Source organism: Chamaea fasciata, unplaced genomic scaffold, assembly GCF_029207755.1.
Source record: "Chamaea fasciata isolate MVZ Bird 193981 ecotype frontalis unplaced genomic scaffold, bChaFas1.0.hap1 SCAF_2, whole genome shotgun sequence".
In the NCBI taxonomy this organism is placed as follows: Eukaryota; Metazoa; Chordata; class Aves; order Passeriformes; family Sylviidae; genus Chamaea; species Chamaea fasciata.
Window position 1 is genome coordinate 25491619 of NW_027094087.1, and position 105617 is coordinate 25597235.

The 105617-nt window shown below is 46.5% G+C and overlaps 2 protein-coding genes across 4 annotated transcripts; both read right to left on the minus strand.

Moving 5' to 3' along the window:
• Positions 1 to 4317: 4317 nt before the first annotated feature.
• Positions 4318 to 22010, minus strand: LRRC58 (leucine rich repeat containing 58). Its single transcript, XM_066175304.1, has 4 exons — positions 21474 to 22010; positions 11675 to 11803; positions 10094 to 10371; positions 4318 to 8650 (listed from the first exon to the last, which is right to left on the minus strand). The coding sequence occupies exons 1-4, from the start codon at positions 21983 to 21985 to the stop codon at positions 8442 to 8444; spliced, it is 1128 nt and encodes a 375-aa protein (XP_066031401.1). The 5' UTR covers positions 21986 to 22010; the 3' UTR covers positions 4318 to 8441.
• A 2550-nt stretch (positions 22011 to 24560) lies between these two features.
• FSTL1 (follistatin like 1) lies at positions 24561 to 76862 on the minus strand. 3 transcript variants are annotated; one of them, XM_066175307.1, is made up of 11 exons: positions 76769 to 76862; positions 76611 to 76670; positions 39010 to 39114; positions 37669 to 37798; positions 36461 to 36493; positions 34728 to 34858; positions 31628 to 31746; positions 30776 to 30888; positions 29866 to 29976; positions 28067 to 28164; positions 24561 to 27810 (listed from the first exon to the last, which is right to left on the minus strand). In XM_066175307.1, the coding sequence occupies exons 1-11, from the start codon at positions 76769 to 76771 to the stop codon at positions 27766 to 27768; spliced, it is 948 nt and encodes a 315-aa protein (XP_066031404.1). In that variant the 5' UTR covers positions 76772 to 76862; the 3' UTR covers positions 24561 to 27765. The 3 variants fall into 3 exon arrangements, with proteins under 3 accessions (XP_066031404.1, XP_066031403.1, XP_066031405.1); XM_066175306.1 differs by lacking the exons at positions 76611 to 76670; positions 76769 to 76862 and adding exons at positions 64561 to 64657; positions 64743 to 64768; XM_066175308.1 differs by lacking the exons at positions 76611 to 76670; positions 76769 to 76862 and adding an exon at positions 57241 to 57320.
• Between the last annotated feature and the right edge of the window lie 28755 nt (positions 76863 to 105617).

Consider the following 105617-nt stretch of genomic DNA (forward strand, 5'->3'; position numbering starts at 1 on the left):
CACGTGAGACCAGGGCTTGTTTTGTCATGTCAAATTATCCTCAGGCTTCACCTTTGGCCACAGAAATCTGGGAACACCACCATGATGGTTTAGAAAGCATCATGTGAGACACCCTCTCTAGACACTTGTGGTGAGTGGAATGGTGTAGAAGGTGTATTTGTTTGCCTGAAGAGGGAGTGATGTTCAGAAAATGTCATTAAAGAGGATGTTTCCTTCTCACTCACCTGGTACAGAAGCCACCTTCAGAGCCCATGATGGATGGCACAAATCACCCCTGGTGTTCTTTTGCCAGGTGACCACAAACCATGTTGGGAGGTGTTCTCTGTCAGGACACCCTTGGTTCCTGGGTGTTGGTGTAGCTGGTGTTGCTTTTGAGGAATTACCCTGGGGTTGATGTTATTTCATAATGTGAATCCCCAAAAAACTTAGGTAACTGGCAGTGTGACATGGAAGTGACACTTTTCCCACCCATTTTCAATACGCTTCTCAAAAGGAGCCATCTTGGAGGGACAGATCTGGGACTGTGGGAGCAAAGCTCCTGTGACAACCCAGAGCAGAAGCAGGCAGTCACTGGTGAACCTCTTTCTCAAAGAGAAATGACCTTTTGGATGCAAAAACTCAATTGTATAATGGCAAAGGCATCTGCCATTTCCCAGTCCTAAGGAGGCACCTTACATGAGCCTTGGACCATGCATGGATGGGCCCTTTTGACATCCTCACCAACAGCCAGGGCAGCTCTTAGGAGAACTTGTTTTTGGGCCAGCCACCTGCAGCATCAGCAGCAATGACAGTAACACCCCCTCCCCTTGCACATGCCCTTTTCCAGGCTCTTGGTGGAAGACAAGCCCTGCTAATTCCCTCCTGTGCAAATGGCATTTATTATTATGTGCAACCAGTGCAGGTAAACAAGCATAAGCTCAGGCTCCTCTCCTTGCCACAGGAACACACTGGCCTGGGACACGCCCTGCCTTTGCCCTCTTTCCCGTGGGGAATTCACTAGCCACAACGCCCTGCTTCAAGTGGGGATCACAGGAGCAGGAATATACCCCGTCAGGGCTTTGCCAGCCACGATTAATGCAGACCATATTTATAGCAATAAACCAAAGCAGGTACCTTATTCACGCAGAGTTTAAATGTAACATGCCCACAGCCCTCCATCAGGAGGTGTGGAAGCAAACAAGATGCTCCTGGACGTGCTGCACAGTGGTTTTCCTCCTCGTGGCCCACAAGTGTAGGGACCTCTGGGCACAGGGATGACAATACCTGCTGCCATGGCACACCTGGCAAATGCCAGCTGTCAGCATCTAGTCAAGGGCAGTTTTGCCTCCCAAGGCCATACTTCTCCCCTCCACATACCCACCAAACAAAATCTGGTTTTCTAGAAGCACTATAAAGTGTTTCTAGGCAGGATTCTTGGAGGGCTGTGCGTGGGGCGGGACAAGCCATGGCCAGGCACCACAGTGTGGGCTTTCCCTACAAATCATGGCAAAGGGTCATCTCTGAACAGGTTTTCAAAGTGCAAGGCAGCCAGATGGGGTTGCGAGTTGTGAAAGACCAACAAAGTTTCAGACATTCCTGGACCATTTCAAAACGTGTTTTGACGAGCCCAGTTGCATGGGGTTTTCTGCAAGGCCTTTTATGATTATATCTCTCAGCAGAAGACTCAGGACTGCTTTAAAGAAAGAAAAACAAACAAAAAGATGCAATTTAACTCCAAATACCTGAAGAGAGCAAGTAGGGAACCCAATTTTGGAAAACACACTGCAGTGTTTATTTGAAGATAAAAACCACTGCTGCAAACCACTCGGGTCTGAGTTAGATTACAAAGGGTGTTTGTTTATAGAAATGCAAGGGATGTTTTAAAGTCTTCCAGCAAGGCCCTTTCAGCACTGCTACTCACAACAGAAACAAAGTGCTGGGTTCAGCCAGTGCTTTCACCAGGCCCCCTGTGCCTGTGGGGAGGTTTTATGAACAGGGGTTGAGTTCAAGGCACTCTGAGGGAGAGCAGGACAATACACAGGGAAACAAAGTGCTGTCCTGCCAAGGAAGTACAAGACTGGCAGTGAGCTAACCTGATGCAAAAGATGTTCCCAAAAGGACAGATTTACCCCAGCCTTCAAGCATGTTTGAAGCAGAGGGTTATTGTTAAGGGAAATGTTAAGGTCTCTCATTTCTAGCATCCAGGTCCACATCCATATTTCACCTCATTCCCATGAAATGCCAGTTTGGTCACGATTTGTTCAGTGTTACCCTGCCCAGAAGGAGAATCCCTTAGGTCACCTACACCCACAACATGGATGTTCCTGAGGAACCACAGGCTGCCCTCCCAAGTCTACAAACAGCATTTGCAGGGCAAGGCTTTAAAGCAACCACGTAACATTGGCTGGCAAAAAGGACATTGCTCAATATTGTGCATGTGTTACACTAACTTTTACTAGGGATGCCAGGAACACCATGCATTACTGAATTTTTCCACAATGGCATTTTCCTATCCATTTTCAAAGCCCTAAGGCTGAAATTTACTTCTTCGGGGACAAAACAATGCTGTGCCTTTCATACATGTCCTTTCACCAGCAGTGAACGTCTGTGTCCTTGCAAAGGGTGACGTGCTGACCTGCTGGGCTCACTCTGTGACCCCCTGGCCCCAGCTAAGCTATCACCCAGATGAAGGGTTTGTCTGCCCTCCCAACTCACCTGTTCAGCAGTGCCCAAGCTAAGCTCAGGCAAGGACCCTGTAACATTTGGTCTGTCTCATTCCCTTACACAAGGAGTGACAGAGCTTGATGAAATTATTTGCCAACAAAATGGTCTTCAGAGGTGTGTAAAACGGCAGCCAGCCTTTTGACACTCTGGTGAAAGGGTAATATTTAGGATAAATATACAACTCACTTACCAGTACTAACTTCAGGTCCTGTTTTCTCCTTGGAGTCAAGAAGAGTGTACAGCCAGGGCACTTGAACAACACTCTGAAGATACATTAATCCTTTACCACTCTGAGAGTAGCTTTGAGCTGCTACTAGTAAGTCCCAGGCCAGGACAAAGAGATGGCCCTGCCCTTCAACACAGCACTTGGACTTTCTCCCAAAACTTATTTTTCTTTTTAATGGTGAGCAACTGCAACTCACAACCTTAGTGCAGAGAAAAAGGTGCACACATTCAGCTCCAGCTGTCTTGATCACCTAAGGCAGCATGTCTGAGTAAGAGAAGTACAGCTCTACTTTATGATGACACAGTTCCAATGCATCAACATAACACTTCCCTTTAGATCTGTGCAACTTCATGAGCCTAAAATGTCAATTTGACATTCTGAGCATCTGGTTCAGCTATCTACATCACTCACATTTCCTCTGCACTCTTCCTGTTGTTTTAGTGCTAAAAGCAGAGGTGAGGGTCTGAGAGCCAGGATTTGCTCCTAAAGAATAAAACGTGGGCAACTCATGTCAGGAGTCATTACTTCAAAGATTTTGTTTCCAAATACAAGATAGGCATTAAGAAGGCAAAGAAAAGGGTACCTTTAAATTAGTTAACAGAAAGAAATAAGAATATTCTCAGCCTGGCTATTACTGCAAGGTCACTGCACTCCTCTGTACTTTATGTGACTCAAAATGGAGCTGCTGCATGATTTGAGAGGTTTTCCCTTACATATGAAGTTGAACCATCTCTGAAATAGCTCCTGCTGAAGTTAATATCAAGTCATTCTTGTTTCCCACCATCCCATTTTCCAGTACACCACATTTCTGCACTGACAACTGGTAATTGCATGGCAGGATCTGAAACATTTTGGCAACAGATCACAAAACTCTTCAGGATGCAGGAGGAAACAGGGGATTACTAAAGAAATGGAAACACATTAGTCAGTTAACACGATCAGAAAATTAGCATTCAAAAAGTCATTTACAGGTTTCAAGGTTAGTGTATTAAGAGGGAAACAACTCACAAAGTTCAGACCTGTTGTTTCATATTGCTGGAAAACTCCACCAGGACACCACCTGCTCTTGTTTGGGTATTTATCCTGTCTGTGAAATACTTCTGCCTTTGAACTGTGGAGCAAATCTCTGCAACACTCTTCCAGAAGTAAAACAGGGTCTGGTTCTGTAACACACACTGGTCTGTCACAAGTGGGCCCCCAGAGCCAGGAGTTTCAGCAGTCCCTTTGGAAGCCTCACCTACTCTTGGTTTTCCACAGACCAGGTCAAATCCCATCCACTCCCCAAGCATGTACAGCCCCATTTCAAAGCTTCCAATCCTACAAGAGTTCTGTCTGCAGAAACACCAGAACTGAGATGTTGGGAAATAATGGACAGACAACAGTAGAAATAACATTTTTGTAGGTTTAGTGTCTGCAATTTGTTTTACAGCTTAAAATGAAATACCGTTAGAGATAGTCTACATTCATATGTTTCAGGCAAAATACAGTTTTAAAATCATAAGTCACTTTAAGATGTATTAAAAACAAATGCTTATATAAAAATTCAGCAAGAGGGCTTGATGAAAACCCTTCCTACCCTTAAGTGTTTTGGTCAGTAAATGATCAATTCTCTAGTCAGGCAAGCAAGTGAAATAATCAATAGAAAGGTTTCCAAGACAGAGTTACTGCTGTATTAGTGTGCACTCTGGAGCAGTCTATTTGAAGTGTCTTCAGTTGAGGAGGGAGGGCATGGTGTGAATAAGTTGTATTAAAATAGTTCTTTGAACCGGGCAACAAAGATGCATTGCAAGGATTAAGTTTCATTACTTTCATTGGATTAAATTCCTTCCATTCATTATTGCCAACAAGAGTAAGGAACAAAAAGGAGTTGGTTCTCTCTTCCCTCCCCCCCAGTCCCATTATAATTCAACACAAGATTTCAAAGACTTAAAATGACCAGGACAGAAGCCCATGAAAAACTGCATCTGGCCACTTCAGAGTATGTTTAAATATTCATTACTGACTTCCTCAGGTCTCACCTCTTATTAAAGAAAGAGAAACATAAAAGAATTGGCAACTGTCTAAGTTGCTTCCCATCAAATTGACACTTTGCTTCTTTTTAACACACCCCGCAGTTCCCATCAAGTACCTGCATTCAGAAACACACCAGCAGCTCTCCCTGGCAGAGGCCTGGTGGGGCAGGGGATGAATGCAGGCAGGGCCCCAGGCCCCACAGGGAAGGAGGAATGAGCAACTTTGCCTGACACACTTGCGTCTCAGCTTAAGAACAGCTTCAAAAGCTGGTCATGCTGGGCTGCTGTAGCAACAAGGGCACTGATACCAAAACACCGACTGAAGACTTCACTTCAAGATGCATCTTTAGGAGCTGAAATCTGCTAAAAACTGACAGAAAACAAACAAACTGACAGTGGCAAAAACACTGCCTACTTCTCAGGTCCCCTGAGAAGGGGATGGTAGAAACAAATGCCTAGTATCCATCTGTGTATTTTCAAGTTGTGTCTCACCTATTTTATTGCCCGGTACATTTTCAAGTCTTTGGGGGCCAACAATTGCTGAAAAATGACTCACAGGGGCTCAATGTGTTAGGCACTACAGGATATATCTGCATCCCTAGTCCTCTCAAAACTACCTCAGAGGGAAAAAAAAACCCTCAAACCCAATCAACCAATGATTTCTTTTTTTCCTACAAGTTCCTGATTGTTTTAAATTCTGACTTACTGGAATTGCACTTTAAAGCCCAGCAGCAAAAAAGAAAACTTGGTAGCTATATTCAGGAATATATATATATATAAAATTTTACAAGACATTTTATCAAGTCTAAAAATGCATAGATATCAACTGCATAAGCTGTCAAGTTTTGACCTGGCTACAGTGAAGAATCTGTGAAAAAAGAAGGTCACCCTAATAGACCATATAATATTTGGGGAGAAGTGGGATGCCTGTTCAGTTAGGAAAGAAAGTGCAGTTAAGGATCGAGCTAAATTAGAACCAGCCACCACTGGTCTGAAATCATCACACACAGAGGTGCTACTGTGCAAACAGGAACTCTGATGAAATCTAGCTTTGTGAAGTGAAAAAATGCATGACTTCAAGGCAGCTGCTGCTAAAGACAAGAAAGGAAGGTGGTACCTCATGGCCCTGAGCTCAAAAGATCTTGAGATCTCAACTTGTGTGGCTCACTTTTGCTGGCAGGAGAGTCAAGCTCTAGATCACTCAGTTGATTGCTACAGTTATACCAGCAGCAAGTTAAAATTGTGGTTCTGGAATCATCTTGCTGTCCTTCAGCATTGCGGTGACTAGGTTCACTTGGGACAGCAAGAAGCATCTGAAAGAGGAGATGAACAAAACAGGCCACTCACTATTTGCAATTTCACTAACAGCATGCAGTTGGTTTCTCTCAAAACCTGTAAGTTCTTCCTTCCAAGCAAACCTCATAGAATTTGCTAAAGTGACATCCAGTTGTTTGGCACATATACCTCATTGTATCTTAAAAATATACTTTAAAAATTATTTGGAGGCATAGAGCACATGCAATTAATTCCTTGTGGATCAATGCACACAAGGAATCACACATGCACGCGGGAACTAAGTTGCAATGATTAACAATGGACAGGGTACTATTTTACTAACAGATAATTTCTTTCAAATTCCAGTTCTTTCCAAGGGAAACTGGGGAAATAAAGAGTTCTGTCAATGAAATGCAAGGCAAAAAAAATCAACCTGCACACCGAGACAGACTGGAACATACTAAGTTTCACAGACCTTGTTTTTCAGGTCACATGAAAGCAAAAATTGTAGTCTAATTTAAAAAAAAAAAATCACTAAAGCTAGTTATAAAGGGCAGAATTATCAAAGTGCTTAAATACATAAAGTGTCAAATGTAATTAAACAGGACCATTAACACAGAGCTGCCATAAGATGTTCAAATAGGTACATGTGTTTTCTGAATGCAGGAGAGAAGCACAGGTTTTTAAATTACCCCGTAGGGCCAAAGTGGGTTAAAGTTTCTCTTGTTCATTTCAGCTTCTTAACAGGATGTTTTTGCTCTGTTCACGCATTCAAAGGCACAGTTGGATTGGCACTATCAGAAACAGCATCAAAAGGACTGAATACCATGAAATATTAATAAGGGGCAGCTCTCACTGAGTGAAGCACACAACGGCCTCATAAAGTAGATTTATAGATAGCTGTAAATTTGTAATATTAATTTTATAAGGTATTTCTTGATGCTTCTGAGCTATTTTCTGCAGCTTTCCTTTAAACAGAGTTTAAGATAACTGAGTGTGTTATTTGAACCAACAGACTGCCAAAGCTATTGCAACGAGAGCAAATGCAAACAAATAAATAAGGAAGACATTTCAAAAGCACTTTGTGCAAGAAGTTCAGATAAAATGCCTTTGCCTCCCTAACAGCTTTTCCTCTCCTGTTAGGAATCAAGAAAAAAGAATTGTCCACAGGACTTCTCTGGGTACTTTCAATTCACTGAGCTGCTATGTACCTTAGGCACGTGACCTTAAAGGTGGAAAGTAACTCTGCCAAGCACAGCAGAGCGAACTGCAGTGGGGAAATGTGGCTGTTTATAAACAAAAAATGTCAATCGAGACCCTTCCTGCAATTCACAGCTGTAAGAGCAGATTTGCTCCAGTAAGGTGAGATTCAAAAGTATGACACAGAGCATCACATCTGGTCCCTTGCACAGGCCACAGCGCTGAAGTAATACCAATTATTACAGAACAACTTGTCTGTGTTCTGAAGGCACCATAAAGACAGCAACACTTCAGGTGTAATGGGAAGAGGGAGGAGGAGGAAAAATAACAAATATTGTTAGAAGGAGACACTAGGAGCAGCTTAGTATAACAAGGGAAAAAAAAAAAAAAGGTGGCTCAGTTCTATGATGGCTATAACATCTGTAAGACTACAGAAACCCTACACCTCTAGGCAAAGGAAGAGTAACCACAGTTTGGAAGAATCTAGTCCTGAATAAAAAAAAAAAAAAAAAAATTCAACTTTCATTTTCAGTGGATGGGTGTAAAATCTGTAACTGAGATCAAAGGAGACAGAAAGGAATCAAACTGCAATATAAAACACTGGGGCCCATACACACTCACATGGCATCATTAGCCTGTTTCTGATTTACCACAGTGTTAGAGGATCTGGACAGTCTCCTTTGCTCTGCAGGATGACTGAAGTCCAGTCAAGTTTCATATATTAAAATCCTTCTGAATCCGCCAGTGAGAACAAGTGCCTCCCCCAGCCCGTCTGAGGGAGGGGGGTGCCTCCCGGCCAGGAGACATTTCTAACAACCCCAGGCAAGCCACAGGCCGCACGATACTGAGTTAAATCTCCTAAGCAGCACTGCACCAAGCAAGTCCAGGCTTGCTAAGATGTTCTGTCCCTGCATGGACTTGAGGACAATTTCTCATAAGCCCTTCAGGCCAGTGGCTGACGCTTCACCATTCCATGATTGCTTTCCAAATCCATTTTCCTTCCCGTCTTCCCCTCCGGCTCCCCGTTATCCCAGAAGGACTTTCTGCATCCTGTGCGCAGCGACGCTGGCCTCATCCTCAGAGTCAGACTCGCTCTGGGAAGTGGAGCTCTGGGAGGCAGAGCTGTAGGGAGAGGAGCACTCTGGGGAGCACAGGTAGTGCATCAGCGGGAGCCGGTACTTCCCACAGAAGTCAACGAACTTGATCTGTCGGACGCAGCTGTCAAAGTACACACCTGTGAGGGAGAGGGAACAGAGGAACATGAGAGCCTGTGCACAGAGACCTGCAAACTGCAGGGCCCCTGTGCCTGGAGCATGTGCCTTCAGTCAGGATTTCATTGGCACTGCACTGGATGGAGGAGCACGAGGGATACTGGTGGAAGGGACTAGGGTACCTCTGAAAATGTGACATTTCTTTTCTTAGTAAAGAAGTCCTTTTCTTAGTAAAACTGTATTTGGTAGGTGATTCAGAACAGCACACTCTTCACATAAAGACGCAGGGCAGTTACTTCCAAATAACGCGGCAATTTCTTCTAATCATTAGGGGGAAAACTCAGGCTGGGAATTTGCAAACTTCTTAAATGTCAAAGGAATTAATGCACTCTATGTTCAAACTTGTAAAACCTCTTCTACCTGCTAGTAAAAATGCGTTCACAAATAGACCTTCACAGCTCTACTTCTGCTTGAGTGAAGCCACCATGCTGAGCTTGGATGCTACTTTCCATGGCAACAGTCTTGCTGTAACACACAATTACGTTCTCTTCCTGTCACAGCAAGTGATTTTAGAGGCTGACATTTTCAGAAGTTTCCAGCAGTGTTTTAAGTCCTAGCTGGTCAGGAGTAAGCTTTTCTCCTGCAGTGCTAGAGCAATGCTGCAGTACTGTGAGAGTTCATAAGGCATAGTGAAAAGCACAAAACCAATCCACTGTTATCCAAGTTGTGTGAAACTCCTAAAAAAAGAAACTTTTTTTTTTTCCCTCCCAATTTAAGTCCCAGCCCTTCCATCTTGGCTGATGGAGCATGCTTTGATATTGTCCTGTAAGAAGATAACAGCTTGCATTATGACTGCAGGGTAGATATTAATTAATGATTTTCTCCCCTTAATCTTCTAAATGCTAAATGTGCAGATCATTTACTCTGGTTAAAGATTAAGCATTGAGCCAAATTAAGCCCCAAGCATTCCAGGCTATTTTATGAAGTCCTCTCCTTCTAAGAGCTACAGGCTAGTGGTCCCAAGCTAGAGCTAAACAAGTTGCTGTTAAGAACTGCTAAGCACTAGAGCCACTCTCCTCTTTTCCACCCATGATGCTCATGATTCAGCAAGAGTCTGTGCAGAAGTTCTGCTGTCCATTACTTGCTCTGAGCTACTTCAGGGCAAATGGATCAGAAACCAGAGTGGAATGCTGGGATGAGCTACGAAGATTCTGACAGAAGGGCTGTCAATTACATTCCCATGCAAATCCAGTAAACCAGCACTACAGCTCTGAATATTGTTCCTAAGTGAACCAGGCTCCTTGAAGACAAGTTTCCAGGAGACCTGGAGCCAGGGAAATACAGCCAGAATGTGGCTGCAATAAGTAACACTCTGAACCTGAGTGAGCTTGTAAAGTCACAGCAAGTCAGAGGGAAAGGAAACCATCAGGTAAGAGCAGGAAGCAGAGCTGTAAAGTTGAACTTACCCCCGCATTTAGGATTGGGGCAGTTGCTGGCCAAGCTCAGGTACCGGACCAGGCTGTCGGGGAGGTCGCTGGGAGCGTAGGGAACGTTGCGGGTTTTAACCGTGCGTCCGGCCAGCTCCTGCAGGCTCGGGGGGTTGTAGGTCAGGTCCCGCACAAACCGCACCACCAGCGGGTTCCCACGCAAGCTCAGCTCCTCCAGGTGGACCAGGTTCAGGATCTCGCGGGGAAGGTAAGTCAGCAGGTTATTGTGCAGGCTAAGGGAGCGCAGGGAATGCAGCCTGAGGATGGAGATGGATACTCTGTCAAGACGTGCAAGCAAAATTGCCCCACGGCTGTATTAGGCAGACCTGATGACTCTCCCCGCTCCCACCAATTTCTTTTTCTTTGGCTTTTCCCCCTTTTAAAACATAAATTCATTCTAAAAGAACTGCTCTTGCTCCAGCACACACAAATGCAACTAGAAAACTCAGCTCAGCACCAGAATACCTGCTAAAGAAACACAGTCTCAAACACGCTGCTATCCCTCTCAGTATTCCCCACACACACCCCCCGAAAAAGGTGGAACAAAAGCGTACAAACTGAGCGCTTTCACGGGACAGAGCCTTTCCTTGTACCCAGCGCATGCACCAAGAACGGTCCCGTGCAGTGCTCTGAATAAGTCACCTGCTCTGCCTCATGCATTAAAGATGATTGCTGGGAGGCAGCCAGCCCTGGAAAGCCCCATGTTTTCGCTGCTTGCGGCTGCAGCACCTCGCGCTGATACCACCAGGACTGAGCGAGGTCAGGCCAGGCCAGTAGCGGCACAGGGGACAAGCAATTCTTTTGCTTTTGGACGAGGCTTTCCCCTCTCAGGAAGCACAAAGCAATGCTCCAGCACAGCATCCAGGGCTGCTCCCAAATTTGTAAAAATCCCAAGGTATTTGTACTTCAAGAATAATCCCACTACACTATCAAATTCCAACTTGGAGAACTCCCTGCTGCCATTCAGCTGTTTTTAGGGTTACAGATATACCTCCCATCTTCATTTCCTACCTTAGGCTACACATACAGAACTGCAGTGTCCTCTTTCCCCCCAGTATGAACAGACGAAGCAGTAACCTAGCCACTAGAACTGTGCTGTATGATTATATGAACACTCTGGGATACTAAGGTGAGGAATGCCAAGGGAACAAAGGGAATGGTACAAGACAAAAGCACACACAAGAAGGTTTTGGGTGAAAGGCAAAACCCATCAAGCATTCATTACTAATAAAACAGTACCATTCTTACTTCTTAAGGTAGCAATTTATCTTTTCTGAGTTGCCCAGGTACTTTTCACAGTTCCCTATACAAATCTATTAATTCACTGTAACATGCAATCTCGGTGATGGTTTTTTAACATAACCCTTTCATTAAGTTTTCCAGATCATTTATTCATGGTCTGCCTGCAGTGCACCATGCCAAGGATGTTCTTCTTCAAATCCAGTCACATTAACAAACTGAAGGACAAATAGGTCCTCCCAGGTACTTTTATCCACACACAGAGAAGAAAAAGTTCAAAGAGTTAATTACAGCTGGTGGCTGATGACAGTAAGTACTCACTGTGCCAGCTGAGGTGGAATGCTCTGGATCTTGTTGTCACACAGAACTAGATACCTCAGAGAAGGCAGTTTTGCTAATTCAGGTGGAATTGCCGTAATGAAATTCCCTCCAAGGTACAGAAACTCTAAACTGAAAAACAGAAGAGAAAAGAGCGCATTATTATTTCATTAATTTTAAGTTTCCTTTAACATCTAGGTTTTCACAGCTAGTGCATTTCTTAAAGGAAACTGACAGATGACCTCCTATGAGATAATTTGCTGAGAGCAAGAAAAAAAAAGCTGAGTTGCACATAAAAATTACAACAGAGCTGCTGTTTCACAATAGATAAATGTTGAGATTTTACCTCCAGACTCCTGCAGTCACCATTACACCTGCAGGCAGGCACCAGACAACTGTGTATTCCCACTACAACCCCTTATGTAAAGCTCCTGCTCCTATTTCCAAGGATGTGCAGCCTGCACACACAGACTCTGCAGCACTGCCACAGATCCTGTTGCAGCCAGTGGGAGCTCTCAGTTTCAACAGGAGTGAAGCACAAGCACAGTGTCTCTCCCTGGAAATCCTGGCCCTGTACCAGCACTAGTTGCTCTTTGTGGAATCATCTGACTCCTCGGTGACTAACTGGAACCTTCCAGCATTAGTCAGAGGCAGCCAGTCCCCCTTTGATACAATTCACATACCAACACCACAGCTGCAACTGCACAGAGTGCACCCAAGTCACACAAGTACACGCAGGCAATTTCTCAGAGAGACTGATTTCACTACCCTGAAGTCATGATGCCCAAAGCTACCAGAAACCATAGCTGGGCTTCACTGCAGTCTGGGTCCAGATAAAAGAACCACTGGATGTCCTGTGAAAACCCAGTGGATCGGAGACAAGAATGGAGACAGGCACTAGATTCCTTCTGTCAGGTGGGAGTAGCCAGCATCTGCTGTGCATCTCTGCCCTTCTAGGAAGAAAAATTGGCAAGCATTTCTCTCTGACATAATAGCTTCAAGTCGCCATTCCATGGACTCAAGTAGCTTTCTTTCCCTGTTTTCAGATGTTTTCGGAAAGAGAAACAAAGGCAGGCTCAGTTTGGGTACTTCCTGCTAATCGCAGTCCAGCCAAGATTTGAAAAGGTATGGATCCCACAGTCCTGGTTCAGTATCTCCACCACACACTCAGGTTGCCTAACTACAATGCATCTTGGCCTTCTCTGATCCAGCAAGCATTGCCCACAGGCCAGGGAAAGTGAACTCATCCAGGCTCCATCAGCCTTTCTTTAAGTATAGGTTCTAACTTCCTTGGGGTAGGAGACACCTCCATCTCACCTCAGCAACTGAGAAATGCTATGGATACAGTTGGCACAGAACAGAGGACCCAAGGGTCACAATGGTGCACCCAGACAAGGTCTGAACCCTGAAACTCTGTGCCACAGCATATGTGAAGCGCAGAGAAGCTTCCCCCTGAGACTTGGCCTGGGATGGAGCAGGAGAACAGCAGAGAGAGTTTATTTCACTCAGTTCTTGCAAGAAACTTGAGCCCCAGAGATCCAATGACAGCATCTGCTTGAGCCAAAGAGGTCACTCCTGCAGCACAAACGCACGTGCCCAACTGCGAAGGACAGAATGACAGACCTTTGCAACACACCAGGAGATGCTCACAGGGCTCATCTTTCCCTGGATTCCCTTGTATTTTTTGGAGTATGTCAAAGGCAAGCTAAATAGTTGAAATTGGAGAAAGTGGGCAGAAAATTAAGCCTTAAACTGAACTGGATTATATGGAAGGCAGTAACTACAGACCAAGTGGGACAGCATGTTTGGAGGTTACTCTGAAGGTGCAAGAAGGTGCACAGCAAAAAACCACCACCGATTGCCACTGCTTCAAAGTAACCTTTACCTCTCTTCTACTTGGACAACCTGTATGTTGAGGAGGGGGGTAGAAGGAAGGCTGCTGTGCAGAGACCATGTTAAGGAGAGATTATTTTTAATTAACTTTTGATCCCCTAACAAAGCCCTGAGTTTTAACCAAAATTCCTCCTTCAAGCCTCCATTGTTTCCTGAGTTGGATTTAGGCTGCTTGGCTCTCACTAGGGACTTAACTGCTGAGTACAATTCCATACAATTCCTAACTCCATACCACTGCTGGAGCCCACACCAAAAGCTGTTGGGCAGGGGAATTCTAGCACTGTGGATTTCAATATTTAAACAAGGTTTGGATGTGTACAAGTTTGCACTTCCTAGGAAAAGTGAATAATTAACTCCTCATCCTTTGTGTTTGAGGACACTAATGCCTGTAAAGAGACATGGCATAAAAACACCTCCAACCAGGGAAGGAGAAGAGAGCACAAGCTGTACAGTAAAAATGTTTTGGGAATTCATTTCAAGGCATATAAAATGCATATGTTTCAAGAGTAGCCCACTGCACAAACTAGAGTGTGCAAAAACACTGCCTACAAACTTCTTAGAGCTTCAAATCTGTTCTTTGTGAAGTCTGTAATGAGAACACTCAGTCTTACCAGGAAGGATTTAACTAACATCAGAATACAAACTGTCTCTAACTAAAAACCCATTAAATAAGATAACTCCTTCACTGGCAACAAAATGCTTCTTAAAAAATGTTTTGTTTTTACACATCTTCTGAATCATCTTTTTGGGCTCAGTAGACTAAAAACTCACGGAGCTCAGTTTGGTACAGCAAATTCAGAATTTCCACATCAACTTATGGCATTAATTAGATGATTAATTTATTTAAAAATAAACAAACAAACAAACAAAAAAACACAGGGAGGAGGTTTTGAAACTACAAAGAAACTTATTTAAAACATAGGAAAGATATTCTTATAGCTTCCACTGGAACACTGTTGAGCAGGAAAACAAAATCTGCAAGTGCCATGCCTCAAAGTATAATTTGCTAGGAAGAAGGATCTAGCCTAGTCTTGGCTAAGCAAGGTGAAGGAATCAACAGCCATTTCTGCATCAAACTGAAGTGTCAAGCATTGTCTGAGCAAAGCTAATCATGACACAGGAAAGGATTTTCAAGAGGCACAACCCTTTTATCAAGAGCACTGACCACAGCACTGGAACACAGTTAGTTCCCAGCTCATCTGCTCCTGCCTGATTTTCATGTCACACTCATGCTAAGTCGGTATCAGGAGGCAAAGGTGATGCTGGCTCTCGAGCTGCCCTGCTCAGGGCAGGGCAGTTTGCTGCTTGGTAAGACAAGCAAAAGCACTGCTCAGCTCTGCCCTCCTCACACAGGAGCCTGCAGCAAGGCAATCCACAACATTCACCCCAGGTTTTTGCACAAGGACCACAGCAGGGATGGCACTGAGCTGAGTGAATGCTTCTAGCTAACCTTTCACACTTAGACCTAGCCCTTCTGACAATCATTAATCTGTACAGTCATTCTGATTGATCAGCTAAGGTCTTGTGAACTGCTGTGTACACAGAGGTAGAACTGCATGGTTTTTGCACTTTTGAAAGTCGAGAATCTTCAAAAAGCCAGAGATCAACTATCATCAAACAAACATAAGCTCAGTTCCAATTTCTGAAGCCAGAATGAGTGATTTACTTCCACCCTGCCACACAGACTCCGGCCGAATGAGTTTCAAGAGGGGACAAACACTAACAAAATCAGTCTCAACAGAATCTGAAAAAGACCCCAACAACCATGTGACAGAGTTACTAATGAGGGTTGACACTTTCTCTCCTGCCTTTTAGCAATGTTGACAAATACACTAATAAAAGGCCAGAGTCCCTTTCAGCCTCACACCCAGCAGCCCCCTGCTCAGCACAACCAGTCCTAATTGCTGCCAAGCACAGCCAGCACGCTGAGCCCATCATGTGGTGCTCCTCTCCAGCAGCACATTTCACACCACTGGGCTGTAGGGTGGCAATGAAAATACTTTTACCTACTAGGAAAGGAGTGGAGAAATGCTCAAACAACTATGATCAATTCAGGGAGTAGCAGCAATGTTTAATATGCAAAGACACTGTACCTTCTGGCTTGAGTATGTCCTTGATGTTTACAGGTCATCATATAGCACAAATCAAATCCAAAAGCCCCCAAACACTCAGTAAATAAGAGGAGTCACTCTGAACACTACAGGTATTTTTTTATACCCCATCAATTACCACAGCACTCCCATAGTCATATTTCAAGGGGATAATGTCTTCAGGCATAGGAGATACTCAAATTTTCAATCCACCCTGTTTCCCCACAGATGCTTCTTCGGATAAAATTTAACAGCTGACATCAAACAGATGCATCTAAATAGGCAATACAAAAAAAGCCCAAACCAACAGTGGTGCCTGAAATAGCTCCAGGTCTTTTTAAGATAAACTTTTTAGCAAGAAATTTCCAGGGCAGTTTTGAGGCTCATGCAAGGGAGGAATTTCAAAGCAGCCCACAATACACTCCTGCTAACCCTGTTCTACGATTTGCTAATTCCTGAGAGAACCGCACAGCCTTTGCTGACACGCAAATTTAAGATCAAACAGTCGTCTGAACGCTATTTGCAAAACGTTTGAAGAGGGGAAGAAGAAGGGAGACAGCAAGCAGATTTCCTAATGCTGTATCTTTATCAAAGCTCTGCTTGCCCTTTTTCCCACACTAACAGCCGTCCTTTAAGCGTATGCTTGTCTAACATGCTTAATACTACCCACGAATGAAAGCAAACGCTCTGGTTTTCAATGCATCTAAGCCTTTACACAAACCTTGCATGAATCCAGTCAGGCGTTTAAGGTCTTTGATCCCAGCCCTCGCACAACCAGGCTTTATTAGAGGAACACCAGCAGGAAGGAAAGGAACACTCATGGGTCTTTTCCAAGCTCTGCCTGCTCCCAGTGCTCTACAGAGCATGAGAGTATTCACTAGGAGAGTACAACTAAACTCAAAATTCCCATGGGAGACTTGAAGTATCAGCCGCATTTCGCTAAGCCCTTGGGAATTATCTGTTTCACAGGACACTTGCAGGACATTTCCCCAGGCCTGCACACTGATCAGGGCTAACCTTGCACCCTTTAAGCCGAAACTCACAGCTGCACCATGAAGATCAGAGCTATGTTTTACCAGATTTGCCCTACAAATTTTGTGCCCGGATGGGCACAAGTAGATGGCCACATTTGTAGCTCACCAGCTGTAATACACCTTGCCCCAGAGTGCATCCCCAGTTGGATCAGCAGAGGGAGGATATGCAGAACCAATGCAGCAGTGGGATCTCTGTGCAGATCGGAGTTCAGGAGCTGCTGAGAGCTGTGAATAAAGTCTGAGAGAGAGTGACTGACCGTAACATCTCCCACTGAAAACACAGCAAGGTCAGCAGGGAGAACTACAGAGAAGATAACACTTGTGTCTGGCTATGCTAAGCTCGTGTTTTATCTGGCAACAAACAGGAGAGCAATGCAAAGGTGGCTGCTCTCACATGTCTGGTGCATTCCTCACTCTAAATTCACAGCAAGAGCCAATGCCCAGGTCTTGCACTGTTCTGACAGGAACCGGGGACGCTGGGCACACAGAAGGACCTGGCACAGCCTAAACATGGTCAAGAAAAGGCCCTCAGCAGGGGGCCTACACTTACATTTCTCAGAAACACACGAGGCTATTTGCTGGTCACACTCGATGCTTACAGTGAAACTACGATGAAATAGCACTGAATTTTCCTCGTGGAAAACATGAAGCAAAGGTTATTCATCCCTGGTGCCAGCTTGCCATGATCAGCATCACCCTACTGCCATCACCAGAGCAATCACGACTGCACACTTATGAAGCCATGCAAAGGAAGCTTCAAGCATACTGGTGGTCCTTTCACAGCAGTTCCAGTAACCAGGAACACAGCACTCACTTTCCATGCAGGATCTTGCACCGCACACAAAACATTCGTGTGGGCAAGGATGGGGCAGACGGCTGAAGCTGGAAGGAGCAAGGCATGACAGCAGCAGGACTGACTGTGGCTCTTATCACCAAGTTCATTAATGTGCCAAGTCACCAGGAACAGGGAAAAGTTTCTGCACAATACACCTGACCCAAATACCGTTTGTGTGAAGTGGTGGATTTATTATCTTCCTGTGAGTAACAACACATGGTACTCACCTCCCCTTCCAGGACCTTTGCATTTGTAGTCATCAGCATGTTCCTCCTCTTTTGGCAGCTCAGACCCGTCAGCTTCTTATACTTTCAACTTTACCACATATACAGACTCCTTACCTGCTATTTTCCTGGCCTTCACTAAAACCGACATGCTGTCCCTTCAAAAACTAAAACAGAAAACTGGGGTGCAGGGGAAAGAGATGAAACTTAGTTATCAAGAGTATTTAAAAAAAAAAAAAAATCTCATCACAGCTCAGACATTTCCCTGGAAATCTAAGAAGCATTTCTAGATTTCTGCAGCTCTGGTCTGCTCTATAATCAGTGACTGGAGCAAATGGGAAGCTGCCAGGGTCACGGGAAGAGAAGAACTGCTGGTCTCAGGAACTCTAGTAGAAGCAGGAGAAACTTGAGCAGTAGGAGTGCTGCCAGCATTCCCCTGTGGTCTCAGAGCCCCTAAGATAAAAGCAAAATTTCTTTTTATGAGATACTGCACATGGAAAAAGGGTCAAGGTCTTGACTTGTCAGCAACAGCAAGACTGGCATTTACAGGCCGAGCTGTGAGGTTAATAGAAGCCACAACACCAGGTCCCACCACAAACTTCTAGAGCTCAGAAACTAACAGAGGTCTCTGTTGCCGTGCTGTAACAGCTGGCTCTGCTCTGTCCTTGCTCAAGCTCGTTTTATCTACTTCCACAAGCACACTCACACTGAGGACACCTCTCTTGCCAGCAGGTAGAAGCAGAGTCTGGCAGCAGTTTCTCTCCAGAACGTACTTTCTACGTTTTTGGCAAGGGTCACTGGTTACCTGCATCCCAATGAACAGATTCAGGATTCCCTCTGGAGGAACAACACATCATAAAGTGTTGTTTTCTCCCAGCTCTGGCAAAGCTGTGTGCAGCTTCCTTTTGTTACTTAAGCAGTCCCAGATACAGAAGCCACAGATGGCAGAGTGGTAAAGAAGCTGACAATCCTGGTGGGGCACAGATTTGCTATCTTGAGCTAAAGTTCAATTATATTATGCTGACATGTTAGCAGAAGTTCAATGAGGTAGCACTGGTGACGTGGGCAGCAGACAGAAGCTGTGTCTAAGTGTAACTTTTCCACCTGACACGTCACGTTGCAATGATGAACAGACAGTTTAACAGCTTTGTTTGCATTCACTCTCTCCGAATTCTCCTTCTGGGAGTTCCAGCATGACCAGTCCAATAAAAGTTGCAGGACAGGACAACAAGGAGCCCTGCTTCAGGGCAGGTCAGAGTGATGCCTTGGGAATGCTGATCTGGAACAGAGACTGGACAGAGCTAGGAGAAAAAAGTATGTATTTATTAAAAGGCCTGAAAAGATACACCTTGGGCAGTACAAGGGCCTGGCCAGGGCTACACACAAAGTAGACCCAAAATGGTCACAAAATGGACAACTGGACACAAGCTCTCACACTTTTATAAGTTTTGGTCCATTTGCATATTGGGGTTAATTGTCCAAATACAGCTTCAGGTTGTGAGGTCTTATCCTTCTTGTTTCCTCTCTTCAGTCCACAGTTGTTTATGCTTTTGGGCCTGAAAGCTTGTAACTGATGTCCTTGGTCTCCAGCAGGAAAAGGACTTGCTTTGTCTACCTCCTCTGGGAAGAGAGCTTACTAACACTTAATATGAGGCTCACAACTACCCACCTAGGCAGTACAGAATCTGAAAAACATGAAAGTTAAAACTTAAGGCATCAAGAGGAACAAAGCAGAGTGACAGAGGTGCAGCATAGAGCACCGTGCTGGGGCACCATGTGCGATGTTAGGCAGCCCAGTACTTTTCCTGGGGACACCACAGAAGAAAAGCAGGGCTGAGGTTTGCTGTCTTGAGGGGGAAAAAAAAAAAAAAGAGAAAAAACCCACAACCCCAGAGACCATATAAACAGCAGCAGGGAGCCTCTGACTCAGAGGTGGGAGTAACAATCGGATCCCAACCACATCCTGGATGCGATCAGACATGCTATGGAGTCAATGTGGATCGTCTTCCTCATGCAACTGCCCTCCCCCATTGGCCTCCTCTCCCTTGCCCCATTTCCTTTTTCATCCCTGAAGCACCTCTTCCCAGACAGAAAAAAAAGCTGAGCTTCCTCTTTCTCATGACAGCTCCAACCCAGGACGTATCACGACTCTGACAAGAAGGATATGGGCATTCTCCATCACCCAAAATGTCTCATAGCATCTCTCAGCCCAGAGAGCTTAACCCAAAACTGCTCCAAATCCTTAACAGGTGCCTGCTATCCCACCGGGACAAAAGCCACAAACCAAATTGTATTATACCGCAGCCGACAAAAACATTCCCCAACAGCACTCAAGCAGTTCTGGTACCTCCCACCTACACCCACGGGAGACACAGCACATCCTATGCTTCCACTGGATGCAGCTCTGCTGAGCCATCAGAGCGAATCCAGGTATTTAGGGTCAGGGGTGCTGGAATTTGCGTAAGAGAGGCTGCTTCTGACAAGCTCCTTGGCAAAGAGCTGGAGCAAGCAAAGTTCAGATCCAAAGTCTTAGCAGAGAGCCATACAGAGGTCAGCCTGAAGCTTGGGAATCCAGCAGAGCACACTGAGGTGCCTGTGCCACAACAAGCATCCCACTTGCCCAGGAGGACACCAGGCTGCAGGAGTACCCAGCCCAGGCCAACGCAGGCAGCCAACACCCAGCGCTGCCTATGGCCTGTTCCCACCCCACCACTGTTCCCAACTGCTGTGATCCAGCCACAAGTTTCTGTATGACCGGCCTGTGGTGGCTGGATACAGCCCCAGAGCCAGAGACACCACTGCACCCGAGCACAGCCTGGGGCTCCATGCTTCGGGTCTGCTGGTATCTGTCAGATCTACACGAGTCCATGGGTTGAGAGAAACACCACAAAACCCCACCCATGACAGCAAGCCCCCAGTGAGACTGCAGCTGTGTGGGCAGAAAGGCCGTGCTGTTTGCACGAGTCACAAATACATCTTTATCCTCCTGAGCAACCCATCGTGCAGCCATGAGCTGCAGGACACATGGGGTTTATCTCGCTGTCACCCAGAGATGCGCATGAGAGCAAAACCACGGAGAACCTTCCTCATGCCGACACTCACACCAACCTCACCATGACCAGAGGAGCACTCCTGCACCAGAGCAGCCCAGGGACTGGGCAGTGCCAAGAGCCACCCAGTTTGTGAGCACACAAGGCCCATCATCACCTGAATACACCGGATGGGTTGGGTTGGAAGGGACCACAGCGGGTCACCTGTTCCAGCCACCCTGCTCAAGCAGGGTCACCCTAGAGCACATGGCACAGAATTGCATCCGGAACACCTCCAGTGAGGGGGACTCCACAACCACTCTGGGTAACTTGTTCCAGTGGTTCGTCACCCCCACAGGAAAGTTCTCCCTCATGTTCAGGAGGAACTTCCTGTGCATCATCTTTTTCTGCCTGCTGCCTCTTGTCCTCTTGCTTGGCACCATCAGTTAGAGCTTGCCTTCATCCCCTACACCCACCCTTTAGATACTTTTATATATATATATATATATGTGGATGAGGTAAAGAACGTCCTGGAGTTTTGGTAACTCAACATGACCAAGAGGAAGAACGCGTCAACAGCAGCAGTGCTTGGAGACACCTGGGGCTGGAAAGAACTGACCGCCCGAGGGGGAGCGCGGCAGAAAACCCGGCCGGGCGTGCCGAGGCTGCCCCTGTTCCCGCGGGGCCCGTCCCTCACCTCTGGAGCTCCTGGATGTCGGGCGGGATGCCGTGGAGCCGGTTGCCGCCGAGGCTGAGGCTGCGCAGCCCGCGGAGCTGCAGCAGCGCGGGCGGCACCTCGGAGAAGCGGTTCCCGCTGAGGTTGAGGACGCGGAGGGAGCGGGCGAGCGGCGCCTGCCCGAGCCCCTTGGGCAGCGAGCCGGGCCCGCCGAGCCGGTTGTTCTTGGCCAGCAACGTGTGGAGGCACGGCAGGGACAGCAGCTCCGTGCCCATCTCCGTCAGCCCCGTCCCGCTCACGTCCAGCACCTCCAGCGCCGGGAACCACTGCGACAGCCCGGCGGGCAGCGGGCCCGACAGCCGCCGCGGCGACAGCACCAGCCGCCGCGCCTCCGCGCTGCGCCGCGCCGACAGCTCCGCCGCCAGCGCCGCCTCGGGCTCGGGCTCCGGCTCCGGCCCGGGTTCCGGCTCGGGCTCCATCGCCAGCTCCGCTCCCGGCTCCAGCTGGGAGCCCTCCCCGCCCGCCGCCGCCATCCCGCCCGCACCGACCGACGGCCGGGGCGCGTCACCCCGGGGTCCTCCGCGCCTCGCCCCGCCCCGGAACCTGCATGGCCCCGCCGCCCCCCGCGTCATGCTCGATCCCGGGCGCGCCGCCCGCCGAGGCCGCGGCGGCCGCGCAGAGGCGAAAGCTCTTATGCGGGTTGCGGGGCGCCTGCGGGTGGGCGCCCGAGGGAGGGGGAGCGCTCGGAGGCCCCGGAACGAGCACCCAAGGGCGGCGCGCTGGCGGGGCCGGGGGCGGTGGCTGCGGTGGTCCCGGTGCTCGGCCTCGGAACCGCCGCAGTCCGCACAAGCCGGCCTGGCCTGTCGGCCTGACGCGGAACCGCCGGCTGGAAGTGCCACCTGCTCCCTGCCAAATGTTTTACACCGAGCTGGGGACACCAGAGCTGCTAAGTGTAAAATTAAACCATCCCCTTTCCTCTGCCCCCCTTGGTCGCCCTCGGAGCCCGAAGGAGAGGTGCTCCCTGAGCCCGTGTGCCCCATGGCCTCTCCGCTGTGGCAGCTGGTGGGGAGCCTGGCCCAGCTCCCCGGTCAGCGGATGTTTTGTCCAAGGGTTGATCTGCTTTGGTCCCTGCAGAACAGGGAGGTTGGAAGTGAGCGGTCTTCGAGGTCCTTTCCAACCCAACACGTTCTGTGGTTCTGTGAGCTGCTGCCGTGGAACACCAAAGCAGAGGTATTCCCAGAAGTACCTCAGTGCCTGTCCTTGCCTGGATGTGAAAAGACAGCTTTGGTCTTGAGCCGTGGCATTGGCAGGAGTTAACAAGTAACACACAAGTCGGCCAGGCAAAGTGCTCTGATGCTGGTCACTGATCTACATGGAGCTGACCCCTGTCATACCATGCATAGACAAACAGGCAAGTCAGGATCTGTGATTTCAGTCCATTGCTCTTTGAACACAGGTTAACATCAGTGTAGTCAATAATCAGAAGCAGCAGCAGCTGTGTGTGATAACAGTGAGAAGATTCATAACCCAAGGGAACTTTTGCCTCGACTAAGTCCAAGCTTAAGAAGCAGACTTGCTTCCTTGATGCACAGAGAAGCCAAAAAAAGGGAATATCAGCCTCCAGCTGCTCAAAACACTTAGTGTACACAAAAGTCTGTCATCTTGGACTGGAAAGAACACAAACAAAATCACGGTTTGCATGCACCAGCCAAGAGTTTAAAACAACGTGTGAAGTAGCAACAGTGCTGAGTTCAAAGGTGTCCAGAATACTGTGGACAAAGCCCATGGTCCACGTGACCTCTGGATTTTACCACCACAAATATTTTGATGTGGCAGCTCCCATTGCTGAGAGGAGGAAGTTGTCAGGGCTATGCCCAGCCTTCAAGAAAGTGTGCCACAGTGGGTTGGAATGAACAGGTCAGTTTCCATTGGATTTGATTCATTTGTCTTCCAAGAGTCTGTGAATTCACAAATATAAGCCCCGATGTGAACCCAGAGATAGCTGCAGAACAGACACTTCAGCAGTATTGTTAACTTCTTATCAGCATAATTTTTCCCACTCCACAAACATTGTGCTGTTCCAGGACAGTTTTAGAAGAGTTTATGTAAGCACAGGAGTAAGGTCATCTGGATTTTGCTCTTTTCTTCTGCAGTGCTTTAAGCCTGGTTCTCCTCAAGGTGTGTCCTATGACATGGTTCAGGAACTGAGCCTTATTATAGATGTGCTCCTGTCTTCAGAACTAAAGTTAATAAACACCTTACAAATGCAGTTCAGAGTCTTGATCAACCACTTAAATAGCCTATTTCTCAACCTGAAGCTTAACAGCACTGGAGAATTGTGATTAAGGGTATGTAACTATGGTGCAGCAATTTATTCAGATGTGCCTAACTCCATAAACAGGTCAGAGCTTTTCCCAGACCTCTACAAGCAGCGAGCAACAGAATTTTTGCTTTTCCTCTCTCCCACCTCAAAACTACTTTGCTTCAGTAAATATACATGCAGCACAAGGCAAAATATTTGTAGTGTCACCTAGCTAAATTTGTGGCTGCCACTTCCATTAATTTATTCCTATAATCCCGGGAAATTCTCACAATAGAAATTGCAGTAATAAAGCAGCCTCCCTTTGCAGTTGAGCAGTGAATGGGCAGGGAATGCCACAGAAAAGACTGCGTGTGCAACAGCTGGTACATGCTAAAAAGGCCATTTGGTGTGAAAAAAATAACATGGAAGAGCCAATGTTTGTGAGCTGTTTGGGGTTTTTTTTCTAAACAGCTTTGGAAGGCACACACCAAGAAAAACAAAGCAAGGCAGCTTTCTCTTCTGTCAGACCATTATCTGAAGAAACAGCAGTGGCATTACACTTACACGGCAGATGAACAGTAGGACACTTCTTCATGTCATACAACACCACTGAAGGCTATTTCACCATTCAATCACATTTTCAAGGCCTTTGGTTATTGTTTTTACTTGTCTATGGGCTCCATCCACATGATTCCCCAGCTATAAAACAGAAACAGTCACGTCTCACATTTGTCCAGCAGACTGAGATCTGTGTATGAATGTGCAAAGACAGATGATTTTTTTTTGAAAACAAGTTGTGTGGCTTGTGACAAATAAACCAAACAAGTGTTATTTTTAAAATTTTGTTTCATTTATTTGGCAGTAATATCCAAACCCCCCTGCTTCAAAAAAATTACAAAATCAAGTAAAATAAGTGCACTAAGGAAACCTACAGAATACTGATAAATTTCACACACGTACAGGAGGGAATATAGAGGGAGGAGTGGGACTTTTTTGTTTGTTGCTTAAATTTGTTTTTTTTGGGAAAAACTAAACAAAACAAAACACATTCCCTGCCCTTTGTAGTCTGTACAGCAATTGTCCCAGAGGGCAATGGCTGAAATTCATCACTTCCTTCCCAAGCAGCCAGGTCACCCTGCAGGAGTTAGTGACTGACCAGCCTGCAGAAGCATTGCTCAGCCTGGGCTGCCCTTCCCCTCTGTGCAAGGAGCCGAGATGTTTTGGTCCCCTTTGAGAACTGCTGCCCTTTGAATGGACCCTGCTTTCCACCGCATCCCTTTGTGGGGGCACAGGGAGGAAGAGGCTCCACAGGCAGCAGCCCTTTCCAGAGGCACTGAGTGTTGCTGCACTCCCAGCCTGCTGCCCGAGGCTACCCTGGGATCTGTTGTATGGCTTCTCGGAGAGCTCAGCTTGCCAGAGACCGCAGCCCGTCCCTCCGCCTTCAGTGCAAGAGCGAGCTCTCTAAACCTCAGCTGCCAGCACACGTCTCCAGCTGCCCCAGCAGCCACCCCCATCCACAGGGCTGCACAGCCACAGCAGGCAGGAGGGGACAGAGAACACAGCGCAGTGCAGCCTTACAGAAGCCCTGAAGCTGTGCATTCGCCTCCCCTTCCTGCACGTGCTCTGGTTTTCACAGTTGGAGATATTCCTGACTGAACAAGATGTTATCCCTGTCCAGTGAAAGCCTTTAAGGCAAGCTGTTGTGTTTTCTCTAAGGCACTTTAACAATCCAAGCTGGAAGGAAGTGACCTGGGAGGCACTAAGTACCTTTTAGAGCAGGGCTGGAATAAAGCAAAACATTTATTAACAATGTTCCTGTGACTCCAGATCCAGCACACGAAGCCCTTTCACTCATACTCTTGGGAAGGAGCAAGCCTATGTCTAATGGATGCTCCTACTCCACCAACCACTTCTTCCTGTGCCACCAGAACACAAACAATGACCCTGTCCCAGTGTAGCATTGTCCGCATGACCCTCAGCTCATATGGACTCATTCCTCTCACCTTCACAGGTGACAGCTGCTCAAATCCTGGCTCTCATAAGAAAAAAACCCCAGTCTCCTTCTGTATTTATGATGCCAAAACCTCCGTGGCAGGATACATCATAGTTCTCACTGGAAAAGTGGCACTATGCCAAGTTAATGGAAGTCCTCTGGTTTCACATCAGGAAAACAGCTCAAACACCAGATAGCCTTTAATGCATCTGGCTCATGGGGAAGAGCATAGGAGGGACAAAGCTTTCTTCTTTTCCTATACTTCTAGGTACCAGCTCATTCCTCCTCTCCAAGGAAAGAACTGTGCAAAAAGGGGAAGGCTGGGACAAAAGTCCTGCTGATCTTCACTCAAACTGGACATGCTTTTGCAGATGCAAGTAGAATTTTGCTTGAGTAAGCAATAGGGACTGCAAGATACACAGCAACAACTGCTGAAGTTGCTCACAAACAGAAGGATGGAAGTCACAAGCAGTCAATCAGGGCACATGCAACTGCTTGGGAAGCACAGCACAGGCATGAAGGCAACACGGATGTTCAGGTGTGCATGAAGTACATTTGACAACTGCGTAAGAAAATCAGCTGGGCTTCAGGCTACAGAGGTGACTATCAACAAAACAGCATTTTATTTACATCTAGGACCAATGCTCTGAGAAATGTGCAGGATGAAACTGACCCATGAAGGAATGTGAGAGTGGTCAAAGGTGGTCTGATCAACGACATTGAGAAATGCATCAGTAATGAGGCTTCCAGCCCTGACTCCAAACTCATTCCTGGAATCAAAGAATAATGCTGCTGCCTCACCCCAGAGGAAGATGAAAAGCCCAAGATGATGCCAACAGCACAACTAAACAGTTTTCTACGTAGTTAAGCTTTTCAAGATACTGTACTGATGGGATTGCATGGTCCCCCTGTCTCTAGAGTGCTTTGAGCAATTTAGAGAGGCACAAGCACAGACTTTGAGCACATGGTCAATGCTAGCTAAGGGAGCGAGAGCTAGAGAGCTGCAGTGGCAATGTTTGTCTGGTGAAATTAATTACATCCAGCCCTGTCTCTTCTTCCCACAAGGGACACTGCTATCCCCAGCTGGGAAATACCCTGTAGTGCAAGGCTCACAATTCGCCTGTGGTGTTTGTGGCAGCTGAGCGCAGTGCGATACAAACTGTGCATGGGCATTACAGCACTGTCAACAACAAAAACCCACATGCTGGGTTTTCTTGAAAGACCTAGAGCTACAAAACATACAAAAGCTGAATCACTACCATAGGAAATAAAATAATAAAAAACCCAAAACAAAAAAGAAAAGGGGAGTCAGCATGTGAATGTGATAAGAAAAAAATACAATAGCACCTCTAAGGAAGGGGCAGAGAGAGCAAGAGTGAGATGAGGTCAAAAGGACCCACGTTGTGTTGGAGCCCACAATGTACTGGAGGAGCTGCTGAGGACAGTCTGGTGGAAAGCAAGGAGGAATGTGCTGGACTCATGCCAGCAGCGTGGCACCATGATTCCCAGGTGCCACACCAGGCTGACCAGCTTTGAGGAGCTTGAAGCAAAGGGTAAGGTCCTTGGATAATGATGCCCTGCAGCACATGTGTTCAGCCACAAAACTGCCAGGCCTGTATTTCTGCAGCCAAGGCTGGTGCTGACAATTGTATTGACTGAAGACCCCCTTTTCTATTCAGCATTGACCTCCATCCTTTCCTCAGATCCAGGGGAACAAGAAATCCCTGTTAGTTCTTGGAGGGAGCAGCTGTCTGCTCTGGGCAACGGTCCCAGAGGCTGCTGTAAGTTCCTCCCGGCCTTCCAAGGTCCCAGCAATGAACCTCCCTGCACAGGTGGGCTCTGCTCCCCTTTCCTGGCCCCATTCTTTGTGTATTACAAAACAAATAACCCATCGCTATACATGTAAATATCTGTGACTGGGCAACTGTAGCAGACACTTGTGCATACTGAGATCAGCACTGGAGGACAGGGTGGCAGGTTGGGCCCATCCTCCTGGGCTCCTCCGCTGTGGAGGCCCCTTACATCTCCTTGGTGCTCATTCTCTTGGTCTTCTCAGCCGTCTCCTAGAGAGAGAGAGAGCACAGGAGTGAAGCTCTGTGCTGACACAGGAATTGGCAGCACTCTGAAGTCTTTGGTCCATCCACAGGCAGTGCCAACGCTGGCTTTTATCTGAAAGCCCCACACCTGTATTTGTCCCCACAGGCAAGAGATCTACTCTGCTCCCCCTTCTACCAGAAGTCTCCACATGACAGAAACAGAAGGAACCCATCTGGCAAGGGGAGACTTAGTGCAAGCAGACCTTCCCAGCCTCTTGCTAACCTGATGCTTCTGCAGTTCCTGAACATATCTGGCCATCTCCTCTTCAGTCAAATCTTGATCAGGTCGGTGTCTCTGAGCAGGCACCTTCTCATTCCTCCCTGGAAGCAGAAATGGAGTTTAGTGTTTCACAAATAGGGGATGCAAATTTCAGATGCTGAACCATGAAGAACAAAGAGAGGCAGGTCAGCCACACCATCCCTCAAGTTTTTTCAGGCTTCCTTTCTTCAAGCCTTTTCTGGAGGACAGTATGGGTTTGCTTCTTAGAAGGGGAACAGGCCTTGCAGCTGCCTGGAACTTCACAACTTGGGTGTGCAGTCTGTCCCTGTCTCTCCCTCCCATGTGACTGATAATAAAGCCACATGGAAGAGGCTGCACATTACTCAAAAGAAACACCTATAATTTGTTTAAACATCTTTGCCTCTTGTAGGGAATAAATGGAAGCTCAGTGCTACCCAAGTACAATAACTGATAGCTAATGAAGAGGTAATTTTGCTCAATGAAGATGTAACTTGCTGATATGTTTGATCTGATTCTTCACTTTCATTATTCCTCTAACAATAGCCTCTAACCTCTCTGCTGCTCTGACATGGGCAGAAAGTCAAGGAATTGTTATCCCATTGCATCCTTCTGTCATGGATGCAGGGAACAAAGCAGGCAGCAAGAACAAGTGTTGCATAGCAACTTTGAAGATTGTTTCTTCAAGGGAGGGAACAAAAAGAGTCTCTCATTCTGTTGCTTAATCTATGACACCTACACAGCTCCTCTGGCAGGTCTATTAATACTACAGTTGTTTTTTCTCAGGTGAGCTCCTGCTGCTACAGCTAAGTCTGAGCTGAAGTGATCCTGAAGCCACTGCTGCAGAAGATCAGATAAACGTGAAAAGCTCTGTACACACTGCTGCTGCTTCCCTCACTCCTACTCTGCCCAAGCTACTGACTATAGATCTGAACCAGTGCACTCCTGGCAGGTCCCACACAGCACTGAAACAAAGCTCCTGCAAGGGCCTGGTTTCTAGGGAAGAAGGCCAGAAAAATACAGCACGACACTGGGAGGATGGAAGTGGCTCCTTGGGAAGGTCACATACATTTGCCAACACAGGGAAAAGGTGGCATTCCACTGGCCCTGGACTATGTGTGAGAAGGCAAAAAGGAGAGCTGTTGTTCACAACTGCACCATGACCTCTCACAGTTCTACTGTGGCTGTGCAGGTTTAAGGGCCTTCCAAAGGAGGAACAAACAACCCTGCCTTACTATGAGCACCACCTCCCTTCATCACCATTATTCTACAGTTTTTGTGGCAAGAAGCTGAAGTGCTTTTTTGGCATTGAATAAAGGTTCCTATATCCCCTCTTGATCAAGACAGGATCCTAGATCCTGTTTTACAAATTCCATAAGCACAGATACAGTAGGATATGGACACATATACAGGAAAGTTGACTTGCTCACACCTACACGTACAGTAGCAGCCAGTGACCTATTTGGTCCGCACCAGCTGGATGCAGAGTAGATCTGGTGTGGAAGATTTAGTGCTGAATTTTCATGACACCAAATCCAAACTACAAACCCCAGCAGCATTGCCTCGAGCCCAGTTACACACGTTCTGACCTCTGGAACAGTACCAGCTTGGGTTTGACTAACATGGAACATGTGTGGGTTATGCAGAAACCACCCATGGAGAAGCTGAGGAAAAGCTGGAGAGAGAAGAACCCTGGATAGCTGGTGCCTTTGGAAAGACAGAGAGTGAGAAGAATTCCTTTTGTCCAAACCCAAACACAGTAATTTTCTGGAGAGCATACGGACCCTCACACGTCATTGCGGTGCACACCCAGTTCCCACAGGCACAGACGCAGCGGTTGCACTCCACCTGGGTCTCTGCTCCGTCCTCATAGGTCTCATCTTCCAGGGCACACTCTGATAAGGCACAAAACAAGGGCAGTGCTTGTGAGAGAACGAGCAGGCTAAAAACAACATACTTTGGAGATGCCTTGAGAGAGAAGATGAGGTTTAAGGGGAAGCCTTCCTTCCCCCAACCACCAAAAGCTTCCTCATGACTAAAATATTCATGCTGAATTCGGTGAATGAAATCAGCCAAAATATAATTTGGGGAAGTCAAACCCTTTGTTTTTCTTCCTCAGAAGAACACATTTCAGTTTCTCAATTCCAAATGAAATCTAAATGTTGGATTTGTTTGAATTTCCTTATCTATTATACAAAGAAAAGAACTCCTGAAATGAAAGCTTGGGTTATTCTGATCCAGGTGGGGATAAGTTAGGGAAATTATTTGGAAGGATAGTGAACTTTGAGGTGGTCATCAGGGAGGCTCTCTGTGTGAAAGGCAGAGCATAGCAGGACTTTGGTCTGGTCTGACTTTCCTAAGTTATCCGGCCGTGAACTCCTCACATGACTGACCTCTGCACTGTTAAATACATGCCTTGACCTTACAAGTGTACCATACCTATTCAACCTACGTCATCGCTTCTAAAATCCAAACCTTTCTCATCACAAGAGCTGCAGGAGCTCTGGGACAGTAAAAGCACTACTGTCATCAATGCAGGGACAAAGGGTGCTGTTGGATGAGAGGCAGGCATATATTAAAATTATCTCTGGCAGTGGAGTTACAGCACCCAATGTCTGGCCTGAAGCTGATCTCTCTTCTTTTCTCCCTTCCCAAGACCCCTCTTGTTCCCCAAGTGAAGTGAGGAGTTCCTACTTTTCTCTGGTGGGTTGAAGGATGGGCTGAGGCACTTGAGAAATTCATTGAAGCTGAGCTTCCAGTCTGCATTTTCATCTGACAGCTCGATGAGGGCATCTACGCAGAGTCCTCTGAAAGGAAACACAGAGGCTTGTTCTGCACAGGGCTGTGCCAGGCTGGGCCCTGCTCCACTGTCTTCAGTGTGCAGGTGAGTAAAAACAGTAATGACTAGGGAGACTCCAAGACGTCTGGCAGAAGTGGCTTCTCTAAGGAAACCCCATGGGATACAGAGAAAAGAAAAACAGTCACAAAATACTCTCTGTCTGCCAACAGCCTGGGCAGTGAGGACTATTCAGAACAGCAGGAATGGGACATCCACGTTTGTTGACACCTGTGTGCTGTCACACAGGTAGAGATGCAAGCACAGCATAACCACAAGCAGTCTTTCAGCACACAGTGGCAGACAAAGAAAGAGGGAAATCTCTCAAACTATAGGCTGCTTATGAACGGTATTTTCCCCCATCTTCCTTGCACTGGATCTAGCTATTAGGCAAAAGGTGAGGGGAGTCCCCAGGAAAGGTAATTTATTACGAAATAGAAAGAAGATGACAAAACTTGTTACCCAACTCCCTTCTGGCTGCGCAAGTGCTAGATTTAAGGCAAAAGAGGATTGGAATATGTGCCCAACATGAAGGGTAGAGATAGGACTGCTCCTCTTGTGGTGTTCACACCTATTTAAGAAGCCACTACATGCACAGTTAACTCTGTCAGTGCAAGCCCTAACTGATATTTACCATGAGTGAATTTCCATGTTCCGTTCTACCACATCTGCCCCCTGGCCCTCCCTCTGGCATCCTGTCCACTGCCCACCTGAGCAACTTGTTGGTCTCCTGGTCCATGTAGGTGGTGATGTTGATGGCAGTTTCATTCTGCTCCACAAACTTCAGGAATTCAGTGGAGTCCAAGCGAGAATCACCATCATCAAAGCTCTGTATGGGAATTTGGGAAGATGTGAGAGGCTCTCATTTATCAAAGTATCCCTTCCTTCTTCCTCGTCCATAAGAGCATAGCATTTTGAAGCTTTAGTGAGACAAGTTCCATTATCCCTATTTTTCACAAAGAAAGAGGCTCAGAGAAAAGCAGCAACATATCCACATTAGCCTCAGAATGAGAGAGATATGATCTTAGCCTTGTTCTCATAGATAAGCTACACTGCCTCTCATTCACCTCCTGCTGCTTGATTTATGGCTCTAACCCTATTTCTTCTCTTTGTTTCAGCCAGCTCTTAGCTTTCTTATATACCTCCTGCCTTAAAGCAGACCAGCTGCATTCAGGGAGGTGTCAGCTTTCCAATATGGGTAAATCCAAAGCTGTGCCTGGACTCTGACATTGACAAAAGGGAATAATCACAGGAAGCAATTTTCTGCTGATACCAGGGAAAAAAATTAATGCAATAGCACAACACCTCACCATCAACTTCTTAAAGGCCTGACAAGACTCCTGGCACCGGAGAGCAGGATTTTTAGCCCCAAAATCCTGGCTGTACTCCCAAAAAAGTAATTGCATTTTGCTTTCCTGCTTGGAGATGTGACACTGCAGTGCTGGGCACTCAGCAGGAATTGCTGTGCCCCCTCAGAGACAGCTGCATTGCTGTGAGTGGCAAATTAATCCTGCACACACAGACTGCTGCCACCCAATTTTTGCTGTGTGATTGGGGCAGGTCGCTGTGGCTCCTTGTGTAGTGCTCTCAGGAATGCTGGAATAGACACTGCCTGTTGTTACCTCTATGTGTTTCAAAAGAAACATCTAGGGCTAGGGAAATTATCCTGTCTAGTTGCTCCACATGTCAACTTCCACTAGATCTTGAAGCCTCTTGTCCTGTTTTTTTTTTTTTTCTTTTTTTTCTTTTTTTTTTGTGGTGAAAATGACTGCAGTTCTCTTAATGACCCAGACTGTTAAGTGAGTTTTCTTGCCTTTCAAAGCAATGGTCTACATGAAGGCATTCCCACAGAGATCCTCCAAAATGGAGCAGCTTCCCACTACTGGCCTTGCTCCCCTTGAAATAATGTTCTTCAAGGTCACGGCTTGCCTGACAAACAAAGCACATCCCAGTGAGCCCCACAAGTTCAGACTTCCAGGAGGGAAATAGCTTAATGCCACATCTACAAACCTCCCCATCAAGGAGAAAAGGGAAAAGCTTCATTTCAACTATGCCTCCAGTGTTTCCTACATGCAGGACAGGAATCAGGTCATTTTCAGGAATGCAGGGCATGAAGAGGCCCACAGCCTGGCATGACAAAATTCCTCCAGTGACAGCAGACGCTCATTGCTGACACAAATCTCTGTGTGTTTGAAGCCATTTAGCTTGCTTTGCCTTGATTTGTCCCAAGTTGTTCCAAACTCTGAATTCTGCTTTAAAAACGCTTCAAAGCTTTAAGAATAAGGTAGTTGAAAAGGTGGATTACCACCTGACAGAGAATCACTGACAGAATCATTAAGGTTGGAAAAGACCTCCAATATCATCGAGTCCAACCTCTGAGTGAACACCACATTATCAACTAAACCACAGCACCAAGTGCCACATCCAGTTGTTTCTTGAATCCTTCCAGGGACGGTGATTCCACCACCTCCCTTGGCATCCACTCTTTCCCCAGCCCTTAGTGCTGCCTGGGATTGTTGTGACCCAAATGCAGGACCCAGCACTTGGCCTTACTGGACCTCATCCCGTTGACCTCGGCCATGGAAATTCTCCCTTCAGTACAAGCAGAGACATTTGCCATTAGAACTCTCACCCAGTGGCTGGGATGAGTGGTCCAGAAAAAGTGGGACAGTAAAGAGAACATGAGGCTGCCTGTCTCTGAGCTGCAGCCTCAGGATATCACCAGCACGCTGACAGGCATGGGGACAGCGGGTGGGAACAGCTTGTGTGGTGACAGTGGAACAAGTCTGTGGCTGGCTCATGCATTTCAGCCAAGCCCATGGCCTGGGGAGACCCTGCAAAAGTGACTGGGGGCAGCACATTTGCAGGGAGAGGGACTGGCACAGGACTCTGCTGCTTTTGAGTGGTGGCAGGCACTGACAGGAGTGCCCAGGGCAGTGGATTTCCACACAGAGCAGCATGAAAGGCTGCAAATGTGAGGACGCTCTGTGAAGCGAGGGGACCAGCTCCTCTGTCTCACCAGGGGGTGCCATTGCCATGGCAAATTTGCTTGCAGTGCTAACTCCTGTCAGGCACCATTAATCTCTTGCTGTCAACAGCTCATGATTTAAACGCTCTCCCCTCTTCCCCACCTGCTCCTCCAGCTTCATCCTGCATGCTTTGAAGTCTCTGTCAGGAGCCAGGCGTGAGGGGGAGGGACACAGCAGTGCATGTGGCAGGAGCATGGGAGAAGCTTGGGATCTGCTGGTGACAGAGGGACTGACTGACAGGGAAGAGGGAGGAGTAGGATTATTACAAGGCCCAAGACTCAAGTAGCTACTTTCACTCTGCAGAGTATTAGGGAACTGCCAGCTCTCAGCCACAACTGGGACATACTCCTTGAAGCCCCCAAATGTCCCTTATACCTGTCTCAGCATGGTCTTGGGACTGTCTGGAACAAAGAATCAGCAGCCCCTGCCACAGCTTCCTGCATTTCCAGCACTTCCATCTTTTTTCCTCTTGCTTTTTACCCCTGAGATTAGTTCTCTACTCTGCTACAGGCACATGTGGCTTGCCCTCCTTCTTTTCCCCAGGGAAGGTCAGACACCAGGAGCCTGAAATGCTCCACATCTGGTTGTCACAAACTGTGTCAGTGGCTGCTGCAGGCAGCCCATAACACATCAGGCTGTAGGACTTATCAGATCCCTCTGCTCCCCAGTTCCACAGGCACATCACTCACTGGAGCCTCTCAGCTGGGGGCACAGTAGCTGTTATGCAGTGATCAGGCAAGAAATGTTGTCTGGGCTCTGAGGCAGGTGCTGCTCTACTTGCCTTGAAATATTTGTCCAGGACTTCACTGTAGTTACTGCCCTTGGAGAACCACCCATCTGGGATAATCTCAGCTTCCAGCCACTGGATGACCCGGCGACGAAGCTCATCCCTGTCCGACTGGTAGCAGACAACTGTAACGGGAGACAGTGCAGCAGAAGGAAAAACAAGAGTGAGGGAAATCAAGCTGGCAGGGAGATCACAGAGAGAGGACTGTCAATAAAAGCCAGCCAGTTCGCCCTGATGGCAGCTCGCAGCCCCTGGGTCTGGTCCTTGGAGTTACATCACTGCGAGATCCAAGCAGATGTGTTATGTGCTGAATGGTAATGGGCTGTTGGTGACACCATGTGGCAAGGCCGGAAAACAACACTCCTGCCAAAGCTCTTCCTCCCCATTCCTCAAGCTTGTGGAAGAAAAACCCGGAGCTGACTCATCTTGGTGTGAAGAGTCCCAGACTGAGGGAGGAAGGTAACTGACAATGTCCCCAGGCTTCCCGACACTTTGTAGAATTGTCATTCAGCTGTCAATCCTAAAATACCAAAACGTCTATCCTCTGCAAGGGTGAAGACTAGACTGAGCAAGCCTTTCTACCTGTCTTTCTAGCCTGTCTCCAAGACTTGAATTTCAGGACCTACTATGTCAGGAAATATTGTTTCTTCAAAGCCCTGATTTGTCCACTCTGACTGGAAATGAGAGGGGGTCAAGTTGGGCCTGTTCACTCACTGTGCTTGCCAGCGTTTCTCCAGGGCAGTTATCACTTTGTGTGCTAGTACAAACTGTGTATTTAGAAACAAAACTGAATGCCTAGCTGTGAATTGTCACACCTGCCCAGTGGTTAGCAAACACACACTAAGGATCTTTTAAATCCAGTGACTACTATCACAACCAGATGGAGAGGTGAAAAAAACACAGCTCTTTAGGGATTCTGCATGTTTAATTTTGTACTTCTTTTAAACTGCTTTAGGGTGGTGGCTGTGCTCTGACATGGTCCTTCCTCTTCAGTTTGTATGAGGCTTTGCTCTCATCTGTCCTAGGAAGTTAAAGTTGATGATTATATAGCTCCAGTACTTAGAGGTCATGAATGGGAAAAGGCTTTCCTGATGACAAGCCATGGCCCTAAAATCCAGTGTTAAGTACACGTGGCAATACATAAGGGGAGAAACCAAGCACAGGCAATTGAAGAGATTTACAATTTAGGTGATCATAGAATCATTTAGGTTAGAAGAGACTCTTAAGATCATCTTGTTGGCTGATGGTAGAGGTACCAGCTGTACCTCCTGACTCCCTGCCTCTGCACCCATTGGTTCATCATTCCTAAAGCAAAGTTTCCTTTCAAAAGACTGCTCTTGGAGTTGGGGACAACATCTCCACAGTTATGGTCTTAGATCCCCAATGAAGGAGGTGAAAGAGTGCTCCATCCCTCAGTCTGGGTGATGAGCACAGTTTGAGTCCCTGGGGGCAAACTGGGTTTCATTGCACCTTGTCTATGCTGAGTCCCTGAGACATCACAGCACAGTGAAAAGCCCAGGAAATGTATGAGCTCTGAAAGGTTGCCCAAGAGTGAAGAGCTGGGACATCACATTTCAGCTGATTTATCAACTCAGACTCTTCTACGGCCCATGCAGGATATGACTTTTACACAGAGTTCTGCACTCCCCGAGCACACTCTCCTGCCCATCTCCCAGAGCATACAAATTCATACAGAGGCCTCAGCCAAACAGGAGACAGCTTCTTACCTGGACTTGCAGCTGGATTCTCAGACTTCTTCTCTGTTAATGGAAAAGACAGAAGAGGATGTTTTTGATGTGGGGTGAAGCAATACCAATCTCTTCCCACCACGGGTAAAAGCAGAGGAACCTGGAAGTCTTTGGATATATAAGGGCCACATACATGATTGAGGGGCTGGAATCCCCTGGATGCTGAGGAGATACTGAGGACAATTTAGACTGAAGAATCTCATCAATGTTTATGAATCTGATGGAAGGAAATGAGAAAGACTGCACCAGACTTTTATGCATGGTATCCAGTGACAGGGCAAGAGACAGTGGGCACTCATTTAAACACATGAAACACTGAACACGAGAAAACCATGCAGCTGGGGTGGGTGTGTGGGTGTGTGTGTGTGTGTGAGTTAAACAGCTCCACTGATGAGGCAAAATCCTTGCTCCTAAAGTTAGCGAGGTTCCTTATGAACATGGATGATAGTATTGGTTTTAGGAGTTTATCCTCAGAGCCGTGACTTTTCCTCAGCAGTTAAACTGAGACACTTGGCTGAATCCAAAAGCTTAGAGTGAGGCAGCAGGAGCAAAAGGTTGCCCTGCTCTCCTGAGTGCCAAACTCCCAGAGGCTTAGGGAGAAAATAGCTCCAAGGTCCCCCTACAGTCAAGGTGTCAGGGTTTAAGAGCACTAATGAGGGCCTTAATGACCCTGCTGGCCTCACCTTGAGCCTCCATCCATACTCTAACTGTGAGCCATGAGGCTCCATTTAATACCTGATGCCTCAACTCCTAATCCTTGCCTGTGATTATGATGTTGTAGCCATGCCTGTCACCAGCTCTGTTGCAACCATTCTCTTCCACAGACTGTTGATCCAGGCCCTGACCTGGTGACAGTGTTCCCACCTTGATTTCAGCCCTGCTACAGACTGCATCACTAAGAGCTCATCTGGCTGTTGTCTGATTCTGGCTACCAGAATCACCAGCCCTGACTTCACGACTTGATTTCAGGCCTACTTCATCACTGCCAGCTTGCCTGGTCATCTGGACTCTCGCTTGAATCTGGCTACTGTTCAGAGGCTTGCTTTGTTTACCCCACTCAGCAACTGTGGGGCAAGGTCTTGGCTGGTGAGGCCTCTGCATTGCCTTGTTACCATGCTTCCCTTCCAACTCTTTGTCCCTGAGAGCTGGAAGGGAAGCATGATAACAGCCCTCCTTGCCAGGGTTACCTTTGCAGTGGCCATCGTAATCCACCTGGATCTTGGAGCCGGTGAGGCAGGCGTCACGGTGCAGCTCACAGTGGTTCAGGTATGTCTTGCCGTTGCTCCCGCACACAGGCCTCTTGTGAGGTTTGCATTTCTGGGGGAGAGTCAGAGAACACAGCATTTCATCGGCCTCCTTGGGACAGCCAGAGGAAGGCAGGTGAGTCCAACCATCAGCCCAGCTCACGAGAAGTCCTTGGTGTAGTCCTCTGTGTTTGGAACAGGCTAATTCACCCATCATTACCCCAGAAAAAACCCACACAGGGAAATCTGTGGGTGTGAGTTCAAAGGCCTCACTTCATCCCAGTTTCCATTACCACCAGCATGACAGAAGTCTTTCTGAAAGCAGACCCCTGCAGAGAAATCAGTGCTCAGCATAAATATGGAGTATAATTCTGCAACCGCTGTTCCATGTGCCATGGCCATGCCTGCCCAGAGGTGTTTCTGTGCCTCTGGTCTATGCAGCTGCACTTGCTTGGCTCCATGGCATCTCTCTGTAGACTCTGCTCCACCCTTCTGCAACCAAATGGCAGAACAAGCCAGCAGCCATGAACAAAGAGCACAGCTGCAGCAAAGAGAGTTCACCAGTGCCACTGTTCAGGCTATGAGCTTCTTTCTTCTGTCCCTTTTGGTCCGGCTAAGCCTACCCAGAGTGACAGACTCTCTTCTTTCTAATGGAGCATTTCACTCTCCAGTGCCCAGGCTGGTCACGCCAGAGCCACATGGTCATTACCAGGAGCCACGCAGAAATGTTTTGAAGGCATGGGGCAGAGCGGAGTAGGGAGACACTGTGTCTCTACACCTGGGAAAGACTCTTCTAATCATCGGACTCCCTGCTGCATAAAGCTATTCATCCTTACAGCACTCTCCCACAATTATTTCCATCTTACAAAAGCTGATTTTTGGTAGGGTGCTTGTAACTTCCTCAAACAAGATGCCACTGAGGGCAGACTGTCTTGGAGCTCACAGTCCACTCCCTAGAGTGCCCTTCAAAGCCAGCTGCATATCCATACCCCACTGGGCTTTCCCAACAAAAGACCTTTAGTCTCCTGTGCGTGTAAAGACCCTAGGCAGTCCTGCAAGCAGCACAGCTGCGAGTCCCAGACTATATCTACCCTACAGGGCTCTTCCCCCACACAACACTGGAAACAGTCCTGCTGTTTGAAGAGGCACCGTGAATTTGCAGCTGCTTCAAAACAGCCATAGCCTTATTCCATCACAGGATCCTTCCAGCGACAGAAACCCATTTGTGGGGGGTTGATGGTGGTGACACCTGCCCCAGACACAGAACCTGTGCTGCTCCCATACCTCAATGCACAGGCAGGTTGGCTCTCCCTTCTCTGTCACTGCACACTCACGCCCAGCTCCACAGAAAACATTGGCACAGATCTTAGATTTGCTTCTTGGCTCTTCCTGCAAGATACAAAGTCAGAGACACAAAATACATCATTACCCAGAAGAGTAACAATACAGTTAAAAAAAACCAAACCACATTTAACTGGTATCATGGTTAAAGTGGGGATGAGAGAACGAGAGAGACGTGACTTCAATAGATGGACGGCTCAGACAATAAGAAGGAGCAGACACAAGAACAAGGGCTACAGTCCCAAGAATACAAGGTTTCCTTCAGGTCATTCCTGGAAAATCACCTGGGAGAATTGGAGCAAACATGAGCAAGAGGAAGTCTAGCAAGAATGGCAAGAATAATTTGCTCATGTCAAGGACTGCTGTCTTTAATATTTCTTTTCATGGAGGGTAGGGAGCGGAAATGTCTTTGCTTGAGACGCTTAGGAAGAAGGTGAACATATCCCTTGAGAAAGGTACAATACAAACAGGCAGAAGAAATTGCCATCAGGCACCAGATAATGTCCTTGTCACAAAAGAGTGATAATAATCTTGCTTTCACTGGTCAAGAATAAACACTTTAAAGGAAGAACACTGTCATGGATGAGATAATTATCCAGTAATCCTCCCATAATGAAAATTCCTTCCTGGTTCCTGACAGCCTGCAGTTGACTTATGCCCTGCAGCACAATTTATATGCTTTACCGTTTCCTCCTAGCCAAAGTCATCACAAGTATTGTTGTTCACATAACTGTCAAATATTTTCTTTCTTTTTTTTTTTTTTTTTTTCTTGGAGTCCCACAGCATTCCTAGACTGGTGACATCTAGCATGGAATATTTCCATAGTTTAGTAATATTTTTGATACAACTACCACTTATTTTTATCCATTTAATGCCTTTTTAGATAGACTTTTAAAAGAGAAGGTAGTTCCAGGAGTTCAGACTTTGAAGAACCTGGCTTAATTCCCTGCTTTGTCATTAATTTCCTTTGTGGCCCATTTCATCTAACATTTTCCACCTGTATGTTGAATATCTGATTTATGCCAGCCAACTGGCTTCTGCAACAGTTTTGGATCAGAAAGAAGATTGAGGAATGAAAAATAATCAGTGAGATAAGCCAATCACATCTGCTGTGTTTCTTCCATCTAATACAAAAATGTTTTTTCACCTTCTCATTTGAGTTTTATTCTGACACACTGCTGATTTGTGGTATCTTTGTACTTCCACCACATATTTTTGAAAATAGGTGATGAAAAAGGAAGAGAATTTGTCAGAAGAGCAAGCATTATTGAGAAATGCTGAACACATTTTTTCCTCCTGTTTCTTCTTTATCCTAATTTTTTTGTTTGTTTTGCCTTTAAACCACAATTTCACAGAGAGTTGCTGTCTTTACTGAACACCCCATAGAGACAGCCAGATCATTTTCTGAATAACCTTGCCCTGGTCTTCAGAATAGTTTGTTTGCTGGCCTACTGCACAATTCATCAAACCCAAGAAGGTCTTTTCAAAACACTGCAGGAATCCCTCCAGGTTCACATAGTGACAAACATCTTTCATACTCTCTGCAGGTGTTCCTATTTTGCTCCTTATTCTGTCAAATACAGTATTTGGACATGCCAGTCTTAGCTGAGAAAGGTACCCCATGTCCCAGGCCTGTTCTCCCCATGAAGACAGCCTTCTCCCTCTGCCTTTTCATTTCCTTGCACATTTTGTTTCTGAGCTACATCCACCTCTCTCTAGTCACCTTCCAGCGGAGGGCTGGGGTAAATGAGCTGGGCGCTTCTGGGGTGGGATGGAACAATGGGAGTACTTCACTGCACAAAGCAACTTCCTGCAACTCAGGGCAGGGAAGGAAGTATAGCTCATTTTGCAAAATGCACAAAGAAAAACCCAAATTGTCCAAGGCTGGAGTCTGACTTTGGGCACTCACACATCTAAAATGCACTGTAGCTACCAAAGTGCTGATCCATTTAGGGGGTTTTGAGCAACTTGTCAATCCCTTCAAGCAGTCAAGGACAGAAAAGAACAGCTGGTCACGGCTTAGAATGGCCACCCAGCGAGGTCTGTAATCCAGGTGTCTGGCAATAGATGGCAGTACTTTGCCTCTCCCACGGACAGGCAGGACCACCAACAGCCACCTCCCATCCATGCCCACCAATGCCAAACCTGGCTTTTCATTCCTGGCTGGGACTTAAGGCACTGTTACAATGCAGCCGGCCTCAACAAGCATCTGCAGTGCCCAAGCTCATGTTGCAGGACTCCCCCCCCACGGGAACTCTCTTTGAAACCCGCTTTCCAATATGCCTATCCACAGCTCCCTCCCTGGTAGTGCTAAAACCCAGGAACCATCCCACAGCTCTTCCATTGCAACCTGGGCTGGGGATGCTGGCAGGCTGACACCACCAGAACAGCTTCTGAAGACATCCTGCCACCTGCCAGGCTAGAAGGCCACATTACTCTGATTTTTCTTATTAATCAAAGCAATACAATTTTCTGGTTTCTTCTTATTGCCTTAAGTTGCCCTAGGCTGGCAGGGGATTGGAGCTGATTGCCACATTCCAGCATGGCTTTCTCCACCTCAGGATTCAGCCAGAGGAAGAAAGGACGCAAGCTGTTCTGCCTACCTGCCCTCTCACTCTGGGAGAGGGTTTCTCAAACTCAACTGAGGCATACCGCAGGGTGGGAGCTCCTTCTAGCAGCCCTTCCCAGCAAATGTGGAAGTCTCCTGTGCACAACTGAGAGTGTAACAGGGCCAGAGGTGGATGACTGGATGAGTACAGTGGGGGTCTGCGAATGAGGCTTTATAATCTCCCCATTCTCTGGTGATCTCTCAGATGCTACCAGCCAAACTGGTTTCTTGTGACAGATACTCTGATCTTACCTTGGACCTTGTCATGTTTGCTTTTCATAAAGCTTCACCTGCTGGAGTTATGTGAGTGAGGACGGCAGCTGCCATTTTAATATTAAATAGCTCATCCTTGCACCTGCCTTGTAAAAGCTTGAAAATATGAACTGCAAATTTTAAAATTTTTATATTTTAAATTAAAAAAAAGCCTCCACAGTATTTCAACATCATTGCCCTTAAATTAATTAATATCAGGATTTGGGGTCTGGGATCACAGCTTTTACACTGCTTTGTTCCTGAGAGCTGCCACTGCCTTTTCTGTCATCCTGTGCTTGGGAAGTGTTCCTGTTCCAGTCCACAGCGCACTCAGGCAGGCGGAAGGGAAAGGGCAGAGAGTCGTTATTAATTGCTGCACGGTGGCATTTCCACTGCAAGCCTTGGCAAGACAGTTCCTCACTTCTGCCTCGAGTGAGGTGCCCAAGTTCTCTCTCGGGGCAATGCTTTTATGCACCCCTCTGCTGCCCAGAGAGCAAGTGGGAAGGTGTAAAAGCAGCCAGGATGAAGCCAGGGCAGGAGCGCCTGTGCCTTTGGAATGTCTGCCACAGCACAGGGGCATTCTGACTCTTCACCCTGCAGAGGCACAAAATTCCCAGGCATCTTCTCTGGCAAAGACAATGGAGAAAGCTGTTCCCAACAACTCAACAGCCAGAAGTTCAGGGCAGCTGGGCAGTGTCATGGATGCATAGCCCAGCTTGTCTACTGAATGGGGATGGGAATGCACAATGTTTTGGAAGGCTGGGAAGTGTAACCCCTTGGATGAAGGTTCTTGCATGTTAACAGGCAAACGCTAAGCAGAAGACCTGAGCTGACAGTGCAGAGAGTCACATGCAATGCCTCTGCCTCAGCTGTTGCCTCCTGAGGAGAAAGGAGGAAAAAGACATTTCCAAGGCACCCGCAGGCAAGAAAGCCAGAGGCAATGCCAGTGGTGAAGGATCACCATGGCAACCAGCAATGCAGGGCCTCAAGGTGGAGAGCTAAAATTAGGAAATTAGGCAGTGGAAAGGGCTGTTTCTCATCTCTGGCAGCATCTGGTGCCGAGGAGTTAGACCCCCAACCCAGAGTAAGCACAGATGTCCGGAGCATTTCCATCCCTGTCTGCGCCTGGATGGGCAGGACTGAGTGTGTCTCAACACACCAGCGTGGTGCCATGTGCAGGTGTGCACAGGATCCCAAGGTCCTGTGAGGTGCTGAGCCTGCTCTGCACTGGTGGGACTGCATGGAAACAACGCAGTGTCTGCAGTGAGATAAGAGCAATTGTACACATGACAGGAAAGAGGTATCGCAGCTCCTTGCCTTTGCAAGGGAACTGCCCACTGCAGCTCTCCCCTGGTTGCCTCCTCCCCTGGCCCCTGTTGAGCCACGACTGTCTCCTGTCCCTTGGTGAGAATCGGGACTTTCCCAACCAGCCTGTGAAAGTTGAAACCATGAACAATTCAGTGACAAAACACCTCTGTAAGGAAAAACAAGCTTCCACCTGCAGAGAAGAGCTGTACAAGCAGCTCCACATCCACAGTGCCCTGCTGCCCAAAGAGAACAGTAGGGATTACTGCCATTACACACATTCTGGGAAACAAGCAGGAAGATTGCCCTGCTACTACGTGGGGAGTTAATGTGCTTCACAACAACCCCTCATATTGCCTCGTTTTCTGCATATCTTTCCATACAAAATTTCCTCTTTGAGGCCTCAAAAGTCTTTTTCTCAGCAGCCCACACTGCATTGGAGAAATACTACGCACTGTCCTGCTCCTGTTGATACAAGTAACAACCTTTTCTGCTATCGGCAGTGAGGGCAGGTCTTTCCTTCATTTGGCATCACTTCCTGGAAATCCATAAAATTACTTGACCCTCACATAATGCTCTGTGCTGTTTGCTGTAAAATCAAGGCCTTGCGGTTTTGCCTTGCGTGACGTGCAAGGAAATCAAAGTGCTCTAAAGCTGGAGCACTGAAAGCTCCTATGGGAGGCAATCCCATGTATTATACAAACTTGAGTATTACTCAGATAAGGCAAAGCTAAAGGGCACCAAAATGATGTCTGGGATTGCAAGACATGCACAGATTCTCATGTCTCAGGGAAGGCAGCAGCAAAAGATGTGTACAAGTTTTCAGATATAATCAGTACAATTTGCAATGGACTCCCCTCCATGCAGTCAGACAGAAATAAGCCATGCAGCTAGGTATTTCTGCCCGTCCTCCCTACATCTTCCCATCCACATCCCTTTTGCCTGTTCCCTGCCACAACTAACATGCAAGTAGGGATGTAAGGGATCTCTGAATGTGCCAAGGTGCCACCTATATACTGCATAGCTTCCACAATTTCTAAACCAACTTAACATGCAGCCATGAAATCTAGTGCCTTGTCTAACTGTTGTCTTGGCAATGTTTGCTTCTGAGTGCAAAAAAATTTGGAAACACAAGGCAGTAGGTCAACAATGCAGAAAGCTGAGATAAGCTGTCTCCTGACTCCCAGACCTCCCTCCTCTCTAGGAACTAGGAGGGAGAAGCACTACATTGTGCTGCAACACTCAAAAAGAGAGGGCTGGGCAGCAGAGCAGCTCGGGGGGAATCAGGAAAATTTAGCTACTCCTGTACAGTGATGGCACTGAGAAAGCATTTGGCTTGTGCATTTCATCCCACTACCCAAGTGTTTCTCTAGGCAGAACATCTCTTTCGGCAGCAGTGTCCTCCTGCAGAGCTCCAGGGAGAGCAGGTCCCATGTTCACTGGAGGGCACCAAGGGGCAGCCAACTTGTCACCTCTGGTCATTTGTGCAGCTGGCTCTGGCAGCACATTTGTCCCGTTGTTCTGGTTTGCAATTAACAAGCAAAGCACTCACTGCTCCCTGCAAACCTGACCCAATTCTTGTGGCAGCTCCCTGGACCCACTAACACTCTGGTGTGATGGCGCAGAAATTTGGCAGTAGCACAAACTGAGCAGATTAGTGTGAAACAAGCAGGCACCCCTGACACTGGGTTTGCCATAAACAGGTAAGGTGACCATTACAGTTTTCCTTCCTTTGGGCTACTGCCTCAGGTTGGAAGAAAATCCACACAAGTTATCTTAAATTCTTACCTTAGGAAGTAAGGAAGGCTTGAGTTACATTTAGCAAAAAATAAGATGGAGATAAGCTCAGCAGGTGGGGATTGATTCATGCCATTCCCAGTTCAGCTCTCCAATAAAACAAGACATCATCAGGACAATCCCAGGACATCATTACTATTGGGATGGTACAATAGGCTGTGGAATAATACATACTCTACTCTGGAAGGAAACCTGCTGCCAGAGGTTGCTGTACACACTGGTGCAGGGTCATCTCTCGCACACTCCTTTTGGCCTGGTGTTATCTGGACTCAAAGTAGGCACCCTCTGGAGCTCCTCCCTCCTCTGCTGGAGGAGTTCCCCACCCATCTCTGGGGAGCACATGGTCCATGTCCTGCTGCTCATACCAGCAAAGGTATTGCCGGGCAGCTGGAAAGGCTCAAAGCCAGGCTATCCCCGAGCTAGTTAGTTAAAAAAGAAGAGATGTTTGTCAGGCAAAGTCCTGACCAGGGCTGGATTCCCCAAGGGACTGTGACCAGCTGCATTTGACCATGTTCCCAATGCTAACAATATCCTGTTTGAAGGGTGTTGGTATGAGGTCCATGCTGGATACAGAGGGGTCCAGTGCCATTTAAACTGCAGGATTCCTCCTCCCCCAAATCCTAAAGCCATCCTGCAAGCGGCAGAACTAATGAAGGCCAGTTTCCAACAGCTCTCTCTGCGTGGCCTGTCTGTCAACTCGTTACAGGGCAGCTCATGGACTCCCTCCTCAGGGGAGGTCTTCGCAGGCCCCTCTCATTAAGGCAGTCACCTAGAGTCAGGGAACCAGCTGGATCCCATTATCTCGGAGGCCTCCACCGCTTTATCAGCTGTGCCGGAAACAGGCCCATAGATTCAAGACTCGCTGGAGGCCAGAGACAGGCAGGCAGACACAGACAGCCTGCTGACATAGCTTTGCTTCCTTAGGGAACCAGGCAGTAATTCCTTTGCAGAGCGCCACAAAACACTTCTCTGGCTCAGCCTCTCCTCTTGACAGACTCAACGTCACTGTTGCTTGCAGTCCTGAGGACAGATCCTCACTCCAGCCCCCTGCCATGAATCCAGGCTCCCTGCTGTCTCCCTGCCACTGACCCTTGTGCTTCCCCTACAGTATTTTCTTTGTGTTGGAGGAGAGACCCCATCTCACTTCTGCCCCCTCAGAGCTTCCATCACTAGAGCATTTCAGCCAGCTTCAATCAAGGGCTGTGAACAGCGATCTGGACAGAGTGTCAGGAGCTACTGCACTCCCTGTGGGATGCCTGCCATGGAGGAGCACGTGCCCCAGTCCACCAATCCACACACCTAGACATCAGCCAACCCCTCTTTCCAACACTTTGCCCGTGTCTCTTTCTATTCTCAACTGACATTTAGGACTGGCTCTCTTAAAACATCACACCAAGTGCAACCCCTTAGAGGCTTTTGAATGCTTGTGAGATGAATATTTAATGGCAGCTCACTTTCACTAATGGGAGACAAGCCAGACCCTACATCTCTGCACATGCTGGGAATCAGGGCGTGTTCCCAGAAAATCTGGACGCAGAGAAAAGAAGGCAAGAGAGGAAAGGAACTGCAACTCCCAGAGCTCAGAGGAGGTTCCCTCTCTGCAAACCCGTACCTCACCCATTTGTGCAAGACCCTCCCTGACTTGCTGGCTGCTCAATCCACGATCCATGGATCAGATGTGTCCATTATATGAGCATTGAGCAGGAGAGTGTCTGAGGCTCTGACTGACCTCTGTGATAAAGGCCCATCAGGTCAGTGACCTCTACGTGAGGCCATGGAAAAACAACATGGCTTGTGAAAAGCTGCTAGTAGGAATTTGTCCATGACTGTGTCAGGCAAATGAAGATGTCTGATGCTTGTATTGCTACTAAAAAAGACTGCCTGGGCAGCATTGCCTTGCAGACATTGGCAGGATGGATACAGAGCTCTGCCTCCCCACTGACCCCTCTGGAGACATGGCCTGGACCTCTGACAGGGACAGCAGCCCTCACACGCCAGCCATGGCTTTCTCATGTCCCACAGTGAGCAGGAAGAAGTTGGTGCCTGCACAGAAAGGGAAGCAAGAATTGGGAAGGAGGGTTTTCTCCCCACAACCTAATCAAAAGCAGAAAGGCATCTGCCAAACAGCTGATGTCTCTTACAGCGTGATGCTGCTAAAACAGTTACGGAGCCAGGCACACCTCTCGGGGACTCCACTGTGCAAGGATTCTGTTTTCCCTTTTAAGCTGGAAGGAATGTCTGTGCTCTGGCCCCCACAACCTCATATTTTCCACCACAAGGCAATGACCGGTGAGGCCCCATTAGGGGAACAATGACATGAGAGTCTGGGGAAGAGGAAATCTCTCCTGCAAACAAGTCTGGAAAATGGCTGCTAGAAGGAAGGGAGCTTGCATCTGGCAGCACTCTCACTCCTGCAGCCTCACTGCTGCTCAGGAAAAAACACTCCTTATACTCACAGCTTCCAAAGTGTCATGGCCCAAAGCTGCACTGTCTCTCAGCACTACTCCCTCCACCTATCCCTACAGCACCTCTGGAAGAAGGAGCTTGATTCCCTTCTGCTCATCATGTGGTGAAATTGCCAGCTCTTCCGCAACCACTGGGATCTTTCTTGCTACTGCTGGCTCCCAGCAAGGCATGGAGGCAGCAGTTCAGAGACTGACTGATTGATGCATACCAAACCAGCTGAAGAGGCTTCAGCTGTAAGGAGGGCAGAATCAGTCCCAGAGGGGAAGAGGACATGATGCTCTGCTGAACCACGGTTCTTAAAGGGAGGAATCAAGTAAATCACTTTGTATTTGGATAGAAAAATAAGCCTCACACATAGGGAAGCATCTCAGAGCACATGAAAGATCCTAACTGAAGTTAGTCCCACAGGGCCTTAGGGATGAGATTTGTATCATCCTCTCATGTGATAAGACTGGAAAAGAAAGGCCCAAGGACATGACTTGCTCAAGAATGACCAGTAGACAGCAGCTCAGCTCCCTCTGCTCTCTGGTCTGGGGCCAGGACCACTTCACTGTGTGATACACAAGTCATACTCCTCACTGAGGCATCATTCTTCTTCCCAGATCCTGAGCTCCTAGGAATCACAATTCTCCATCCTATTTTGTTTAAAACAAAAATAAGAACAAGACCAGCATGGACTCCCGAATTCCAACAGAAGGGTGATGTTCTGTATGTGGGTAGTGCATGAGACAAGTCACAGCACTTAAGAGTGCTCAGAGGAAGCCCATGACAACAGGAGGATGAAGGAGGAGGATTCACCCTCAGGGCCTCCACATCACAGAAGAGCTGTGCACCACAAACTATTGCTAGCAATTAAACATAGATGCCATCACCTCTCTCTCTCTAAGCACACCCAGGCTCAGCTGTGAAAGGGAGGTTTCCCTGTCAGAAGGCATTTCACCAAAGGGTTCCTTCCTTCATCTGCCCTGTTCTGAGGTGCCCTCACACAGCTGCCTGCCCCCACACCCATTACCCAATCTGAGGCAGTTTGTGCCATATACAACCTCAAATGTTCCCTTTTCAGCCCCTAAATCTGTGTTGACCCACAGCTCTTTCTGTCTCATGGCAGTCCCTCTTTTTTCATCCTTCATTCCCCTAATTTCCCACACTCTGAAGTCCTGCAGATTTTACTGGTCCTACCAATAAGTTTTGTTGCCTCTTTTTTCTGACCAGGGATGATTTATTTCTGAATGGAATCCAAATCTGGCACATTTCTCTGCCATCACCTGGCTCCAACAGAGAGAAGGAAAGAGTGAGCTAAGCAGTGGGAGGCAAGTTAGGATTTACAACCCTATGGCATATCCACATCCCTTCCAGTAACTGGATGCACAGGAGGAATGCAGATTGCAGGAAATGCTGAGGTTTACCGGCAGCCTCCAGCTTCTTGTGCAAGAGTCCTCAGTGGTTTTGTTCCCCTCACTGGGATAGGAATTCAACTGCAATGGATTTTATGATCCCTCTTCCCAGTTCTGTCCCTTAGTCCTTCTTTACTCACCTTCTACCACAGCACATTGCAAAAAAACCAATAGAAATCACTATGTGATTGGGGGGAAACACTGAGTCAGCCTCAGTGTGGGAGAGTGAGAACAGAGCTGGACATACGCCAGTTCTGCACTTCCCATTTTCTAGCCTTGCTGAAGGATTTGCTCAGCTCCTTGTTAATGCAGAGCAGCTTCGGGTCTGCTCCACCCAATGGCTCTGCTGGAGGCAGCTCTGGAAGAGTGAATCCCCACAGGACAGTGCTCTGTCACAGACATTTCCCTCCTTTGAAGCTTCTCTACTTCATGCAGTCATGAAATCCCCTTTACACAGTGAGAACAGTGAGGAAGGCTCAGAAAACCCCTCATTATTAGACATTATTTTGTGTAGACAACTTTTCTTGGTCTGTGGTATTGAGGGAGCGTACATCCCCTTCCTGAAATCATATAGCTGAGAATGGTTATCAGACTAACAGGAACACCTGAAAATAGAAGTGAAGGCAAATTTGCAAGAGAGGAAAGGTTTGAGTAGGCTGCAGAAGTAACCTGGAGTCTGCTCATCAGTGATACATCTGCCAAAAAGGCACGGCTCCATCCAACGTTAAACTGTGTCCCTGTAGCCAGAGGGAGCTGAAGGCAAGTCTGCCAAAGCTCTATCATACTGCAAAATGCAAACTAGGATTGCAGGAGATGACCTGACAACTGACAGGTGTGTGCACCTACTGATTAGTATTGGAAAGAGGAGAGAAAAAACTCCACTGCAAAAGCTAAGTGAAAATCCTTGCTGCAGCTGGGACGTTGGGAAGGCTGCAGAGGTACACAGGGAGAGACATGCATGTGTTCACTGCTCTCAGAAACATCACATCAGCAACAAGCAAATCCTATTAAACTGCAAGGGCAGGCACCCCAGAGCCCCACACTGAGATCAGGGAGTAGCAATGTTGTTCCGTGTGGGACCCAGCACAAAGGGAACTGTGACCCAAGATACGACCAGCACATTCTTTTCAACTCCTGCTGTCCTTATTATCCTTCAGAAAGCCTCCAGCCAAGTCACCAGCACTGGAAACCATCCCCATGAAGTGCTAACACCTTTTGATGCCTATCCTCAAGAGACTTCCCTCTGTGGCAGGGAAAGATCTGTAAGTCCCTCTGACTTGCACTTAACGACTGACCTCTCCACTGAGACAGCCAGGAGGAAGCTCTGATAAGGAAAGAAGGCCAGGAGAAAACTGTCAGCATCACTATGAAATAGGCCATAAAATACAGTCACTATGAAAACTGTCACAGTTGGAAGGACAGAAAAACACTCCTAAAAGGTTTCCAGCCTTCCCATGGATGGCCCAAGGATGGGTGCCTCTCCAGGCTACCAGCACCACAGCCAACAGTGGCCCCTTTGCCTCTGCAGCTTCTGCTGGACCTGATGTCACATGAGAAGATTGGTCAAACACAGAGGCTTTTTCTTAGACAAGCTGCTTGTGCTTACACTGGTGTGTCCTCGTGGGTCCCCCACCTCGCTTCTGATTTAATGCAGCCTAAACAGCAGGGGAACAAGAGATAACTATGTTGTGTGGACTGTCAGTGAGGAAGCTGGACAGTATTTCCCCCAGTGCCCCCTGACCTGCTAACTTATGATGTGTTGCTTGGAAGATACACCTGTCACAACCACAATGGCCCTCCCAGCAGTGGAGCAGTATATAAAACAAAGAGGGAAATGAAGCAAATAACCTCTGCTGTGCTCATTAGAAATGGCACACCCTGTACCCACACATATAGTCTCAGTCACCACCACTTCTCCCAGAGCAGAACTTTCCTTATGTCCCCACAGCTGACAGCACAGACTTGCCAGCATTTGCAGCCCAAAGGCAATACTCTGATTAAGAAACAAGAGAAGTGACCATTGATTTCCTATAACTCCTAAATAAGACTGGGTAACATTTTTCAGACAGAGATCTAATTCACTAGAAAATGCTATTTGAGGTAGACCAAAACTATTTGGAAATTTGTGCCTAGTTCAGGGAACAGCTTTGATTCCAAAATGATTTCTAAGATGAAGTGAACTGTTTCCCCTTTCTTATTTTTAAATATATTTCATGAGGTTATGTATGTAAGCTTAAAGGTCAAAGAAAGCAAAATAAAAACATGTTTTGGTAAGCTTAGCAACTTACTTTGCCCAGTTATTTTTTTTCTGTTGGAAATAAAACATGAAATTCAATTGACCTAAAATGCAGTTTTTGGGCTGACTCTCTGGTTCAGCTAGGAAATTTAAAAAAACAAAACCATTAAGTTATTCCAATGGCTTTATTCCTATGACATTGTTATTTGGTGTCTAAAGCAACCTATTCTTCTAATTCTTTCATCTCCTTCCATCTGGCTCTTTGTGACTGTGTCTGGAAATAAAGAACTGTTGCAGACATCTCTCTCCCCCTCTCTCTGCAACCATGGAATTTTTTCCTGTCTAGTTGGGAAGACTTTGGATACTGACTCCCATGGCTTGACTTTCAAAAACAAACAAACAGAAAAATCAAGCCACATCTCCGTTTGGTGGTTATGAGAACCCAGAGAGATGCTGCTTCAGGGAAGGCATCCCTTCCTCTGAGTCATTCCAGAAAATCAGTGATTTAATGAGGCAGCTCCCTCTGAACTGTACCAAGGCTGAAAACACCGTTCCTGCTCTGCTCTGGTCCCTTTCAAACACTTGGTCCTGTTTCATTGCTTCCCGTCCTTCAGACCCTCGTGCCTGCCTCCGGAGACACACAATGAGTGCTGCAGCTGCCAGCAGAGCAGATCGTGGTCCTGCCGGCACCACCCAAAGCCGGCTGGGCAGGCTAATGGGCATGGGGAGGTTTGCATGCAGGAACTTAAATGGGAGGCTGATAGGTGCACTACAGAGATAAGCAGGCTTGCCTGGAGAAGCAGAGACAACACAGCACTATCTCCAGCTGGAGAGCAGGTGCCTGGGTCTTCCCAGCTCTCCTCCCCTGATGGGTAATTTCAAGAGACGCTGCCATCACACACTCTACACACACCCAGAAGTGGCTCAACTTGCAGAGACAAAAAGGACCCGAGTACATCACTGCAGCCACTTAAACACAGGGCTTTTGAACTCCACTAGCCTATCTGGTCCCAAACCAGAAAGGGCAAGCAACCAGTGCCAGCCACATCTGATGAGAACAATCTTGTGTCTCTTGACTGCTTGCCCATCTCACTTTTCTCCCCACTCTGGAGACAGTGATGAGGCATCAAGGACTTGCTACAAGCTTCAGTAATGCCCTGGGCTAGAAGGAGAGCCCTGCTGATCCTGAGGCTCTCCACGCCTGCTGCACCCTGCGTTTCTAGAAGAGGGATCACTGCTTGAACCACCTCCAGCAGCATGAACTATTCTCTAATACTTCCTGAGCCCTTCCCAGGACGTTTTGCTTTCTGCCCTGTGGCCTGGCTGGGCCGCATTTCAGAGATGAAAGGCTGTGAGTGCACACAGATGCCGGCATCCTTACGCATTCCTGGCTCGAAAGCTTTCCTCGAAGCAGCTGCAGCTGCACTACCAGGGAGGAGCAGCTGCCTCCAAGCCCAGAGAGAGGGCTGCAACCCCAGCTTGCCAGGTATGCTGCAAGATCCCAGCACAAACGCCTCTGGCTTTGGGACCAGCTGTGACCCCCTCAGGCCCCCAGCTAGCCCAGCAGAAACCATGGCAGCTTTCTTGCTTTCCCTGAGAGATACAACTGCCTTAAGGAGACGTGGTGCAAAGTGTAGAGGCCACGATGCTATCAGCACGCAAACTTGCTCAATAAAAACATGTGTTTCTCATCTGTTGTGTCCTCATGGCTCCCAAAGCTTGTCACAGTAAAAGCACGTGAAGCACCACTGCCCACAGCTGGGAAACGTGTGCTATAGGGAGGGAACCCAAAGAGCACTTGAGGTCTTGGGCAGAAAATTCAGGATTTGTGCAACACCAAAGCAGTCAGTGGCACAGGCACTTTGGGTGGCTGCAATACACACATCTGCATGCATCCATCTCCCCTGCCCAGCCCTAGCACAAGCCAAACCAAATTCCCAACCCCAAACACTGAAGGGAAGCTTTTTCATAGTCTCAGCGTGCAGCTCAGCCCCATCACAATGTTACAGGGAGACTCTGCCAGCAGCCTGGCAGGATTTCAGCCCAACATACTGTCCCCACAGTGGTTCCCAATTAAATTCAGCATTGGTACAGGAACTCAGCCTTGACCCTCCACAACCAGCAAGAAAAGGTGTCTCCCTGAATGATGGCCCTCCTCTGTACCCCTCCAAATCCAGCCCTTCGCTCTGACAGGATGAAGCCACCACAGCTCAGGAGATCGCGAGGCAACTCTCAAGGATCACACAAGGCTGTGCCACCAGCTGCTGGCAGAGATAAGCTCGGAGCCTGGGTGGAAGCTGCAGCCCTCTCTCTCTCACATAACCAAGACAGGGAATTATAAACACAACCCTGTCGAAAAAAAACCCAAAACAACACAAACCCACCAGAATCTGTGGAAGAGTAATCACTAAACCAGCTGGATCCAATGCCTTGGGGGAGATCTTGATGCCCTCATGCTTTGTGCATGCAAGCCAGAGGCACACCAAGAGACCTGAGGCAGAGACCTCTCAGAAAATCCATTGTGTTCCCTTAGCTGGCCACTCAGCACATTCCTTTGTGCAAGGGAGTCCCTGTCACAGGGGCTGGCCTGTCCCTGTTGTGAATGCTCTGAAAAGCAATGTCCTTGCAGTTGCTGTGTATCATATAGTTTTCCATCTAGTTTGAGGCAAGTGCTCTCCCCTATTTCCCTCCCCGTCATGTCTCAGAGGTGGGCTGAATAAATTGCATGTGCTTTTTCCGTGAGTGTATAAACTGCACCACTCTCATATGCAGACAAGAGAGATGATAGTCAGAGCAAAGAAGTGGCTCTTTTTGTGTGTCCTCTTTACACAGGTCCTTTCTCCTAATACTTCCCTAAGACAATTATTTTTTTCATACCACACAGACAGTCAAATGGCCCCGTTCCCACACCACCTTACTGAAATCACAAGGCAAGAAAAAGTGGCTTTGTGCCACCCAACTGATCACTAAAACACCCCATGGCTGCTGTAGGAGCTGTGGCTGGCACAGCTTTGTCCCTGCATGCCAGTGCTGCTGAACCTCTGGCGCCCTGGCACTGTTCTTTCCACCCTCAGCCTTACCCTGGACAAGGGAACCTCAGGCAGAAACAGCAAAAGTACCATTCCAGAGGAGAAATGTGTTGTTTTCTTCACACCACCATTGCAGCGTGGGGTTTTCAGCAAGGATGCTCCTGGTAATAAACTCAATCACCTGGAGTGTGTCTCTGCTACACAACCCTTTCTGCTGTCCACAGGCTGTTTAATTGCTCTCTCGAGTGCCAGACCTTCTGTTCATTAGCACTGAACTTTCTCCAGTTGCCAGCAGCTCTCATTGCTCTCTGTTGTCAAACTGCAGGCTGCTTCCTGTCCTGTGTCCTCCCCTCTCATGATTGATTTTTACTCCTGCAACTTTGTCCTTGTGGAAATTTCATTTCCTCAAGGTGTTTGGGCAGTCACAGTCTTTGATACCTTTCTGGTGCTTTGGAGTAAGATGAACTTCAGCTCCCCACTCCCTGCCAGTCCAAATTACTTTCATTGCCCACTTTCCCAGCACACCCTCCAGCATTACTCTCTATCACCAACTCTTGCCTCCAATGGGATCACACAGCTGGGAAGTACACCGGGCTGGGAGGCTCCCTGTGAGTCACCAAATCCATCTCCATGTTACCGGTGCTCCCTCTTTGTGCAACTCCATTTACATGATACTGATTAAAGGCTGTTATTTTTGGCTGTCTCACACCCACAGAAAGCCTGGTCTCAAAATTGTCTTACAGTTATAACCCTTCCCCTAATGTCAAGGCTGACTGTATTCATGGCTGATTCATACATATTTATTCACACTGGCATAGGAATAAATTCTATGCTTTAGCTATTCCAAGCATATGACTTCTATACTTTAACTCACACAACATATTTCCCTCCCTGGCATTTCCTTCCCTTGTCTTGCTCAGCATAAGGGAAGAAAAGAGAAAGCAAAAACAGATGTCTGACTTAATAAATAATGCTCTTTTATAAAAGTGATCTCTGTTTTGATTGTTATCAACAATACTTTTAAAGAAGCATGAGATCCAAAAATCTTCTATTGCATTGAAATCTGGGGAATAGGCCAAATCAGAGGTGAAAATATGCAGTTTAACACCATTTTATGGCCAGAAGAGGGCAAAGAAAGGTTACAAAACTAAATTTTATATTTTCATTAAGTGCAAGTTTAGTGAAGGTTCTAATCAGGACAGTAAGCCATGATCATCAAATTCCTGTTCCTTCCAGGGAAAAAGAATCCTCTGTGTAAGATGTGACATGCAAGATTAGGGCTGGAGACAAAGTAGAATTGATTTACTCATGGTTACAATAGTCTAGGAACAAACAGAACAACATGAAGCAGCTCTAGTTTTGCTTCAGAGAGGGAACAGCCACCTCCAGAACAAAATCCCCTACTGTTTTGGAGCTGATATCCATTATTGGCCATGCTGTTACCTCAATGGGCAGCTGAGAGACAAAAGACAGCATTTCCCCCACACTGTGAACCTTCTCCTATAAACCAGGGCTATATTTCAAATGATTTGTAGTTGCCTCTAAGCCTGCAATTAAAAGTGCCATGCTACAGGCAACAATTGCCAGGGACGCCTGGGATCTCTGCAGGTATCTAAGTGCCTATGCACCACAAAGAGAGCATGCAGAGATTCCAAGAACAATTCCTGGGACCTAGGGAGGAGGAGGAGGGTAGAGATGCTGCCACAGACCAGCTCATATCTGGTCTCCCATTTTTTCCCCCTAGCTTTAATTCCCATGGAAAGAAACAATTTTTTTTTTTTTTTGTGCAGGCTTTTGCAAAATCTCTTCAGCGGGACCACACGGTCATCCTCCTTGTTCCTCGAACAGCCCTTGTGATCCTGCTTCCCAGAAGACTGGTTAAGCACAGATGGATTCAGACTCCCTTGCCAGCCCTTTGCCTCCCACAGTCTGGGCAGGCATCCCACTCTTCTCCCCAGCACAGGGACCTGACCCTGAGGAACTGGAGACCTCCAGCAAATTCTCTGCTGGCATCTCCAACAGAAGGCAGCAGACCACACAGACTTAGTTGTCCTCTCTTCGATGAAGAATGCTGCCTTCTGGGCAAATTTGAGGATTGTTTTGGGAATGCAGCAGGGATGCAGAGGATAGAGAAAAAGGGAGGGAGGAAAGCTGCATTGTTGTCTCTCCATTCTTGGCTGCTCTTTGGGTAAATAATGGACTTCTGTATCCAGGGCTGCTAATCAGCTCTAAATGCCCTCAAAGAAAGCAAACAACAGCACAATAGGAAAGTCCAGAAATAAATCCATTTCATTATAAATTCATTTTGTTTTCATTCCATTTTTCTTGCTAGCAAGAAATTTAGGTTAAGCTAAGCACTTTCTTTTCCCAGCAATCTCTGCTGGCTGTTGGCTAATGCAACAGAAAATTAGGCTTTTGACAGTATAATGGCTTTGTTATGAAAAAAATGCAATTATATTATTTCCCAAGACAAATTCTGCAGCATTAAATGTCTGAACAATACAGCATTGTCCTTGAAGCTGTTGGTGAAGGAATTTTACATGAAGAAATAGTGGGACGAGCAGCCTTCATGGGAGATTCATTTTCCTGTATAGCTCTCCATTGCTCAGAAATACAGACAAGATTTCATAGCAGGGACACAACCCATATGTGAGATAACTGTGTTACACAAGGTTTTGCCTCCGTGCTACTTGCAGCTGTGTCACCAGAACTGAAGACTCCTCCACGGCACACCATAAGCTGTGTCAATTCATCAGCATTGGCTCATCTCCATGCTGGTGTTTCTCACAAACTCATTAGCAATAGCTGAGGCTGATAATCCAGGAGGAAGGAGGAAGAGTCTAGAACACTAAATGGACTGAATTTGTAACAGATATCACAGATATTTCAGTAATCCTCCATGTCTAGGCTAATCCCAGCAGAGCTGCTTGAAGTTCAGCTGTGAACAGGACTACCCCGAGGCAGCAGGAGAAGCCACCGAGGGCTGATGGACCTCAATCCACTCCTCAACACCACAAAGGGAAAAACTGAGGAACTGTATGGTTTTGGGATGGGCACAGAGCACCAAAGCTCAGAGGCTGTGCTTACCTTGGGAAATTCAGGAGAGCCAGGCACTAGCAGGAAAATCCCAGGCATCCAAGCTCAGAGGATAGGGCCAGTGGTGTGGTCTGCAAGTTCTCAGACATGGTTTAGGGGTTAGCACAGAGCCCCAGTAAACAAGAAGTAATTCACATACAGCATCTCTAAGAACTAAGACAGTCTAACAGCAGCATAGATGTTGGGCATTTGGTGTCCCTTGGCCCCACAGTTGGCAAACAATCCCGTGCATGTTTAATTTAATAATGCAGATATTGCCAAAGCCATGGCAGAATCTCAGCCACAGCCTGTAAGGAGTCAAGTATCATGATGGGAAATGCAGTAAAGGCTAAGGTAAAGTCATAGTTTTCCACACATCTGGTATTTGCAAGACATCCTTGTGACTGGAAAATACAAAGACATGCCAAGCTGTGTATTTGAAACAGCAGCTCTGATCCCCCTCCAGCTTCTCTTGGGTTTGTACTTCACGGCCTGACCTCCTCTAAAGGTCCTCTGAGGAATGGAGAGCAGCTGAGCCAGCAGATTCACAAAATTCAAGGTGTCACCCACTGTTATGGGTGTAACTGTTATTGGGTGTAACACCCCAATGCTTAAAAGCAGCCTGACACTTTCTCCTATGAAAACATCTTTTCCACTGCTGAGAACTTTGCCAGCACTGAACTGCTCAGGTTGAAATATTTCCACGTCAGAAGTTTGCCTCAGGGTGACTTTTCTTAAGCTGTCAACAGAAAAAGGTCAATGGTTTCTAAGAACAAGATTAAGTTGTTTTGTTCATGTTCGAGGAATTGTTAAAGTTGTGCTCAGAACACAGAGCAGACCTCAGCACCTCTGCAAGAGCCTGAATTTGGTGGGAGAGTCACCCTGGTGCCTCTTGCTTGTGGGGAGATGGTCACATCTCTCAAGGACTATAGCAATTTAGTGTGTGTTTGTGGAAATCACCAATTTACATACAGTGACCATTCTAGCACTTGTTTACTTCCGAAACTTCAGTCGCTGCTGAGAACAATCTTTCCCCTCACAGCTCACAGATCCAAATTACGTTGCTCAAACACCAGCTAAACAGGAATGCCAAACGAGCTCTCTTCTGGGATTGCAGGCGTTCACAGGCATCTGCTGCTTGGGGTTCAGCATGGAGAGATGAAATGAAAGGCAGGAGGGCTCCATCTCCCTTTCAGGTCGTCCGTCATTACAGCCAGCAAGGCTGAGGCCAGAAGAAGACAGGTCAAACAGTACAAGGGTGAAGAACTGAATCAGCAGATGGTTTTGATAGAAGAGGCAGGGTCAGGACATGACTGAGAGCACAGAGAAGAGCCAGGGCAGGTAGGATATGACCATCCTCTGGAGCTGGAGTCCCCTTGGGACCTGGATTGTGTGGCAGCAGATCCCAGTGTGTGTTTTATGTTCCCTCATCAAGCAAACACACAGTGGGATGAAGCTCAGGGCCTGAATGAGTACAGTCTGAATTCTCAGGTACTACAAACCCTTTGCCTGTGAAGGTGGCTGAGCTACTGCTGCTCCACTCATGAAAATTCCCTCTTAGTTACTGGGTAAGCAAGCACTGCGGAGCCAAGCACATAGGCAGCTCACACCTTCATGTCTGACCTTCACCTTTTCTTATTTATATTTTCTCAAAAGAGAAGCATAGCCCTGTGCTCTTAACAGTACAGAGTCAGTAGTTGCCACCACATCACTAGACAGAGGATGAAAACCACCTGGATGTGATTGACTTCATTTGCTTGTCTTTGGTTAAAGCAAGAAAGATGTAGTAACAGCCTACCTTACAGAGGTTTGACAGCTGCTCAAGTAATTAAGCAGCAAATCAAGCAGCAAAAGGTCTGGTTACTAGTGATAGCACCTGAGGGAATGGCATGAAAATGTGTCAGGGAAGGTTAGATATTTGGAAAAGGTTCTTCACCCAGAAGGGTAGCTGGGGACTGAAACAGGCTCCCCAGGGAAGCAGTCACAGCACCATGCCTGACAGAGTTCAAGAAGTGTTTGGACAACACTCTCAGGCACATGGCGTGACTCTTGGGGTGTCCTGTGCAGGGCCAGGAGCTGGAGCCCATGATCCTTGTGGCTTCCTTCCAGCTCAGAGTATTCTATGATTTTAAATGCTCGAATGGGCTGAGATAGATGATGCAGCAGACAGCAAAATAAAATTACAGATGCTCTGTACCACAGAAGAAAAAACATTGAGGAATAACAAACCAACTGCAGCCAGAGCTCAGCGCTAGAGGTCCCAAGTGTCTTCCTCCCCAATACCAGAACAGCACTTACCTACAAGAAATCACTCCTATAAGGGCCAGAGTCCTTCTGGGGAGCCAGGTCTTGCCAACACAAGGCACCACCTTCACGTGCCATATGCCCTGATCACACCAACAGCAGCCACACAAGCAGCACATATCTCCCCCACAAAAAAATAATTTTTCACAGCAGCTGGAGCTGCACCTCAGCAGATTTACACCTTGAAGCTCAGGAACATGGAATATGGGGCGTGTTCAAGGCAAAATAAAGGTGGTAGAAAACGATACGTGTCAAGGCGATGGCCCCTACAGATGTGAAGGGTACCTGCACTGCAGAAATCCCTCCCTGAGCAATGAAGGTGATTGTGCCAGACTCTGGGAAATGCCCCAGAAACCCAGAAGTTTATAGTGGCAGCAGAAGCCAAGATCTCTACACAGGCAACAGATCTCCAATTACCAAAGCCAGGTCAGTTGGCTTAGCGACAGGTTATGTCCATGGGGTTTTTTTGCTTGATCATTTAATGGTAACATTTTTTATGTGTCTCTGTTTTCCCATACAACAGCAAGAAGCCAGACATTGTGGATTTTTGGTAGCCTCCCTAATCAGAGGGAACGTCTGTGAAACAACTTGCAAACACAACCCTACCCATATTTTTGACCACTGGGGCTCCCAACTGCTACTCCTTGAATCAGAGGTGACACCACTGATGATCTGAGCTTGGCTTTCCATCCTCCTGGGAACCATACTACAGAAGACTGACATTCCCCTTTTTACCTTTTGTATCCAGCCCTGCATGCCTCCCTTTAGCCTCCTCCCTCAAAGAGAAAATCATCTGATCTGCTTTAGTTCTTCTACCAGGGGAGAACATTCCTCCAAACAGCCTGACATTCACAGATGTTGGAAATGCTTAGCGATACAGAAAGGAAACAAAAGCCTTCAGCCTCACTGGAATCCCAGCCCACAGCACCAGCCTAACACTGCCTGAAAATATCCCTTTGGATCTGAAAAGCTCAGCTCCACAAAGCGAGGGCAGTGGCCGTGCTCTTGTTTTGCAACAATGCAGAAATGGCCGAGTTCATGTCTCTCCACAAGCCCCCTTGTTTGCGGAACTGTGTAGATGCCAGAGAGACATGTGTGGCAGGCTGAAACTTGGTGGTTTTCATGCTTTATGTCAAAATCAAATCAAAGGCAGGGGAGTGCACTTAGTTTGGACATATTTTAAGTTAAACAAGCATAAAATATTTGGCAAACTTCCCTTGCTTAAATGCAGTATAAACAATTTTGGTATTCCACAGAAAATTTCCCATTTAATGAATGCAGTGAGTAACTAAAGAGAAGGTCACACTATTCTTGCAGTCTTCATTAAGCAGGGGATAGGCCCACCTTCAGCCCCAGTTGTAGCCAAGTCCATGTATGACATTAGGTGGCTCATTTGCAGCCAGGGCTGCACTGGGAGGTGAGAGGAAATATCCCTGTGGGATGGTAGGTTCTCCTGCAGAACCCAAATGAAGACAAGTCAATTTTTGCCATTACTTTCTGAGGGGAAAAAATAAACTCTGATAGACACAAACCAGAGGCAGACTAAAGGTTTCAGAAGGCAGCCTCTGGAAAATCCAACTGCAGCAGTTTTAGACATTAGCTTGCACAGCTGTCTGCCAGCCTTGGCTGTCCACCTTGTTGGCCAGCCAGAATTTATTGCTTCTCTAATAAAGTCAGCAGAAAGAAATACATGCTTGTGCCTCAGCCACTACAGTTTGCAGCCCAGTGTATTAGACTGCATTGCTGATGATTGGTGAGATCCCAGACTGTATTGAAGGAGGGAAAGAACAGATAAGAACAGAACAAAACATCTTCCTTGCCATGAAAGGCTTAGAAGAGACTTGAAAGAAAAGAGGCAAATAAAGGGGCTAAGAACTAATGTAAGATGTTTATTCTACAGAAATTGAAGCAGCATTCTTTGCTGTTGGAAAAGCTGGTTTGGCAATCTACTGCTCCCCATGGGGGCAGGGAGCTGTAGGTGCAAAAGATAAAGCCAGGTCTGCCAGAATTATCAGCACTGCTCATGCTCCCACTAGCTCAGAGCCCACTGTAAAAGTAGGAGCATCCTCCACTGTCTAACTGGTTATAAGGAAGCCCTCCTGACTCTAATACTTGCACTACTGACACCACCCTCCCCTTCCAGGGCTCCACTCCAGGAATGACATCACCTGAATGCATAAGCAGTCTATTTTTACAATTCCTACTGCAACCAAGAACCTCTGCTCCTATGCAGAGCAGATTTCAGACATAAAATGCAATGTGTTGAAAGAAATTAAGATAGGAAATTTAGAAGGGACAATAGGTTTTCTTTTTTCACAAACATTTATGAAAACCCAGGAAATTCACACACCCAAAGCATTTATTAAAATATGTCCCTAGAGCCAGCTTTGACTTAAGCATGCCAGGAAATCACTGGTAGCCTTTGAATACTGAGAAAAAAAATCCTTAAAAGTACATATCGTTGTGTATTGTAGAGGTAAATCTCATGTACTGGATGTCCCACTTGCTTTGTTAAACAAAGCTACACTACCTGTACTAATGTGCAGGCTGTAGGAAATCTATTAAGATAACATGGTCGGTTCCACCCAAAACAATTTTAGAAATAGCAGTGTGATACTGTAGCAATGTATTGAGTCACAATTAACCAATATAAGGTGCTGCAGGCCATCTAGAAGTTTTGCAATTACTGAAAGTCTAATACTGTGCAATGAAAGGTTCAAGGAGTCAACACAGAACTTTTGGCGTTCTTGGTTTGTTTTGCAAAGAAAGCTAATCTTACTTTTTAGCTCCCAAGTAACTTCAGTTAGCTCAGTTTGAAATAACCTAAAAACAAGCAAAGAAACAAAGCCAAAAATACCCACTCAAAAACCCCCACTACCCCAAGAAGCCTCAAAAGTTCCTTACAGAAGGTCTAACAGCACTTCTAGAATAAAACTTGCAAAGCTTGCTCCAGTCCCTCCCTGCCAAACACCCAAACCCTCTGAGAGTGCAGGCACTTCAGGTCAGACACAGGTAGATATCAGCCCTAGAAAGCTCTCTCACCAAGCTGAAGGGATGGAGTGTGTGCGCTCCTTTGCCTAGGGCACACAGTAAATAATCTTAGCTTGTAATGAAAGATTTACTGCAATCACAACACCCAACAACTTCATCAAAGCCTAGGCGAATCCAGCTGCTGGCTCCATGTTCCTCCTTGAGTTTTAAGTGCTCCAGCACTTCTAATTCCTGAGCCACTTCAACACAGTAACTCAGAAGGAGACAGACCTCACCAAAGAGAGGCTAAGTATCATACTGTGAACATTAATGTCTTCCACATTTGTGCTGCTCTTTAAGAGCCTGTCACTCATGAGGGCTTGACACCAATTCTCACTTACTGGGTGAACCACAACCCCCTTACCCACGCATGTATTACTTGCTCTTGCCCTTGGCAAGCCTGACACTGTGAAACATGTACACAAACACAGTCCAGTCCCAGCAGCGAACCTTAATACAAGAAGCCTTTAATGTTTCAGTCAGCATTGAGTCCAGGGTGTGGATGAAAATCAAGTCTCTAAAAGGGACATTGTTTGCGGCTGCCTCCTTCTCCCCTTTAGTAATGAATAAGCACTCACTCTACAGCAAAGGTATCCCAACTGGCTGTGGAGCAGCTCCTGCTGAGGTGTGGCAGCTCACTGCTTCATCTCCCATGGTAAAGCTGCCCCACGTTCAGTTACCAGTGCACACAGTGCCATAAGCACTGCAGGACCTGCTCCATGACCTGTCCAGTCATCCCTCCTGTGTGACGGCAATCTTGGCCAAAGGCTGCCGCAGGCGGCCAGGCCACACTGCACTTCAGCTGTCCGAGCCTAATCCTCCAAGTCCTTTGTTACGGCAAAACACAACTGACTTTCATGAGCCTCATATCCTCCAAAATGCCAGGATGCCAGCACAGCCCTGCTATAAGGGATGCCATTCTTCCAGTCACATCAATGTTCCCTTAAATCTCATTCCTTCACCTTCTCATATGTCATCAAACACACCAAGCAATAGTTTGTGAAACACATGCTTTACACCTCTGCATACTCCATGCATGGACTTCACCATGTTTCTTCATCTTACCTAAGTTTTGTATCTTCATCTGAGCTAAGACATTTTAATTCCTCCCCTCCTCACTTCTCTGTCGGAAACCATACAACTGCAGAGAGATCAGACTATACTAACACTGGGACAGCAGCCAGCAGTATGCAGTGTGCCTGGCTTTTAACAGCTAAATCCTATAAAAAATAATGATGCAAATATGGGCACTCCTCCCTGAGAGATCCTAATGCTTTCAACAACCTCTTAGGAACACATAATGCTGCTGGATGGGACAGAGGCTGAAAGGAACTGATTTGGAACTCCTGGTACTTACTGTGTGAACACCTGCTGGCTAAACAAACAGGCCTAGGTATGAAAGCTGAGATAGCTGTATGCACACTCTCCACTGCCGTATCAGATAGCTGCTTCCTGAAACCAGGCGTGAACTGCACTGCATAATCACCTAAATGTGGTCATGGGGTAGAAAGCTCTCCTTTAAGAATCTTACAGGGTGACACAGGACCAGGAAAATTCTACCAAAACACCCACCTTGAAGCACTTAGGCTCAGACCACTATCATCATTTAAGAGACTAATTCCCCTGCTCTCCATGAATGTTAGATACATTACCCATCTTCAGCACTAATCCAATACCACATGGGAAGTCTTGTGGGAAGCCTTGCAAGTCCTGCTAGGTAAGCCCATCCTCACCTTCCACCAACAACCGCAGCTGTTCCATGACACAATGCCACACACTGCAGGAGTATGAGCAAGGACACAAAGCCCTTCTCACACAGAAATGAGCTGATGAATGCTTCTGCATCCACCCTTCAGTCATGGTACCTTGTGTCCTTGAGTACAGCACCTAGTGCCCTTGGGAATATGTCTCTGCAATAAATGAACACTTGACAAGTTCCCCATTCCAACAGGGGACCATGGGCAAATGTCCTGTGGGGAGGTGGAAATGCCCCCTCACCTGTATGCTGCTGGATGGAGGCTCCAAAGGAGAGGTTTTATGTGAGAGGAACCATGGGGACAGACCACAGCTTCTCTGAAAAAGCATTAATGCTCTCCTGCATCCAAAAAGACAGAACAGTCAGCAAAAGGCTCCTGTCACAGGGGCTGTAGGGAATGTCATGGGTCAGAGAGGGAGGGTACCTCTTTTGCATTCCCTATGCTCTGTTTTCTAATGTTTTCTCTCATGCCTGTAAAGACAAAAAATTAAAAAACGATGTTCACCCTCATCCCCAACATCCAGAGTTATTCTGGGGGCAGAGTTCAGTTTTCAGCTGCCTAAGGGCAGAGGAAAAAGAAGAGGGAGCACAAAGACAAAGCAGCACAGGACATACTCACCTTTCTTCTGGGCAGGTCACAGGCAGAGCAACTCACATACTCTCTAACCACTCCTTTAGATGCATTTCTGAAGGAAGTTTGGCTACAAGACTAAAAATCACAGCCCTGAGAAACAAGGCTTTGTTGCCTTTTGCCAGACTTTTATTAAAAATGAGTTTCAAGCTTGCAGCAGAGCACAGGGTGAAAGCACCACTTCAGGAGAGGGAACTACCTCCTTTCACCTCTCATCACTGACAAAATAAGACTTCCAACTAGCTTGGCCACAGAAAAAGTGCATGAGCTTTCTTTATCTGAATGCCTCTGCTGCTCAGTAAAGGCTGCCATGCAGGAAGATGCCTTAAAGCCATGAAAGCACAAACCTTCAGCCTCGCCCATTTAGTCTTTCCAAGACGTGAACCAGAGGGGACCTGAGGCCAAGAAACACAGCCAGCCTTCTACTTTCTCTCAGAGGAGGAGAAAACATCCAACATCCCTACTGAAAGACAAAGGGACACCGTGCTCAGGGCACTGGCTGGGGAGCACAGGAGCCCCAGCAAGCTTCAGCAGAGGCTGCCTGAGGACAGGCTCCAGCTGGCTGAAGTGCTGCGGCTCGGCCACTTGCCTCCTACAGGACACAAGCTGTGCTGAACGCACCTCCTGGCCCCCAGACAGTCAAATCTCACCTGTGAAGTCAAGAGGGTCAGAAAGCCTCCAAATATTGACCTTTAACTTAAGCATGTATTTTAGGAAACTCAAAACCAAGGCTTTAGCTGGTAACAACAACTGCACATTTGTGTACTAGGGGAGCACCCCCACTGTGAAAACTTCACCAGCTGTGCTTCCTGATGGTGTGTGTGTTAATGTGCATAAACTCCCTAGTAGTAACTTAGGGCTCGTAGGGGTTTTGCCTTTCTTCTTTTCACAATTTTTATTGGCCAGTATTTACAGATTCCCAGTAATGAGCACATGGAGGTGCCCTGTCATCACAGAGCGAGGGAGCACTAACACACTGGCAAAGGGGATGCACTGCTTGGAGACCCAGTAGCGAACAAGAGATTAGGAAACTCACCTTGCCAGGGGATGGCTTGAGGAGCTCATACTTTTCAGTTTGCCAAAGACAAGACTGGGAGCAGTCCTTGTGGGGGCCACAGTTACAGCAGCGGGGAAGAGACACACTGGACTAAAGGCTTCTTCTGTTTAGTGGATTAAACAGAAGATTCAGCATCTGCAGATCAAGACTAGACAAATGCAAGCCAGAAATGAGGTGTAACAGCATGTGGGTAATTAACCACTGCAGCAACATACCAAACACAGTGGTATTTTCCATTTGTAGTAATTACTTAATCAAGACTAGATGTTTTTAAGACACATTGTGGAGTCCAGAGCAAATGGAATGAATAAAAAAACCTAGACATTTGGGCTGTATTATGCAAGAGGGCAGAACCAAAGCACAATAGCTCCTTCTGGCCTCACTATCTACTAATCTATGGGGGAATTGCCCCTGTTAGTGTCAGTGGAGTTCGTAGACAGCCATATTTTTAGCAACAAGACATGCTGATGTTTACATGAAATAGTAATAATAATACGTTGTGTTACACCCACACCTCTAATCTGAAATTCTCTAAGCTCTTTACCATCACTATGTCAGCAAGCCTGACAACTCACTGGCTGATAAATTTGCATTATCATTCCCCTTTGATCCAGCTTGTGCTTTTTCAGAGTAGCTAATCATCTGCTTACCATTTACATGGGAAACAGAACACTCAGGCTCCCTGCCATCTTACTTTTAAACCTTTTGGTGAGAAAATGGTCACGGGGGTACCCTGCAGAAACTGTCAGGGTGGAAAGCAGCTCAGCACACAGAACTGCCCAGCAGCTGCCCTACTTCAGATGCTCACCCCCAATACAAACTTTATAGCATTCAAGAACTGTATACAAACTTCCCTAGGAAAATTCTGCCAGCAAAATGCTTTTGAAGAGCAGAAGTCAGCAATTAAAGTGTTAAAAACAAAACAGAGAGAAAAAGAAAGAATGCTTCCTAGTTGTTTTAACAAAATCTTCATATATGACAGACAAACAAAAGAAAAAAAAAAAAAAGAAGAGTAATTTCTATTAGTTTCCAAGACAACCAATGGAAATCGCTAACCCATCTTCTCTCCCTTGTCAACCTCTGGCAGACGTGTCAGGGAAAGCAAGGGACTATGCCCTGTAAGGTTCTCCACTTGACCAGAACACATTGCCATAATGTCAAGTGCTCCCCTGCAGCACAACTCTAGGATTTTTCCTCTGAGACACCAGGGGATGGAGAGGTGCTTACTGCTTCCCTGTGAGAGCAAATGCACCCCAGAAGTGCAATCGCCTCTGAGACACCCCAGCTCTCCCACTTTATGACCTCCTTCTTTCTCTCTCTGGCTTCATCACAACATTCAACCACCTCTTTTCCATCTGTGAGCCATTGGCTCACACCTTGAAGATGGCCCACATTAAGCCCTTTCTGTACATCTTTACTGGCTAGCAAGAAATTGCTGTATCACCCAGTAACTCTGGTCTACATTTTGTCTCCATTTTTCTTACTATTGTTATCATTGCTGGCAAGGAAAATGATCCTCTGTAATGCCTGCTGCACTTTCTACATGAGAGCTTTTAAATTTTTCTTAATAGGAATGCATTCAGCTTTATAAATCCTGCTATGAAGCACAGCACCATCATTATCCTTGTTTTACAGATGTGAGCACCACAGCTTAGAGGAATAAGGTGCCTTGCCCAAAGCCTACATACTAATCATGGCATCATGCTAAGAGTGAGGACAAATTGGTCTGCAAAGAGTCTGTTTGCATTTTCTTAAAGTCTACAGGCTCTGAAAGTGTTTGAACCACAGACGCTCAGGGTCTGCTGTAGTCCTTCCACCCTGCCAAAACCCCATAGCAAATAAATACTAACCTGAAACAAAACCAAAACACCCAAACCTCAAATAGTTGTCTCTGTTTAATGCTGGTTTACTGTTGACCTTGCATCTGCAACCAGGATGGCCTTACTCACCCCAGCATCTGGATGTGTGCTGCTGCACTGCAGAAGAGCTTGGCAGTGATTTGCAAGGAGCTGTTAACATCCAGCTGCTCTCCCATCTCTTTCAGTTTTCACGTGCACAAAGCCAGGAGTGGCCCAGGCACTGTGCTGGCACTGTGTGAGTTCAAGCTTTTCACATACCACAGTGAGATTTAACACTCACCCAACAAGACAGGAAATCCACAAATAATCCATATTGACTGCAAATTTTGCTACATCCTCCATTCTCCCATCCCAGGTCTGGGTTGCAGGAGTTACTGGCCAGTAACAGGACTGAGCACAGTGGCTCTGTGTGCATGGGTGTGGGTGCACACGACGTGTAACAAGCCACGTTTTGTGCTTCCTGATTAGCTATGCTTTGGCTCACTTTTCTCCACGACACCCTCTTGGGGTGGGGGGGACTGCACACAGCTCTGAGCACCAAAGAGAAGAAGACTAAGCACTGAGTTCAAAGTTGAGCAACAATAAGATGTTCTACAAACTGCTTCCCACAGATTCCTGTCTTGAGGCTGATTGCATTTAGTGGCTATGAAGGTATGAAATACAATCACTGGGGAATGCTCATAAATTGCTTCTTTAGCCTGCAGTAGAAGCTGATCTCACACTCAAGCTTTTCCCTCTGGCAAGGCAGTAAGTACTGTACCACTGCATCTACTTTTACAAAACTTAGAGCAACATCGTATCCTGTAGGAAATTAAATACACTTCACTAAACCTAGCTGAAACTGGCTTTTTAGTTTAAAAGTTGTTTGAGAAGGGTCAGAGGTAACACCAAACAGAGAATAAGATCACATACATCTCTGTTTCCTTTCCTGCACTGACAGGAGGAAGGGAGCTACAAGGAGATTAAAAGAGGTGTGCTAAGCACTGAGCTGAGGGGTCCCATAAACTGGCTACGTGTACAAGGTGGAGATAATGGCATGGGGGAGGCACTGATTATCATTGAACACGGGGGTGTAATTAGGACTGTTGGGACAGAATAAAAAGATTAATGGTCTTCTTGCTCACAGAAGAGGACTGTGAAGATAAACTTACTAGCCCTGAGATATTCCAGAGCATGATATCGTTTTTCACAGAACAGGAAGGGGGCATCACTTATCAGGGATGTGTAAAACTAGATTTGACAAGACACTAATGGCTATGGTTTGTACAAGCAGCCACTAATCCCAGGGCATGCAGTGATACCTTGTAGAAAAAACAGTCTGTTTTTCTGAACAAGTAAAGAAATAAAGAAGTACTCCCTTCTTAATCTGCTTCTCCTTACCCTTACAATCATCCTCTAAAAATGGGTCCAAGCCTCAGTCCTGGGGATGGCAGAAAAAGCTTTGTGAGAAACTGAGCAACTCTGTTGCAACCTGACTTCTCCATCATTCATCCACAGGCTAATTGGAGAGGGAGAGCCCTGCCTGAAGATTAGGCTGACACCACTCATGTGGCATTCATTGTCCTAGGACTGGAATACCCCAGAGCTTGCATCATGTGGAGCAAACACGCTGTCCTCGGACAGGAACACCGCAGCTTTTCTGCCAAGCTGAAGGCGATGCCTCCGACATGAATGCTTGGTCCCTTGCCACCCTAATCTTCCAGAGCCCTGGGTTTGAATGCATGAACTGCAGACCAGAGCTCGGTCACAACCTTTACAGTTATCCCTGAGGAATTTTACTCACCCAGACAACTAAATGATTCAGACATTGCAAAAATTCCCCAATGAAATCGCTTCCTCCTCCATATAGGAAACGAGACAACAATTCCAATCCCTCATACTTAAGCTTCCTTGAACATAAACATGAAAAAGCAGCCAAAACCGGGAGGGGAAAAAGTCCCAGAGCAGCAAGAAGTACATATGCAAGGAGTTACATCATGCAGAAGGAAAGCTCTTGGCTTCAGGCTAAAATTACCAGTGCTTAAATGGCAGGGGCTGCTCTAGCATGAGGGGCACCTTCCCAGAAACAGTCCTCCAGATCAATTCATTGTCAGGAAAACAGCAACAGGCTCTGCTGTCAAAACCATTCCTGGACAACACAGTGCTGGAGGCCAACTTATCAGCTGGCCAGCGCCTGCCAAAGCCCATCCTGGTGGATGGATGGAAATTCTTTGTTCTGCCTCTCTGACACTCAAACCCCAAAATATCTCATGGCAGCAGGGTGACAAGGAGAAGGCAGACAGGGATAGCTTTTCTGATGGCAGGAATTACACCCAGGCCCTGGGCTCCTTCATTAGGACAAGATTCACCAGTACATCTCTCCATCAGAGGCAGGTACCTTTGCCAGCCCACTCCTGTCACCCCACTCTTGCTTCCCTCTTATCGAAGACTTTAACATCCTCTGCTCCCCTCCTGTGACTTGGAAGACTTAAGACCCTTTCAGGTTTGAGTCATACATGGCCATGGGTACCTCCACAGTAAGTCTTTCCATGACCTACCTAGGTCTCCTCACAGATACAAAACTAAAGCATTTGTTTCTGGCTATAAAACAATATTCAAATCACTGAAAACTTTGAAAACTTTCATTGTTGGGAAAAAGCTGATTAAGCACTGGAAGCTCCACCAGCATTCGTATTCCCAAGGTCTCTTGGTCCTGTATCAGGACTCTAAGCAAGAAGCAGGGATGGGATCAGAAGGAACATATAACTGGCTAGGGACAATCAGCAGTGGATAACAAATAGCTGTTCAAACAGCCCTTCTGTGCTTAGAGCATAAGGTGTGCAAATCCTCTCCTCCTGCAAATGAAATGCAGCAGCTCTGTCTTGGTGGTTTTTATCTGTTTCTCTCCATTGATTCTACAAGCTCGTTTGCTGCTCTTTGCAGTGCAAAAGGGAAGGACTAAGGACCAGGAACAAGAAAAGCTGGGTTCTATGGTGTCCATTACACAGCATTAAGGTATTTTCAGAAAGTGGTTAGAGGTCCATCGCTGGGACAGCACTTGAGAGGGTACAGCCAAGGAAAACACCGTTTAGCTGTCAAGTAGTAGAAATATGGGATTCACTTCCAGTTGAAGTTAACGAGATACTAAACTCCTCCCCAGTCATCCACCCCAAATCCTTTGCTCATTCCAACGTATTTGTCCAAGAGAAGCCTCCAATTTGTTTCTACCTTACAGGCCTCCTGATGCACTCCAAACAAGGTGCAAACGTCTGCAAGAAATTCCACATTTGCAGACTGGAGCATGAATTTGCTTTTCTTCAACTCTTACAGGCAGCCTTCGTCTAAACCCCTGCCCCAAGCGACCACAGGGCCCATGCCAAAACCAAGAGGTACACTGTAATAAGTGACAAAACTACAGCACAGTAAAATTTCACAGCAGCTTATATGAACTTCACTTCTGGGTAGCTAGTTTGCAAGGCAGAGAAGGGGTAGCCACTCATTTCTGCCGCCTGGCGTCTTCAGCCCAGATGAGCACTGAAGCACACTTGAGAAAAAAAGTAGCAAGAAAATGCCACACAGTCGCTGCTTGTGCTACAGTTATCTGTGCTTTAATGGTGCTTTGAAGCCTCCAGACTTATTTATCTGCCATTTATTTACTGCCGAGGAGCTGCAATCAGAACGCCACAGCTGAGAGCAAACACACCCCTGCCCTAACCAACTCACTACAACATACTACCAACTCACACCTAACTGTATGCAGTGGTGACAAAACCTACAACGCCTGGTAAAAGTCCAGACTTTTATAACCCCTTGTCTACCACCCAGATGGAGCTGTAGAAGGAATTACGCTTCACAGCGCAAGAGCAAGTTGCTCTTTTTTCTTGCTAAACTCAGAGACAACGCTGTGAGAGATAAATCTCTCCAAGGAAATGCTGGTTATTCCTATTTTAGCACAGCTATCAGAGTAGAGCAGAAGCCAACCTCCCTGCAAAGATAGATGCAACCCAGGTAAACAAGGCATTTTTGGGAACCAATCTCATCTAGCTCGCAAGATATGTGGCGGAAACACAGCCTGGTTAATGGGAGTCTCATCAGTCTGGGAAGAGACATCTGGCCAAGATTTGTGACAAACTCTCTTCTGTACAAAGAGAAACACTCCCCAGCTCATGTAACACCACACAAGAAAGATCAAAGGTGCCCCGAAGCCTCCCGATGGGTAAGCAGCTGTACCAATAACAGCAGCTGGAAAATGCAACAGGAGACTCAGCCAGTGCCTTCCTCCTGCGCTGGGAGCAGAGCTGCCTCCTCAGCAGCCCCCAGCAGCAGCCCCCTGTTAATTACCGGCAAGGAATTTGCACTCTGGCAGATAAAGTCATTCACTCAGCCACTGGCGCGTTTGCACAAAGCAGCTCGGCTCTGACAGCAGCTCCATCTGAGAAGCAACATTTGGGTGCCACGCACATGTGAGTGCTACAAGACATCGTGTCTGCTGCGGAGCTTGTGCCACACATGCTGCTGCTCAGAGGTTACAGCCCCTCCAGAACAGCAGGGGAGGTTGTTTAAACACTCCTACACAGGGCATTTGGCCAGTGACTTCAGCCCAATGAGGTGCCTTGGACAGAACCCCTCGGTCCATCTCCCAGACTCCAATTCCTGGGGTGTCTGCAGCACAGCAGCTGCCTGGTGGCACAGCACGCACCTTGAAAAATAGACTTTGCACAGATGAGCCTTTGCTGTGCTTCCAGGGAAGAACCACTTCTTCCCTGCCTCCCCATTTAAAAGGTGCTTATTGTCTTGAGATGCAACTCCAGCAACAGCTGCTCTGGCACTCAAGGGAAGGATCTCAAGAAGGAAGACACCTATCACTCCAAAACCGGCTCAAGGAGAAAAAATGGATGCAACCTTTCCTTCCACTGAAGATGTGCTTGCTAGACTAGACCTGGGAAGTCACTTTTATCAACATTACTTTATGAATATGTTACTGCTGGGTTTTATTGCACAAAGCCAATGCATATTAAAAATAGCCTGAGATACCCACACGATTGGCACCATGCTGCCTTTTCTGTCCACTGTCCTAGCTAAATTATCACTGAAAGAAGGACTGAACTATTCATAAAGTCTCTATCATTTAATTTCAAAGGGCAAATTTCTTAAAATGATGGCTTCAGGGCCAAATACAGCTATGCAATTACATAAAGATCTCAATTTATATTTGATCTGTTTCACTTATTAAGACATCAGTTTTTCAGTTTTGTCCATGGCAAAAACGTGGGAAAATGTTGACCAAGACAAGCTCCTATGCTGGCCACACTGTGTGAACAGCCCAGTGGGAGGAAGTACACCAAGTCCTGTGAAGACCGTCTGAATTCCCAGCTCCAAATCCCCTGGTGCACACAAGTACTCTGCTGCCAAAGGGCACAAATCTTGGAAAGGGTGAAGAGTTGCTCTCCTTACATGAAAAAGCAGCCAAGTCAGATCAAGAGGAAGCACTTAGGTAAGTTAAGCAAACAGAAACCTCTGCCTTTTCTCTCCCCCTTAACATCCCTTTTCAGCTTTTCATATAGCAAAAATTACACTGAGGGAAACGGAGGTCAAGTGAAAAAAAAAATCATCCCAATGTTACAACAGATGCAGACACTGAAAAAAACCCATGTTTTTAGAAAAGGTTATAACTCTGCCTCCAGATATTTGTCACCACTGTGTTGCTCAGGGGTTATAGCGCCTCAGATCTGTCTGGACATCTCCTCACAAGAGGGGAGTCGCTGGCCTTCCTCTGCTTGCCCTTTTTAGCCAAAATAAGACAAGTCAGATTAAACTATTTACACATAACCCTTTCCAAAGGCTGGCTCATTTAGCCAGAAATGGGTTAAGGATAATTAACCCAGAAGAACAGCTACAGGCCCCAGAGATTATTCTGAATGGCCAGAAAACTTGCAAGGAGCAGAAGGCAGGCCAGGTCAGTGACCTCTCCTCTTGGCAATGCTGGATTCAAGAAAGGACTTGTATCCACAGCTCACATCAATATATTCATGCTAGCGTAAACCTCTTTGCTATCATCTAAAACTCATGGTGAAAATAACTTTCTCAAAAATTGTGAATGAGGTTTAAGGGAAAATGAAAACAAGAAAACCCCTCATTCTTATTGTGAAACAAGAATCCTGGTGGGACACAGAATGATGCTGGTATGGAAGTCCCACACACTACCCTTCAGACCTCAATGGGCAGAGTGAAATAGCAACTGGACTCCTCTCCAGTGTTAACTAGGTAACTTACTCCAGTAGGATGTGAACAACTGATTGACTCTTAATAAATTCAAGACTCTCCCTTTTCCTCTATTGTGATGGATGCTTCCCAAAAATCACTCCATATGCTTTGGGAGCCCCAGCTGAGAATATGAGTAACTTCACGTCTGTAGCATCCCTGTTAATAGGAGAGAACAGCCACCTCATTGAGTCTGACCCAGGAAGAGAGAGATAAAAGGGGCTGTCTGAAGCTGGTGGCTGGCCTCCATCCGAGGAGTACAGTTCACCGTCTATTGCTCTTGTGACTATTACTGAACCAGGCCAAGAAAAGCTCCCAAGTTCTGGCACGCCTCAGATTTTCCAGTCTGCATGAGGTTATGCCAGGAACATTTACTGAAGCAATTTCTTTCTTTCTTTAAAGACTCTAATTATGCACCTAACAATGTTGTAGAAATGAATGTTGTACAAGAACCCCGGTACAACTCAGATACAGTTCTGCTAACAAAAGGATTAGAAGCTTAAGGCTCAGTGTTAATATTCCAAATGTACTGAAAGGGACAAAGTGCAAGCTGCAGCAGAAACAGAAGGCATAGAGAGGGTTATCGCTTCCAAAATCTGGAAAGGGAAAACCACACAGGAAAATGCCACACTAATCTTACTGAATGCCAGTGATGCAGCAGAGTAGTAACAAGAAACATTTAGAAGTGGGCAACCATCAAAGCTGTCTCTGAATTACAAGCAGCTCACCTTCAAGCACAGCCCACTCCCTAGAAAACGAGGAGGTCTAAATACCCCAGAGGGTGGGATGCTACCCGTGACTGAACTGATATTCACTGCTTGGCAGCTACTAGAAAAGAGGAATCAAACTGAACCCCAAAACAAAAGTTGCTTGCAGTGTCCATTTTCCCTGAAACCAGTCCCAGACCTCAGTCATCAGTCTCAAGTTTTGCTGAACTTAGACTGGAATCAAAGCAAAATGTTCACTGGTTTGCCACTTGGACCATTATCTCTGAAGCCAGACATAATAATTCATTTATTCACTCAAGCATGAACTGGCTTTTAAAACCAAGTTTTGAACATGAGGGCTGTACATTTTTTCTTACTTTCAGTTTGCAGGTGAGACACAGAGACAAGCCAGTACTTACATCTGGGAAACTATCCAGGTACTACAAATTAGAGAACATTAGGCAAAAAGCAGGATTTAGCACTTTGACAATGTTAGTGACACCAATGAAATCACAAATGCAGGGCCAAACATATTTTGGCTGTTTCTCTGGGTTACTGATCCCAGAAGGCTTTACTCAGACCAGTGTCATCATTATTTAGCTGTTATTATAATTTTTCTTATGGAAAAATATATATATTATATACTGTGCACCTCCTTCCTACAGAGGTGTTGGTGTATATTGAGCAGAACCGGTTAAGGTTTATATTTAGGGTTCCTAAGAAAATGAATAAACATGATTTGGCTTTTTCAGGACAGTGCTGGAGAGGATGCAGGGAAATGCTCACTGCATAAGTATGTCACGCTTTGGGAAGAACGTGTATTACAATATTATCATGTACAGACAGATGTGGAATGCTGGTCCATACTACAGCTCAGTCCCACTCCCCTTGGTTTTCATGACAGCAGCGACCAGAGCTCAATAGTGTTGGCTAACAACCATCCTGTCTCACTTCTGCTCCTCACCTGGCCTTTGCAGGGAGTTCTCAAGGAGCTTTGCTCAGGGAGAGAGAGCAACAGCGATGGGCTCCATCCTAAAGCTTGCTTTTTACCATAACCCGGGCAGCACAGTCCACGGGTGGGAGGCAGAAAAAGGGAACCAGACGTGTTTATGCTTTTTTTTTTTTTTTTTTCCCATGGAGCCAAACTGCGATGCTCCAGGGTGGGTCTCGCCATCTGGGAGAAATATGTAGGGAGAAAAAATGCAGGGAGCGATGACGAGCTGCCCCCCGAGCGAGACCGCTTTCCTCCGAAGGCAGGCTCGGCCTCCCTTCCCAGCCCAGCTTGAGTTCATTTTCCTCAAATCACTTCCACATTTCCCCCGCCGTAATTATCAAATATTTTGTTCCTGACTTCACTTTTTAGGGAGGCCGCCGCAACCGGGAATGCAGGCACCGTTTGTTTTCTGTCAACAGAGCTGGGGGGGTTGCAGCTGGGGGCTTTCAAAGGTTTTCAATGTCATTGCAATGAAAGAAAGGAAGAAAAGAAGAGCGAGGGAAAGAGCGCGCGGGAGAGAGGGAGAGAGGGAGGGAGGGAGGGATGGATGGAGAAAAGGAGGGAGAGAGGAAAGGGGGCCGCCCCGGCGAGCCCGTCCCGGCGGCGGGACGCAGGGCTCCGGCCCCGGCGCGGACACAGCCCCTCGCCTCCATCAAGGCGCCCGTCGGCCCCGCAACTTCTCTCTCCGCTCCGGCCGCCACTTTCCCCGGTCCCGGCGGCTCCCCCGCGGGCGCCGAGGCGCCCCCGCTGTCCCCACCCCGTCCCGTCCCGTTCCCCGTCCCGCCGCCGGGGCCCCGCGCCTACCTCGGCTCGCAGGCGGGCGGCGGCCAGCAGGGCGCAGAGCAGCGGGAGAGTTTTCCAGATCTGCAAGAGAAGGAGCGGGGAGGCGGTGAGCGCGGGCCGGGCTGGGGCCGGCGGGGCGGCCGCCGCCGCCGAACTTCCCGCCCGGCGACCGCTCTCACCATGCTGCGGGCGGCAGGCGGCACCGGCGGGGCAGGAGGAGTTGCGGAGGCGCCTTCCCCGGCTCCGGCTCGCTCGTGAAGGGAAGGGGAGGGCTCCCCCTCGCCCCGACCCGCCAGCCCGCGGCTCCACCCCCGGCCCGGCCCGACCCTCGCCCCGGGGCCGACTCCTCCCCGGCCCCCGCCCGCTCCCCGCCGCCCCTCGGCGGTGCCCCCGTTCCTTCCGCCGCCGGCCCCTCGGCGCCCCACGGCGACCTCGGCGGCCTTTGAAGGCAGCGGGAGGCTGAGGGGCGTCCAGGGGACTCGGCTGCCGCCCCACACCGCCCGGCTTCGCACCCCCACCGGGGCAGGGCTCGGGGAGCCTCCCCGGACCCGTGCTCTGCCCGGCGGGGGTTCAGGAGGAGCGGCGATAGCCGTGCCGGGGCGCGGATGCCTGCCAGCCGGGTCAAGAGCATCCCGCCGAGGGGTCGCAGCCTCCCCCCACATTGTCACAAAAATGGGGAAACTGAGGCACGAGGTGGCTTCTCCACAGGCGGGACTCACTCACGGAGTCAATCCACCGGCCCTCCCCACGCTCCAATCCTGAGGCCACTGAAGTGCTGGCCACAGCTACAGGTGTCACGCATGTCGGGATGTGGGCAGGTTTAAAAATAAGGATTTAGGCCCATATATGTTAGGATCCAAATGTTCTCTGAGCAAAACAGGCAGCCAGGACTTCATGCCAAGCACAGGGGCTCAAAATCCCACCTGAAATGCCTGGTGGTGCTTATTTGTGTATAAATACTTGTGATCCTCTTGTTTTATCTCTTCCTCTCTGAATTTCAGTAGCCTCCAATAGCTAGAAGGAAGGATCTGACAGTGCAGAGACCCATTGCCTTGGGCACATACAGAAATCTGTGTCACAGCAAGCAGCACTATGACACCAGTTGTCGAACGCATTTTCTCGAGTTTGAGGTTTGTTGTAACCAAAAATGACACCCCTGGCTTTAAAATACTATCTCACTCTGACCAAGCATGCCCATAAACTGTCTTCTTTCCCTGCTTTTTTCTGTGCCCTCAATGCAGGCAGGCACCAAGGGAGATGCTGGCATGTGTACCCTCATTTACAAAGACCAAAGAGTATTCCAGCATCATGCTGGAAGGAGAAAACTCTGCGAACAGTTACCCTAGATCAGCCCTCATCTGGTCTGCTCATGGCAGCTGTGCCATTCTTCTGTGCTTCCTCAGGCTCTGTTTTCTTACTCAGTTTTGTTTTTAGGACTACTGTTACTAATTTTGCATTTATAAAGCATCCTCCCCAGCAAGTTCTGCTTCTGCCTGTGAATGGTGCTAGTCTATAAATCCATCCTGAAGAGATGTCTAATTATTTCACTGCTGATGCTGAGCAATGTGGTTTTCATTGCTTGGTTTTGTTTTTTTTAAACTCACCTTTCATGATGTACCTCTTTGTTTTGGAGTCACTGATTGCCCTGCCTCATGATACAGCACAGGCATAGTTGTGGCTGAAATCAGCTGGCCTCTAGTTTGCAGAAGCTCACCCTGAGTCACACTGAGGTGAGTGCCACGATAAGAAAAAAACAAATGGCAAATGATAAATACATTTTAAAAGATTCATCACTTTCTGTGCCCTTGATACTCGGCTCTGTGGAAGCTGTGTTACATGAGGAGGCTCTCTGTTTCCAGAGAGTAAAAGTGACTGGCATCAGTCTTCAGAACAGAGCACTAGCAGGGGTCTCCCAGTGCCTGCATTCCCTCCCTGATAGCACGGGCAGCCTCCTCATGTAGGTGTGATTAGGCACTGTGCTGGATTATGTAGGTCACTGTGAGCATGGGTTTTTCTTCGGTGTACTCAAAGGACTAAATATGGAACAGAAAGTAAAGGATTAAATCTCCCATTCTGTGTTGACATTCAGACACATGAAAATGTATTTCTTCAAGTTAGTTTCTATCATGTCGAAATGGGTAGAAGTAAGAACCAAAAAGCATCTCTCATACAAGCATCAGAAAGGGTGAGCACAAGACAAAACAATCTCACTGAAGACACCAGAGCCTCACTGCTGTGTACAAAGGCACACATTTTATAACCAAGTACAGGAAATCTGACAAACTTTTCACTTTTATTCCAAACTTTTACCATTTAAAACCATAAACTGCAAAGGAACAGTTTGTACAACCTCAGTGCATGACAAATAAATCTGATGGGAATCTTTGCTCTTTTGCGATGGGCCCAAAACACGCAGCTTGAATCAGAAGCAGTAGAATAAGGGAAAAGCAAATGCATTTATGGATGTGTTTTCAAGCTGTGGCCATAATGGATAAGGTAATTCATCATTGCTGGCTACACAACCGAAGTATCATAAAAATGCTTTCAGCTAAAAGCTTCATTATAAGGGCGAACGATGTTTGCCTGAAATTTTGAAGGCTGCAATGCTCTGGTGGGCCAAAGAAATTGGGAATCATTGCTCTACAGAGAAGATGTTCTATTACATATACCAGTATTTCATTTCTGCTGATGCTTACTTTCCAGTCACTGGTATTTCTAAAACAAACATTTTGTTATACATATGGGATTGCAAATTTTGAGATACATACTTATCCCCAAGTGGCTGCACAACTGAAATTCAGTAACAAGTTTTTGCCTGAGAAGCAGATCAAGAGAAGCCTGGACACATGCAAGTGTACATCTCATGGGTGGATACATTCTCCTGTGTTTAATAAAATGCAGGCTTCAACAGAGGCTTTCTCCATTCTTGGGGCACTGTCAAGATCACTCCCCTGGATCTCTGGCACCTCATAAGGGTTACTCTGAAGGCTGAGCCTCTCCCTTATTACAGCATGTGCACACATATACACCCAAAATGATACTGTAAACTTCATTTCCCAGGAAAATGAGGCTAAACAGGCCAAAAATTACTTCTTAAGCCCTCACTCAACTCTTATGGCTGTACCATGATATCACTCTCTCCACATTACCTCACTCCTATCCACCACCCACATCCTTCATGTCTCCCCATTTCCCCTGCCATATGAAACATCTGCCCTAAGGGATGGGGTTGTGCACACACTGCTGTGATGAAGTCAGTGCTTGCCCTGCCTGCACTCTGTTTTGGGTTACAATTCAAGAAACCAAGTTGTTTGGCAAGTGGCCTTCATGATGGGACAATAGTTGCCTGCGTGATGGGACAACAGTCTGTCCTACTGATGAGCAGGAGATTTGCAGCAACATTATTTGGTGGAATTAAGAAGCAGGGTATTATTTTTGAGTAGCAAACCTGTTAAGATTGTAGCTGAGAAGGCTCAGCTCGTGTGGCACCAGAGACATCTGTGTTGCTTTGAGCTACGTGAGCAGTGACTCCTCATGGACCAGAGGAAAGGCCAAGGGATGCCTGGGTTTTCACAGCAGACATTGGCCAAGACTGCAAGACATGAGGGGAAAGCCTGGAGCAGGATTATACCCTCAAAGATGTGAGCATCAGACCCAAATGAACTCTAGGATGACTGCAAGGCCAGCGTGAGGGTCCCCAGAGCTGTAACACCTGGATCACATGGACACCTCTCCACCTTCTTTGAGAACTCAGGCCTGCAGCAGCCTTCTCCAAGTGTCCCCCTGACCTGGCAGTGCTGACTCGAGTCTGTAACTACTTTTCTGGAGTTTGGTTACTTTGCAGGCTGCACTTTGTTAAATACAGATTTTTTTTTTTCTATTCTTCCAGCTTTTTTTTTTTTTTCCCTTCATTCCCTTCCTCTTGTAATTTTCTTTCTTATTGTGGTTTCCTCATTTCTTGCTCCTGCTCCAGCTCCAGTATTTGTACTAATCATTATTCCTTAAAGCTTATTTCAGACCTGATGTAACAAAGTGCTATACCTTCCCCTCTTTTTTTTCCTTAGTAAATGTCTTTATTTTGCAGGTAGTGCTGGGGACATTGCTGACCAAAGGGCACTAGCAAGCTATGCGGTTTGTATAAAATGCATTCTCTAATGGTTAATGTATTTGATAGGCTTTTGGATATGCCATTAGCTAGAGCAGTAAAATGCCTAAATACTTGGACAACTTGGCCCTTAAACTTTATTCTTGGTATCCCTTGTTCAAGGTGAGCTTTTCTAATTTCAGACAAGCTCCCAAAAGCAGCATTTCCTCAGAGAATTCATCCAGCCCCAGCACCCAGGTGTGATAACCCAGATAAGCCATGCCCATCAGGAATGGGCACAGAGCTGCACCCATGTCCAGTCAGTGTATCCATATCCACTCTGCATTTGCCACAGCCTGGCCAAGGCTAACTTGATGTTCACAGTGCCTCATAGGCTTGAACTACACTCAGATCCAAGTCATGGTGTAAGAAAGAAAAATCAGTCTCAAAGCCTCAGTGTGGAAACAGTCTATCTATCCTCAGAAGTGTGGCATGCTTCTGTGTCAGCATGTCCTCGTGCCTGTTCACTCCACTGCTGCCAGGCCAGGATGCAGCACAGACAAATTAAATACTCTTGTTTTTTACTCTGCTCCTGCACACGTCCTTTGTAAAGAGGCTGAGGGCACAGGGCTTGTTCAGCCTGGGGAAGAGACCCCGTTTGGGGCAGAATAGATTGAGGTCTTTTCCAACCTGAATTATTCGGTGAACTTGTTTGGTCCTTCAAGTTTGGCACAACCTTCAAACTAAAAGCACTCCCACAAAAGAAGTCCTACCTATCCAAAAGCATTTTGATACAATTCCCTGAAAGTGCTCCCTAGGATGCTGCTTGTCCATGGCCAACCAGCTCAGAACTGCCAAGTCCCCTAGCTGTGATCCGGAGATATGGGCCTGTAAGAATTGCTGTGATTCTTTGTGTACAAAGGACATGTCTGATGCATCCAGAGCAACAGCTGGCATGAAGGAGACAGTGTTCCCAGGCAGTCCAATGTCATCTACAAGGCTACCCCCAAGCCTGATGGGGAGTAAGAGCCATCCCAGCTGCAAGGTGCGTGCTTCCACCATTGTGTAGATGATGACTGGTCACAGATATTGGCTCATAGAGACTGTCTGATACATCTATCCTGGTGCAGAGGAGATGTGGCTTATCACTTAGATGGGCAAAACCCTTATTTCATCCAAATGAGGCAATCACTAGCAAGGTATCTGTACCCACAGTTATTTTGTGAGCTCCTAGCCTATGTGCTACTGCCTCAGTTTGTTGGATTTGAGTCTGACCCCAAAAGCCCCTCAGAGAGTTGGATAATGCAACAGGCAATTGCAGAAGCCTAGAAAATTAAGTCTCAGGACTAATATCAAGGTAAGGTGAGTTGTCCATTGTATAGGCAGCTGAATGGGCCCGTCCAATTCATAATATGGATTTCCTCATGTGTAATGCTGCATCATAAAGCAGGATGCAGGTTTGCACTGCCATGACAAAACACTGCAAGACAGAGTCCCAGCTTGACTCCACACCTGCTAATGTCACATGCACTTCACAGCACAAACTGTTACATATGATACTATTCTTCAAAAGTGAGGAAATAAACATCACTGCCTTCCACTTCCTTCCCCATTATCTCCCTCATTTTGCAGACTCATTCACTGAGGAGTTGCTAAGGTCATTTTTATCAGAGCATAGAGTCAACCACAGGACTTTTCTGTGGCTGGATGAAATTTCAGCTACTTTGTCTTCCTGCATTGTTGAGCTATGAAGATGTACTTGGCCCTGCCATATTCCATACCATAACTGAGGCACCCTGTCCCCGACAGACTACTGCTGTGGAGCAAGTGGTTATATGCCACCAGCAAATCCTGATTCACACAATTAAGAGCACTTTCTCCATTAGCTGAAACAGTAGGGGCTTTGTGCTCATGAATGTAGCAGGAAATCAACCCAGGATGTCTTGAGCTCAGGCACAGGCCATTATAATCTATCAATTATATTGCAACAAAACACAAGTGTTTCACACGCCGCTCACTTGTCTCACCTCTCAATTGCTGCTGTCACGCAGGGGCAAGCTTAACATTTGAATGAAACATCCAGAAAAAATTCCAGGAGCTGTGCTAGCACCTGCCATGCTGCTATAAAGAAGCAGGCACTCTCTCCTCAACAGCCAAAGCTCATCATTTGTGGCTTGGCTCTGGGACCTACAGATCCTGGCTACCAAGTCAGAGTGCCAAGTGCCAGTGGGCATTTCAAGGATTAATATGAACATCACAGCAGGTGCTGGGATGTATGCAGCCAGCCCCTTCTTGGGAAGGGCAAGGACACAGAGCTAATGAGCCTACTGAGGTGTGGGAAGATTTTGTGTAGAGGTTTTTGTGTGCCTCAACACCACACCATCCATCTGTGAGATATGGGACCTCAGAGACCGCTGAGGTGATCCTCCACTGAGCAGCTCTGTCTAAGGTTGTCTAAAAATCTGCATAATCTGTCCACAGCTATGTGATAGTAGATATTGAGTGTGCCCCAAGATTCCACCAATACATTCAAACAGTTGCCACAGCAGCAGATCCTCTCTTCTAGCAATGCTACAGGACTGTCAGAGTACATCAGACTTAGGAAGACCTAAGTAGCTTCCTTCTCCTTACCCTTACATTATACATATACAAAAACCTCACAGACTGCACCGGTCACTTCTATGGTCCAGAGGTTCTTGGGTTCTCCCACCCACTCTGAATAATTTTGCTATTCTCTTCCTCTAAGGATGGGCAACTTGTGAGCATACAACATGACTACAAGCACATAGCTTTCTGTCCCAGCCAGTGGCAGAGCCTGGGATACTTGCTGCAAGGCGTTCAGGAATTTGCTGCCCAAAATTCCTTTGAGCTATGTGAGTTGTGCCTGGGTCAGTGGGGACTGGGTGTGGAACAGCAGCTCTGTGAGTCACCAGGGGTCTGTGAGACCTGAAGGAAAGGTCGACACAGCCTTTTTAAAGTACACACTGCTGCAGTGTTCCGTACACAGATTCAGGATGTCTGTTCTGATGGTGTATATGAGAAAGCTTGGGAGTTGGCCATGGAAGTTTGGACAGCTGACCTAAAACATAAACATGAATTCAGGGACTCTTATAAAATGAGAAATTATGCTGCTAAGCAAGAAAATGTGCAATGTGTTAGTAAACACAGCTCACCCTAGAGATTAGCTCTTGTCATTGCTTAGCAATGCTATGAAATCATATATTCCCCTCCCAGCCCTGGGCTAGACAGTGGAAACCAAGGGGGTTTAGTTCTCCTTCATACAGAGGAGCAATGCCTGTCTTTAACCACAGCTATCATTCCCTATGAGATCCTAAGCACCCTCAGTCCCACAACAAGGGCTGCCAAGTGCAGTTGCTGAGCACCTGAAGATACAGTTGTTGCATTAGGTGGTAAGTATGGACAAAGTGTCTGACCTTAGACATCCATATTTGAACATGTTGGCCTTTAATCACTGCAGCCAAGCTGACCCAGTGGGTCAGGATTTATGCCAGACCTTTTACGTGTAAGAAGAGGATAAATAGCTGTAAACAAAGCAAATCCAAAGGAAAAGGTCACTGCTTTCGACCTGTGTGAGAGAAAGCTTTTGAATTGGAAATGTTAGTGATAGGAGGTAAAGTGGATGAGAAGTTGTGATTACAAACCAAATGAGTTGCTCCAGGAGAATGGAAACTGGGAGAGCTGGATGGGCAAGCTCAAATGACATACTCCTCTGGGCCAGTGCAGAGCTGCAGTGACCACTGAACTCTGCTGGAAAGCAAGGCAAAGGAGGTGAGAGACACCTTTCTGGCAGAACAACAGAGTGGAGGAGATGAGCAAAGCAAGCCATAAGCAAAAAGGAAGGACGAAAGCACCATCGGAGGGCTTGGAAAGAGAGACAGGCTCCGCTGAATGGCACAGATTGGGGGGGGGGGGGGGGAGGCTGCCTGACTCTGAAAGGCTGAGGGAGGGGATAAATTCCTGGTGTAAGTGTGACATCTCCCTATCTCATCCAACACTCACAGGTTCATTGACTTTAACAGTAGCACAATCCTACCTTTAGAAAAGGTGCATTCACTGGATCTGAACTTCTGACTTTTTTAAAATGTCTATATCCATGACTTCCCACAGCAAGAGGTACAGCTGTTTAACACAGCATTGGTAGAGACCAAAATGCTGAATAAAATCTGTCCACTGAACCCAGATCTCCAGTATCTTTTTACAAGCTTGCCTCTATCTTCCTGTAGTGAGGTACAAGGTCATCTGTTCCAAACAAAACAACTGGCTTGACAGGCAGTTTTGTCTCCTGTGGGTACCTATCCCAATTTGGTGGTAGAAGTTTAATGGCCAGGTGACACAGATAGGTCTGGATGGAGCCGTGCTTTCTAACTCTGTGCCTATGCAAATCTATATATGATGCACACAACATCTGTCCAGATGCTCTGGGACAGGGCTTTTAGAGGCCTTTTCCATCATCCCACTCCCCAGGAAATGCAAACCTGGGAATGGCATGGCTCTGACATAGTGTGGAGCCTGGAAATGACAAATTAACATAAGCTGTGAGTTTACATACTTCTCACAGCCATTTATGGCCTTGTCTGAGCTTAAATAAAAGCCATGGTCCCTGGAAAATTTGGGCTTGTCTGTCAGTGAGGCATTCCAGAGAAAACATCACGTGCTCAGTTCATGAAGTGAAATAAGATCTTTGTTCTGCATGCTTTCCTTCCCCCCCTCCCCTTTTTCTGAATGAGGCAGTTTTGTCCAAGGATTTCAAGCCAATGTTCCAATCCCACGCAGACGTTTTCCATTATCAGAGCTGCCTCTTGTCCTTCAAATCATTTTCCACAGGACTCCTGTAACTGGGGCTAGGAAAGGAAGCCAAAAGCTCAGAAGAAAGGACCCGATTCCAGGCTGCTGACAAGACTGAAAAATGCTTTAGGGTGTTTCTGGGACCACCCAGACGGAAGCATCCTCAGCAGGGGAGCAGCTGAAAAAGATGCTAGTGGTGGGAGGTGGCTCACTGTCCTGTACAGGCATTTAAACAGCTTGGTAAATTAACTTCAATGAGGTATTATCACATTGTGTGGAACTGACTGGTGGCAGACAACAGTGACTGATGATTAACTCCGTAGCAGCGTACAGTACAAAGGGTCTTTGTGTTGTCCCCCCTGAGACTTACTCATATTTTGTGAGCTGCCTCTGTCTGGGAGTCAAATTGCCCCTGCTATAGAAATCTACCAAACAGGGTTGGAGGAAGGGAGGGGGAAACTCAAGGGAGGTTTTCTGTTTGGATTGTTCTTTCCCCCACCCCTCCCCCAAAACATCCTCCTTCGCTGGGGGTCCCACATGTAAGGAGCTGGGCCACCTACTTACTGCACAGAGCAAAGCAGCTTCCTTCCTGCAAACAGAAACCTGCTACTGGAATGGCATCAGCCTCTACTCTGCAGAATCCTTTTTCCATTGGGCTCAGCTGCAGAGGAGTTAACCAAGCTGGAAGGATTCATCTGAAGAACCCACAAAGCCCTTTTCTCTATCCTCACATAACTTTGCCATTCTGGCCCTTGGAGACGTCTTCTGAAGTTCTTCCAACCGTCATGATCTCATCTGCCTTGAGAAGGAAAATCTCCAATTCCTTATTTCATGTTTGCAAGGAAGTTAAGGTGGCACTTGATGAGAACCATTCAGAAATGAAATTAGGTTCTCTACATGTCCCCTTCCCTCCAACTCAGCTCTAGGAAGTGAAATAAAGCTACAGCAGAGATGTCAAACAGGTACTCACAACCACATCTTACATTGCTGCAGGAAGATTTGCTGGGACTCCTCTGTCAGCATCCTAATGTGAAAGAATTCTGCTGCTTCACGAGCAGAGACTGCCCGAGGACAAGAGAGGTCTGAGTGGCAGTACTGTATTCCCAATGGCTGTATTCTGCATTTTATCAGGATATTTTGGGAAGCAAAACACATCGGTAGGCCTGGCTTCCATGATCAGATCCATGACCAGACCCCTCATGACCCCTACCTTCTGGACCTGACCTCACTTCAACTGGCTTGATGAGTTTGACTTTTTCTCACCTGCAAGCCCCAGGACTTCAGCAAAAGTGTTGCATAATTCCTGGTGTCTCCCTTTTAGCCACCCTAAGCTTAGATGCATGTCTCACCAATTCCATATAAGCTCTGAACACCTGGTTAGATGGTGAAAGATGGAGAGAACCTTTTGCCTTGGCAACTGTTTACAGAGTTGAACTGACTATGAAAGGGAAGGGGATATGAGCTGAGCACCTCTGCCAGGCTGGGACCATATGTGGGTTTGAGCAGTCCTGCAGAATCATGGAAATGTTGGCCTGGAGGGGATCTTGGTGGCTGTGTGGTTCAGCCTCCTATCTGAAGCAGGGCTATGGCAGACACTCATTTGGTTGGCTGTGCCTCTGTCTTGTCAAATCTTGAAGATCTCTGCAGATGGAGACTCCACCACCTCCCTGGGCACTTGTTACAGTGACACACCACTGTACCAGGAACCTGTAAGTGCTTATCCTCACCCCTTCTCATGTCCCCAGACATGGGGTTCCTCAACATGTAGGGGTCTCCATATGTAGGAGCTCAGTGGTCTGAAATGGAGCTGTTGGCTGCTCTGAGAAATCTCCTGGACCTGGACAGATCTTGGCCATAGACAACCTGAGTCACTGATGAAGTCACTCTGGCACTACACTCTACATGAGGAATTAGTTTGAATTTAGGCTATGGCTACAAATTAGGAATTCTGGTAATTATATAATTTTTATTAACATAAATATTATTATGTAATAATAATAATGTGTATTAATACACACTAACAGTGTAAACTCACTACAAACCTAAAAATAATGTAAAATGCTGACTGAAAATGCGTAACAACATTAATCCTTTTCTGCAAACTCTTCCACTTGCATTTCCTTTGTTAGTAGTGGGTAAATAGGCATTCAGCTGCACACAGTCACCTTCTGCTCCTGTTCTCCTGCTCTGATCAGTCATAAGGTTGGTTAAAGGCTTTTTTTTTTTTTTTTTTTTTTTTTTTCTGAGCACAGATACAGCAACAGCAAGAAAACCTGGAAAATTTAGCTGAGACTAATGGTATACTGCTTCACCTAGCTGATTCTCTCTCCCCTTTGGGGGTCGTGCCCCGTTCATTCTTTTCTTGCATACACTATACTGCAATGGTAAGGTAAACAAAATTAAAACCAACTTGGTTATATTGTTTGGTCAGAGCAAAGATCAGACATTTCCCCCAAAGCAATGCTGACTTTTTCTTATCTGCCAAGAAATGCTGCAGCTCCCTCAGCTGAGGCAGTACAAGGGCACGGGGGTCACAGCTGATTTTGCTTCTGGGCAGAGACTGAGCTTCTGTAATTCCCAGAAACTCCGGACTACTTGCAGATAGCAGGACAGCAGAGGGCACACTGCAATCACTGCAGGTACGGGGGCTCGGGAGCGGCCCGCGGTTCCACCACACAGTGAGCACAAACAGATGTCTCCGATGTACCTGTGCAAGGAAAAAGGACAGTGTGCCATACAGATGAAACAGAGCCCCGAAAGAAGGTAGGGAAGAGAAAGGGAAGTGGGAAGCAGCAGTGCCCTAGCTGAGGTGACAGCACACAAGCTGGCAGAGGCCGTGTATGGAGCTCCTGAAGAGCAACTGGTGTAAGGAGGTCACTTGGGGTTTCACTGCCATGCAAGGGACAATATGAAATAACTTTCCATGTCCAACAGATGGGTATCTGCTGCCCAGGTACTCCTGGTGACATTGTGACCAGGCCCTAGCTTTCCAGTCTGATTCCTTCATTCCTTGTCCCGGTCCTTCCTGTACTCAGAGCTGTTTTCCCATTGCAGTCCTCTTTGCTCTCCAGTCATTGCCTCCCTTCCTCATATTTTCTCCCTGCTTGCTTTCTTTACTAACCCCACAAAGTATCTATCTGCCTTCATCTTTGAGGCTCAGCCTCCTTCTACTTACCACCATTCCCCCAAATATCCATTTCCTGTTCCTAGGCTCCTTCCTCCAGCTCTTTGTCCAGTCACCCACCCTTCCCAGTCTCCTTCCTCCAACTGTCCACAGGACCCCCCACCTCAGCTGCTTCTGGCTGTGTCTCCCCACTCTCAGTCTCATCTCCCTCAGTACTCCAGATCCTACAGTTCCTGTCATGTTCCTGGTCACTCTTTGCTACCCACAATCACTGCCTTCTCCCTGTTTCAGGTCCTGGAGGCTTGTCCCAGTATAGTCCATTTTCTTCCCATCTGGTAATTCCCTGCTCTGCATTGCAGGTAAATGTCTTTCCTTCCCTGAGCTGCATGTGCAATGGGCAAAGGCATCAGAACAGCACAGAAATAACAGATTTCCTGCCTCCAGTTGGGAAACAAATGGGCAAACTCGTCCATCCTGAGAACAAACTCGTGCTGCTTGCCCTCACCCAAACCCAGGAAGAACAAAGCAGGTACCCCACACACCCATCCAGCATGTGGGAAGTGTTGGGGTCATGGCAGTGGCTTTCAACTGATGTGATAACATGGAGATAAGGACATCATGCCCTCCTCAGACACAGCTCCATTTTACCTTCTCATGGTTGATTTTCTTTCAAACAGAAGTACTGCTCTGTCGTGGAAATGCCTCATTTTAGTGTTTGTGTGTGGAAACACACTACAGCAAAGCCCTCTTAAGATAGCCAGATTTGTATCCTTGGGAAAAGCAATAGATGCTCTGTGGAGAATTGTACAACCTTGGGTCATTTCCTGATGGGAGATGAGAAAGACCATGAAACCTGGCAGCTGCAGTCCTGCATTCCTAATTGTGGTAATTAACTTCAACTTGACCTTCCTGATGGACAGATAAGATTGCACCAAATCTTTCCATCATTTCACAGAGTGAAGAAAACACAAGATAAAGCCATTTGTTTCACTTTCCATGCTGCTGGCATGCCTGATCTCAGTAAAATAACGTAAAAAGGAAATAGGCTGGGGCTGGGAAGGCTGAGTACAGCAGGAGGGGAAAACAACTTGTGGGCAAAACATTTGGCCAAGGCTGGGACAAGGTAAAGGAAGAGAAAGAGAGGAGAGGCATTTTTTGGGGGACATACTGGACTCCATCTGAAAAAATACTTGCTATTTCTCCACCATAGCAGCCTTTTGGAGCATTTTCTGTAAAAGAAAAAACCTTCCAACAGGCACATTCTTTTCTTTCCTTAGAAATCTGACCACTGGTAGAGCCAACAAGACAACCTCTCTCTTACAGTGTGTTACAAAACTTTGTCCTGGCTGCCAAACATTCACCGTTTATTTGTACTGAAATTTTCCATTCTTGCCTTCCGTCTCAGACATGTATTTCCTTTTAAATTCTTACAGAAATAGCATCCTTGTGTTCTGAAAGGGGCTTGGGAAAAGAATAGTTTTAACAGTGCAGATTTGTTTTTTCAACCATTCCAGAAAGGGGTAGAAATTCAAGGAGCTGAAGCAAGAACTTTAGAGGAGAGACAGGACCCAATCTCTCTTTTTTTTTTTTTTTTTTTTTTTTTTTCTCTCTCTCCTATCAGATCTTTGGCTGACCTTATCAGACCCCTCTGTTTGAATTTCTCAGCATAAATATCAGTCTTCCTGGACTACAGTTAACTGGTTCCTGTGGTCAACTGATAGAAATAACCAGCAGACCTTGGCTGAAAACTGGTTCCTGGTTTCTTTGATTTTACAGAGGAGCTCACACTCCTAAAACTTGGCAGCCTGGTACATTCCTTAAGATAAAAAAGAAATGAAAAAGCTCTCCTCCCACCCTTTAATGACTTTCCTCTTTCTTGCAATACTTGCAGTGTTGTAGCAAGACTATGAAATGTGGTAGGGTACCTAAGTCAGGAAAAGATAACTTTTTGCATTATGGTCTCATGAAAATCTGTTCTGATTTTGGGTTTAAGTACAAAATGTCACAAATTTCCATTTCCCATCTGTGACTGGCACAGTGCAGCTTGTGGTTCTGGCCACTTGCCACAACTCCATGACAGTTTTATTGCCATGTGTAAGTTCTGGCCCTGTGTCCTGCCACTTTCCAGAGAACTTTGGTCCAGCTGATCTATTGCCAGCTGAGAAGATGTGGCCAAATGTGATACAGGGAAATTCTTTGATTACCGATGTCTAGGTGCATGCGTATTTCTCCCTCAAATGAAGTGTTGGATTACTAGAACACTGGCCCATAATATTCCTGTAGCCAGAACAAGGTGACATGGACTAGATGAGGGGACTGCAAAGGGAGTAACAAACAGGCTGGACAGGTGAACTCAAAATGTAGAGATCAACATTCCAAAGTCTAATGGGAAAATGGGAAACCACTTAGGAGTAACATTCCTCAAGGGATTAAATACCATTTAACACCCTCATCTACAGGAGAAAAAGGAGGCAGAGAACACCTTGTAGAGTTCATAGATGATACAAACTTGGAGTAGTGGTGGGTGTTCAGGGGAGGGGGGGCAGCATTGTCATTCAGAAGGACCTAAATAAGCTGGAGAAAAGGGCTGGAAGACATCTCATCAAGTTCAACAATGACAAGGGCAAAGTTTTGCAGTGCTTGCCAGTGCAGGCTGGCTGCTGATTGCCCAGGAAACACCTCTGCAGAAAGGCTTTAGGGTCCCAAAAGACTACTGATTGAAATCAGAAGTACACTCAGCAGCTATGTAGGCCAAGGGCATGCTGGACTGCAGAAACAAGAGAGCAAGTCATGGAAAGGGATTATTTCCCTCTGTTCAACACTCATGAGGCTGCATCTGGAGCATTCTTTCCTGTTCTTTTCTTCCCAGTGTATGAATGATGTTCATATACTAAGTGGAGTACACCAAGAAAATAAGGAATCTGAAGCACTTAATGCAGAAGGAAAGATTTGCTCACACTGGAGTAAAGATAGTTGTTGAGAACTTACTTGCTGTCTTTGACTAAAGGGAGGGTTATGGGAGTTAGACAGGGGTCCAAGCTGGAAGGATGAGAAGCAATGGACACAGATGCAGCAAAGGAAATTCCATAGTTTATAATCTGGAGTGACAAGTGCATATTCCCAGACTCATTCCCCTTGTGTGACATCCCTTCTGGGATGACATCCTAGACTCTTTCATCTTGGTGACATCCACCCTGTGGACCCTCTTTTCCACCAAAACTGTCCCCTAAAACCAGTACCTGAGACATCTGGGCCCTCCCACTTAAGTAACCTCACTCTCTGGGAGGTCAGCCTGCTGATACGTTTTGGCTCAACCCTCCAAAGACAGCACAGCAGGACTGAAAGCAGCATAAGATTCAGGGAAGAATTATTTGATCTCACTGAATCAGTTACATTCCTCAATGTCCTAAAATGTTGAAATTACAGACCCTTGAAAACATCTTAAATCCCATGAGATGCTGGCATTTTTGATGAGCCTGGAACTTTTGGGTGAGCCTGGACTGACTTGTCTTCTTTCGCAAATGCATATTGGATGTGATGTTGGTTAGTCCACCTTCAAAATTAACTCTTTTCTCCCTGCATGCTCTGGTTGGAGATGGCAATTTCACAGTCCTGCTGTCCATCTTCCTTCCACTGCAAAATTGTTGCATTTTGCATTTTTTTTGCACTGCCAATGTAGCATTTTTGTTCTGATGGGCCAAAAATTAGGTGACAGCTGGGACCAATGCAAAATATCGTATGGCATTCAAAGGCAAGATAAAAACATTGCTTCTTCTGATACCTGTCATAGATGATGAGCTATTCTTGCTTCAGTGCTTGTTTGTCCCTTCATAGAAGTGTGGGAAATTCAGGGACTTCGTGCTGGGCTTTCAGAGAAACAGAGGAGTTGGCCAAGTTTTGCTTTTGTCTTTTAGTCTTTGGTTTTAGCTGGGTCACATTTTCCATTATTTCATCTGAAACTGCAAGTTTCTTCTTTAAATTAATGAATGTTAAAATTCATAGAATCATTGAGGTTGGAAAAGACATTTAAGATCATGGAGTCCAGCTGCAAACCTCCCACTGCCAAGTCCCACTAAACCATGTCCCTAAACTGCAGTAGTCACTAGTCTGTCTCTGACACTTGATACCATATCAAATGCCAAAAGTATTGCACACACCTGTACACAAACAAGAGGAAATGCGATCCCAGAATCTCTTGCTGAACATCTCTTAAAATTCACCTCCCCAATTTACATCCTATCTACAAGTCGGAAAAGCTCAGAGCATGACATATGTTGTTGCCATTTGATTCAAATAAGGGGCAGCTGGAGGAGGCAGTGGACAGAAGAGGAAGAGCTTGACACTGCATTTGAATTCTGTTGTGTCTTTCAGTGAGCACAGCCCTTGTGGTGGAAATGGTCTCTCTGCTGGTGACAGTGTTTCTAAGGCCAGAAACTATAGATGATAACAATTAAGGGTACAACTCCATGTGTCTCCACCACAGTGTGCCTCTACCCTCCCAACACAGTAATAACACAGACAACACTTAATATCCCGAGGAATTCTCTTGGACTCTCTCACCCCACTGTCTTTACGTGATGAACTGCAGGCATCATTGTATGCTGAGTGAATAACTGCTTTAGTGGGATTTGGCACACTGCCTTAGAATGTGTTAGGTAATGGTGTAGTTAAAGAAAACCTACCTTTTGACAATAATTCACAATGAGTGTGGTATCTCTTCTAGAGAATACACCAATTGTCAGTTTCTGCCAATAACACAAACTCTGATTCATCTCTTGCACTACCCTTTCTGGTCTGAGCACCAATGTCCATATTTCCTTCTACCTGTGGTTTCACACCATGTCAAAACCTTTTGCTTCCTTTTCTATATTTTTATAAAGCATTAATGGAAAACTCTCTTTACCTATTTTTTTTTTTTCAGATCCATTTTTCTAGGAATCACTGTTTCTCCGTATGTTTCATCCTTAGTCTTTTCTCTGCAGACAATGTTTTGCTCATCCCAAAAGTCTGCAATAGCCAAGGGAGCTTGTTATTCTTGTGCAGGTCAGTCTGCTCTCTTTGCTTTCTTTTAAAACACAGCACATCCCACAATCTGCTTTTCTTGCTATTTCTGATAACTTAAATGTGGGCCTTGTTAAGTGTTGGATTATCAGTACAGATTGCTTCCTCAAACTCTTCTTTTTTTCCTTTTCTGTATGAAATTTCAAGGAGGATATATCAGAAGAACTTGTCTTTCCCTGATTATATTTTCCCTATCAATCTGAATCTTTCTAGTTTTAGAGTTAAATTTTACTTACTTGGTTGTACAGGAGCATGAGGCTTGTGAAGAACATCTCCTAAGAGACTGTGAATTTCTTGTAATGTTAGCCTGTGGTCCAGCATTGTGCAAGAGAAAGCTCTGACATCCAGACAATGGCAAACAAGGACTGTTCCAGGAATTTCATTTTGCAGTATTGGCTTCAGTTCATCCATAAACTACAAGAGGTTCTTCCTGCTACTTTAACTGTCTGATGCGGTATTCTCCTTGCTTTTGCTGATTTAGCCTGATTTCAAAGCAACTGCTTTGGAGGTCTTGTTCAAGGTTTTCTTGCCACTATCCCTTCTTAGTCTTCCTCATTTATATCCTTCCCCAGTTCATGAGCCATGAATTTATGCTGCTCATGGTAAAAAATCTTGATAGGTATGTCAATATTCCTTATACAGTTGCTGACTTTGAGAGGGAAGTTGCTGTTCATTAGCTGCTTTCTTTACTTTGAATCAAATCTGATGTCACCTCTTTCTGCAGCATGGACAAAATAATTCAGTTCTTTTGCATGGATTTGCATTTTGCTGTGATTCAATTTTAGGCTGCACTCTGCTTCTTGTAGGTTAATGCTGTTAGTTTTGAGGGGTTTTGTCATGTTTTTCTCTGGGTTTGTCATTCATAAGAATGTCATCAAAAGTGACTCCTGCCCTTAATCAGCTTCATGTTACTTGAGGAATATTTTGGGAAATATCTCCAGCATAGGCAGCATTCTAATAGGCTCAAAATTGAAATGCTGTCTTCTTAAAGTCATTAACATTCTGCTTTCTTGGTCCAGCCTGAACTGCCTGTACCAAGATGGAACATTTAGTACATGTAGTATATTTTGTGTAGAAAGCAGATAGGTGATCTCATCTTGGGTGTGTAAAGTGCAATGTTTTATTGCTTTCTTTCTGTCTCAATAGCCTTTGGAGCTACAGATTATAATGATATTTCTCTCTTTCCCTGTGATTATTGTGAAAAATCATTCCAGTGCTTTCTCCATTGGCCCAATTGTCTTTAGCTGCAGCACAGGCTCTGCTCCCCAGTCCTGTCTGAGTTTTGCTGCTGGTGGATGCCATGGTGTGTGTTCATAATTTTAGGCAGTAGCTGTTCTCTTGCAGGGAGGAGTTGTGTTTGAATCCCAAGAGAGCCCGGGATGTCATCCTCAATGATTCCTGCCGATTCAATTCTCCTGCAGCAGTGGAGAAATCATCCATCATTCTTTGCTGCAGCACAGCTCCACTGCTGGACAAGTGCCCCAGCCCAGCCTGGCAGGCACAATGAAACCACAGCAGGGAGCAGCAACGCCCAAGTGAAGAGGCAAGCCTGAGGTTCAGACGGGAAATTGAGAGCCCGTGGCAGGGTCAGGGCTCCCATCAGCGGGGTACCAGCCCGGCAGGAACACGGCCACAGTGCAGCTCAAGCAGGAGCCAAGCATTAGAGAGCTGTGACTTCAAGCAGTTCCCAGGATAAGGAGGGGAGTCCCCTATGAAAATACCTCAGCAGAGCTTTGCAGAGAATCCTCCACAAAAGCTTCTCCCAGCTCTTCTTTCCTCACCAGCTCTGACCAGCCAGCTGGTCTGAAGCTGCCAACCAAAATCCTAGGAGAGGGAAAGTGTGCTTAGGGACCTGACAAACTCTCCATCCCATGTCTTCAAATTCCAGGAAAGCATTTAGTTTTCTCTTCTGTTAGGCAGACTTCGAAATTTTTTAATCAAATTTCAGGGACTTAAGGTTTTTTTGTCCCAGGACCATTTTTCCTGGCATTTTTATATCACAGTAATGGAGATACTTGACACCTTGATGTACGTGTGTCTGAAACACTGCATTTCCCTGCTGTGCCAAATGCAGGTCTCTGCATCCTGCCAGCCTCACAACAGTGCTCATGGGACAGCTCAGGCTGTGCCTCACCTTTACTCTGTCCTAAGGTGGTAACTGGCCTGTAGAGCCAAGAGGAGATGCAGGGTCACTGGTGTGTCTCCTAGGCCCCAGGAGAAATTTCATATCATGGAATTTCATACAGTCATGAAATATGCTAAGTTGGAAGGGACCCATCAGGGTCATCAAGTCCAAATCCTGGCCCTATGGGAAGAGTGCAATGTTCCTGCTGCTGAATTGCTGTCCTTGGAGGTGCCCTGCAGTCACACCTGTGGGTTTGGCCAGATACCTTTCCATCTGCTCAAATGACAGGCTCTCACCTGGACTGAGGACAGCCAGGTCTGCTTGTTGCTTTGCACAGTGCAATGCATCACACCAGTGTCCTGCTGATGTGCCTCTGCTGCTTGCTCCACTTTAACTGCTGGCTGTGGCTCAGGCCCTCTGCTACCTCCCCCCACTCTCAGCACTGTCTGGGGCAGTCTGTTGTCCTTGTCTCTTCATCTTATGAGGTAACACCACCCTGACTTCTCCTTCTAGATGATGCCTGTGCTCTCTGAGATCCCTCTGTGCAGTTGCTAAATGGGTTTTCACTCCTAATTTTCCTTGTACCCCTTTCTGGTTTGACCCTGTCAAAACCTTCTTCAGTACACCATTCCTTTCTGTCAAAGCAGAATTTTCCTTAAAGCCTCACTTCCCCACTCACTACTGGGCTGTTCCTGCCTAGGTTTGGGTTTTTTTCCTTGAGAATTAGTGTTTGTGCAGAAATGCTTTCCTTGGCTGAGCTTTGTCTCCTTGTTCATTTGCCCTGAGTTTCTCACCAGTCACCACAATGCATCCAGCTCCAGCCCACTTCCTTTGCTGTCTTTCCAGAAGCCCCTCATGCCCCTGCTCTGTTCCCATCTGCTCCATCCCTCATGTCCTGCTCTCCTCTCACACAGTACTTTCATTTCTGCCCACATCAAGGAGGGAACTAATACCTTACCAGCTACTACTCACAGGACATTTAAGTGGTTTGCCAGCAACTGAAACCATCCTGCTCCTGCACCTCCCCATCAATGCATGGCTGGGCAGTCACTTAGATCAGCCCACTCATCCCACAGACATCTTCCTGGGGTAATTTCCAGCCAAATAACTCAGCTCATCTGATTCAGATCACAGAATCTCATGCCAGGTCCAAGTTGATAAGAGGTAACCAGAAGCCCCCAGGGGAGCAGAAAAAATGTGGGACAGCCCCTCTTGTCCGCACTGCAGCATCAGGGTGGCTAAACAGGACCATGAATTGTGCCCTGGGACAAATCAGTGACAAGGAGATGCTATTTGGCTTCTTTGAGCAGCCTGATGACTATCATAGGTCTTTTGCCTTGCAGGAAGAGGTTTAGACATTTTTCTTTCTAAGTAACACTACCAGGGGACCAGAAAATGCCATATAGAGGTAATTATGCTCAAAAGCACAATCAGAAGAAAAAATGTGCCCACTGGCTCTGCAGGAATGAAGTCCAGCATCAGCAACAGTAACACAGACCCTGAGCCATAATAAAAGTAATAAATAACAGCAGCAATGAGGACTGCTTTTCTTTTGTTAATCTGGGGGAACTCTGATGGGACACTGCATTGGTGGGGGTGTAAAATGGGTCTAAAGTCAGAGCAAAATGAAGCATATGGCTTTTACTCCATGCACGACAGGCTGTTCAAGAACTCCCTAAAATCAGAGGAAAGTCATTGTATTGCTTGGCACCTGCCCAAAGTGATTTCATCTTCTGTTCAGGATTAAGATGCATTAATAGCCTGAGGGCAGCAGTTTCCTTGCCAAAAAATGCCTTTCTTCCCCCCCCACCTCCCATCTTGTTTTAAGTATGAGGGCTTGCAGGTCAGGAGTGAACACTCAGCGAGTATTACTTGAATTATCAAATGAAAGTGCAGCAATATCATTTTCTTTCAAGCAAACACTGACTTAATTAAAATGTGCACTCTGAACTTGGCAAATTTCACATTATTCATGAGAAAGGTATGGGTTTGTCTATTGCAAAGGCAAGCTAAAAATAATCACAGATACAGAACCAGAAGGGCAGTTGTTAAGAGTAAGGCACTAGAACTTTTTCTGGCAAAGCTCTATCTCCAAGAGTGTCGTTTACCCTCAGACCATTCTCTAGTCCCAACCAATACAGCAAAGCTAGCAAAAGCCTTCATGTAAATGTGATTATGCTGGCCACAAAATCCTTTTGGCCAGACAGATGTTCTTTCTTTGGGGAAACAGCATAACCTGTATGGGCCAAAGCACTCCTGCTGACCAAATTGTGCCCTAGGAGGCAGTAAGGCTGGAAAGCTAGGTGAGGACAGCATTCAAAGGCTGCAATGAGAAAAGTTTCCAGCTCCCAGAGGCCCAGCCCAGCAAATAAGGGCTAACATGCTTCTGCCACAACCTTGCTGACTCATATTCTTCCACTGAGTGGCTTTTTCCATAGCAGGGTTATGATAGCAGGAGGCACATCTGCCGTTGCCTGAATCTCTGTACCACTGTGGGTACCTGTGCAGGTTTCCCTTTGGGTTTCAACAGGGAATCAAGGACCCAGACAGCCAGAATGTGCAGTGGGACTGGACAGATGTGAGGCCAAAAAACCTGGAGTGCTCAGCAGCATCTGTGCTGAGGCAGAGCAAAAGTGGCAGCAATTTTCACGATAACAGAACCAAAGCATTTTTACCTTAAGGTTTTGTTCAAAGGACACTGAAAAGGGAGGAGGAGAATTAGAACTTATCTTGCATATCACACTAATAAAAGTCTGTATACAGACCAAAGAGATGACTTAACCTTTCTCCTCCTTCCAAACTTCTTTCTATTGCTTTGATCTTTGACTGGAGAACAATTGATCTGTGAAGTGACATCCCAATATAAAATTTGCCTTCTCTCCAATGCACCTGTCATTCTCTGGCAGGTTCATCTGAAAACACAAAGTCATGTTAGTCATCTGAAAATCCTAAGCAAGATGTTTCCTGTCTTACCTGCTTTAATTTTGGTCAATCTTATCTGCTTCAACACACCCATTTAATAGCTGATGGAAGCCAAATATCTGAAAAGTGTGTGGGCAGTGAAGGTTGACCAGTTTGCAGTACCTTCAAGCCAGTTCAAGAGCAAAGGCTTTCTTCTGAGATGACATGGTCTGCAATCCTCCTTGCAGGTATAGCAGGATAGAAATTTCCTGGCAGTAGATGAAAACTGGTCTGCTTGCTTAAATTATGCCCTTTTCCCTAGCTTGGAAGAACTGGAAGAATTCTTCTAAAAGATGCTTTGAGAGAATTTGGTAGGTGGGGACAGGATGACCAGCAGCACACTGCATCCATCCCAGAAGCCCTGCCAAAAGACACTGGAGCTGTAGCAGCCCTGGGGTGGCGGGGGTGGGGGACAGGGAAACTGTTGCTGCACAAATATTGCACTGCAGAGAATGCCTGGTACAGCAGAAAGTATCTCTGACCTAGGGCTGAGTACAAGAGCATTGCCCATGGTTGACATGAGGTCTTATACCAGGAGACAGGCAGGGATTCCTTCCTCATCTTTTGGAACAGGAGCTCCAGGAATAGCTTCGGCAAAATGGGCTGGGTACCACACAGGCACTGTGCAGCCTTGCTACGCCATGCTGGCCTGCTGGGAACATTTGTTCATCCCCAGAGAGATGTTCTCTTTCATCTGCCTGCCCCTCCACAAAAGAAATATGAGTGTGTGAGGAAGCTGGTGCATCTATTCTGTGTTGAGTTGAATAAAGAGGAGCATTTGTCTCTCCTCTGAAAGTACCATCTGCAATGGATGGCACTCTCACAGACACTGTAAGACTTTAGGAGGTGTTTTGGAAGAAGTATGGCCATTAAGCAGAATAAACTATTTTCATTGCAAGGAAGATTTCAACAAAAAGGAAAGTAATCAACCTCCAACTACAAAATAAAAAAAAAGTAAAACAAGACTAAGAAAAGAGATGTATTTTATCTCTAAAGATATCCAGAAGGAGAGGAATTCAGATTGCACATTGAAATCCCTGAAGGCTCATCCCAGGAGCAGATTAGTATAGGTACCCTTGTAGAATGAAAATAGAATAGCTCTTCAAGTGCTTGCTGAAATAATATGCAGATAATAGCTCTCTTGGGGCACCCAGGTTTCAACATAATGTTAACTTGATTGAGAAAGAATCTGAAGGTATGAATGGGCAGAGTGCCATGCTTCTATGGAGGACTCGACATCTGATCCTGACAGCCTGGAACAGCTGGAGGCAAGAGAGATAACATTGTGGTTGCAGATACAACTTTGAAACTCAAAAAACTGAGTGACACAGGTGAAGATCAGACCAGTGGACTATGCCATGGGCAGGATATGAGAGAAGAAACCAGTGAGAAACCAACTCTGAGTCTTTCAAATGTCTCATTTCATAGGACACAGATAAAGAGAGCTCTGGTTATGTGTCACCAGTATCTCAGAAATGCAGTTGAGAACCAGGATCCTGTTGGGCTGAATGCTGCTCAGAGGACAGAATCCCTGCCATGGCTTTCTGCTGGGACCTGAGAGCATCCACTCTTTGTCAAGGAAGCCTATGGCCAATGTGTCCCTGTGTTGTGGATGGGTAGCAATTCCACCTCATTTATTGGAAGCTTTGTACCATTCTTTGATCTGTGACTGTTCCTTCAGCAGCTATCCCAGGGACTTTTGAGGGCTAATTTTGTGAAGCAGTATCAGACTGGCATAGCTGGATTTGCTACTGAAAGCTCTGTGAAGAGCAGATGAGGCCAGAGCAAACATTAACTCTGCTCAAACAGCAGTGAGTCCAAAACAGACAGGGGCAGGAGAGAAAGACAGCCTTCTTAGAGCAGCAGTTCACCCCTGGCTCTCCTTCTGCCTGCCTTCCTTCCACCGTCAGAGACATCCAGCTTTGACTCTAGGACTGGCAGGCCACTGACTACAGCACCTGACTGCTCCTTGTCACCAGCCTCTTCTCCAGGCTGTGCTACTTGTTAAAGTTGTAAGAGAGCTGGGACCAGTCAATAGCAAGAACATTTACTATGCTTGAATACTCAGCCATCCTTGCAGGTTTGCCTGGCTTGATTTTTCTATTTGGGTGAAGCAGAGATGGTTTATATAATCTGATCTCCATTTTCACTTTTTTCCCATTTTTCTCATTGAAAAGCTCATCGGCCCTTGTTGCCTTCAGGGTGAAGGCTAATCCTATAATCTGCTGCAGATTCTGTTTGTGTTGAAATGTCACCTGTGTAAACTTATTCTGCTCAGACCATGCAGAGTTTGGTTCGTGGAGACTTGCATTTGTACTGGGGATGCCAAAGGGTTATCAAAATAGAAGTATCTTCCAAAAACCACCACAAAAGATGCCAGCCAGTGGCACTACTGAGTGAAAGAAGACTTGCTTGAATCTGCTGCATGGCAGGCAGATGAGTCTCCTGCCCTGACCCCAGCATTGCCTCTGTGATAGTGAAGAAAGGCCATCCCTGTTCTTCCAAGCACGGGAGGGTCGTGTCTCCCTCAGCAGCAGAACTGCCTGTTTTTCTCACCAACACTTTAGCCAAGCAATGGTCCACTCCAGGTCAAGTTGGATGTCTGTTATGAAATAAAACATAATGAAAGCTTCAAGGGCTGTGGGACATGGGCATCAGTCATGTCAAGCCACTTAAATTCTCTGCCAGAACAGAGTGGCTGTGTTCAAACCCCTCTTGCCTGTTGGTACATTCATAGACCTAGAGATGCTGCCAAACACACAGGAAAGGTGCTACCTACATTCAAGCAGTAAGTTTTTCAGAGCCTTAAAAGTGAATCCAGGGCTTGATCCCAGACCTGTCCAAGGGGCTCTGATGTGAACAGAAACTGACACAAGACTGGGAACTGCTCCTCCCCAAGTTCTCATTTAAATGGTATCCAGTCCTTTTCCAGGCTGGAGCTGACTGGCACAGGCCCAAAAAGGTTGCCAGGGAACATAACCATTAAGTTATACAGAAGTTGAGCTTTGCCAGTATAGACAAAGCCTCTGCTAACACAGCTGGCCAAACCTGGTGCACTTCTGCAGGGGCTCTGACTGACTGGCAGCCCAGTTCAATCAGCCAAAGGCAAACCATGCCCCTGGAAGGAAGCCATAACAATGAACATGTTAAAAGGAAATGAACTCAATTTAAAACTTATAATACAGGACTCTGTGTGTGTCAACCAGGATCACTCAGCACAGGGAAGGCATAACAAATATCCCTGGCTGAGCTGCCATGAGATCTCCCGGAAGCCCGAAGCTCATTTCATTCATTCTTCTGCGTGCAGCAGCAAAACCACATGCCAAGCACTAGCTGCAAATTGAAGTGTCTAAGCTCCCTCCTGGGCAAGGGAAATGTCCTAGCTTTGTGAAAAAAGGCATTGTTTAAGACTGGAAGCTGGATGGAACATTTGAACAACTCCAAAAATATGTCTTTTTCCTTCAAATTTTATCTTTCCCCTCACAGTCAGTGCAGGCTTGGGAAACAAAAGAAGTGCTTCTGCAATACTCAGGCAGTACTCATACTTCTCCTCTGAGGGACATGAAGAGCTACTCATGCAGAGGCACAGGAGAGGTGGACCTTTTGCAGACTCCTTCACGAACCTCTGCTGCTGCATTTCATCCCTCAGCTGTGCTAAGCCCACTCCTCCAGTACAGAGGCAGATGAAAGGTGGGAGCACACAGGTACTTCTGAGACTCATGCCAGTGTAGTTGTCACAACTTTTATCCTTCCTCCAGCCAAGTAGTCCAGGAGATGGAGGCACTTGCAGGTGGGGCTCTCCAGGCACTGCACACCTCTCCTCACCATCCTGTTACACTGCAGAAGACGGTCCTTGAAGAAGGGCTACTTCACCCTTAGAATCACAGTATCATAGAATACTTCAGGTTGCAAGGGACCTTAAAGACCATCCAGTTCCAATCCCTCTGCTGTGGGAGGGGCTCTTTCCACTAGACCAGGATTCCTAAAGGACCATGAAGGGAATTTAGACAGTGCAATGGACTGAAGCTGCTGTTTCCAGTGCAGTATTTGCCTTTTTGCAGCTGAAGCATGTGAAAACAGCTAGACTGTTGTGTGAAGTTTCTTTCAAAAGCTGAGGATGCTTTTTGAGAATGAGAACATGGCATTGCAACATCCACTAAATAACAAGGATTTAAAGCTGCCTGAGATGAGCACTTTTGCATTTTGTTCTCATCTAATGAGGACATAATAAAATATAGGAGTTTATAGGAGCCTACAGTCTATTGGACACTATAGGAAATACAGGAATCTTTCCTGAAGAGTGGATATTGTTTACTAAGCCACCTTCTGATATACAATAAACTGCCCATGAGTGACCAGTCTGGCACCAAAACGACTGTTTTAGTGTGGCTGAAGTGGGAGCTACCAGTAAATGAATTCTAAGATATTAAAACCCTCAGCCATGTCACCTCTCAGACAGAAAAACCTCCCAGCATCAGCCTCCAGTGCACAGAAAAGAAGTATCTTCTACAAAACCATGTTTCCCCATCAGCTGCAGGGAAACAGATTTTCCATATCTTTTGTTACTGCATTGTTGCTATGATCATACAGGGACCAATGAACTGAGACAGTATTTTAATATGTAGTTAAAAAAAATCCCTCTGCAAGTTGAATCTATGTAGGGCAGATGTCTATTTGGGTGGAAAAGTCTGGCTTTAAATATATCATGAAATAGATAAATAATTTAAGGGATTAACATACTGAATGCATGTCACAAAAATACAGTTTCCAAACAAGAAACATTTATGCAAAACTGAAGAATAGACTAGAAACTGAGAGTGCTCTTTTCTAGTAATTCAGAATTCATAAAAGTTGCTTCCAAATAGCAAGAATGGCTTTTGCTTCTTATGCAAAAAGAAAAGCTGAAAGTCCTCTTCTAAATGGCATTTTTTTTTGTCCTGCTAGTGCTTACATTATTCTGAATTTCCTAATTTTTGATTTCTTGAAATTTCTGTGAGCAACAGAAAAATTAGTAGTACTATATACAGGTAATACACCAATGAGTATAAATTTCAATTGCAAAGTAATTTCTATTGCTAGTAATTTGTTAAAATGATTTTTGTTCACTTGCTGTTGAAAAAGTTTTGTTTGAATGGCAAACAAACAGTTAGGGGAATATAAGTTTTCTGGTCTTTCAGCTTGGATCTGACAACATTCCTACTTCACTGCTGGAACTTTGGCAAATCCTGTATGAATCTGATGAAACTTCAGGCTTTGCATTACCACTTGAAAGCAAAAATAAAACAGAAAAAAATCCCATTAAGACAACAAGCCAACAGTTTTAAGCTCTTAACATATTTGTGAAGAAATAAAATGCCCATGATTGTGCACTCTGTTACTGTTTCTGGCACACATATGAAAAAAATTCTCAATTTATTCTTTTACCATTTGAAACCAATGTTTTCAGTTCCATTGGGTTTAGTGAACTGAGCATCCTGCTATGTATAGAGCTAAAGAAATAATTTCTTAACCACCAGACTGTTGCACCAGCCTTCCTTGATAATTCATTTAGGTGTGACTAACCATAGTCTCCCCAAGCAAGCTGTTTTAATTGTTTCAAAGATTGCAATACACAGATCTAAGCTCTCCTGAGCTCTCCACAACAGAAAATCCTCATAAGTACCTAAATATAATATCCAAGCACAGACAGGTCAATATGGTGAGATATCTTTGCAACCACAGTCATATGCAAGCTTTTTCAGCTATTGATGGACATGTTCTGTGTTCCTTCAGCATCATAAGGAAGAGTTACGCCAAGCCCTGAGCTTTGGGCTTGTTTTGGTAGAAAATGGAGACCAAGGCAGAGAGATACGTTGTAATGAAAGTGTCCTTGCTCTAATGCTCCGTTCTGCTGAAAAGCTGAAGGTGAGGCAGAAAGGGGGAAACTGTATGAAGTTTTTACTTGGAAAGTCCTCTTAAAGGTGGCAGGTTTTAAGGTACTGAGCTACAGCAAATAGCAACTTGCCACTGTACAGATAAGGAAAAGGTCTGGGGATCTGATGGTCAGGAATTACTTTCCTCTCTCTATCTCTTCCTAACTCAACACACTGATTCTTGGCATGACCCTGTGTGGCCGGCACCCAAGCGTGTGCACAGGAACATGCAGGAGGGGAGAGTCCAGCAGCTGAAATTTTGCACAAGAAAGGATGTTGTTCACCTCCTCTAGTGGCAAAGCTTGCTAGGAATGAGAAATTAGCAGGATTTTTGTGGAGCTGTGTGCCTAGGAGCAGCAAAATAGTTTGATTCAGGATTCAAGAAGTCCGCAAACTGAGACTTGCAACTTCAGTTGCAAGATCACTTCAGCAGGGGAGGATGTGCCTGTGCTGCATCTGCAGCATGATGGAAAGGGATGGTCAGTTGTTCAAGCATCATACACATGCTATGCTGAGGTAGCCCACATAAAGTGCTTTTGCAACACTCCTCTAGGTTAAAAGCAACTGTAAAAAACTCATTCTCCAAGCACAAAACATTCGCAGTTTGATTAACAACTCACTCACCCAAATCACAGGTGTTTTTGTCAAAACCTCTTTGGACTATGCTCTCCCTGCAAGCAGGAAAACTTTTCTGCTTGCTTTTCTCCCACATCTGAATTTGAATCAAGCTAATCTTTCAGCAGGAACTACTAGGAGCTTCCTAACTCTGCCATGTGATGGACTCGTTATAAAGCTCTGAGAGATAGATCGGGTATTGAAGCACTCAAATGCTGTCAGCCCTGGCTGCATACTTTGAGTTGCAATAGCTGTGCTTGGCAGGGAACATGCTCTCATTGAGTAGCTGGAGGACTCCTCCAAAATCTGCCATCCCACCTGGACAATGGCATTCCCAGCA

Bases quoted from the DNA above. Each gene is read 5' to 3' on its own strand.
- FSTL1 (XM_066175306.1), bottom strand. The intron at 29,977-30,775 runs GTAGGAACTCCT...GTGCCTTATCAG, and splicing joins CTTCAACCCACCAGAGAAAA to AGTGTGCCCTGGAAGATGAG. The intron at 27,811-28,066 runs GTTAGCAAGAGG...CTCTCTCTCTAG, and splicing joins AGGAACTGCAGAAGCATCAG to GAGACGGCTGAGAAGACCAA.
- LRRC58 (XM_066175304.1), bottom strand. From the start codon at position 21,985: ATGGCGGCGGCGGGCGGGGAGGGCTCCCAGCTGGAGCCGGGAGCGGAG. The intron at 10,372-11,674 runs GTGAGTACTTAC...CTCCATCCTCAG, and splicing joins ATTCCACCTCAGCTGGCACA to GCTGCATTCCCTGCGCTCCC. The intron at 8,651-10,093 runs GTAAGTTCAACT...TCTCCCTCACAG, and splicing joins CCCCAATCCTAAATGCGGGG to GTGTGTACTTTGACAGCTGC.